At 40.9% G+C, this 134819-nt stretch overlaps 6 protein-coding genes and 1 long non-coding RNA gene across 10 annotated transcripts; 2 read left to right on the top strand and 5 right to left on the bottom strand.

Moving 5' to 3' along the window:
* Positions 1–671: 671 nt before the first annotated feature.
* Positions 672–7424, bottom strand: zgc:65851 (uncharacterized protein LOC321113 homolog). The gene is made up of 4 exons (XM_044027182.1): positions 6586–7424; positions 4777–5094; positions 4036–4160; positions 672–2772 (listed from the first exon to the last, which is right to left on the bottom strand). Exons 1-4 carry the CDS (start codon positions 7330–7332, stop codon positions 2442–2444), a joined length of 1521 nt encoding a protein of 506 aa, XP_043883117.1. The 5' UTR covers positions 7333–7424; the 3' UTR covers positions 672–2441.
* A 17201-nt stretch (positions 7425–24625) lies between these two features.
* mxd1 (MAX dimerization protein 1) lies at positions 24626–46105 on the bottom strand. Its single transcript, XM_044026477.1, has 6 exons — positions 45192–46105; positions 44445–44544; positions 34664–34693; positions 27609–27723; positions 27262–27424; positions 24626–26390 (listed from the first exon to the last, which is right to left on the bottom strand). Exons 1-6 carry the CDS (start codon positions 45256–45258, stop codon positions 26194–26196), a joined length of 672 nt encoding a protein of 223 aa, XP_043882412.1. The 5' UTR covers positions 45259–46105; the 3' UTR covers positions 24626–26193.
* Positions 46106–47040: 935 nt separating this feature from the next.
* On the bottom strand, positions 47041–50269 carry snrnp27 (small nuclear ribonucleoprotein 27 (U4/U6.U5)). The gene is made up of 6 exons (XM_044025367.1): positions 50067–50269; positions 48808–48940; positions 48391–48488; positions 48226–48305; positions 47662–47726; positions 47041–47356 (listed from the first exon to the last, which is right to left on the bottom strand). The coding sequence occupies exons 1-6, from the start codon at positions 50101–50103 to the stop codon at positions 47302–47304; spliced, it is 468 nt and encodes a 155-aa protein (XP_043881302.1). The 5' UTR covers positions 50104–50269; the 3' UTR covers positions 47041–47301.
* A 986-nt stretch (positions 50270–51255) lies between these two features.
* add2 (adducin 2 (beta)) lies at positions 51256–69126 on the bottom strand. 3 transcript variants are annotated; one of them, XM_044026963.1, is made up of 15 exons: positions 68968–69126; positions 64043–64225; positions 62800–62941; positions 62145–62296; positions 61328–61408; positions 61005–61154; positions 60016–60159; positions 59764–59862; positions 58368–58544; positions 56927–57172; positions 55278–55394; positions 55103–55189; positions 54895–55021; positions 54055–54168; positions 51256–53224 (listed from the first exon to the last, which is right to left on the bottom strand). In XM_044026963.1, exons 2-15 carry the CDS (start codon positions 64187–64189, stop codon positions 52965–52967), a joined length of 2043 nt encoding a protein of 680 aa, XP_043882898.1. In that variant the 5' UTR covers positions 64190–64225; positions 68968–69126; the 3' UTR covers positions 51256–52964. The 3 variants fall into 3 exon arrangements, with proteins under 3 accessions (XP_043882898.1, XP_043882896.1, XP_043882897.1); XM_044026961.1 differs by lacking the exon at positions 54055–54168 and having other exon boundaries at positions 68968–69122; XM_044026962.1 differs by lacking the exons at positions 54055–54168; positions 68968–69126 and adding an exon at positions 64997–65201.
* LOC122770014 lies at positions 68869–70284 on the top strand. The gene is made up of 2 exons (XR_006360487.1): positions 68869–69002; positions 69104–70284. It is a non-coding gene; the product is annotated as an uncharacterized LOC122770014 (long non-coding RNA).
* figla (folliculogenesis specific bHLH transcription factor) lies at positions 70083–84978 on the bottom strand. Of its 2 annotated transcripts, none has more exons than XM_044026965.1 (6): positions 84759–84978; positions 79960–80106; positions 79765–79854; positions 77862–78017; positions 73142–73197; positions 70083–70383 (listed from the first exon to the last, which is right to left on the bottom strand). In XM_044026965.1, exons 1-5 carry the CDS (start codon positions 84942–84944, stop codon positions 73183–73185), a joined length of 594 nt encoding a protein of 197 aa, XP_043882900.1. In that variant the 5' UTR covers positions 84945–84978; the 3' UTR covers positions 70083–70383; positions 73142–73182. The 2 variants fall into 2 exon arrangements, with proteins under 2 accessions (XP_043882900.1, XP_043882899.1); XM_044026964.1 differs by lacking the exon at positions 70083–70383 and adding an exon at positions 70831–70904.
* Positions 84979–91341: 6363 nt separating this feature from the next.
* Positions 91342–121284, top strand: hk2 (hexokinase 2). Its single transcript, XM_044026960.1, has 19 exons — positions 91342–91424; positions 91526–91646; positions 95548–95710; positions 99036–99184; positions 99631–99750; positions 102565–102660; positions 103115–103214; positions 105181–105364; positions 110197–110358; positions 111050–111283; positions 112146–112450; positions 113653–113801; positions 114168–114287; positions 115991–116086; positions 116414–116513; positions 116723–116906; positions 118009–118164; positions 119556–119792; positions 120698–121284. Exons 2-19 carry the CDS (start codon positions 91584–91586, stop codon positions 120840–120842), a joined length of 2763 nt encoding a protein of 920 aa, XP_043882895.1. The 5' UTR covers positions 91342–91424; positions 91526–91583; the 3' UTR covers positions 120843–121284.
* Positions 121285–134819: the final 13535 nt, after the last annotated feature.

Raw genomic sequence — 134819 nt, forward strand, 5'->3', positions numbered from 1 at the left:
TGTGTGTGTGTGTGTGTGTGTGTGTGTGTGTCAAAGATACTGATACTGATAATCAACTCAGGCTGCTGAATGACTTTGAATCTGTGACTTCAGAAAAGGTTTTGGTTCCTGACATGGATTGGAGATTTGGGGATTAGGCAAATTGGACCGGGTGTGACCCCGCCTATCGCCCTATGTCAGCTGAGATTGGCACATTAAAAAATGTGGGGTGTTTTTTTTTGTCTTCTCATGTGTTGTTGAGTCAAAGTTGCACTAATAATTGTGCAGAAGTCACAAAATGAGGCCCTTTTCTTTTCTTTTTGTTGATAAAAACGAGCCAAGTGAACTTTGAACTGTGACATATTTCCAAATTTCTACAAATCCAAACATTTTGAGTACTTTTTGCTCAGGTGTGTTTATATAGTTGGTAAAAATTTTCTTTTTATTTCATCAGATTGTCTAGGTTGTGCTGAAAAAAAGGATTTAAGACTCTATGTTGCACATTCTTATAGCCTCCGTTTAAACATAGTCCTGGAAAAATGCTCTGTGAGTTAACAGTAGCACTTGTGTTGGAACATAAATACTTGAAAACATAGGTGTTTTCATATGATCTGGTCAGTATAGCAGCGGAATATTACATAATACTTGCAATACCAAGTCATACAGTATTGCATGGCACTGAAGACACAGAGTTTGGTTATTAAATGTTTTATTTGGCTTTGAGAGGAATATGACTGCATGAGGTCGCAGCACATGTACAGTCACAGTTGTATAGCAGTCTGGAAAGAGTCCGCACTCCTCAGCCTCCCCAGAAACAAGTGAGATGCAGGTGAAAACACGTGTATATTTTAACTCCAAGTCATGATTAAGGCAAGTTTTTTCATCTTTTTTTTTTTTTTTTTTTTAAATTGAACACACGACAAGCAAAAATCTATCCCATCCATAAAATAATCAAGCTCCAAGAGTCTGGCCATGCAGTCATGCCTGTTGGTTGATTCATTTGTCAAAAAAAATAAAAATAAAAAAGCAAAAGGGGTGAGGGGAGGGGGAGATCATGAACAACAGTGATGCAAGGAGTTAAGAGTGAAAATAGCCCTTATATGCGACTCTGCAGCGTTTAACCATGACCCCGGCAGCATCTGCCTCACCTGCCACACGCAGTCTGAGCTGAGAGCTCTCAGTGTCAGTGTCAGCTGCCTGACACCGACAGCCTACGCTCACCTCCACCTCCTGTCCTATTTCGAGCAAAAAAGTAAAAACAAAAGCACCACCACGTTTGTGTGAGGACGCAGGAAGGGGGGTTAAAGGAGTTCTAACTGTTCAACACATGAGGTGGCGAATACGTTCCTTGACAAATGAATCAATCAAAGGGGGGATCATTAATATTCCCAAATACATATATAGCAGCAATTTAAACTCTTTTCATTCCCAAAGATGCACTTCGTCATGGAGAAGCTGCTCCTCCTTCCAAGCAACTGAGAAATAAATAAAACAGCAATACGCTGTTTCTCTGAGCTGCTTTTATTGCAGGGCTGTGAGGAACATGGAAACAGAGGGCTTGAATGGTTAGCGGTACATTTCTTTTTGTCGTGGTGGGATGGGATGAAGAGTCGAGTGGTGGCGGACACAAAGCAGCGGAGGAAAGAGGAGAGGAAACATGCTGCTGCAGCGCCGTGAGGTTTACGCAACAGTACAAACACAAGCTCGGACTTCTCTGTGTGACGCTCGCGACGATTCGCTGGTGCAGCTTTTGATCGGTGACCCAATCCGCGTTCACTTCACTCCCCAACTTTTATAAGTAAAAATCAAATAGCACCGTAAAAGTTGGACCGGCTGTTTGTCATGCTCCATGGTCTGTGCATTTATCTTTAAAGTGTGCGTGCTGACAAACGTTGTTACTTTCAACTTATTGATTGCTCTTAGTGTGAGTATTCTTCGTTAATGGCACATTTGCTGTTGCTCGTATGAGGAAAGTGTCGTTTTTGTGGCGTCGCGCTCGATCCTGTCGACCTCTGCAAAGTATGAGGATGAGTTGAACTCACTGTGCCACTGTGATACATCCACTCCCGTCTAAAGCTCTCCGTCTAATAAACGTCTGGACTAATCGACTTCTGAGTAACAGAGAAAACAGAGACACGACAACACAGAAGGTGTGAGGCATCCAGAGTGTGTGTGTGTGCTTGTACATACATCTTTGTGAGGACCGGATAAAAGCACAGGAAGTGAGGACATTCTGACTGGTCCTCACTTTAATGGTTTAGTTGTGGTTAAGGGTTAAGGTAAGGTAATGGGCTTTAGGGGATGCATTATGTCTATGAGTGTCCTCACTAAGATAGCCGTACATGAACATGTGTGTGTATGTGTGTGTGTGAGATAATGTGAACAGTAACCAGAACAATACAAGTGACGGCTGGGATGTGGAATGTGTTATTGAGGATGATGAAGACGGTGAGACGAGCAGTTTAACTCTTGCTGCTCTTGCCGGTGGGACTCTTCTTCTCCTTCTCCTTTGGCTTCTCCTCCTCCTCCTCCTCTTCCTCCTCCTCCTCTTCCCCGTCCTCGCCCTCCTCCTGGTCATCTCCCTCCTCTCCCTCCTCTTCTCCCTCTTCCTCCTCTTCCTCCTTCTCCTCCTCATCTGCCTCCTCTTCCTCCTCCTCGGGCTTGGCATCGGATTTCCTGGACGCTCCCAGGGTGTAGGAGCGGGCCGACATGTAGGAGAAGCCGGAGTAGCCTGAATGGACCATGGCTCCACCTACAGAGCTGAGGCGACACTCCTCGCCTTCCAGCAACTTCCTGTACAGAGAGAGAGAGAGAGACAGAGAGATGACGACCTTCTTGTCTGGTTTCATTACTTTTATAATCCGAGCAAATCCCTCCTGAGGAGCATGATGTCTCTGGGATTAACTGTCTATTTACATATATACAGTATTTGCTACAAACAACATCACAGTTGCTCAGTTAGACTATTCCGGGAGCACGTGCCCAAGTGTAAAGGGAACTTGGCTTGTAACTGGAGGGTTGCCGGTTCAAGTCCCCACCAGGTCAAAGGACTGGGGTGCCCCTGAAAAAGGTACTCCCCGGACATTGCTCAGTGGCTGCCCGCTGCTTCCTAATTCTAGGAAGGTTTCTAGTAGAGGATGGATTAAATGCAGAGAAAGAATTTCCCGAAGAGGATTAATAAAAAAAATATATATAATCTTATAATATTGTATATACACACTATTCACACTATATATCCTGTTACAGTGGGAAAATGATAATCCCCATTTTCAAAATCAGTTAAAGCCACAGACTGTATGCAAAATGCGGACAAATTTGTTTGGTTTGCTGGTTGAAGCTAACCAGGAAGTAAGAGTATAATGAATAACCACCAGGGGGCGACTCTGTTTGAATGGGGACATTGTTCTGTGGACTTCATGGTCTTGCTCACGAGCTGCAGGAACTATTATGTCCCCATGTGTGGACGCCAGTGTGAATAGGACTGTTTCCATCGTATCCCTTTAACACCTAAGCCTCAAAATGTTCTTTTGCTTATTTGAAGTGTAAAAGGGCCAGATTATTGTGATTATTATATGTTACGTGCTTTTGCCCATTTTTCCAGAATAACTTTCAATATCTGACAGTTATTTACAATTTACTGCGTGTTCAAATAGTGTATTAACAATGTAAAATGAAGACAAAAAAAACAAAACTCTGTCGTTGTACAACAGATTTTGTGTGTTCAATTTGAAAATTTCTACACTGTTTTTCAATTTGAAACAGTGTAAAAAATATTTAAAATAACATTTGAGTTTGTACAGGTGTTTTTCCATCTCTGAAGCTTGATGTAAGTCTTGTTTCATCAGCAGAAAATTGAAGATACGACGCATATGTTCATAAATCAGATGGTTTGCATCGCCTCAGAATGAGCTTTTTAGATACAGCCGCCATTTTGTGCCGCCATGTTACTACAGCAGCCTGAACGGACAAGTGAGTGAGGGCAGTGAGTTTGTCCATAAATGTTAAAATAAGAAGGGAATGGGACTGTGATTAGCGCGGCATAATAACATAACTGACCTGTAGGCGGCGATCTCAATGTCCAGCGCCATCTTGACGTTGAGCAGGTCCTGGTACTCGCGCAGGTGACGGGACATTTCTCCTTTGGTGCTGTGCAGAGCGCCCTCCAGCTGCTGAATGGTATCCTACACACACACACACATGGTGAAATCTCATTATTTTGTCAGACAGACAAACATCAAGGAAAAAAAACCTTTCTGTGCTCAAACACTGAAGAGTTTCATTGATTGATTTTTTTATATGAAATATGCACCTCCTGTAAACACATATCTCAGGTTTCCACTGCGCTGTGTTAAACTGATGAGAGTGAGATTTGTGGCAGAATCTAATCCTCGTGTTTGATGTCTGTGGGACCTGCCTGTGTTGTTTGTGTTATACGAGTGAACAGAGATTATTTAACGCGGTGTTTTCAGTTGGAACTTGATCAGATCTCGCTTACATGTGTGGTTCAATAAAAATCTGATGAGTGAAACTAATAACAACAAAACAGTATGTTACACAACCTTGAGTATCTGCAGACACTGATATTAGTCTGATGCCGATGTTTTATCTCTAATAAATAGAGGTTGACTGCACATTTGTGTTGATACATTCATCGGCCAACCATAACCAGCCGTTCCAATAAAGAAGAAATGAACAAATCTACAACATAAACACAGTGAAAATGATGTTTTTGGATCATTTTATGTTTTTGATACATCATATCATCAGCTCATCTCCCCCTCGTCCCAGTTATCATACCTGCATCTCTCCCATTTCATTGTTATGACGATCCTCCATCTCAGCGATCTGCCTCTCCAGGGCCTCGTTGTGGCCCCTGAGGGCCTCGATCTCCAGGGTGCGAGCCTGCACCTGGCGGCGGTACTCGCTCAGCTCCTCCTTTGAGTGCTTGATGGCGTCCTGGTTGCGCGCGGCCGTCTCGGTCACGGTGGCAAACTTAGAGCGGTACCACTCCTCGGTCTGGACCTGGTTCCTGGAGGACAGGGTCTCGTATTGAGAGCGGATGTCCTTCAGCGCCGCAGCCAGGTCCGGTTTACTCATGTCCATCTCCACTGACACCTGGACATGAGGAAAGGGAGGGGGGCAACACACAACTTTACTCTATATACAGGTCTTAAATGTCTATGTGGAGATGTTAGAGTGTAGCACTTATTAAACTGATGTTCTAGATGTTTCTGCATGGTGCAGCACAAACATGCAGCACATGTGTGAACATAAATCTAGAGTAGATGAGCTGAGTTGCAGGTCCAGTGATGTGGACAGCAGATGGACTGATGAATGGACTGCTGACTCAGTCGCTTACATGGCAACTTAATCCCCATACAGGGAAGAGGAGAAAAACCCTGGAGAAATCTGCCCGGCAACTATCACTCAAATGCACACAACTCCCCCCGATATCACCGCACTGTCAGAGAATGAACCATGGCCTGGACAATGAATAAAACTTTCAGATTGTAATAATAATAATAACAAAAAAGGTTGGTACAGGTTTATGTAACCTGTAATATCAAATGTAAGGTGTAGCTGAGAGAGTTGGCCTTGACTGCTGCATCCTGGGACGGCCACACCCCTGAATTATGCGCGATTTATCCGCACCCCCCTCCTCCCTCCCCCCTCCCTCCCTGCCCCTCTGCAGCCTCTGCTCATACAAACATCAGCACATAGAAAATCACACGCTCTGCGTTTATAACAACTGTGTTTGAACACATCTAAACAACTGTTGCACCTATGGCGCAAAAAAAAAGAAGTATGTGAGATACACTCCATGTTAAAGTTTGCGCGGGGGCGTGACGAGGAGGAGGAGGGGGAGGGACAGCGCATGGTGCTGAAACGGAACTGCAGTGCCATCATTTATCCGGTGCAGTGTGTTCACTCCGCCATCAGGACTGCTGCTGTGCTTTAAATCTCTTTACTCAGTGTCTGCACCACACACACACACACACACACACTGTGTCTATATGAAGAGATGTTTGTTTGTGTCTGTGTTTGTCAGCTCATTTCACAATAAAATGTGTTATTTTATTAAACAAGCTGCAGAGGTCGGTTGTGTGTTCAGAGAAAAATAAATAGCAAATAATAATATTATAATAATACAAGAGTGTTATTACATTTTAAATGGGAGTTTTAAGGTGAATCCTTTTCTATTTTAACTGAACGATTAAAGAAGTATATAAAGAATGTGTCATTATGTATGCATGATTTTTATTTTAAATATCCTTTAAATTAACGATTTAATGATGAGATGTGTATTTTTATAATAAATATAATGGGAGCTTTAAACTGGTCTGGTATTTAAAAAAAACAAAAAAACATTTAATATGAATATACATATATATATATATATATATATATACATACATATACATATATACACATACATATATGGGAACTTTAAGGTATGTGGATCTCCTGCTTTTTGGCAGTTTTTCAACTTCTAATTGTTTCTACTGGAGTCCCTTTTTTAAATTTTGGAGTTATGAAGGAAAAGTGGAGCAGAGTGAAACCGCAGTGGAGCAGCAGCTCCTGCAGACCCTCTGAGGTGGTCCATACCTGCGTGGCCTGCAGAGAAGTCTGCAGCTCCTGCAGCTCCTCCTCGTGAACTTTCCTGAGGAAGGCGATCTCGTCCAGCAGTGACTCCACTTTCTTCTCCAGCTCCAGGCGCGCGAGGGTGGCGTCGTCCACGTCCTTGCGGTAACCCTTCAGCGCGTTCTCCGCCTCCTCGCGCATCCTGGTCTCCTCATCCAGCTTCTCCCGCACGCGCTCCAGGGTGTCGTTCATCTGCACGCAGTCCAGGTGCATCTGGCTCTTCTCGTGCGTCAGCTCCTCCACGCGCGCCCGCAGCTCGCGGATCTCCTGCTCGTAGAGCTCGTGCAGGCGGGAGGGCTCGTTGTGGCGCTGGCGCAGCAGAGTCACCTCCGCCTCCAGGACTTTGTTCTGCTGCTCCAGGTTGTGCACCTTCTCGATGAAGGACACGAAGCGGTCGTTGAGACCCTGCAGCTGCTCCTTCTCGTTGGTGCGGATGATCTTGAGCTCGTTGGTGACGGCGGTGGACTGACTCAGGTCCATGCCGGAGTCCGCCATTGAGGAGTAGACGCGGCCGGGCGCCGCTGACCTGCGGTAGGAGGTGGAGGACACCACGGAGGGGGAACCATAGTTGCGGTGGCTGCTGCGGTATCCCGCAGGGTGCAGGCGGGACGGGCTGGTGCCGCCACCGAGACCCACGCGGCCGGAGCGTGGGGCATCTCCAAAGATCTTCCGATAGGAGCTGCTGGTGTAAATATCACTGGAGTAACTCATGTTTCCTCGAGACAGAGAGTGAGTGGAGTTCAGGAGTGCGTGAGGATGAGTGCGTGTGTGTGTGTGGGAGAAAGAGAGAGAAAGTGAGATGCGAGTCCTATGTGAGCAGGACAGGTGCTTTTATAGAGAAGGCGCGGGCGCATCATGTGACGCAGCAACAGCACCAGATGAGGGAAAACCTTTTTTTTCTTCTTTCTTTTCTTTTTGGATTTTTTTTGCAGAAAGCATCCTCCACCCACTCCACACACACGGGCTCACTCATGCGTCAACACAACAGCAAACTCCTGATGAAGTTCGTGGTTTTATTATAAACTATTACAACCTGTACATTTCATGAATCTGCACTTTCAATAAGTCATGTTTCCTATGGGGTTTGGTATTTAGGGCACAATAAAGACACATCATAATAAAATGATGTGTCCCCCCACACACACACACACACACCCCACACACACACACACTGGACTGTCTCATGTTACTGTCAGTCCACTCTGTCCACTGTCGCTGCAGCTTTTCTTTGCCATCCCAGCAAAAAGGCAAATGGGATCGATGAGTGGAGCTGTGCTGTGCTGCAGTCTGCATCCACCTCTGCAATATCAGAATGCAGGTTGAGAGTCATTAAGGAGTCACCACGCTCACAGATGGAAACATCAGTGGTGCAGTAGCAGTCTGAGTGAATGTTAACACACACATGACGAAGCACTACGAACTCCTCATGTAAATACAACTTAAATCACACCTGTGTGAGTTATTAACAGTCAAATGTGCTCATTTCTCTCCTCAGCAGAGAGGAAAAGAAAAGTCATGTCCGGCCTGTGTGACGTTTTAGTGCTGCGCACAGCTGTCGCTGGCCTTGGTGCTGATCCACGCAGCAGCGGGGCCACGCCCCTGTAAAGGAGAGCGAGCGAGAGAGAAGCGCCCACCCACACAACTGCAGCCTCATCACCCGCTACACCAGGGCAGGCGCCTTCTGTACAGCAGCAGACAGACAGACAGAGCCAGGCCAAACCGTGTGAATGCTGCCAACATCCTCAATCACCATGGACCATAACTTATCACGTACTCTGGGCACAGACATCACAACTATAACTATTACAAACTAATCAGTGACATGTGTCTAATTTTAAGTCTTTCCAAAAGAAAACAGACTTGAATGATTTGTGTGACTGTGTTAAAAAACTATTGGCACCTATCAGCCATTAGGAGGCGCTAAAAAGTGAAGTGGTGATGATGATGATCATGTGTAAACAATAACCTCAGCAGCCTCATGTTGGTGTGAGGCTTCACAACGCTGACATTGTTGCAAATAAGTATAACTATGAGTATTGTATATATTGTATATGACAATAATAAAGCACCATATTTGTGACATAAATGGTAATATCAGGTACACCCACTTCATTATGTTAGTATAAAGTGTAGAGCGTATAAAGTGAGCATCAGATTGAGAAAGAAAAGGTGATCTAAGTGACTTTGAACGTGTCACGTTTGCGGGTGCCAGACAGGCCGGTCTGTCTGTTTCAGAAACTGCTGATCTGAGATTTCAGGTTTACTGAGAAGTGTCTGAAAGTTCTGTTTCAGCAGTTTTTCGGTCTGAAACGCCGCGTTGATGCCAGAAATCAGAGAGAAAAAAAAGAACCATTTATGCAGACAACTACACCACCGCAGGTGGAAAGAGTTACTGAAATATTCGATTCAAGTACAAGTTCCACTGTTTTGATAAGATTTTACTTAAGTACAAGTAAAAAAAACTGGTCCACAAATGTCCTCAAGTTAAAGTAAAACAGTAGCTTGTAGTGTTGGCAAAATAAAATATGTACACACATAATGTATCAGTCAAGGTGGGTCAAAGGTCACAAATGCTTTAACTTTCTCACTCACTCAGGGACTTTAATTAATGTCAATTCACCTTTCATCATTCACTTTCAAAGTGATTTAACTTAGTAACAGACACACACACTCAAGTGTGTGAGAGAGAAGAGAAATCACAGAACTCTTGAAGACAACAGAGCCTGTTGAGTCGGATGGATGCCAGTGACTCAGCAGTAAAATGAGAGGTTGCTAGGAACAAGCCTTTTGTAGCCTGCTCATTTTTCTGCATAGTAACCAGGAGGAAAGGCGACACCTTTAATTCACTTGTTTCCTCATACATTCCATCAAATGCTGGTTTGACTCAGTCATAATCCCAGGTTTCCAATCAAACACTGGGTTCACAGTGTGCCAACTACACGGCAACATCACAGTGAGCAATGTGCAGCTTTTGCCCCCATCATTCATTCTGACATCAACTGAATAATGACCGTAAACAAAAACACTGCTGCAGCTCACAGCCGTGCTCTGCAGTCTGAAAGCAAATTGAGCCAGTGGTTGGATTTCACAGGAAACGTCTAACAAATGACAGGAAGAGGGCGCTGTTTGATCACCATACAGAGGAGAGGAGATGGAGAGATGTTTTTATTACAGTAGACATTTTGAAAGAGGATTTTTATCATATGTTCCCTCACTGGTGATGGCCTATGAACCCCCGATGTTATTAGTTACTTTATTTTCACTTCTTATAACATGAGTTTACTTGATAACTCACTGACAATTTAGATAAATGTCAGAGCGACTGACATATGATGTGCACTGACTATGGAAATATGATCGCAGGGCTGCATTTTTCAAACCCAGACATTTTCTGCAGCCAGTGAGGAGCAGGTGGTGACAAATTTAAAACCAGCAAAAAAACATGTGAAAAGAGCTGAAAAAAATAACAAAAGAAAGTATACCTGAAGAGAATCTGAGGTACTAACAATAATGTTTTCCAGTTTTGTACAAACTTGTCCTTCACACACATCTAGTGCAGTATTAACTGTAACTATTGCTTCTCTTGAACATTTTAAGTAAATGACTTTGTCGTATTTGATCCAGGTGTCACTCAAAGTGCATGAAATCAAAAAGGTGCACAATATTAACAGCAGCAAATAAATATGTGTCACATTTGCCACACAATTGATTTGCTTTTGCTCTGCTTTTAGCCAAGAGACTTGGTATACAGTATATCACGCATACATGAATATACTTTTCTAATGAAATGACAATGATAACATTTATTTTTTTCTTAATTATTGGTATGGATATGTTTTATTTTGATCCATTCTGGGGGGTTTCTATAACTTACTAAGTATTATAATTTACAAAAACTGAGAACTTGCAGATTTAAACAAAAAAAGAGTATTTAATAAACTAACTAACAAAGCAGCAAAAGGTAAAACACAAACAGAAAAGTAGGAGAACAAACAAACAGGAACCAGGGAGACTCAAACACAGGTAAAACACTTTAGGGAAGAGCAGATAATCCAGAGGAACCATAGGACAGGAAGTATAACTTAACAGTGTAAGAACAAAAAGAAAAAGTTAGAACGGTTATTATTGATTGTGGCTGAAAACTGCTGATCTGCTGAGATTTTAACACACAATTAAAGTATCCAGTCTTCTGAGGGGAGAAAAAAAGATAGCTTGTGGTTGCGTCACTAGGTGCCACTCTTACCACCTTATCAAATGCTCTGTGTACCTAATAAAGAGGTCAGTGAGTGTATATAGATCATAGAACACAATTTATTTGATAATTGTTGCTGTTTGGATGAGGCTGTGGAGGGAAAGACACACATTTACATTCTGTAATACGATGTCACCATGTTACTGTGGAAGAAGCCACAGGATATTATTTATTCACCATGTCCTCCTCCTCCTCCTCCCTAGGTGGGACTGACTGCAGCATAGCATGGAGACACTGTCCTCAGCAGCCTGCTACTCTAACCTTTCTCCTTCTGCTGTCCCAACCACCGCTGCTGCCAACGCAGCCGCACTCCCCTCAGTGTGGTCTCAGCTCACAGACTCATAAATACTGTAAACGCTGCTCCACACAGTTCCCAGTTCAGTGCAGCTGCTCAGGACCAGCGACCACCTCTGTTCATGTTGTTCCATTGATTACACTGAGGATTTATTGCATTCAGCAGTGCAAAGACTGTCAGCAAAACCATTGCTGCTGAGTGATTGCTGACGCTATCATGACTGAATGGTGTTACAAACAGTGTTTATTCTGATATAAGATCATTGAGTAAGATTATTTTCTACACATATACAGGATAAAGTAGGGGTGTCAAATGTACGGCCTACAGGCCAGAACCGGCCCGACAGAGGGCCGAGTCTGGCCCGCAGGATGAATTGGTTAAAATGACACAATAAATACTATTGTAGCGCCCTTAGCCTGACTGGAAGCAACACATTGCTGACATCTACACTCTTCCTAGGTTCATGGAGTTGGACCCCTAAAATATACAAATAAAGGACATAAAGTTGAACTTTGACAATTTATTGTCACACACAAGTAATTTATTGCAGTATATGAAAAATAAATACTACAATGGAAAAGAGATCTTTCATAAAAAATAAAATAGAAAAATGAAATAAGTGTCCCTTCTTCTCTCAAGATTTAAGAGTTACATTCTGGGTTGTGTATGTGCGTTCAATGTTCTGTTCCTATGACTACCCAGGTAGATTTTTGTGTATTATTTCCTTATCTGTGTCACTGAGCAGAATGAGATGATGTCTGAGGTTCTCTGGAGTCCAATCGATCGTCCTTCCTGGCTCGCCTCCACAGGTTCAGAATCTGAATCCATCAGTAATCCAGCAAATAAACCAATCTACACGTATAGTGCAGAAATCATAACAGTTACCATTAATCACATGACATCACACTACTTCCTCTTTTCACTCTGAATATCTTCCACACATATATATATATATATATATATACTTATATTCACACAATATATACATATATAATATAATAATATATACATCAAGATAAATGTATTTATAAAGATTCATAAAGAACTATTTATATTTTTAACATTTTTAAAGCGCAAATTAATCTTTAAACAGCTTCAGCTTTTACAGTGAATATCACTGCGGTCAAGTGAGCCGTCATTCGTCTTCGCGTGGTCAAGTGAGCCGTCATTCGTTGTTTAAGTGCGCCCGTGCAGTCGAACTTACGGTGAATGCTGGGAGTCGGCTGAGAATCAGCGCTAGTTTGATACCGGCGCGATCACTTCCGGTTTTCAAAATAAGACGTTACTAATACAAGGGCAATCAATCATGCTGATTTTAAGACATTGGGTCACATTGTCCAGAAGCTGTTGAACTAAATATTTTCCCTAATTTATTTATATTTTTACTGTACAATAACAACACATTGGCTCATAAGTTCTGACAATGGTTGACACAATTGATCTCAGGAGCATGCTGACTACTCCCTCACTTATTATCAAACATTTTTACTGTATCATTTTTGAGAAATTAATACTCAAAGTTGTCTTTTTTTTTCTCAGAATAAGGCCCAAAACTCAATTTTTACTGTACAATAAAATCACTTTGGCCCATAAGTTCTGACAATGGTTGGTACAGTTGACCTCAGGAGCATGCTGGCTACTACCTCACTCATTATCAAACATTTTTAAAACGAATGACGGCTCACTTGACCACGCGAAGACGAATGACGGCTCACTTGACCGCAGTTGAATATCTGAGCTACCGTAGCAGTAGCGCCACTCGCGAATAGCGTTCTTTTTCAACATTCGTTTCGGTATCTCACTATGGGACACGCCCCTACGCGCTTGTCCCCAGAAGCTTTTCTTTCATTACGCCAGTCCTGACTGGCCGGAAGACGTGACGTCTGCCTCCGGAGGAGGGATTCCCTCCTGCTTTATAAGCCTGACGTCACGTCATCTCTTCAGTTTATTACCTCTTCTCGCTCTCAGAAGCGTCTCTCAGACGGCAGGTGTAGCTATCGGGATAGCATTGCTGTTCTCAGAGTGAGCTAACAACTCGTTCGCCGAACGCTACCTCGACCTACTTTGCTGACTGAGTGTAGTAGCTGGGCTGTCACCAAACAGTAGCTACTGCAGCTAGCCACCATACTAGCTGCTCACCACTTCGTGTTTTAATTACGGAGCTTGATAGTTCTCTTCTCCTTACCATGGAGAAGGTGACTATTTCACCTAAGACATGCGCGTGTGGGTGCAAGATAGCCGGAGCGGACACCCATGCCGTTTGCTCTGCGTGCCTCGGGCTGCAACATGCCCAAGACGCCCTAGCATCTCCGGTTGCCTGTGAACACTGCGCCCGTCTTTCGAATAAGACCCGCCGTCGCCGACTAGCGCGCCAAGCTAGTCTGTCGACCGCGGATCCTATGGTGGGGGCATCCATTCCCCCGCCAGCGGAGTTAACGGAGAGCACGCAGGGAAACACCATCCAGGAGCCAGCTGGGGTGACCAACTCGACGCTGCCGACCCGCTCTCTGACCCAGATGATCACGTTCCCGACTTCTTTATGGGACAAGTTGACATCGACGACTGTGACTCCGAGATAGGGGACGAGTCCGTGAGCCTCGGCTCCGATGATGACGAGCAGGGGACCGGTCTCTCTTTCCTTTCACCGGCTGCAAAGCCGGTGCTCGGCTATGGCGCACGCAGCGGCTCACCAAACCCGACTGACAGTGCGGACCTTCACGTCGTCTGCAGGAGGGCAGCTGCAAAGCTGGGCATTACGTGGCCAGAAGTCCCCGTAGAGACCACCACGTCTCGTTATGAGGGTAAGCGGCTACCTAAAGCCAAATCAGCCTCGAAACAGCTGCTGCCGGCATTCCCCGAGTGCCTGGAGGAGGCGACGCGGTCGTGGAAGAACCCCCTTTCCACCAAAAACCCCGTCCAGGGAGGGTCGGCGTTGGACTGGGTCGACATGGAAGAAGATGGTTTCTCCCGTCTTCCTCCAGTTGAGCCCCTGCTGGCCTCTCACCTCCACCCCACACGAAAGTCCACCTTGACTTCAGTGGGTCCAGCCCTCCCCTCCAAAGCTGACTGTTTTCAATCGTCGCTCACTGAAAAGGGGTACAAAGCTGTGGCCATGTCCGTGAGGGCTTTGAACGCGTCGTCGCTGCTGCTGGCGTACCAGGCCGAGTTACAGGACGACATGTCAACCTCACCCACCCCGGCTGTATGGGACGAGCTGTGCGTGGTCACGGACCTCTGCCTCCGTCTACACAGATGTGCTGTCCAAGCCTCCGGGAGAGCTATGGCTCTTATGGTCACCCAGGAAAGAGCTAGGTGGCTGAACCTGTCTAGCCTCTCTCCAAAGGAGAAAACACACCTCCTCGACGTTCCTGTGGACCCAAAAGGCTTATTCGGCCCAGCGGTGGCCACGATGCAGAAACGCTGCGAGGAGAAGAAGAGGGAAGGTGAAGCACTTCAACTGTGTCTCCCCAGGAAAGTGCAATCGCCGCCCCCCCCTGCACCCCAGCACGCGTTTGCCCGAGCTGTGGCCCGCCCAGCATTTCGCACCCCTAAGCTTCAGCCACAACCCCAGCCGGCCGGCCGAGGTCGGGGCAAACGACCAGAGCTCAAGGGTGCGTGGGCAAAGAAACCCTTCATTCCCACCGTGACATCTGGAGACCAAGCCGGCTCCTCGGGCACTGTGGGCGCGAAGAAGAAGCGGCGCGCTACCTAGAGCGCTGTCACCAGGGAGGGAAGACAGGTGCAGCCAGACACCTGCTCTTTCCCCCCGGGAAAATGTTCTGTTCACCACGTTCGCAAGGGCATGTTCCAGGCCCTACAAGAGGCGTGCAGAGGCCATGTCGGCGCTCGCCGTTCACGTCCAGGCGAAGAGGGAAAAGGTCGGACCTGCACAGAGTTCAGTGGGGCCACAGCAGCGTCGACCACGCACACACCAGTGCACAAGCACACACCAGTGTTTTTTCCCCATGCCAAAATGTTCATTAAAAATGTTTGCAGGCGCGCATCCAGGCCATGTGCCAAGGGCGCAGCTACCAGTGTTAATAAAAAACATGGAAAAAACAAACATGAAAAAAAGAACATTTACAAAAGAACAGAACAGGCCCGTGCACATGAGCCCGCTAGGGGGAGCCCTTGCTCCACCAGCGGGACTGCAGCCCGGCCAGCCTGTGCAGTTGCAGATGAGCCCGCTAGAGGGAGCCAATTCTCCACTGGCGGGACGGCAACCTGCGGTGATGGGTGTAATGTGCGCGGTGGCCACACAGCCCATCGTTCCCTCTCAGCCCGGTGCTGCGGGCAGGCCACAGCTGGGCCCGCTTGCGAACCGAACCCAGCAGTGGCAGGCGTGCGGGGCACCAGACTGGGTCATAAAGACTGTGACCAGGGGCTACAGGCTCCAGTTTGCAACCACCCCGCCCCGTTTCACAGGGGAAGTGCAGTCACAGGCTCAGGGGGAGAAAGCTCTCGTCTTGCAAAGAGAAATAATTTCTTTACAAAACAAAGGAGCTATACGAGTTGTACCGCCAGAGCAGAGCCAGAGCGGTTTCTACTCGAGATATTTTCTAGTCCCCAAGAGGGGAGGGGGATTGCGACCGATTTTAGATCTGCGAACGCTGAACAGGTTCATGAGACAATACACGTTCAGAATGTTAACACACGCAGCTCTAATACGTTTCGTGCGTCCGAGCGATTGGTTCATATCCATCGATCTAAAGGACGCGTATTTTCACATCCCTATTTATCCACCGCACAGGAAATATCTCAGATTTGCCTTTCAAGGCATCTGTTACGAATACCTGGTGCTCCCGTTCGGGCTCTCTCTGAGTCCGCGGGTGTTTGTAAAATGCACCGAAGCTGCAATAGCACCTCTAAGGGAGGGAGGGATGCGGCTGGCAACGTACATAGACGACTGGCTTCTAGCAGCGGAGTCGCCCCAGCAACTTCAGGCACAAACCAGACTGCTCATATCGCATCTGATGACCCTGGGTTTCAGAATAAACTGGGAAAAGGGTGTTTTGACGCCGACTCAGAACATCTCTTTTATAGGTCTTTCTCTGAATTCAGTCGCGTTCAGGGCGTGTTTGTCGGCGGAAAGGGTGAAAGCCTTTCAGGCTTGTCTGGCACTTTTTCGCCGAGGGACACTGCTAAAGTTCAGACTGTGTCTCCGGCTTCTCGGGCTGATGGCATCAGCTCTGATCGTGGTCCCATTCGGCCGCTTACGGATGAAGCCGTTTCAGAGGTGGGTTGCGTCACTCAAACTGAGTCCGACGCACCACGGTCACCGCCAAGTTTTGGTTTCTATGGCATGCGTCATAGCGCTGCGCCCTTGGAGACGCATGGCGTTTCTGAACTCAGGCGTTGCCATGGGAACCGTCATGACGAGGAAAGTGATCACAACGGATGCCTCCTCGACGGGCTGGGGTGCCACGCACGAAGGCAGGACAGTGAATGGAGTTTGGAGCTCGCAGATGCGTGTGTTTCACATAAATTGTCTGGAGCTCCAGGCCGTCATACTGGCGCTGAGACATTTTCTGCCCTATCTGAGAGGGCGACATGTTCTCGTCAGGACAGACAACACCACAGTGGTGGCTTATATAAACAAGCAGGGGGGATTACGCTCACGTCATCTGCACACACTGGCACACAGACTGATCGTATGGAGCAGCTCTCGTCTGCTGTCGCTGAAAGCCACACACGTGCCCGGCATCCTGAACCGGGGTGCGGATTTACTGTCCAGGGGCAGTCCCCGCTACAAGGAGTGGAAACTCCACAGCGCGGTGGTGGCTCAAATTTGGGAAAGATATGGTCGGGCAGAGGTGGACCTCTTTGCGTCAGAGGAGAACACACAGTGTCCTCTGTTTTATTCGCTGATCGACCAGGACGCACCAATGGGGCTGGATGCTTTGGCACACGAGTGGCCGCACGTCCTCCTGTACGCGTTTCCCCCATTAGAGCTGATCATTCCTACTCTCGCCAGGGTGAGAGTGAGGGGTCTCTCTCTGATTCTGATAGCTCCCCGCTGGCCAGCAAAACACTGGCTGGCGGAGATATATCCGTTGCTAAGTGACCAACCGTGGCCGTTGCCTCTCCGCAGGGACCTCCTGTCACAGGCGCGTGGAGAGATTTTTCATCCTCATCCAGAGCGTATGGCTCTGTGGGCTTGGCCCGTGAAAGGCTGAATCTGACCACTGTCGGACTGCCACGTAATGTCATTGAAACTATTCAGAGCGCCAGGGCATCCTCTACACGTTATGCCTATGATGGCAAATGGCGTGCGTTTGAGGAGTGGTGCGTACGAACAGGAGTCATTGCTTTCCAGAGTCCTGTTCCTGTTATTTTGACATTTCTGCAGAGTCTGATGGATAAAGGTCTGGCTTTCTCCACTGTTAAGGTGTATTTAGCCGCTATTTCGGCTTGTCACGTGGGCTTTGGGGACAAAACGGTGGGTCAACATCCTCTCGTTTGCCAGTTCATGAAGGGAGCGCGGCGCCTTCGCCCTGTGTCGAGGAGCCTGACGGCTCCGTGGGATTTACCAATGGTGCTAGATGCCTTGTCTCTACCACCTTTCGAGCCGCTGCAAAAGGTAGAGCTCAAGATGCTCTCCTTTAAAACGGCTTTATTGCTGGCACTGGCATCGGCTAAGCGAGTCAGTGACATTCATGCGCTATCGGTGAACCCGGCATGTACGCAATTTTTGAATGGGGATTTGAAGGTTTTACTGAAACCTAACCCAGCGTTTGTACCTAAGGTATTCAACGCTTCTGTGGCGTACCGCCCTATTGAACTGTCAGCCTTCTATCCTCCGCCCTTTTCGACGCGGGAGCATGAACGGCTGAACACGCTCTGCCCGGTGCGGGCATTACGCACGTATATAGACAGGACAGCTGGATTCAGGAAATCGGAACAGCTGTTTGTGTCTTGGGCTACGTCACATTTGGGGAAACCCCTGACGAAGCAGCGTCTGTCACACTGGATCGTGGGTGCTATTACTATGGCATATAACAGCAAGGGGCAGCGTCCTCCTGTGGGCGTACGTGCTCATTCCACCCGTGGTATGGCCACGTCTTGGGCGCTGTTTCACGGTGTGTCTGTTGAAGAGATCTGTGCGGCTGCCAGCTGGGCAACGCCACACACTTTCACCAGATTCTACAAATTAGACGTCACGACGCATGCGCTGTCTCATACGGTCTTGGGCGTATGTGCTGTTCCAAGTGTGTCTATTTAACTGGTCATAGACTGGTAACGGGTCTTCGAGATAAGCTTGTCTGGCAATGCGGGAGTCTCTATATCCCATAGTGAGATACCGAAACGAATGTTGAAAAAGAACTCTAGGTTAAGAAATTAACCCCAGTTCTTTGAAACATGAGTGAGGTATCTCACCAGACCACCCTCCTTGCCTGGAGCGAGGAAGAGGTGTGCTTATTGAAACTGAAGAGATGACGTGACGTCAGGCTTATAAAGCAGGAGGGAATCCCTCCTCCGGAGGCAGACGTCACGTCTTCCGGCCAGTCAGGACTGGCGTAATGAAAGAAAAGCTTCTGGGGACAAGCGCGTAGGGGCGTGTCCCATAGTGAGATACCTCACTCATGTTTCAAAGAACTGGGGTTAATTTCTTAACCTAGAGTTAGCATCGTGCTAACTTAGCTAGCGATCTTTTCAGAGTAGGTTTACACTGTTCACAATGACAGAGAGCACCACAGTGGATTCAAACAGTCCTGTAGCTCCGACTGGTTTAATAAGATTGACTCAATTAAAGACATTTCACACAACAACTACATCACAAGCTAAAAACGAGGCTTAGCCTCTAAGCCTGTAGCCATGTCATGCTTACCGGAGTTCTCTCAGAGGGCTCACACGGTGAAATGGCTCCTCCCATCCAACATAAAACACAAGACTCGTAATAAGCGAAATACTTATTACACAGTGCTTTGAGGTGATAAATCATGGGTTTTCGACCTTTAAGTTATATTTCATATCGATGTTCACTAACGGGGTTTCGCTAGTCAGGTCTCAGGTCAGAGAGAGGGCACGCACTTGACAGTGGATAAAGGGTGCGCCCCCTTGTGGTGAGGCATGGTAACCACTTTTAAATGACATTGGTTTAGTAACCATGTGGATTAGACTATATTTTTTAATTCCAGATACCTGTGACTAAATGCTTGTGCCTTTAAAGATCCAGTGTGATGTGAAAATGGTAAACTTAGGCATAATATTGTTAAAATTGCACTTATTTTTAAAAAGATACTTCATTAAACGTAAAACAAAGGAAAACATGTCAGTGTTCTTGTTGTTCAAAGGTTATTATACTATTGTTTTACTGGTCCGGCCCACCTGAGATCAAACTGTGGCCATGAACTAAAATGAGTTTGACACTCCTGGTATAAAGGCATCCCCCATTACAGCCAACACACACTAACTATAACTAGTACTGGCCTAACCCTAACCTTAACCTCATCCTAACCATACAACATGTCTTCACCTTTAAATGTTATATTTTACATTATGGGGACTTGCTTTTTGGCCCCTTAAGGAAGACAATTCCCCATGCAGCATTCATAGTGAGGACACTGTGTGAACAGATTTAGGTCCTCACAACATGAGTAACACACACACACACACCACACACACGCACACACACTTCTCTCTCTGCTGCTTTGAAACTCATTCTCCTTTGATGCTTTGATTTGCCAGGTGTTCACGACGAGCACTAGGTTTTCTGTGAAGAGCGTGAGTACGTGTCACCTACAGACTGCACTGATCTCGCCTGATGTGCTCTTCTCTTTCACTCTGCTCCCCTGAGATCCCTCTCTCTCACATGCAGATGACCTCCTCCGTCTGTTTGCATAGAGACATATGTAACCACATACGCATGCAAAACACACACACTGCGTCCCTTGATCTCGTCACGAACGTCTGTCGCCACTCAGCCACTTCCTGCACTGACATTATCTCTCAGGTGAGACTCACCTGTGAGACTCTGGGAAGGACAAACTGGGATTCTCTATTCACACTGGAGAAGATGAACCTGAAATTCTACTGGATGGGGAAAAAATGTGCTTGCACCCCAACAATGGTGTCCTTATTTTGCTGTTTCTCAGGAAATAATGTGTCTGAAGCCTTAAGAGAAAAACACTGTCAACACTTATGTTGTCATTTTGCCTCTGTATACCATCACAATGAATTTCCATCCATCTTCTACTCCATCCTCCACAGCGCCAGTCCATTGCAGGACCAGTCCAAAAACATGCAGAGGTTGATTGGACACTCTAAATCACATGTGTCAAACTCAAGGCCTGGGGGCCAGAGCCGGCTCGCCTTACGACTGTATTCGGCCCTCAAGATAATGTGTCTTTCCTCCATTGGCATCCAATGTTGATATTGAGCCCGTTCTTAGGCTTATGGAAAAAAGGCATTAATTGCGTTCACGTATGTATCGTAACATGCTAATACCAGATTTGATCTCTTCTCATCTGGCACTGGACTTGGACACAGATTTAATGGGTGTTGTGTGTATGTCCTGTGATGGACAGGTGACCTGTCTCGCGCGGAGTCCGCCTTTTGTCCTATGTCTGCTCAGCTGGCAGCGTCTCCAGCTCCTCATGACGTGGAGGATAAAGCACTAAGATTGTCCGTCTGAGTACTCAAACAAAGGGTTTGTGTTGTTATGCGTTGCCATGGCGCACATGTGTATGTGTGCGTGTCATGTAGGTGTGTGTGGGGTGTTAACGCAGTCTGTCTGCAGTGTGTCCATGTGTGTGTTCTTGTATTTATGCTTCATTTTTAGGACAATTTCTTGCATAATCACTGGTCTTTCAGTACCAGTAGTCCTCATTGAGACCAAAACCTGGTCTCAATGAGGCAGAACCTCATTCCTGAGGAACTGGATAAGGGCTGAGATCAGTATTGTGGTTGGGTTAAGGTTAGGGTTCCACATTAACTGGTTCTATTGAGGATTGGGGTTAGGGAATGGACAATGTCTATGAGTGTCCTCACTACAAATGCTGCACAAACGTGTGTGTGTGTGTGCGTGTGTGTGTGTGTGTGTGTGTGGGTGATAGGTTAGGGCAAAGTAAACTGGGCCTGGATAAACTGTTGGATTTGACTAATCTGGAGGGTGAGGATGTGTCGAGGTGGGCCTGTGACCCTGTGACCCTGTGACACACAAACCACACCTAGACTCACACACAGCACAATAACAGCAGCCAGGTTAAGTCAACACATGTGTGTGTGCCACTGTAGCGCCCGTCTCCTGTTTCATGTGCAGATTAAATGTAAGGTGTGTCTGTTAGTTTAAGCTTTTATGTAAAGTGCCTCACAGACAGACAGACAGATTTCAATGTAGCAATACTTACAAACAGACTGGCTTTGTTTTGCCGATTCATGGAGGAAACGGATACAGGAAGTGCCACACATTCACAGGAAGTCAGAGCCTTTAGTTCCTACTGCAATCAAAAAAAAGGTTGATACTGAGAGACAGTTGTGTGGTATCATAAGCTTAGATTCGCCCTTTAAACATAACTAGCCCACATGTTCCAAGTTCATGGCATCCCATTGAACAATTGTCAGATTTATAACCGGTGAAAACCAAAGCTATTACCTTAGCTACATGTTACCTGGGTACACCTTTTCAACTGCTTGTAAATATCTAATGAGCCAATAACATTGCAGTAACTTAACACATTTATACACAGTCAAGGGTGAAATGTGATTTGTGTCATTTTCTTTTTTAAACATGGCCAGGTTGTTGATACCAGGAGGAATCTTAGCGTTTAGAGAGAACGGTCCAAAAGGAGAAAATATCCATTGGGCAGCAGCTCTTCATTGTCAGAGCACACGGGAAAAAGTAGACCATGGTATGCAAAAGATCAACACGTCACACCTCAAAGCCGATGAGCTCCAGCAGCAGTTGACCACACCGTGAGTGTCCTGTGTACCTAATAAAGTGGCCGGTGAAATGATAATCAAGGAGACAAGGAGTTTCAGAGCTCTCCATCCCCCTCAGCAGTCACACAGCTCCAGAAGGGGATGCGGGGATGCTTTTCACAACGCCCATCCCCCACTTTCATCTCATTCTCTGGCTTTATGTGCGTGTGTGTTGGTGATAGAGTTGCCGTCAGATGGCCGCGATCATTAAAACCTGGGATTTGGCCAGCAGATTACTGGCGAGGCATCTAGCTCCCGTGGAGGCTCCATTTCATGTGCGGTGCAAAAAACCTCCTCATTACTGTCTGTTTATGACTTTGATAGAAATTATTCATTGTATGAGTAAGTGTTGTGCTAGTTTCCTTGGTAAAAAGCCTTCAGTTGTTCTTGCAACATAATGACAGCGCAGGCGTCGACGTCATGAATGACAAATAAAGACAATGACGAGCTGATAGGTAGGTAAACAAGGGTTTCAAATGTTTTATTCCTTTAACATCACTGGCAAATATAAACTGCTGCTCCATAATTGGTTTCCAAAGTTAGTGTTTTTTCTTCTTCCGCACATTTGAAGTGATTTGGTGTCCAAATTCTCCAATTCTTTAAAAAGTAAGTGCACAAAATGTCCACCTTGAATAGTAATAGTTCAACAGACATTTGGCCCTTTCTGAGGAGAAAGGTGAAGATGGCGACGACGTCCATGGAGCGATGGCGCGAAGTGTGTGTTTGTGTGCGTGTTTGTGAAAGCACCACATCTGAGACCATCATCACCAAAGGGACTGACCTTTGTCACGTGCATGCGCACAGACCACATACACTTAAACATGTGGGTCATACCTTTGTGTCTGTTTTAAGGCATTGTTAGCCACTTTGTATAATGCAGGGACAAAATGTGCAAAAACCAAAATATACACATGATCACGAGTTTCCCCTGATGCTGAAACCTATAGCTTAAACAACTGGTCTGACCTTATGTCGTCTTGTTCTTTGAGAGAGATCCCACACCTGCTTCTCAAGGCAGATGTTTGAGAGCACCAGGGTTTTTGTCGAGGAGAGTTTGGGGAGGGAAAAGGGAGGTATGTGTGTGATCAGACCATAGACCGCTCAACAAATGCACACAAAACAACCAGGTCAGGTTCTGATGATGATAGAATATTAGGACTGTCATGATTTATTTACTAAATTAACTCATTTATATAACCACGTATTCATTGATTAATCAGCCTGAATGTTTTATTTTTAAATAATTAAAAAAAGTTTCCTCAAATGACTTCATGAAGTCATTATGAACGCCTGAGACTAGTGAGTGAATCCATTAACTCCTCAGGAAAATGTTTACAGACGTTAGAATTAAAAGTGGGAGGAGTAGAAGCTTATTGAATGGAGTTATTTTTGTTTTGTGGGCGACTGCTAGTTCCATCCCACTTACAAATAATTTTTTTTTTAAATACAGTCTATGATTCATACACACACAGCCCTCACCTGCACCATGGAGGCCAACACAACACGTGGAGGAGGAGGGAGTCGAACTCACACATACATGAAACACACACACACACACACACACATGGTTTGGTATGTGGTTTGGTAAGACAGCTGTGGATGGAACAAAGAGGGGAAACATGAAAACAACCGCAGACGCACATTAATGCTTCGCTTCATACATGAAGTCTTTGTGGAGTGGACTTTCTTTCTCTCTTTTTTTTTGCATTTTTCTAGTAAACAACTGAACAGAAATCCTGAACAGAAACATCGCTTTACAACCACCCACCCTCTACCACCCCGAGATATTTCTCTCTGAAGACAGTGACGAAATAAACTCTCTCACACACACACACACACACGTACACAATCGCACTTACTGAATAAGCATGCACGCACCAACAGATGGCGCCCACTGTGCCCACTCACACCTACATTTCTTTTATAGCGTGGCTACACATTTCCTCTCCCGTTTGAAAAGGTTTTGATTAAAAGAAGGAAAAAAGAAAAAGCAGCATTCCTCACGCAAGACTAAACAATCATTTTTATATATACAGTATATATGTATATATATATATATACATACATACATACATGTATAGTGTGAATATATATTATATTTTTCTCCTTTTTTTAAACTTTTGTTGCTTTTTTTGGTCTGACCTCCTCATGCTTTAACTGAGATGCAGCAGTGACTGGTGCAGGAGCGGCGGAGGATCCTGAGAGAGACGTCATTTTGCTTCTACAGTTCCCCAGGACCTGACCACCAGCTCCTCTCACTTCTTTTTTTGTTTTTTGTTTTTTAAAGTAATTCCCATTTTTAAAACTTTTTTTTGTCCTATTATCCTTCCTTTAAAAAAGGGCAAGATGAACAGACACAAACACCTCGAGGCACAAGAGACATCTCTAAATACTTTATAGATCGACTAGGCTGTGCAAACAAACTACACATAGAAAACTCTCACAAGAACATGGCTATGACTAAGTAAATATATTTTTGTTTGTATATATATATATATATATATATATATATATATATATATATATATATGTATATATATATATTTATATTAATCCATATATTCCGAATATCTAATAAATACATTTGCTGATAGACATAGAGATCTTTCTGTAAACTATTTACATTAAATTGTGTACTCTTTTCTCTTTTTTTTTTTGCAAAAGCAATAAATAGCTATCAAGGCAAGACGAAGGAGAGAAAATCTGTGGTTTAAACATTTGAGAGATTTTTTTCAGATGTGGACACACAGACAAAGATGTCGACGCGCCTCACGTCTCAAACATCTGCCCACGAACATCCACTCGCGAGAAATAACACTCTCAGTCACTCCTGCCCGCCTGTCCTTTCTCTCTCTCCACAGTGGAATGTGCTCCAGTCTCTCGACTGCTCTTCCCTGACTTCAAAACACCTGGTGAACAGGGCAGTGAAGGAGTAGCGTACAAAAACGCACCAGCACCTGCCTAAAATATACCAGCATTGGGCCCGGTGGCTGGTGATCACATGTCTCCCAACTAGCTTGTGACTCCTGCATGACAAACACACACACACACACACACACACGATAAAAGGATGCTGTAAAAACGCCACCGTCGTCAGAGAGAGGCAGGAAAACATAAAACCCACCCCCACAAAAACCCGCCCACATACCCCTGGCCCTTCACAATCTCATGCTGCACAATTTTTTTTGTTGTTTCTTTTTGTCTTAGTTAAACTTCTGAAGTGCAGGCGTGGACAGAAAACTACAGCGTCGTCACCAGATCGCCTGGCTGCTGCTGAGGGGACGTATTGCTGTCGGCCTCCGACAATCTGATTCAGCGTCCACACAAAAAAAAGGAAAAGAAAACAATCTGCTGCACCACGCGGCACGGGCGGACAACTGACAAGGTCTTTGAACGCTCACTTAACGTCTTAAAGAGACGGTGTTTGAGAAAAAGATGACTCAGTTTCGCTTAGAAAAAAAGCAGAAATTTTAAGTGCAAATCACCATGCACGGATGGATCGACTGGTGAGCACATCGTGTCAGTGTCACACCTCAGAGAGAACTCCGTCTCACTGGACAACAGGGAGTGACGAAGGGGTGTGTGTGTGTGTGTGTGTGTGTGTGTTTGTTTATGTATGCACGCATGTGTGTGTATGTGTGCAGTAATGATGGATCTGGTTAAGTTCTTCCTATGGCTCTTGAGGCATAGACAAAGAGGCAGTGGGATATTGTGTGGTAACATTCTCTGGCTGAAAGTTGCGGTTCTGACAGATGGAGGGGGTGGAGTGTCTTTTAAATCCCACTCATTTGATTGGTGCCGAGCAGAGTGAGTAACACCCTAAAGACTGACCGCTGAGGATGGACTAAATGTGGGCCGGTGTATCGAGGGGAGCTGCAGTCCGAATGGAAGCCTCTTTGGGGAGAGGGAGTCCGCAGCCGCCTGGCTAGAGAGGCGTTGGACATGGTCAGTCCTAGTGGCAACAGAGGCAGGGACGGAAGGAAGGAAGGAAAGGAAGGGAGGGAGGGAGGGTGAGGGCGGGATCAGGGAATCACGAATCCATCTTGGGACAGGATAGGCTGAGGGGAGGACGGTGGGTGGGTGCTGGCTCAGTGACCAGTGCTGTTTATAGGCTGCAGCCCAGCTGCTTGGCCGTCTCCTGAGTGTCCTGCAGGCGCAGCAGGCTGGCGCTGGAGTAGCCCTCATCGCTACAGCTGCTGCGCAGGCTGCCTCGCTCGTCTCCTGAGTCACTCACACTGCTGGTGCTCCACTCCAGGTCACCCAGCAGGTAGTCTGTGCCCTCCACGTCCACGTCCAGGTCTTCTGTTGGGACACAATAACCCGGTGGTTAGAACAAGAGAGGACAATGAAACACATGAGTAAATACTTCCTCAAGTTCTGTTCAGCCTTGGTCTCAGGACAACTCTTTATGAAGGTCTCGTCCAAGACTCTGACATATTTTAACTTGGTCCTGTCTCAGTCTCGATCAGGACTCAAGACTGGAACTGATTTATTTACAAACCTATCTTCAAATGCAACCAATTATACATCAAATCATCATCAATTTTAAATAAGAGGATGCCGTTTTAAGTGATATTAATTACTATAATACTGATATTAATATATGGTACACTGGTCTCCCTTTATTTATTATTCTGAGTGACTGCACAGGAGTAAATACTTCAGGCAATAGTTAGAATATGAGAAGATTAACCATATTCAACTTTGTCATTTAACAAATCTCTGTAAATGGCTTCAATAAATCATTGTGGATTACAATTTGCTGCTAACGGCGCACCTGCGCTGGCCTTTTCGTTTACATTTTACATTGGATTTTATGAAGGACAGATGATAACAGGAAGATGAATAGCTCTGAGTTTTCCTTGAGCTTCTCGCCACGCTGTAACATTAATTACAATCTCTGAATAACAACAAAAATTAAATATGTTTCAAAAACGCTGTATGAAAATGAATTCTTTGCACAATAACATGTCATTTGTGGAAATGAGAGATTTCATGTTGGATGTCAATATCACGGCCTCAAGTACAAGTAAAGTGACTAGACGTCTCTATTTTTAGGATTTTTGAGATCGTAATGAATTCAACTTTTTCCTAAACTTTGACCAGAATGATACGTCGGCTCATCCCTAGTAGGAAAGATACTATGAGTATATTCTGTTTGTGTCCCGCTCACCCTGGTCAGAGTCCGACTTCTCGGAAGACGACAGAGTGGAGCCAGTGCTGTCCATGCGGGTCCTCTCCACCCCCAGCTGCTCCAGGCGCCTCCTCAGGTGCCTCTGCTCCCGTTGTAGCTGCTCTAAAGTGTGCTGAGCCCTTTTGTCGCTCTCCTCCAACCTCTGCAGATAGGAAGAGAAGAGAGGGAACAATGTTCATAACACTGCTCTCTGTCTGTGTCTGTGTGTGTGTGTTGACCCCGTCAGCTATAATATTCCAATCACTGCAACACAGAGTGCTAGTGCACTTTTTCACCACAGCGGTCAACACACTGCCCTCTTCATTAGGTGCGAGCTTCACACGCACCTTGATGTGATCTTTGGCCTTCATCAGCAGGCTGAGCGTGGTGTGCCTGTTAGCATCTGGTCCCAAGGGAACGAGGGATTTCAGTCTCTCTAAACACAGCCGTAGATGTGCTCGTCTGCACAGGGAGAGAGACAGAGGGGGGGGCGGGGTTAAAAAGGTAAAAAACAAAAGTGAAAAGCGACACATGTACCGACTTTGTATAATAAACCTAAATACTTTATGAGAAGGAAATGCACAACTCTGCCACACAAGTGAGAGCCATCTAACTGTATTTACTGTGGTCGGAGAGTGGAACACACACACACACACACACACGCACACACACGCACACGCATGCACGCACAGGGGTTAGGTTTTTTTTTGTTGACCTTGGTGAATCAACCAAATTTTTACAAATAGCGCTATTCTAGTCTTCTGGTGAGAATGTTTTGAATTTTTTAAAATCACAATGTGGTTTTCAATGGCTTCTTTACCAAAATATGTTTTGTGTATTGTTGCTTCACTAAATTATCAGTTCCAATGAGGTCATTTAACTTTCTGTAGGAAAAACATTACAAACATAAGCCAGGTATCTTTAAAACAGTTCATGTTCTATATAAGTGTATGCCAGGTGATCAAGCAAGGAGTATATGATATTAAGTCGATTCAAGTTACAATCATATACTTTATATGAGATATGAGAGAATTAAGTGTCGTTTAATTCACCTTTTTGATTGTTGCTGTATGCTCGGACTCAAGTGCGTGAGCAAGACCGGCAAAGACCGGTTTGACTGAGCACGTTCTGCGTTTGTGTGTCACATGACTCGAGCTGTTGGTCACATTCTACTACGTCTGGTTGAGCACAGCTCCAGGCGTAGCAGTTGTGGGTTGTTTACTTGGATGAGTAAAGAAATCATCCATCAACCACAATCGTGAACGTAATGCGACACAAATTACTGCTTCAACTTCACAGCTTCAGCCGACACCGACTCATCACATAAGGTAAAAAGGTATCAGATTTCTCGCAACTTTTCCACGAAACCACAAATTGCAGCTCCACCAGCTTCTCAAGGTGTGAGCACATGAGCCGTTAAGTAATCGCTTCACACCCAGAGTAAACTGTTACTGCAACCAGGGATTAACACACAAAGTTTAGTATTAAAAGAATTGATGCTCAAAGAAAAACTAAAAGTGAGCATTGGCCTCATCCACACTCCACACATGTGATACGCCTAAACAATACCACAATATGGTGGCTAGAAATACTGTAAATATAACTTTTATTGTTCTAATCTTTATGGTAACTAAGTATTTTCCTTGGTATCAGTATCGAGATTGTAAATCTTGTGTCATGATACTTATTTAAAGAAAAAAACCTAAAATGAAAACATGGGGCTGACTCATGAACGGAAAAATAAAGAAAGTAAAAAAATGTTTAACAGTCAACGACACATTTGTATGTTTTCCTGTGTTTTATGGCCCTTTTGCAAATACTGGAGTGAATCAACAGACTTAAGATGCGGTGAGTAAACAGTAAAAGGCCACATGTGGGAGGTCTCTGACAAGCGGACTGGGTTCCGGATGCGGAACCAGAAGCCACTGACCTCGCTCCATGAATCATTGGTAATTCCAACTTCATGACAAGACAACAGCGTTTACATATTCAACTGCCGCCACAGTTTTTGGAGCTTTTAAGGCATGTGGGAAATGCAGACTAATTACATGCTCTCAGGCCAATCACATCAGTGAATTTGCATGCATGAATAACCTGATAATCAAAGAAAAGTCATTTCAAATCTGAAAAGAGAAATCAAGACAGTACAGAGATTAAAAGATGTTTCGTTATTAAAAAAAAGAATTGATCAAAAAGGTACTAGATTAATTTATTCTCTAAAATGTCATAGAACATTTTTGTTATGAAGGCCTGTTTAATGTTTCAACTGAAAAAAAAGACCATTTGTTCAATTTAATTACAGCGCTCATTATGAAAAACTAAAATATGAATACTTTTCTTGTTTTAAAGTCAACCTGGACCTCTTGGAATATTGAGTCACTACCTCGGCTTTATGTCGATTTCTACACAGGAAGTGAGGATTGTAACATAACGTTGCTACAGAAGTGTGGTGATGTACTCACATCATCAGTGACACACAAACACCCACCCACCCACACACAGTTTCACACAGAGTTTCTAATCTCCAATCCATTTCCTCGTGTATCACAGTCAGCCGCTCTAAGCTGCAGTATTGGCAGCTGGCGAGGTCTGGTGGGCGTCAGTGACCACTTGACCTCGCTGTTACACAACACACACCTCCAGTTCCAGCTTTGGCAGAGTGTGTATGTGTCTGTGTGTGACTCTGTGGGTATGTGGCTGAGCGGGGTGGGTGTGTGTGTCTACGTCAGCCTCTTCCTGACAGCGATTTAAAAATGTTATTTTGGCAGCTGACGGACGGCTGCCTGGACGAGTTGCTGGTTTATTATCTGCTGCTGCTGCTGCTCGAGCATAACTGCCAGCAAATGTGTATTCAAAGTCACACAATATCCTTACCCCTTGGCCTTTTACAACACACACACACACACACACACACACAGTAGTATTCAAGTGAAACTAGGAGCCGGTTCCTCAGTTGACACACGGCAGACTGTCGTTGCATAACATGGAAATTGTTCTGACATAATGAGGGATCAGCTGCAGCCGCGCTGGATAATGTTTGCTAAACACTGATGAAGAGCACCAGCCTCGCGAAACACAACAGGTGACTGACGGAGACAAAACACTGCAGGCGTGGCAGCGCCGCACTGTGCTATTTCAGCAGCAGGTTATTCTGGTGCAGTGTGTCAATAGGTGAGTATGTACAGCTAAGGCGGGTAACGGTTACAAGTGTCATGGTAAACCACGGTAAAATTCCCGGCGGTGAATGTTGCCGTATTAGTTTTAATTGGCACGGTGTGGAAAACTTGCAAGACACGTTATGTCGTGAAGACATACCAGAGGGAGGACGTGAGAGGAGATGTCCTTGGGACATTTTTCCGCCTTCTAAGACAGGGTGGTCTTGAATGCCTTGAAAAGTCTGGAAAAGTTGATACGATTTCGCTAGCTGGTCACAAATGTACTGGAGTGATATCCAATCGAATGGCTCATGTGTGTATAATTTCTTTTACATGTCATCTGTGTTACCTGCTTGTTCAGGACCAGGGAAACTCACAATGTCGGATTGGCGCGCAGTCTGCTGTGCCTGTGTTTGAATTGACACACGTACTGTATATAGCTAGCTCGAGCCACGCGGTTGGTGTAGTGGTCAGTCGTCAGAGGACCCGGGTCGGAAAAAGGGCCTTGCGTGTTCTCCCCGTATGTGCATGACTTAAATGAGACCATTTCCTTCTTCACTGCAAATAATATGATGCCATTCCAAATAGTGGAGAGGATGATGAAGCCTTACTACAATGTTCCAATGGTGTAATAATATTTATAATAATTAAAACCCATATTTACTCTTTGGCAGTCGACCCAGTACGAGACATTGGTTTCATCTTTTTTATATATTTTTAATGTATGACTTGTTTATTTGTGTTGTTTTTATACTTTCTACAGCATTTTATTGTTTGTTCTTAGGTCTATTAGGTCTTATAATTTTATATTTAATTTGTTTTAGTTATCTTTGATGTACAGCACTTTGTTTCAGCTGTTCAGTTGTTTTTAAAGTGCTTTACAAACAAAATTGGATAATGATGTTAAGCTTATTCAAGTTTTTTTTTACTGTGATTATTATTAACGTTGCTCAGTTTCGATGTTTATTTTGCAGTGTTTGGGATTTTAATTCTATTTTAATATATAATAAATCTATTTAAATATAAATCTTGGTGTCAGTGTATGAGTATTGTTTCAACATTACTAACATATTCTAACAATACCTCAATACAGCTCATGTAAAGCTACAGGTCTATTTGTTTGTTGTGTGCTGTCGGCCTGAGGTGAGATTCATTTTCTTGATCTGAATTAACACTTGTATCCTCTCACCTCTGTACCTGTTTGCACCTGAAACAAGTCAAACTGTTTTAGTAAAACCACTGACACCTGGGATGGTTCTTGCATTGTAGACTGGTTTCTCACAGTAGCTTCTCACCTCATGTCCTCCTGCATGCGTAACTTGTAGCCGTTTACTCTAACCAAACAAAAGAGAAATGGATCTGGAGTTTCAGGTGTGTGAGAAAAGGAACAAAACAAAATTGTAGTGTTTGTTCTCAGACAGTAACGCCCTGTGGCTGTGATTGGTTTACTCTTGTCACATAACTTGAGGCTTATTCATACTAAAATTTCTGGATTTTCTTGAAATATTTCAACTCTGTATTTGTGAAGGCCTGAAATGTAATGTAAAAAATGCACCAGAAACAAAATGAGTCAGAGGAAAAAGAAAATCACTTCTGTCCCTCCCTGTTCTAATTCAATAGTTAGTGAACAATTACAGTACAAGTCACTGATAAAACAAAATAAAATGAAATATAAAACAATCACTGTTGTCCAAAGTTCACTAAATAAGATTTGTGTTGCTGGATTTTGCATCTCTGCCAAAACAGATTAACCCTTTAACACCTAAGCCTTTCTTTTTGCTTATTTTAACCATAAAAAGGGTCAGAAATTTTCCTTTTTCCAGAATATCTGGCAGTTATTTACAATTTAAAGCATGTTAAAATACTGTATTAACAGTACAATTAAAAATAAAAAAGGCACTGTAGTTCTACATGAACATGAACTTTGGTCATAAACCTGGATTAAACAGGTTTATTGACTTGTGTGAATGCGGTATAATAGTTTGGTTATTGCATCCAACAAATCACAAGTTATTTTCCTCCTGTTACACCATAAACATTTGTGAGTCTGCTCGTTGTGTGCCTCCATTTTAAATAAAATTCACATGTGTAAGAGACATATGATTGGTCGGATGTCACGCAATGAATGCCCTCTGACCTCTAGCAGTATATGCCCATGGCTAGCTGGGCATATACTGGGCAAAAATGTGCATTTGTGCTCGGTAGATGGAAACATGCACACTGGATTGGTGCCTAAAGACAGATAGGGGAGGGGACTGGATGTGAATCTGACAGTATAATAACCTCAAGCTGAAATATCACAGTATCACTGTATTGACCTACGGTCATCATACCACTGAAAACACAGCTGACTGACGGCTGTCACCAACCCAGCAACGCTGCACTCAAACTGAGTGATGTCTGCTCTGTTTTTGATTGTTGTTTAATTAAAGACCTCACATACCTAAGGCAAAGCATGACAGAAGATTTTACTGTACCTCATAAATGGGTGATCAGCCCATCTTGGTCTTTCGCTCCACTGAAGTACTAAGCCACTAACTAAATCTACAAAAACCCTCACTCTCGACCTCTGACCTCCAACAGTAACTGCTGAGGACAAGCGAGGGTGGCATTGCGTGCACAAAAAAAAAGGGTGTGGTGGTGGCTGGAGTCGTGTTACGTAGACATGTAGACACACACACACACACTCTCTAAACGTTGTGTTTTATGACAGCCGATGGGGACTGGAGCTACAAAGCTAAAGCAAAAATAAGGATAAGTTTACTGTCTGCCTTTCTCATTTAAAAGACAGTTGGTTATAATGTTAACACACACACACACACACACACACACCTCAGTGCCGTTTGTAGGTGCAGAAATTGAATATACCACCATAAGCATGTTTGTTTAAGGGTTTTTATGTGCTTCAGACAAGGGCCTGACCTTGTTTCTACAGCAGCCCAAACAGACAAACCAGAAAAGAACCACATAAACCTGATGAACAGACCGACAACAAACATCTGCATCTATGGGAACCCCATCAGCTTATCAAGTCTCAACATTAGGTGGCACTAATTCTTACACACTGGACCTTTAAAGTGACTATGACTTTTTAATGAAATTTAAGATAAAAAGGCCTACACTGCTGCTGTTCCTGGTGTTAGTGTCAGACATTGGGGTGGAGGCACGTTGGAGGTGAGAGAGGAACAGAACTGGGAAATGTTTTGCACTGTGCATCTGGGCCTCCACTGCCTTCATTACCACTGAGCCGTATTTTAAACACTTCTTCAACGTCATCATGTGTCCTACACATTGGCTCATACTGGTTTTATGTGTCTGGTAAATGAACTGCCATATGGATAGGTAGCATGAAGTGCTTTCATCAAAATCATAAAATTCAACTTCCATTATGACTTCGTTCTCCATTTCTTTGCTTGTTTATTCGACTCATGGTTTCAATGACTTTCTAAGGAACTCTGTTGAAGACACATGAGTTCTAATTAATGAGTTAATTGTGTTAAAAAAGTTTGTGAAACCAGATAAGCTCAGCTAAAGTGCCAAAGGGCACACTGAGCTACCTGATACAACAATGATGCCACATTTGTCTCATTAGTTTCACAGGACGGTAAGAGGCCAGTGGTTCTTTTGGCACCAGTGAGCCAAGAGCTTTATTACACGGGACATGAATACACTTCTAAAAGTGTATTATGTCCCTTCAGTTTGCACATAATGTGGATCATAAAAACGACTCAGCCTGCAAACACTTTGATACAGGTCCTAGGTCAATCAGATATCACCGTAACCACGACTGACTCATGTTAACACATTACTCCATTTACTGAGAGGGACATAGTAGTTTTATCAGAACAACAGGACAGTGATTCAATTCAACAACTAATTCTCCAATTACTAATTATCTGAAGCCGTTTAAGTAATATTCAGCTTTCTGGTGTCTTGGGCAGTTTTTGATTTCCTCTATTTAGAATAAAATCTTCCTTAAACATGAATTCATCCGGAATACTAAAATCAGACTAATCTCATCATTCCTCAACATATTCCATTTAATTCCATAAAATGATCATCCATCTTCATCTATCACACCCGATTCTTAATAATGTGATATGTGTATATGAACAGTTTTCATTGAAAACCCCATGATTTATAGACACTTCCATGGCAACAGTGGGGGAGGGCTTCTGTGGTATGAGCTGGTCTTAATATGAACTGAGGAACAACACACACACACACACACACACACTTTTACATACCTGTTCTTTTCCATTTCGTTGTGCGTAGACCTGCGGAAATAAAAAAAAAGCTCATATGAGAAAATGACAGCACACACATAATTAAGTGACTGACTGATCAGGGCTAGATTCTCTCTCTCTCTCTCTCTCTCTCTGTGTCATCACTGCAGTCCGCTGCAGGAGAGACAGGAGAGAGAGTGTGTGGGAGTGCATGAGCACCCAGAATAAATGACAAAATAAGATTCTGAGAAAAATATATTTTTTCCAATGCCTGAGGCTTGTTCTGTAGAGAAAGAGAAAGGTTTTTGAAAGAGCATACAGATACATGAGGAGGCCAGCAGTAAACATAGTAACAGTAACCACCAACGATAGGGTAGACAGGACTATGCTCCTTCATGTTGCCTGATTAGTACTGAGCAAGGTGGGGGTGGGGGCACAGTGCTGAAGGAAGGCACACTACTGTGGTGTTTCATAGCGGAAAAACAAAATGGAGAAGTTAAAAAAACCTCAGCTGGCTCCATTTTTGAATGAAAACTCCAAGGCTGCATTTTAGCCTGGATCAGAGACTGTATAGAGGAATTGGACTCAGTTTTGAAAAGGGAATCCCAGGAAGTAGCAGCCACCACAGGTGACTCTGTTGGTTGCAAAAAGAACTTGGTTTGAATGGAAGTCTATGTGAAGTCCATGTCCGTGTTTACATTCTGGGAATGAAGTCTCGTCCCCCCTATGGGTGAGTCTAAAAAGTGCGGAACTGGCGTTGTAGTTTCAAACCTTGACCTTGACGTCTGCTGCGCTGAGTCAAATGACGCAAAGCACAATTTTTAAAAAATTCTACCACTATTCTAGCAATACAAAGCCACATGCAAATTGGAAAAGTATTCCTTTAATGGTGTCAATTGCTTGTATAATTAAATAGAGGTCTTCTTTAATAGCACACGATGACAGCTCGTATCATCCAATAGGAGCCTGACTGCAGGTGACGTATGTGGATTTCTGGTTTGAAAAACTGACATGGAAGAAATTTTAATTGGTGATAAGTTACAGGCATTTACTTCATAAATGCTTCTTATGTGCTGCAACTACTGTCAGCTGTACACTGGGCATTCCCCCAATGCCCAGTGTACCTGAATGGTCACATATCTGGGCAGAAACAGTCATGTGGACACAGCCATATTTAAATTAAAATGTAGTGATGTGTATTAGGGCTGGGTAATATCGATATTATATCTAGATCGTGTGATGAGACAAGATATCGTCGTAGATTTTGGATATGGTCATATCGTAATAAGGTATCTGTGATGACTTTTAATGGTTTTAGAGGCTGTTGCATTGATAATCATCATATTTAGTGAAAAACACTAAATATTAGAAATAAAATAAATATTTTGATTAAAAAAATACCTGGAATTGACATAATTAAATTTTAAAAAGTATTTAATTCTAAGCCTGACTATTTGTGTCATAGAAAAATTTGACCATATTTATTCCATGTCAATTTCACACTCCAACCAAAGAAATAAACCAGGTATTGAAATTAAAGGTACTAAAAAGGTCATTTTAAACATAAAGTTATAAAGATCATAAACCGTTCCAACTCTTCACATCTCAAAAGAAAACCTTTCATGAGCCCAGAGAAACAACTTGTGTGTTGTGTGTGCATGCAGCTTTATATCCCCATATAATCTTGTACATCATGATATATAATGAGATATTATTTGTAAGCCATAAAGCCCAGCCTTACCTTTATGCTTGACAGAAATATTGATTTGATTTATATCACGATATAAATTGATATTGAATTATATATATATATATATAAATAGGTATATTGTGATATGAGTCAAACACACACACTCAGACACACACAGAGGAGGAAAAGATGGGGTCAAGTGTAGCGTTAGGGAGGAATGTACTGGTCTGACCCAGGTAAAAAAAAAAACACTAAAAGGGCAGCTGGGTGGTAAAGCTGGGTTAAAGAGTGGCTGAAAGCAAAGCCGAAGAACCCCCACTGTATTCCTCCTCTGAAGTCTCCTCTACCTTCACCTAACCCACCCGATCCTCCCACCCCACATCCTAAAATAACCCCCGCACCTTCAGCTCTGCGTAGTCCAAGACTGTCACCACCCCGTGACCAACCTGCACACACACAGAGGAGAGAGACTCACTGCTGTCCTGTGACGGCACGCACACACACACACACACACAGAAGAAAACTCACTGTGTTTAATCAATGTGCATATAAGAGTGTATGTAATTGTCGTTATGTGGGGTGAAGCTGCCAGCAGCCTGTTCAAAGAAATACAAATGTAGTTAGAGTTATTTGTGCATGTGTAACCTTTAAAATTAGATGATGTATTGAGGTGTTACGGATAAAATTAGGTTTAGGTTAGGGTAGTGGTTATGGGTCAGGTATTTTGTTTGTGTAAGATGCAAAAAATGCCAATGGGTATCATCTTGTTTCAGCTCGTCTCTTTGGATGTTCTCCCTATTTCTCTCTCTTTCACTTGGCCCACTTCAGCCAGTGTACATTCCAGTGCAGGGCAGACAGCCACTGGTGACATAACAGCACTGGAAAGGAAATGATCCCGCTTGTTCAGGCTGGATTTCAGGCTGTGGGACACCTGCCACTGTCTGATTATCCTCTACGCCTGTGCTACCTAACACGGCCATGCTGCAGTGAGGTACCACTGATTCTAGTATGATTGATAGAGCTGGTATTGATCAAACATGTTTGTAATAAGAAGACATTTCTTCAAATGAAGAAAAAAAGAAAAGGGCAAGGATTATGTAGGGAAACTTCTGTTTCTATGTGGATAAGGTCTTAGGTGCTTTTTCAGTTCTGAGAGTCTGAAAACTGCAGTTTGGTTTACCGTCAACTCACTCTGTATTTAAAGTTAGACTTATAACTTTCCTTTTTGATAAAGCTTATAGTTTGAGCTGGCTCAGGGAAACCTGGGTCATCTCTTAGTTATGCTGCTATAGACCTAGACTGCTGGGGGAATTCCTGTGGTGCACACACACACTCTTCCACACTCAGGGTATGAATATGACTTTATTATATGTCATTAACCTTCTTCTTCTTTCTCTCTCTAGTTTGGATCTTTCTTTCCTCTCTCTGTGTCCTTATCTTGCAGGATCCAGATCCAGTTTTGAGTGTATTATTATTATTATTATTATTATTATTATTATTATTATTATTATTATTATCATACATATCATGACCATTATTATGATGCTATAATTAAACGCTGTAATTTTTATCTCTGCTGCTGCTTATATAAATGACATTGTAGTGCTATAAACATGTCATCACTGATGCTAGCTGTCCTGTGTGAACTTATAACTTAATACAGTTGTTGTATATCTGCTCCTGGTCTCCCTCTTGTCTTTTCTCTCCCCCACCTCTCCTATGTCCCCCATTTTACCTTTCACCCCAACCGGTCGAGGCAGATGGCTGCACGTCATTGAGTCTGGTTCTGTCAGAGATTTCTACCTATTCACAGGGAGTTTTTTTTCTCTCTCCACTGATGCCTAGTGTTTGCTCATTGTGTGAACTGTTGGGTTTCTCTGCTCTCCATAATGGTGTCTATCTACAGTGCCTTGAGATAATGTACGTTATGATTTGGCGCTATACAAATCAAATTGAATTGAATTGAGAGTGGTTCACCTTCCAACCCAGAATAATGTTATGTGTAATAATGTATCACCTGAAGGAGGATTGTTAGTTGCTATTGTGTGAGCAACCCTAAAGTACACAGTAATGTAACTTTAGTGAACAACCACAATTGTCACTGCGCTGCCACAAGCTAAACAAAGTTCAACATTTGCTTCAACATTTTGACACCACTGCTGTCCTCAGTGAAGCACCTTTTTAATATCATATTCATTCACTGAAGAGTTACCTTTATTCATTAAACAAGCACCAGCCAAAACAACACAGTCACTCACTCACTCTATCTTCTCCAACTTCCTGCATGCTCCAAGATGCTGATGAGATTAACCCTTTAAAGTACCGAAATTTGGTATCAAATGACAACACATCTTTAGATATTAAGTTATGCAGAGGAAGTTCAGTCGATAACACAAAGGTAGAGAAGTTTGATACAAAGCCCTACTGAGTACTCTGGAGATTATTCACTGTAAGCCATGTGGAGTAATGTATGAGTTCTCTAATCCCCAATCAGTTATTTACATTGGAGTCCTGGTCTATCAATGTGATCACTGACTGCATCATTTACACTTGATTACATTATCTTATACACAGTAGGTTTACATGTGGAGGATTAAGTGGTAGAAAATGGATGGATGAAAGTTGACTTTCGCTTTAGGAGGGACAAGTACAATACAGTTCCTGTTAAGAGTTGTCATTTGTTTCTGAAACATCATGCATCATGTTCTCCTTCTGCTAAACTCCTCCTCTCCTGCTAACCTAAGTAGAAGGAACTGGAATTGAAAGCTCAAATGTCTGAATCAGATGGATGACACATGAACGGACTTCATCCTGACGGCTACATAGTACATAGCCTGTTTAATGTCCAACTGATCCCATGCGTAAATAGGATCAGTGATTGTGCAGGAGATTCAATGAGTTTGTTGGCATGTTGATGATGTTTCTATCATCCATTGTGCAAAGAAGTAAAGAAACCCAACCTCAAAAAGGTTGCAGTACAAATATCGCAGTCTTCTTGCATCATGTCTTGCTGCATGCTCTACCTAGAATCATTGTCACCTAAATTCAATGGAACATATCCACTATAACTGTGTATAAACTGGTTAAGTGCAGTTCAGCTCGCCACATCACAGTTTGGAACAGACCCTGATCTGGCCTGTATTTTCACCACTCAGTGTGTCGGTCAGATGGCAATAGCTACATAAGAACAGCAAATACAAATAGCGTAACAGGATCCAACTGTCACACAGTGCAGTCTGCCAATAAATTCAATGACAAACAAGAACACAACAAGGTAAACAGTAGGGGTCTCACAATCTCGGCGTACATGTATCAACGAAAACAAGAAGTCAACTCCTCCATCCTCATTTGGAGCAAAACTTGACTTGCATTCAAGCGATAACTAGTGATAAAGGCATGTTTGTCGCATCAGACATGCGACCTTATTCAGTGGTGGAATAACCAAATTTAAACATTTGAGTTATGTACTGAAACCACACTACCAGTGCCAAGCAGGTCATATCGTACTACAAAGGTGTTGACTTAGTGCAGATTTAGTGGCCTTTACAACAGATTGCTGGCTCTTCAGAGCAGAACACAGAGCCAAATGATTCTATGACTTCTCTTCATTTTAGAGTTAGTTTCAAATTTGTTATTGTTACATTGATATTGTTTATAAAGTATTTAAATGTTAGAATGAGGCCTGAGTGTGGTACATTGAAAACAAATGGACATTTTATCACTCATGACACCTTGGAGACAATCGAATTGGGAATTAAAAACTTATACGATTTATCGTGACATAAAACCAAGGATCGTAGACTGAACTAAAGTCTAAAATGGCAGACCCATCTGCACTAAATAAGACGGGAAAAGGTTGAGAATGGCTTTAGACAGAATGCTGTTGTGTGTTCCATGTGTAAAAATGCAATTTTGTACATTGTCAAGACCTGAATCTTCAAACACTGTCCATTGCTCAAGTGAGGAATTCTATAAGTTTCGTCTTCTGCTCACATTATTCTTTCATTAACCGTTCCCATGTGAAGCCTTGCTGTACCGTCTCCAGGTCCACAGCATTAGACTCCATTTGCCTTTGCCTATAGGGGTGGGGGTTGGGTGTGGGTGGCTACGAGTCTCCATCTATGTAATGGAGGAGCTGGTTCTCTCCACTGCCTGGCCAACCAAGAGTGGGAATAGAGCAGGAAAGACACACGAGGTGTGGAGGGGCAAAAGCAAGAAGGAGAGCAATGCATACATGAGGGGAAGGGTGGAGTCCCTTCTACCAACACACATACACATTTACACACCAGGAACATGGTGACAACCCTCCCCCACTACTCACACACCCATAAGAAGGGAAAACAACGGGAACTGGATGGCCTTGAACATACTGGCTTGAATGTCTTCAAATTCATCCAAGACTGATTGACCTACATTTCTGTAAGTCTAAACAGCAACAAAAAGAAAATGCTTATCTTGACAGATCAATTAATGATCTACTCTCCTTTGGTAGAATTCAACCCCACCTTCCCGAGAGGCAAATTCATTCAGTCACTGTGCTGCTCTGCCTATTAATGATCAAGAGCTAGCATCACAGAAGACCACATCAAATCATCTGATCTCTACACAGACCATGATGGCTGTAATGCTCTTAAATAGTGATAAGTAATGGCTGATAAAGTGTTCAGGGCTGATGAGGAGTTGCTGCAGCCTAACCTGGCCTTGTAGTTCAACAAATGGATGATTAAGTAAATGTTAGTGAGCTTCCGTTTTTCGAACTGTAAACAAGGACAAACCTGCAGCAGCTTGTTGACATTTTCTTCATTAACGTGTCTAAATATGTCATGCCATGCAAGCACGTGAGGACATGAGCTTGAGTGTTCTTGCAGCACTCGACATCCTGCTTCTTTTAGGCTACATCCATGCTACTCCAATTTCCTTTTAAAACACATACATTTAGCTCCTGATTCACCTACCCATCCACATTACACCAGCATTTGAGGGCCCCCAAAATGCAAACATTTTAAAATGCTACAGGCTTTATTTTAGTTTGTAAACTTACGGACGGGGCTCCATTTTGGTTTGGATGGCCAAAAGTTGCTTTTAATAGGCTTTGACGGCCCCGGGCAAAATGGCCCAGGGGACTCTACATCCACCCAAACTGAAACAAGCTAGTTAAAGGGCGTTTTCACAAACTTTTGTTCCTTTGAATTAATGTAGAGCCTTGCCCTCTACTCAGGGCCCCAGGCAATTGCGTACTTTGCCCACCCAATTGCAACTAAGACTTGATCAGTTGTATACATCTTCAAGCAGAACGGCCATTTTCCAAGCTACATCAAATGTTTGAGCAACAGCAGAAAATAACTGAGGGACTGTAACCCACCTTTTGTTTAGAAAAAAACAAACACATTTTCAATATCCAAAAATATTAATTGTATTTCTATAAAAAGGAATACAACCTCTCCACTGGGAGGATGGGGCTCTGAACTAGTGGTAAACACTGCTCATTATGTACTGAAAAACTGTGTGGACCGAATAAGTAACTGAAACAACAACAACTATAGATGATTAACCAATAACGAAAATATTTGTCAAGACAGTGAGAAAAATGTATATATCTATATGAATGATGCTGTACAGGCATGTTTGAGTTCAGTATTTCAGTCTTGTAACTCTAGATCTGAGAGCAATAAGGCTGATATACATTGGGCTAGTGGCATGCCGATGCATAAACACATTCATGTGCCGATTTACATTCTTCACTACATATGTGCTCTATACATAGGATACCAAGCTCAGCATTGAGCCATATAGGAGGCAGTTAAGGTCAGGACACTCTTCAAACTGGTTTGTACATGAGACTGGAACACAATGCAAATCTTTGCAGCTTAACAACTACTATGCTCGAAGCAAAGAAGACAAGCCCACCAAAATAGGAGAAGAACATGGTGTGATAATAGTTCACATGGGGATAATGGAACAGGTTAAGGCAGGTTGATGTGTTGTGAGGTTGTGACAGATCAAAGACATAAATCATAAGTGAGGCGAAGGAGGTGAAGGAACACATACTTGTCAACAATGAAAAAACAAAAAGAGTACACAACATGCGGTATCCTCAAATGTATAGTAGGCCTGTGACGTGTACATGGATATAGATGTACACTGGGTTATACAAGGTGAGAAGGCCATATATTAACCGGTTTACAAACCTACACTACATGGTCCCTGCAGTCAAATACACACACACAGTTTGACAGAGGAAGGCATGGGATAAGCTGGAGGGTTAATAATGACAGCCAGTGTGTTTACATGCATGTTGAAAGTCCAATTTTAGTTGGACTAAGACAATCCTGTTTTCCTAATGTCATAAAAATGAATGGATAGTCGTCATCAGAGGATTTCCCGATCATGTCTCTAGCTTGTCCTTCCCTTACCATTGTTGCATAGCAACAGATCTGCAATTGGATATTATTGTCTAGGTCAAAAACGTGGTATTTTAACAAATATTCACATTTTGTTTGTGATTTAACTGAGGTGAAGCCTTGCGCTCTGACATAAAAGTGTATTCCTTTGATGTTGGTCTCATTTTTTTGCTACCATCGCTTAAAAAAAAACAAAAAAACAAACAAACAAACATTTGTCATCCGTGAGCAATGAAGTTTGGGATAGTGCAACCTGAAAAGCATCCACAACTGGAGTTTTCCTTGCTCAGAAACACAAATACATATTTTTCAGCTACATTTGAAAGAGCCTTCAAAATAGGACTGTCTAGTTAAGCCTCTGTGACAAATGCAAATTCAGAAGATTGTGGCACCTGGATAAGGACACAGCTATTGATTCTACAAGATGTTGGAAACCTTCCTTTGAGATTCTGCTCTATGTTGCAATGAGTGCATCTCACCATTACTGTCGGCTGCACATTCATGCGGTCGTTCTACTTTTCTATCACATCCCAGAGGTTGTCTGCTGGAAAGTTCACTGAACTACCCGTAATATTCACAACACCAGTTTGAGAGGAGTTTACCTTTGGGATATGGATGGAGCCCTGCTATATCAGAAAATAGTAAACTGTAATTAACAGATCGATCTTTGATTTAAACCAAAATATGTGAATATTATGGGGGCAATGTATGACAAGAAACACCATCACACCACAACCAGCAGCTTGGACCATTGACAAAAGGCAGATTGGCTGTGGATTTGTGGTAATGTCATCAATATCTGACAGATATCCAAATTAATCAGAGCACAGATACTGTTTTGGTTACAATCTGCTGTTTGCTTCTGTCAATGACACAATAAGATGAACACAACAAGGAGTCTAAATATGACCTTTAACTCACAACTACACATGCCCAAGGAACATTTAAGAATAAGTAAAAATTCTGGATAAATTCTCCATTTGAAAAATTAGGTGAGACATATTAGCAGAGAACTGGCTAATTCCAATGTTATTTTTTGCAAAAGCAAATGGTTTGCACATTACACAGCGTAGTCTGTGACCCAGCCAGTTTTAGACTGTCCTCTAAATACCTAAACTAGGTTATGCATACAGTATGTGCAGTATGTTGACACAATTCCTATCATATCAGCCTTTATTTGCTTTACTATCTCTGAACATGGGCAGTAAAAACTCTAAAATCTGATAGTCATAAACCAAAAGCTACAGATACAGATGAATTAATTTCCTCCCAAAGAAAACTGCAGTTAAAACAGGAGTGTTTTTGACTTAAAAACAACTTCCTTTAGCCAGGAAGAGAACGTCTTTATATTTGTACATATAAATAATATGAAGAAAACATTTAGATTTAAGATTTGAATCAATTAAATCATGATGTCGGGATAGAAATAATACATTTTATTTTTTCAGTGATCTGCATAGGCATGAAATTTCAAAAATGAAAAGAAGAATTTTGTGCAGCTGGCCCCACACATGCAAAACAATCTGGCTCAAAATCCAATTACATGCTATAATTCTGATGTGGATAATAAATACCAATATGGGAACAATAGACTCATTCTGCTGCATTCAGTGGGGGCATACTTGAAGTGGGGATATGATGGGCAGCATGTTGAGCTGATAAACAATAAAGTGTGTATTTTTTTGGCCACAAGGAGCAGGAGAGCATTTACCTGCTACTTGTATTTTTCTTGCTTTTGCTTTTCCTTTTCAAGCTTTCCCTCTCTCGACTGCTGACGAAAGGTGGCATGGAGGCATAGCCGTGCTCTGCTTCTGCAAGAAAACAACAAACATAGTGGTCACATGGGCTGCTATCTGGCACTGCAAAATATACTGTTAGAGCACCACAGTGAAAAGGAGCCAGGTAGGGAATAGAAAGACTGCTAAATGTGCCACATTTGATCTCGAGTCATTCGGTAACCATGTCTTTTACTGAAGCGCAGGCATACGTTGAATGGATTTCCTGCAGTCCATGCACTGTATGTTCTCCCCCTCAGCCTGCACAATGATGTCATCTTGAACTGGAATAAACCCCAGTAGTGAACCACAACATAAGGAAAGGAGGGGCTACCATAAAATCGACCTCCCTGCACATTAAACTGCATCTGCCACATATATGCATTCACTCTTTTACTATCTAAAACATGCAAATGAAAATACACATGCATGACAGTCCAAAAATGTCAAAATGCATTATTTTAGGTACATGACCAAATCTGCTGTTTTATGAAAAATCACACAACATGTATGCATATACTACAGTCTAGATTATATTCTGGATTCACACTGACGGGAATTTGAAGAGGCTGATTTCGGGAGAAGGGTGTCGCTGAAAATTTTCACTCACTCTCAACACGCGCACGCACACACACACCGAGAGAGAAAAACAGACCATGGTAAACAATGCAATTACACTTTACCTCGTTCCCTACGTTCAAGGTACTCGGCTGCTTCGATCAACATCTGCACCATCCCGATCGCCGCCATTTTCAATAATACTGATATTATAACAATACGATGAGGGATTCCGTGGCTGCACACAACCTGCCTCAGGTCCCAGCACTGGCTTCCTCTCCTTGTCAAACTCAGCTCAGAGCCTCGCTGCTTCGTGTGTTAACCGACTGCTTTAAATGGCGAGGTGTAGAATGTTAGTTGAGTTTACTTGTGCAGCGTGACACACGACAGGCTGTTTAAAAGTTAAATGCCTTGAATGCAGCGCCTGTCACTGAAGGGGAAAAAAAGGAAAGCCTTGGAGGTTCGTACAGGTCTCCTGTTAGCCGAGGATAATACTAACGGTTCTGCTGCTGGGTTGCTGTGGTTGCTTTGCTGCCTTTAAAATGCTACTTGTTGGCTGAATATTGTGCGTCTTGGTAGTTATTGGCAGCTCTTCAAAAACAAAAATAAAAAGCTTGTTGACGACAACAAAGTAGAGCCTTGCTTGGTAGATGAAAAAAAGAAGAATATTGAGCGTATGTTCTCTTTGGGGAAAATAAGTTGGCTAATGTTAGCAAGCTGTCAGAATAGCGACGGAAAAGCGCTCTGTAGCTTGTTTGTGTCGCGTAAAGAGTGAGCCAGGCGACAGACGAGGACGCTGTTGTCTTGAGTTGAGTTGTCACAGCCTTGAAATTGAGAGAAAAAACAAGCTAGCTTGTCCTAAAGTTCAACTCGACGATGTCATACAACCTCGGCGGCTATGTGGCAGGCTAGTTTTGTGCTGGTTTATCGCTAATAACGCGTGATATCTCTGACTGGATGTGCAGACAGCGGCTGGCATCAGCTGAGGAACAGTGTTTGTCAAACTGCCTCCAAAAATACAGGCTTGTTGATGTGGACGACAGCTAATTGCTGGACTTCACCACAAAGCTCCCGTGTGCCGCGATGTGATTGGATATTGGACATAACAAATCAGGCTGCTATTGGGGCTTCAAGCTGTCGATCAACAACAGGGGGTGTGGCTTGACTGCCACTGTGGGACGTCGCCGGCCATTTTGGTTCTAATTCCCACCCGCCTCTGCACACGTCGGCGAACCACAATGGACACAGTTTCTGCGTCAACCCTCGCGCACTGTAATTGGCTGGTTTCCGATAACCTCGTCACCCATTGGCTACAATGCCCACGAGCTGGATTTACGACGCCTGCTTCTGACAGAAGACACACCCATCTGCCATGCTGTTTCAGGGTGTATGCCGATGATTGGCTCGCGTCGTGTTGTTTGTCTTAGTTCTTCGTCAAGGGTTGGTCAGTTTCACATGATCGCGTACTATTGGTCTCTCGTTAAAGCGTGTCCGCGCATGAGCATTACCTCCAGAACCACGATAGCACTAGCAGCGGAAAATCATGATAGAGACCGTTTTAAAATGACATGGAAACAGTGTCAGTCAGAACTGGACCTTCACTAATGCGAAATTCACCTAAAAAAACACTTCCATGGTGTTTAATTACAAAAAAACACCAAACTACCAAATTAACGTTACATACATACCTTTGCACAGCAGCCATTTTGATAGGTCACACAAGGTAACTCACATGTGTAAATAACCAAATTCATGACAACTGGGTCACATTCAGCAATGTCAGGGTACAAGAACACAGCCTTTATTAATGTAATCAGTAACACCTGTGTTCTGCCTACTAAGACATTTCAGAATGGTTGTTGTACAAAGGGTCCAGTGAGCCTGTTGCACTGACTGAGATAACTCTTACACACACACACACACACACATATATATATATATATATATATATAAAAACATTTCACAAGTGCAACGCCATTTTTAAAAGCATTTATTTCAAATAAAACACCACCTACTTCAATAACACAAAGCTCCAGAAACTGCAGTCTCCTTTCATCACACAGCTGTGGCTAACTGCAACTTCTATTATTTACATGTATGTGTTTTACTTGTCAAAGGGTGTATACAGAATTGGTGCATGACACAAAACAGGTTAGAAATAAACAGGGAATAGCACAATATCATCCACAGTGAAGGAGAACAAAGGTGATTATCCTCAATGAGCTGCAAACACGTTCATGCGATGAAGTCCAGCGGTCTGTTGAACCCACCTTTTCTGTTCATGTATTGCCTGTTAAAAACAAAAAAAATATTAGGAGAAAACATTACATCACTGTTACCCCCGCAACACTTTGCAGATGACATCATCAGACACCAATAGGAGAGCGGGGATCTCTGCACAGAAACACCTGCAGAGGTGATTGGTTAGAATAACAGTGGTTGATGCCTAGAGTGCTCACTGTGAGGGGGCGGAAAATGTGATGTATAACTTTGCAACCAGGCCAACTACTAGGATTCAGATAATACATTGTAAAGAAAAAGGGAGACTTATGAAACCTCATGATTTCAAAATCAGTGTTTCTGTTGCTGACATACCTGTATTTTCTCTTCATGGACACATTGATAGCGTATGCATTTACTGATCCGTCAGTTTTCTTACCCTGTTTAAAAACAACATAAATGTTTCACATATACAACAAAATGGACACCATTTTCATCGTTTACATTATAAAGTGACATTATTAGGTAACAATTACATTGTGCCATTTTATTTATGGAACAAAAATTAAATGCAAGGTCACCTTAGAAAGCACCATGAACCACAGCAAACACTTCTAAAAAAAGGGGCTGAATTACTTAAAAATACGATAAGATGGATTTGCTCCTATTACAATATGTAATAAAACATAAAAACTAAATATCTAATATGCATTTCATAATCCTGAGCGCTTATCAACTGTATCTGCAGCTGAATTTCTCACACTTGCTTTGTGGAAAGTGGAAACAATATTTTATTTAACAGTTTCACAGAAACAGACAGACGCAGTTTCTACCACAAGTACCTCTTTTCACGTCAGATGGAGAATGCAATAAACTTCATCTAAACTAAACTGCACCTCCTTGTGGCTGTAGTACACAGGACACACTTCTGATTCTGACCTTGGTGGTATCAAAGGAACCAAATCCCATCGTTTTCATCATCTCAATTTCCTCTTCAGTTTTGCCCTGCATGTCCTCCTCTGTAAAAGAAAAAGACCATTTTTACACAAACCTGCAATGCCTGTTTTATGTGAAAGTGGAACGTCAACGTATTCTTCATTATACCTGAAATCTGAATGGACTTTCCCGGCTTGGCCTCTTTACGGTCATCTTTTTGTCTCCCAGGAGATTGAGAGGAGGAGCGATGACGTCTTGCAGGAGACCTGCAGGAGGAACACACAGATGGCTGCAGGAAGGTTTATCACAACTAATGCGAGCAGATACATCTGCAGCTGTGAAGTGATTTCATTTAGCGTTGCATAGATGTTTGAGAAAAACCACGAATGCTCTGTACACTATTTAGACTACCTCAGCAGAGGGAATTCCATTTCGCTGTGTCAGGGTACAAGAACAGAGCCTTTATTAATGTAATCAATAACACCTGTGCTCTTCCTACTAAGACATTTCAGAATTATTTTATGTCAAAAATCTGAAAAGACAAGCAGCAAAGACGAGCACTATCCAGGAGTTTTAAAAACTCACCTTGACCGCCTCCTATGAGGAGACCGCGAGCGACTTCTGCGCCTGTCTCTGTCCCGATCTCGAGAGCGAGAGCGATCTCTCTCCCTTCGTCTTCGCTCACGTTCCCGTGATGCTGAGCGGGAACGTCGTCTCTCTGCAGAAAAAAGGACAGCAACCCATAATAACTCCTAACTACTTTCTTTTAGCTGACTGACAGAGAGAAACATGGTCTGAAACTACCAATACTTTGTTCAGGCATACAAGACAAGACCTCAATCTCAACCAATGTCCCTTCAAAAAGCTTTATATATGGGATTTACTGTCCCACTTGCTTTACAGTTCAAGGGTTCAGTTCAGGCCATTCCAGTGGACCAGCCTGGGATCTTATTGCACTTACATTCGGTTTGCACTGTCACAAATATTGAGGGCCGCCTAACACTACACCTCAAACCAATAAGTGGCAAGTAGACTGGGGTTTACACTGATGCCGATTTAATATGTGTAATGCTGTCTGTCGTTAGGGAAAAACACACTGGACAAAACCAGATGACATTTCGAGGTTTGGGAAACGTCACTCAACATTTTATGGCCCAAACAACTCATTGGTTAATCATGAAAAATGATCGATATATTAATTCTAAATAATTATAAAAACAGTCATTAGCTGCTAATCTACACTTGAGTTACATTTCTGTTGACAGAGGCTTCAGATACTCATTGTGTCCTTCAGATCTCCAGAGACGAGGATGTTTCAGAACCTTCACTACAGGCTTTCAGTTGCAGCATGTACTTGGTGTTGAACTATAGTTACGGGAGGTTTCCATTTCTGCCAGAGAGAGGCAACTAACCAAGTGTATCCCTAAACGGATCACTGTATTAGCACCCTTGATCAAGAGAAATTGGGAGATTCAGAGCACAGTCACTGTCGCTATAATTCATATGTACAGCACCTGTACTAACATACATTTGACAAAATGATGACGAACAAATACAACGCGATAGAATATTAGTGTTACACATCAACAACTCAAAAGTACGAATTTAACACAAACGCTAACTGAGACGCTATGTAGCAAATTGCTAGTCAAATTAATACGACATATATTTAACAAACGCCACATTTAACTGTTAAAAATCAGCGAACGGGGAAATAAGATTGCATTAACACCACAATAAGTCTACATTCGATTCGTTTCGATGTATCTTAGAAAATAAATCAATGGCAAGCTAAACCAATGATGGTGTGACGTTAGCCACATGAGCTATTGTTGGATTTTTACCTCGTCTTGGCGGACTTCGGCTCCTGCTCCGGCCCATGTTCCTGGCCGAGCAAATGTTATGCTCGAAGACACACGAAGGAAAGATGAAAAATCTGGTAAAAAGTGTTAACGAACGGCAGAATTTCTGAGTTTTATCGACAGCAGAATTTGCTACACAGCGCTGTTGTCTTTAGAGGATGATAGACGAGCTTCCGGTGATTATCTGCATAACAGCGCCCCCACCGACCTGGAGGTGAAGCCTTGCGTGTACAATCTATGGCAGAACTACTGATTGAGCACAGGGCTGCAAAGTTTGTGCTTGTTTTATTTTACTTTCAATAAGCATTGGTTTTTATCTGTTGCCTTTGATCTGTACATGACTCAGAACATGTAAAATATTCCAAAAGGAATAAAAATAGAATAAAAGGGAAAATGCTGCGAGGATGCTGAGAAAAAGCTGCACACTTCAATGTATACATTGTTAGTAATGATAATAATCACTAAAACTTAAAAGCAACAGTTGGAAAACGTCTAATTTGATAATCACAATTATTCTGATCATGATTATTTGCAGTGGCGGTCCTTCCTACAGACGACATAGGCGCTTGCCGAGGGCGCCATCTAGTGAGGGGCGCCAAAATATGCGACGAGAAAAAAAAATAGAATTAAAATGATAATATCTATTTATTTTTTCAACAGTTTTTGCCATCCCTCTGTGTATCTACAACTATACTTCGACATAAAAATTAAAGTCGAAGTATAGTTGTAGATACACAGAGGGATGGCAAAAACTGTTGAAAAAATAAATAGATATTATCATTTTAATTCTATTTTTTTTTCTCTTTATTGTTAGTTTAATTTTTTGTTTTGATTCTTTAATGTGCACATTTTGTTTTCAGATGTTGCACTACTGTTAAAGTTAAAAGTTTATTTTTTGTATATTTATTATTGAATAGGTTAATTCTTTTGCAAGCTCGCCTAGGGCAACAAATGGTTTAGGACCGCCCCTGATTATTTGTGATTATTCATTGATAACTAAGTATGTTAATTTCAGTGTTGGTCCTTTTACTTCAGTGTTGCGCTACATTCCTATTAACACACAAATCTTTTTGATTTATTTTATTTACATTAACAAAATTTATTTCATATTCCAAAATGCACCATATAGTCATAAACATGGAAGAAAAGGAGGAATAGACGACAAGCCCGGTTGTTTTTAAATCAAACTTGATCTTTAATGACTGATACATGGTAACCTTGCAACACTCACCTATACATTCTAATATAAAATAAATTAAAACCATGGCAAACATCAGACACCAGCGTTTTGATAACAGCTACTGTTTTAAACAGAAAGTAATTATTGTCATAGAGGTATTTTGCACACATACATTAAAAAGAAAATGAGGAAAAAAAGTGGAATGTTTAGTACCTTCAGTATCTTCTTTTACTGAGTTTCAAACTGCATTGACAAGCAACAAAGTCTTTATGCTTTTCCCTCTTTTTTTTTGGTAATAATGGCATTGATAGTGACTTGTGTTTGTTGCGCGCCAGCATATTTCCCCCTGCTATCGTTATTTGAGTCCATCCCTGCTGTAACAACATCAGTAGGCTGTGAGATTCACACTAAGCCAGCATTCAGAAGAGCACAATCAGTAGCTATCAGTATATTTCTACATGTACAGCACCTGTGCTCACACACTACACCTGCGACATCTATCTGATAACTAGAACCAAAGTATAACTAGAAGATGGAGAACAAATACAACATACTCGAATGTCAGTGTACACAATGTATGCCAAGTGCCAATACATGGAGAAGGGGATGCATCATTCAAAGGGACTTCGAAAGCCCGCCGTGTAGACGTGAGGGGGGAGGGGGAAGTCGTGAGTAGTAAGTGCACGGGATCACAGTTTTGATCCCAGTCTGAAAAAACAAATGTGTTTTTAATTCCTATACAGTAAAGTAATATTTTTGATAGCACAGCAGGTGACAGTGAGACGTGAAGAACACACAAACTGTTTGTGTGTGTGTGTTTTTCTAACGACGTGAGGACAAAACCCATCACTGTGAGGACATTTTCATCAGTCCTCACTAACTTATAAAGGCTTTTTAAGGAATTTAGAGAATTTGTTATAGGTTAGGATTAAAGGCTGAGATTAGCAATTTGGTTAGAATGAATAACTTGAGGGTAAGGAGATGGGGGATGCATTGTGGCCCGACAATTTAAGAAAGACGCGTGTTTGCATGGACACATTTCGGTCTTTATGATTTAAAGGTCCAGTGTGTAATATTTAGGGGGGGTTTACTGGCAGAAAATCTAATATTCTACCCATAAATATGTTTATGTAAGTGTATAATAGCTTTGAAATAAAAACAGTTTGGTTTTCATGCAGGCCACACTGTTGGTGTAGTGTTTAGCACTTTAGAACCGGAGTCACGTCACAGAGGCCAAAATGGACTCACCAGCAACAATCTGCACCACTACGAGATGTCACTCAATCTTACGCACTGGACCTTTTAAAGGCTTTAGTTCAGTTAGAGCCAGATCTAGTTTAGGGTTACGGTAAAAGGATGCAAATTCTTCATTTCGATTCATGTCCTCGCAGCTATTATAAGACCAGTTTGTGAGTGTGTAGGGGTGTGTGTGTGTGTCTGTGTCAAGTATCGGTGCACCTAACTGTTGCATTGGATCCGACCTGGGTCAAATAGTATGTGAAAACATTCAGTTCTTTTCTGTTTAAGATGTATGATGGCAAAAGAAGCAACCAGTGAGCCTTTACTGCACTGTATGAATAGATGGGACATGGTTGACTCCATCTGCCATACACTAACAAGTATTTCACAGTAGTATTTCACCGAGGTCTGGTGTGTGTGTGTGTGTGTGTGTGTGTGTGTGCGTGCGTGCGTGTGATGCCTCAGGTCTCTGCTTTCTCCTTCTGCTTCTTGCTCTTTTTCAGGAACGACGGCGGCTTGAACTTCTTTTTCTTCTTGGACGGAGACTTGGAGGGCGAACCATCTGGGGTGCCGCCCCCTTGTGGCTTGGCCGGGGGAGCGGCCGGGGCGGAGGACGTGTCATTGGTCGTGAGGGCCTTCATGCCTTTCTCCAGCTCCTCTGTCGTCTGCTTCTCCTGCTCGCCTCCGTTCTGTATCGGCGGAGAGTCGGCGTTCGCCTCGTCTGCTCCAAGTATCGTGGAAAGAAAAAAAAACAATGAAAGAAAGAAATCAACTAGCACAATAGCAGCGTGGAGTTGGGCGACGACGCAAAGCTCCATGCTCGACATGTTGCTGCAGATGAGCATGCTTGTGGGTTAAGTTTCTCTGTACTTAATAATCCACCATTTATTCATTCAACTAAACAAACGAAAATCTAATCTAATTTAGTAGATTACAGTGCTAATTACTTGTTCAAAATGAAGGACAACAATCCAACACTACACTAGATGGACAAAAGTATTAACATGGACTGTAATGATGTATTTAAATACATATACAGGAGTTGGTTCCTCAGCTTCCACACTTTCCTAAAGAAGTGTTGAATGTGAATTTGTGTCCATTCAGTCATTCTGTAGAGCATTGATGAGGTCACGCCTGGCTCACAATCTCTGTTCCAGTTCCTCCCAAAGGTGCTCGATGGGGTTGAGGTCAGGTCAGTCAAGTTCTTCCACACCAAACGCACCAAACCAGGTCTTTATAGTCTTTGCTTTGTGGACTAGGACACAGTCATGTCCTCCAACTGTTGGAAACATAGTGTTGTCCTTGTCTCGGTATGCTGAAGATGGTCCTTCGATGGAGATAAGAGGTCTAGACCAAAGCCTGATTGAAAAACCTTGTCCATATAGAGTATATAATATGATTTTTTTTGCTGTACATGAACAAAGACGTTCTCTACTGCACATGAGAAGGAGTAACACGGCTGTGAGGGAGTATTAGATGCGTGAGGCGGCGGCACAGACATGCACCATGTGACAGCCAACATGCAAGCTGAGAGGCTTTACCAAGCCTCACCTGAGAGAGGAGGGTGACTGGGCGGAGGACCCTTTGTGGGGGAGGTAGCAGGGGAAGACTCCTGGTCATTTGCCACCACCACCACCTCCTCCTCCTCCTCCTCCTCCTCCCCTACTTGCACAAATACACACACACACACACACACACAGTGAGGGACAGTGAGATTTCAGTGAGTTAAATTTGTGAGGGAACACAGAGTCAAACAGAGTTTGCTTAACGGTGCTGTGTGTAACGTTGTGACAAAAACGCAATTTAAAACGTTCATTTTAAACAGTTCAATATCCTATGCATGGTTTTACGGCACAAGATCAAGGATTTCACAATTGGCATTGGCCTACATTGATTGTGAACATTTAGATTTGTTTTTATTACTTGAAATTGGAAATGTTACATGCAGCACCTTTAGGACAATTTAAAGAAACGCTCTGCTGGTGAAATTAAGAGCTGTCACACATGGAAACCGCGTGTAAGTGTCCTCAAAAACGTCTTCTTTCGGCTTCTCCCACAGTGGATCATCTGCCTCCATCTCGTCCTATCAACACAGGACATCCTTCATCTAATATAACCACTATCCCTCTTCTGCACGCGACCAAACCATCATAAACCTCGCCTCTCTTTCTAATATCTCCAAACCGTTCAACCTGAACTGTCCCTGGAATATGCTCATTCCTAATCCTGTCCATCCCGATCACTCCAAACGAAGATCTGAGCATCTTCAGCTCTGCCACCTCCAGCTTTGCCTGCTGGCGTTTAGACAGTGGTGTTTATATAAGACTACAAAGCTGTGTTCTAAAACTAAATCTATTCTAATAAAGTTCATGATATTAACCACGGACGTACCATTGGGCCCTCCGTCCTGTTTCTTCTGCACTTCCTTGCGGTACTCGTCCAGCTCCTGGTCTGTCAGCTGGTTGAAGGGGTTGGGAGGTTCTGGCTCTGGTGGGATGCTGGGTGGGCTGACCGGAGACTAATAAACAAGCAGTGACACAAACCATGTGAGAAAAGAAAAAAATCAAGCGTTTTTGTGAGCAGAGAGTGTGCAGTTTACCGGAGGACCGCCCTCTGTGATAACACTGGCCAGGACTTGAGACTGTGGCCCTGCCGTCTTCATGTCCTGACGATTCTGCTGCCGGATCTGAGGTAGAACAGAAGGTCAGCACTTCTCTATTCGTGTGAACTGAACGCAGAGAGCAAATGTAGGAGTAAAAACAGAGGAAATGTACCTTGTTTCGTGTCTCAATCACCTCTCGAGGGTTGGTGAAAAGAGGCACAAACTGGTTCGGGTTTTCTATCTTGATGGAGGTGCTGCCAGCTTGCAGCATCTCTTCTGCCTTCAACCACTAAGGGAAAGAAAACCAAAATAAAACGTGACGTCACTTTAAAGGTACTCACAGAAACATAAACTGCTTTAAATACTCACCCGGTTATACAACACTGGAATAAGGGAAGAGAGTAAATGTCTGATGTCATTAACGTTAAAGATCTCTGGAGTGGAATAACAAAAGCAAAAACCGACACAGTCATGTAGACCTGGAGGTTTGTAATATCCAAAATTAAAAAGATGACGCTCTCATTGTTTATGGTTCCAAAAGAGTCGAAAGAGAAAGAGAAGCAATGGATTTGGTTATGTTGGAAAAATCAATACTGTATGATATGAAGAGACAATCGCTAGTATGTGAATATCAATGTTTTGCCCATAATAATCCAACAAAATGTGGTATTTCTGCAAGGGAAGTTTGTAAAATTCATCACTGGCCAACTGCAGTACCTCTCAGCCCACTAGGTGGCAGCGGCACTTACACTTTGGGAATCAAATTATAAATGAAATGATCATAATTGAACGAAAACATGACATTAAATACTGTATCTCCTTAAACCTACAATGAAAAATAAATAAATAACATAAGTCTATGACTTAAAATGTGGATCCTGTCACTTTTACTCGTTTATTTACACAGTTTCTCTTTGACAAAATGTCTTTTCAAAGGTGTGTTTATATGAAGCAGATTTACTATTAATGTTGATGCACGTTGCCACCAGAGGGCAGGCTCTTCACTGCAGTACAGAGAGGGGATTCCCCTGCAATGCAGAGGAGAGAGAGAGAGAGGGAGAGCCAAGCTCCTCCCTCTGATGTGAAGCAACCATGTCCCAGGTCAGGCTCTTCAGGGCTCCTGGCTTATTTCCCTAACGTGCACTGAAATAAAAACAAATGCTCCATGGTCGACGCTAACTGCGACACACTAACTCGGGTAAAAGGCTTTCAGGTTTCTCAGAATGTGGATGTGTCTCCTTCAGTCGTCAGAGCTTGTTCTACATTTCTGCTGTAATGGAGTATAGATCTCCTCTCCTTCCAAACAATAAAACTAGCAGCGATCTTAAATAAACAAAGGTATTGAGGGTTTTTTTATTATTATTATTATTATTAATAACATTATTATAATAACCGAGCACAGTCTATTCTTTATGAATCATTTAAAGAATATTCACTTATATTTATTAATATTTCTTTCATACATTATTTATTTAAACAGAAATATAATTTGACCTCTTTGTGAACATGATCCGTACTCTTTCTCCTCCAAACCCCGCACTGAACTGGCTAAAAGGACTTTTGTGTTGCAGATAATTTCACCGAACACTTTCAAATCCAAACTGAGAACTTCACAACATGTGCTTGTAAATTTAATCTGGATTATTTGCATTTGTTTTAACTGTGCACATTTGGAACTGTTGTGTGTTTTTTGTATTTACTCCAGTTAAAAAGAGGTTCTTAATCTCTATGGGATATTCCTGGTTAAATAAAGGTGAAATAATGCTGCTCACTGCAGCTAATTCTAGGAAGGTCAATAAAAATCCTAAGAAAGAGGCTCACAGTGGTGCGGTGTCCAGGACTGGCCTCCTCCTGACAGACTTTCTGGTAGGTGTTGGGGGTGTTGAGCCATCGGGTCCTCTCTTGCTGCTGGCGCTGAGCGAAAGGGTGCTGCCTCAGAGCCGGGTGGATGCCGTCGTCATCGAACTGGTGGAAGGCTGAGACGGTGGCAGGAACCTCCACGTCTCTCCGCATCCGCGTCCGCTCCAGCAGCACGGGGAAGCGGTATGCGTAGCCTGAGCGGTAGCCCTGGGAGAGAGTAACAAGAGGCAAACGGTTGTCAGAGATCCTCCAGAGTATAATCTCAGTGAGTTCATTCATCTGAAGGTTCCAGATTAAGTGAATGGGTGAGCTTTCTTGCAGTGATAACTCAATACAACTCTTCCTTGTCCTTGTATGTATTGATACCAATATCAGTCCTTTTCAACAGTTCCTACATCTTTTAGTGTTTTCAGAGTTACAGACAGACAACACAACAATACAGAAAAAAGAATAAACAGATTAAAATACTAGGAGCAGGAGCAAGTTCCCAACAACGGACAGCTTGAGACTCTGCTGGAGCTCGTTCCAGGTTGAGGGGACAAAGTAGGAAAATGGGGGACAGTAAGAGTGATGAAGTCCCGGGAACATAAGCGATGACTGACCCTGTAACAAATACGAGGATAGATATGTGGTCAACAAATTAAATTATACCAATGATGACCGGGGGTGTGTGAGGGGCCTATAGCCTGAAATCAACGACATCCAACAAGAGCAGAGGCATCCATATAAATGACATCTCCATAAACGAGAAGGGGCAAGAAGGTGGCGGCAACAAGCACAGATAAGTGAAGTTTGGGGTTTCGAGATTATACTGGCTTCGACATTTGTCTTCTGTCCAATAACAGATCCAGCGATTTTTGTATCAGCTCGTTCCATAAATCCTCCAGAGATTATCCTGCAGAGAAAGCAACTCACCCAAACAATCGTTTGTCAAACCCGGGCGCAAATTTCCCGAGGGGAAACACAGCATTACATTGTCCCCGAAACCTGCTGAGTCACTGTGATTGTGTTCACTCCACTGCTGACAAAGCAGCGTTTTACTACGAAGGTCACCTGCCCGCCGTAGCTCCTGAGGACATCGCAAGCGTGGTTTGCACTTTTATGTCGTTCAACTGCATCAAAGCGGTTATTGAACATGACATCATGCTGTCAAGCTTTCCATCTGCAAACCACAGCGAGGCTTTTATTGTGAAACAGCGACAGGAAACGGAGTGGCATTTCCCACAGCACTTAGGCTGAATCCACATGATGGATGGTAGGTGCAGGGAAATCCTTGTTATAAGGCCTTTTCTATTAAGTTGTTCATTTAAGTAGACTTAAAGTCATTCACTTAAAAACTACATTCCAACCACGTCATGACTTTGTGTGGCCGCTTTTATTGTGAAGTGCAAACGTTGCCTACCAGGTTATCCAGAGTTCTCATGAGGGCTTCAAACTCATGCTCCCCAACGCGACTCTTGTGCAGAGGTCCGAAGGTGGAGCCGGCCCAGCCCACGGTGCCGGCCACGCTGGGTTTGTGAGTGGTCCGGTCCAGCATAATCAGGTTCTGTTCACCGCCGGCGCAACACAGAGCCGACACCTGGAAAACAAAACCCGATTTAGAAACGGCTGCTCAGACTAAACGCAATTCGTGAAACTCTCTGTGCTTCAAGTGGTTCCAAAACAAACGAAAATTACAAATGTTGAAGGCTCCCCCTTGTGGCACTTCAAAATAAAGCTCTAAAGCCTCAAAAAGGCCTTTTAAAGGCTGACAAAATGTGATAACTTTCCCAAAATGTTCAGAGTCTCTATGGCTTATACGTTTTTTGGTCCTCACAAAGATACCCATACAAGAAAACACACACACACACAAAGATGAGAGCACAAAATAGTCTACAAGTTACCAAGAATAAAAAAAAACAAAAACCAAATACCATCAACGCCATTGCTGCCTAGTTGAAAACATAGATTGTTTGGATTTTTTAAATTTAGCCCTCCGAAAAGGCTTGACAGGAAGCACACAAATGCTTTAACTCTTGTTTGTCCTTTGTCTTCTTTTTATTTTTTTATCAAAGGCTACAGAAGACAAACAGGTCACAAACCAATGGGCCGTGTGCTTCTGTATAAGAATTAGATAGACACTACGTCCGTGATCAAGAATCAGACGGACTTACCAACGGCTTTTCAAAATAAAATGAAGAGATACAAAACCCTTGAATAAATTATTCAGACCCACAAATAATAATATGTCCATATTTGTATACGGTCTAATGCCGCTTTTCCACTACATGGTCCCAGCTCGCCTGGCCTTGCACGACTCTACACGGTTTGGATGGTTTCCCATTACTACGTGGGCGGGGCTGCATGAAACGACAGTGACTTCACTTTATACATGACACACACACACACACACACGAGTGACTAGTAAAGCGGTTCATTTTAGACACTTCCTTTGCTGAATGTTGCAGATAAACACATGATTTTTGAGTCTTGTTTGCTTTGAGTCTCACACTCGGTGGCCGGCAGTCTGACGTGCCGTGCCGAGGCGAGGCGTGTCTTAAACGCTTTATTTTGAATTGGTAAAATACACGCGGACATGTGGATGACCGCGTCGACGCGTTCCTGCCTGTACTGCAGCGTGTCTTTGGCACACGACCACGCAGTGATGTATCATACTGCAGTGCAGAGTGAGTCTATTATGTACACATTACAGCTCACTCTCATGCCCTCATACACACCTACACACATATGCAACGGCAGCACTTTGTCTTCAGTGTTATAGCTGTGTGTGTGTGTGTGTGTGTGTGTGTTTGCTGGACCTGGATCTGGCAGGCAGCCTGGATGTGGAAGATGGTGTAGAAAGCCTCCTCCACAGAATCCCCAAGAGCCACGATGCCGTGATTCCTCAGCACCAGAACCTGAGATACAAAACCATAACATCATCGTGAAATGAAACGGAGCGCAGCAGTTCTTTCTTCAATAATCAAACCGGTGCTCGGCAGCATCACGTGATGTCTTCACGGAGCTCACACGTCTCACGCGGGGAGGTCCAAGTTAATGGAGGTGCTCACCTTACACGTAGGTCCCAGGCTCTTCTGCAGCTCCACTCTGTCCTCCTCCTCCTCCATCACGCCGTTGTAATCATAGTAGGCCACGTCACCGACCAGCAGAGCTTCATGGGACAGCGGCAGGAGGCCACGCTTCATGGCTGAAACCTGAAGAGGAATAACTCTCAGCAGCAGCAAAAACTCACCAAACGGATTCATATTCTCAACGGAAATCTGGAAATCTCCGGAAATATGACATCAAAGAACATTCTTCCCCATACGTTTGCATAACCTACTGTTGTAATAAAGGTCCAGGGTGTTTATGTTTGTATAATCACTTTAAAAGTACTTTTAAAAGAGGAAAAGCGTTCTTTCTGGTACGTGAAGGCCACCGTACATGGTCTCCAATGTATTAAAGACACATATTAAAGACACATATTCTTATTTAAAGAACTTATCCGATATAAAACTTCACAAATAAAAAGAGAAAATGGGGAAATGGGGCTCCCTCCCATGCCTGTTGTATGTTGGCGTAATCCTGGGTACTCAAACATACGGTCCGCGGGCCAGAACCGGCTCACCAGAGGGTCCAATCCAGCCCGCAGGATGAATTTTTTAAGATTAATACTATATTCTTCAGTTTCAGCTCCCTGTGACTCGATGTGTTGTGCCTTTTGTAGATCCACAGTGATCTGTGAGTTGTCGTGCACATTGTTGGTTATAGGTTATTATGCTATTATTTTACTGCAAAACCACTGGAGTTAAAACAAAAAGAAGCATTGTATGTTAGAGTTTTCAATGATTGACAGGGTCCCACTTTAGGTAATTGTCTCAGACGGAGCATTGATCAAACACCTCGTTGATGGACAACATTCAATTATTGATGTATCTCGGAAAAAATTTGGAAGGAAGCCCATAAGCTGTTTGATGCTTCCGTTAAAATGTGTGATATATTCAAATATATCCAAGTGTGTGGCCAGCAGTGACGCCGTCGCGCTCCCTCTCCGACTCACCGCTGCTGTCGCCGGCGTGTGGAGGTGAAAGAGACAGCGGACGTCCGGCCGCGCCGAGTAGATGGCCGAGTGGAGGCTGAACTTCTCTGTGTCCACGCCCAGGTTGGTGCTGCCCTTCTCCACCACCTCGCCCAAGATATTCACCTTCACCTGCGAGAGCACGTGAGTGTGTCAGCGTGTGTGTGTGTATGAGAACTTAAATATGAGCTCATTGCAATATGATTGCATACCTTTATGAATATGAATATGAACGACAGCCTTTGCAGTTCTTATTTTCATGGATCATATCAGTAATAGTGGAGGGCTGAAGGTGTCGTACTCACCAGACTGGATCCAGTCACTTCACTGTAAGCCAGGCCGTCCGGAAGCACCAGGAAATGTTCCTGTTCTTTACTGACACGCAGCTGTGAGGCAGCAACAACACAAACACACGTGAGACACAGATAAGGATAAAATAGTAAATAATAGCAAATAAATTTGCTTTTTTTCTGAGTTAACAAGATTTTTTTGATTAAAAGAATAATAATTTCCTATGACTTGACCTGAAACATGATTCTTTTGTCCATGACAAGCATGTACAGTATGTGTTTCAATTCTGCATCCATTATATTTATCATATCTATTCCACGCACTTTAGGGTCAACTCACACACACACACACACATATATTAACCTATGCACCCATGGTAATTTCCCGTGGGAATAATCCAATTTAAAAGCGACATCTCCTTATATGGACATCCTGGTGGTGTGTGTTTATAGATCCCATATTCAGGCTTTAAAAAAATGTCAAATGTCAAAGTTATGATTCATTTTATATCACATTTTTAGTCGTGATCACAAAATGAGAGCATTTTTCTTTTCTTTTTGTTCACAAAAACTCTCTATAGTGCACATTCTTATAGCCTCTGTATGAACTGTACGTTTAAACATAGTCATGGAAAAAAGCAGCCGAAATGCTCTGTGTTCTATGAGTTAAGCAACATCTTCTTCTTCTCCTGAGGAGAATGAGCTCCATTTCAGGTCACTGTTGTCTGATTTCTGTCAAACAGCACGCTGCACGCTCACGACATTAACCCGTCTGACCACCAAAAGCATCATTATTGTGACTGTGAAGGTAGAAGACAGAAGTGAAACTAACAGTGAGACACGTGTGGCTGATCTGGGCCCAGCCGTACAGGTCGAACAGGCGGTGAGTGCTGGCCAGTTTGCAGCGCATCAACCTCTCCCCCTTCACCATGGTGCCAGGCTCCCACCCATGCAGGTCGTTGATGGGCGTCACCATCATCATGTCTGCGTGGTGAGAGGAAGACAGGGTTCGCTTTGACTGTGTCGTTCCCACAGAGCAAAACACAGATGATTAACAACGACGCTGTTCCACTGTGGCAGAAATGTGACAAAACACTGCGGAGATCATCGTGTGTGTGTGTGTGTGTGTGTGTGTGGGCTGATGAATAACACTGTCCATGCAGCTGCTGCTTCTTTCAAATAAAGCTGTATTACACTGGAGGACCAAAGGCAATCCCTCCATCTCTGAAAATCCCTGCTGATATTGATTTCCACGATGGGAAAAAGCCCTCCATGTTAATGCATGTGAGACACAGCAGAACAATAACAATAACAACAAGAAAAACAATTGAAGCGCTGATGCACACGGTGATTGAGAGACACCTGAGCTGTAGTGACAAGCACGTGAGGATCAATAAAAACATTTTAGACACACATTGCTTTATATTACAAAAACGAAACTAAAACTAAGCATTGATCAAGGGTTTGATTAGCGGCTTTGTACGTACTGGAGGGAGAGACTGGCAGTGCAGCCGGAGAACCATGAGAGGCCATGAAGTCAGCGAGCTGCCTCAGCGCCCACAGGTTGGACGAGCTGCCGCCTTTCTTCATCTGCTCCTGGATCAGCACGTCCAGCTCCTCCCTGAAGGACTGCAGCCACACACACACATAATCATGTATTATCATATATATATATATATATACATGTATGCTTAGACCACATAACAACAGCAGGGAACATTAGCACACAGAAAAACAACAGGAAATCACCACCGTCCTCTGATTTCACCCTGATTCTCTTCACTGTTTGAGACAAATAAACAAACACGATCAAAAACATAAAGCGCTGAATTAAAGGACCAGTCCGTGATAATTAGAGACCTCTTTACAGGCTGCTGCAGAAATATGGCGGCCACTGTAATCCACAGCAAACAGCTCATTCTAGAAAAACAAAAGCATTCTACACTTACACCATTATTCTTCTTATAGAGTCGTACTATTCGATATATTATATCGAATATTGCTCATAAATCCCTGGAATTGTAAATAATGGGATAAACAAGAGTCCACATAAAACAAGTCCCTTAGCTAAAGTGCATATAAAAGCAAACACATTATGTTTTAAAGTGATTATACGGCTGAGCTCATAAATAATATCTCATATAATATAACATATTACATCTAATATAATATTTTTAGGCTGAATCCTGATAAATATGAACTCAGGAAAGGAGTTTTCCTTTGACAACACACTGTAAATAAAATATCCAATAGACACCTAGGTTGACATGAAATTCAAGGACCTTTTAAGGACTTTCCAGGACCAATTCCCTTAAATACAACTTGCAATGGCCTTTATTTATTTACGTTTTTTTTGGGTTAAATGAAGAATATTTATGTGTGTTAGAAACAATAAAAATATGGCCAAATGTTGCTATAACACAAATAATTAGGTATAGATTAAAATATATTGCATTGTATTTTATAATTTAAAACATTTAGTGTATGTAATATAATATTTAACACGATATGTATTCAATTTCTGTCAATAAAAACCTGTAAATGTCACAAACTAGAACTTTAATGCCCCTCCATGTGGGATAGGAACACTATTTTGATGTTTGTCTCATTTTGTATTAACAAACATAAAACTCATGTCTGTAGAATCATTAGAGGCGCTGCCTGGAGACAGAGGAGAGGGACAGACAGACAGACAGACAGAGAGACAGACAGACAGACAGACAGACTCACTGGACTCTGAAGGAGGCTGGAGATGCGCTTCTTATGCTGTGGTCCAGAGCCTGGCGTGGAGTGTTGCGGAGACTGCAGAGCCTCGGGAACGCCATCGCTGGGACTGAGCTGCACCGGAGTGCTTTCAGGGGTGGGAGACTTGCTCATCTTCTAATCTTACAACCAGGTGTCACTGTGGGAAAACTGTAAACAAATAATAATCATAATCCTAAAGGCTGCTTTAGTGCACACAGCAAACAGGTCTGAGAGAGAATGAGTCATGAGTTAAGAAGCACTAATGATGAAAAAAGAACATTTGTTTGTGTTATGATATTATTTGTCATCTCTGTTTCTCCTCAGTCAACGAGAACACAGGCCGCTCACGACAAAACAAACGCGGGCGAACTCCTTAACGAGGTCGCCTATCGCTGGCATTTAGGAAAATAGGCCATTTCACCATCGTCCTGGGAGTCAGATCAATAACACTCTCATGTCTACCCATTAAATATGAACACACAGCCAGGAAATGGTTAGCTTAGCTCAGCAGAAGCACGGCAAAGAGGGGGAAATGAGAATGATCTCTCACCCCTTTTTCTATTGGTATTTTTGGAAGATTACTACCTTTCATTCATTCTCCAGTAATGCCCTGTCAAACCAGAACATTTAGCCTGAGTCTGGATCCTTAAACATCAACGTCATCCACACGAGACACTGGTGAGACGAAGATCACATTCCCAGACAAATGTGACTTCATTAAAGTGCATGAAGTTTTAAGTAAATGTGCACAGAACGAGAAGCGTGAGGAGAAGAGTTTCCTGCTTAAGGATGAGATGCATCAGCAGACCGGAAGTCCAAAAAGTGAGCTGACCAAGACGATCAAATATTAAATAACAACCCCGTCAATAAAATCACTTGTGTGCAATTCAACCCTGAGACCTTTGTATCCAACATACATTCCCGATGAAGAACACCTACCTTCACATGAGGGATGCTGACTCCTCAGGGCTCTGCCACTGCAAACACACACACACACGGCTACACAACACGCAGCATTAGCGTGCAAAGCCTGCGACTGAGCTCTACTAACAGGAAGTTAGCTGGTGATACGGCCCTCGGTAATTGGAGAAAGAGTAAAGAGTTACAGTAAAGAGCTGGCCACTCCCCTCATGAAGCAGACTCAGCTCACGCTGCTGCTGCTGCTGCTGCTGCTGCTGCAGGGAGCAGATAAGGTCCCAAACACACCACGCCCTCCTCCACAGCTGACTAACTGACTCCATCACTGTTATTATATCTGTTATATACATTCAGCACTCACAGAAATTTACACTCATTTCATCTTTAAGTGAGTCTCAAACTTAAAGACTTCCACTTCTTTTCCACAGACATCAGCTGATAGGATCGATGATAATGGGCGTGTATCACCTGCTGTACCTCATGACACCTACTAGGTTTCTTTTGCACACCTACTTTGGTTTGCACACTTTGCACAACATGCACGGCGAATGGTCTTTACTTTAACACTGTTTATTTCTTCTATTATCATACTGCCCTTATTGTGTGTTATTGTATTACTTTTAACTCTGTTTTTTTTCTTCTTACTGCTCATATGACAATAGACTTTTTAAATCTGTGTCATTATATTCACAACACATTTCCATTTAGGGGTAAAAAAAGAAGAAGAAGAAACTGTGTTTATATTTCGTTTAGTACAAATACTCCCTTATTGTACTTAAGTACAAATCCAGATATCTGTACTTTACTTTTCTAGCAACTTTTACTCCTCTTACTCATACAATCAGAAGAACAAGAAGAGGAAGAGTTGTTCTCAAAGCTTTTGGCATTCACATCCATTCACTCAAACATTCATACAGTGCATTTTCTATAACACCCGTTCACACAGCTGTCGTCAGGAGCAACAAAAACTTAAGTACATTTTAGCTCAGATACTTAAGCACAGTAAATGTCGTTACTTTTACTTTTTACTGTCAATTTCTGGTAAGATACTTGTACTTTTACCTTTTAGGTACTTAATACAAGACTGGCGACCTAAAACCACCCAGTAACACAGCTTATAGCACATGAACAGGCCAGCAGAGAGCTGCTCCGTGTCTGAGAAAGCCACAGTACCACTCTCAGAAATGTCCGGAAATGTGTGTCTGCAGTGAAGATGTGTGCAGTTATAAGACTGAGACACACACACACACACACACACACACACCAGAGTGGATCCTCTTCTCCAAGACAGAAACGCAAAACGGGGAACTTTAGCCAAGAGTTGCTAACACTCTCTCTTATGCACTTTGTGGGTGAATATGTAAAGTATGTAAAGTATGTACTGTACATAAGGCACAAACAAGGTAAGATAAGGTTTGTAAAGAGAAGTTTTCTTTGTTATTTAGGCTTTGCTCCTCTCCATTAAGTTCATAAAACTGCTACACACACACACACACACCTCGACCTCCACCAGGGACATAACACGGACCGATCCTTATCCTGATACTGATCCTGAGTATCGTATCGGCTCGTCTTAAGTATCGTCTTAAGTAAATATAAAAGGCTCCACAAACCGGATGTAAAGTGATGACACTGTTATTATGGGATATAATGTTACACACTGGACCTTTAACACGCTGCTTGCGTCAGTCTACAGAAGAAAAACTGTGGCGCCGCCTTCTCTCTCACAACAGAGGATGTTCACAGTGTATGTGTCTCTCTCTCTGTCTGTCTCTCTCTCGGGGGGCACAGCTGCTGACGGGCAGCAGACAGTGAGCCTCTCTCTATCTCCCTCTCTAGGGAGGGACATAATGACTCAGGGCAGACGTGGAGATCTTTGCTCCGTCCGCTTTTCCTCTGACGACTGACTGAGCTTCATCCTCTCCTCTGGATCTTTCTTTGAAAGCGCAACATGGAATGAAAAAGACAAAAGACACTGGCAAACACTGAGACACTGGTGTTGGTGTACAAAATGTAACACTGCAAAACGACGCACCTCTGGCACCATTCAGAATGTTTTTCATAAACCTTCACTTCTTCTGCAGATGATCAGGTGACTTCCTGTCTGTGTGTGAATCAGCATTTTAGTCAAAGGTGGCCTCAGTTTAACCACTTCATCAGCACACGTGAATTAACTGAGTGCTCGTTTTGGGTCGCCTGAAGATTTATGGACAAAAAAAAGTGTCAGATATGCATTTTGAATGAAGTGTAAAACACATTCTGAATGTTAAGTGTATGAGGAGGTCAGAGTGTGAGCACTCATGTCCGGCAGCAGGGAAGCAGATACGGCTGTAATTACCTCTGGATTGATTTTCCTTTGTCTTCCCTTGCAGAGGATCTGAGCGGTGATGGAACTAAGTTTTTAAACAATCCATTAGAGCGGCTTTTCAAAATAAGAGAGTGAAATAACTGTGATCACGTTAAAACTCATTTGCAAGGGTTTTCATAAACGCTACAATTTCACAACGTCGTTATGTGTTTTTACTTTCCATTTTCACTGCAACTCATATTTACTTGTTCATTTAATGGTAAACGACCCTTTTAATGAATTCAAATATCATATTGAGACGATGTGTATACCTTTGAGCTCACAATACTCAATACACGATACCAATAATATCACAATACACCGCTTCTGTCATAATCAATATATTGCAAGACCATCATATAGCGATACATCACAATGTCGTTCAGGATTTCTCTGTTTATTCATAACATAGAGGTCAAAGGTCATAAAGTCTATGTATTGAATGTGGATGGAGCTTCTCGCAGTGTAGCTTTCTGCTCCATTATCCCACCGTAAACTCGCTCTTCTTTGAGTGAAACTGGCAGGGACTGTTTACTTTATTTAACAAATTAAAATATCGATGTTTGCCCTCGTGCTGCGCGAGGAAGGACGACGAAACAGAACTGATATCTGTCTACAGTAGCAGCCTTACATAACAACACAAAACTAAAATAGATCACTGCCTTTTTATGTTGCTTTAAACCCACAAATAATGACCACAGAGAAATATGTGTTTGAATACGGAGAATAAAATGCAGCATGGTGTTCGTGTGACAAATGGAGGTGATTCAATCTTAAAGCAATGCGTCTGATTTATTATGATGAAGACGCTGTGTTGTGTTGCAGAAACACAGTTTCTAATCATATACGTTATGATAAAGCACGTTTCATAGCAATTTTACAAAGTGCTTTGCTGTTAAAATCAATAAGGGAAACACAAAGTGCTTAGGAGGGAAGTATAAAACCTGGCTGATCTCCATCCCCGAGTCAATGTCAGCCATTGTGCTGTGGGAGATTATGAAAGTAATCAGTAAAAGTAATAAATAAAACCTCTGCTGTGTCACATGGGGCACGAGGAAAAGAGGCCTTATTGATCACACAGTCACGTGAGTGAAACACGACACTGAATGAATCGTCAGCCAGCCTCATTATTTTACAGTGAATGCACAACGTGATGTTTTAGCATCCTCCGCCCGTTCAGCATGGCTGCCTAGCAACACTAGCAACCACGCGCCAGCTGCAGCATCAGCACCAGAGGAGCGGAGGATCCGCAAATGGCCACCCGCAAAAATGTAGAGGCCAGAGGCGACGGGACAGCGCTGCAGTGAGAGCACACACACACACATTCACAGGCGTCACGTGTAAGTAAATGAGCTCCTGTGAGGAGAGAGTGAGACAACAGAGGAGGAGGAGGAGCAGCCTTCATCATCAGGCCTCCATCATCACCACAACACCAGCAGCAAGATCTGGATTATACAAGCAGCTATTTCACTGTGTGTGGACGCAGAGCGCAGTGTAAACAACAACAACAACAACAACACTGAGCCGCCATCATCATCATCATCACCATCATCACCATCACCATCAGGATCCCGCGCTGCACCCACTCACACAAACACCGTCGCATTCTCGACACAACGGATCATAAAACCCAGAGCAGACTCACCTCAGTGCATCGTCGGGACCGTGTCCTGCGCGTGGGTGCGGCACAGCCACAGTCCTCGGCACGCGCAGACGTTGTTTTCTAATCACAAACAATCTAATAATCACTGTTTTCCTCTCCTCTTCCTTTGTGAGCTCAGTGTGTTCGAGAGGAGCCTCAGCTGGAGCTGCTGATCCGTGTGAGCGCGTGCTCCAGCCCACTGCCACTGCCACGCCTGTCCTCGCGGTCTCACAGCGGCTCCTCACTCTCATTACAAGCACACCGTCTTCACTAAACCTAAACAGAACTGTTAATAAAACAACTAAATTCACCAGGTTTAATTCGATTATCTGGTTTTTATTTTGATTGAATTTGTTTTCATTTGTTCCTTTATTTATATTTGAGTGTCAAACACTCATTTCTGTTTATTTCAATCTCGTTTTAATTTGTACTTATTTATTACACAATCGATTATTATCCTGGTTATTCATTATTATTATTATTGTTCAGTTTTTATTTATACAATAATTCCAAAGTGTTGTCAGCGTCCCCCTAATGGGCCGAGCAGGTATTGCAGGTGAGAATTTCTGAGAACATATTTGTATACATATTTTTATTCATATTATTTTAATGTTTCTGTTGGTTTTACGTTGGTCTTCGTGTCTTCTTATGTTGTTTTTATGTCTAACTGTACAGCACTTTGGTCAACTCTGTTGTTTTTAAATGTGCTTTATAGATACATTTGGATTGGATATGTATTTATGATAATTAAAATGTACATACTGTTTAATCTTTACATTTATATGCAGATTCTCTCCTGTACGAACTATATGTATTTTTAAATTAAACAGTCAGCTATAAAGAATATTTTCTGAATATAAATTTGGCCACTGTATTTTTAAGTTTGGGAACGACTCCATTAGTACTTTACACATTACTGATCAAATTGTGTTTCCTCAGCTGCTTTTGTGTTTTTTCCATTCTCAGAAATCTAGTCTAGGACCTTTGAGTGAATCAAATATGTACTAGTGTGTGTGTGTATAAAAATATGATTAACAAAACATATTCTGTCAAAAAGGAGAAAGGAGTAGAGCCTCACTCACATATAGAGAGGTTAGATAGATAATTTATTAAAATTGATAATATTCATTCAATATTTACCAAACTTAAATCTCACTGCAGTGTAAATATGTTGAAGTTGTACATATTAGACTTTAGTAAAGAACATAAAACATTTCTTTTTAGAAAGTACAAAAAAAATGAAGCCAGACTTTAAACTTCCTTCAAAGGCGTTCGGGGATACAATTTGTAAAAAGGAAAATAAAAACAAATTCAAATATATACACTTCAAAACTATTGGAATTTTTTAAACATAAATGTAAATACAACAAATAAAACAGGATTTTCTCAAAGACGATTCATTCTTCAAAGCATCAGCTCCTTAGAGAAACAAGATTAGAGTTAATTTATATTTCTATAAATATATACATACAAATATATATCTATATACATATTTATTTTCTTCTCATGTCTCAGTGTGTATCTCAGTGTATATCTCACTGACTCGGTTTACTGAATGTTGTCATATGACGATTTATCCACACTTAAATCAGACCCATCACACAATTTGACAGCGGTGTTAATGAATGGCATTTACTCACATTACTGTAATTGAGAACGTTTTTTGTGTACTTGTATTTTTTAAAGTCATTTTTAAATTTTGGAATTTTACTCAAATCACATCCGAGTTGCCGAGTAAAAAAAATGTCCTGAACTTAAAATAATGAAAATAAAATTTGAAAAATCAACGCACCAGAAATGTTGGCAGTGAATGAGGACAGGTGAACAATGAGGATGACAGGTGAACGATGAGGACAACAGGTGAACGATGAGGACGACAGGTGAACGATGAGGACGACAGGTGAACGCTGAGAGCGACAGGTGAACGATGACAGGCGAACCTATGATGAGGACAGGTGAACGATGAGGACGACAGGTGAACAATGAACACAGGTGAACAATGAGGACGATAGGTGAATGAGAACAGGTGAACGAACGATGAGGACAGGTGAACAATGAGGACAGATGAACAATGAGGACGACAGGTGAACAATGATAGTACATTTTAAACAAGGTACCTTTTTACTTTAACTTGAGTACATTTGTAGACCAGTACTTTAACTTGTACATAAGTAAAATGTTGGGAAATGAGTGGAACTTTTAATTAAATATTTCAGTAACTTTCCACCTCTGGAATTTGATGAGTACATCTGCCAAACTATGCACATCATCAAAAACAGACAAGGTCAATTAAAACAGTAATTATGGCATGTTGTAAAGTATCTTATCTAATTATCACCCGGTAATTCTGAAGGTGACTAGAAATGAAACGGTTCAAATGGATGAAACGTACATACATAACTCCCTCTTTGTTACATCGCTATGACAGTAAGTCCCACTGGCCTGTACAAACATTTACAAAAACTCCTTTATTCCACCCTGAACAAAATCAAACATCACATCGCACATGATTTTTATCCGTCGTCGTTCTTTTAACGGTGTTTCCTAATTTAATAAGTTACTTTTACTTTGTTGAATGTACTGGATTTTATTGTTGCAGCCGTGTCAAAGTAAGCTTCTGTCACTGATTGGGACAGACCACAAAGTCTGTCTACCTATTTATTAATTAAAGTGACAACATTCTTGAAATTCTCAAAAGTCCTGGCCCACATATTCATTCTGGGACCACCTGAGTCAAGTCTGTCGTTTTAGGTTCACTTTAAGGCAAACATTGAAGTGGAACAGCTTGGGAGAAGAGCACTGGCTGTGGGAAACAGCAGACATTTTGTTGTAACAAATAGAACAAAAGGGAAAATAAAGACATTATGTAAAGATTTGAGGACAATGTGTTAACTACATGGACGTCAAAGTGTCCACCTGACATGAATGGAGCTGTAAAATTCCTTTTTTCTTGAGGTGTTTTGTCATCATTTGTTGGTTCGTTCATTGTTGTTTTAGTATTTATGTGAACATACATCGCAAAATAAATCCTGTAATACAAACATTTGCCATGTTAAAGATGCAAAGGTCCTTGTACATATTTACACAAAACAATACAGGCATTATTGTTTAAGTTTATTTCCCCTTTCCTGTGTGTGCACAAAACCAATTCAGGTGTAGTATGTATTGTTCTGTAAACTATAACTGTTATTGCATACTGAGGTCATAGGTGCACTAGTGTGTGCAACATTCAACCACAAGAGGGCAGTGCAACGATGCAATTTAAATGAGATTGGACCTCACCAATTATGAAATAAACATGTTTTAGATGTGAAATGAATGAAAGCAACAGAACTTTTCTGGAAAAGAAAGAAATGTGTTAAAGCCTTAATAACAGGCTCTATTTTTCTTCAACAAATGTTAGAAATTCACTCAAGATTCTTAGAATTATAAATAATAAAACGCTTAATATTTCAATGTATCCAAAAAAAAAACATGTTAAATCAACTGGTGGATTGGATTTGGACATTTCTTCTGTTAACTGACATTTTCACACCTGACTAAACCTAGTGTACACTGACATTTTGTTCAGTTACACTCAAAGTAGATATGTACGATTTAGGCATTTTGAAAGACAATATCCTGCATTATTAGTTAACTGTGTGCTTTGTTGTCAATGAAACTAATAACACAGAGTTAACATGGCTTAACACCATGACACAGCCTGGATCCAAGAACTGAAGCCAATAAATGGAATTTAGAAGAATCTTTGAGTCCACACAGGGCGAACTTGGGACGGTGATCTTGTTTGCTTTCTCTTTCTCATATAATATTGAAGAAAAAAAAAAAAAAACTTTTACAGAAAAAAAAAACCTTTTACAGAAACAACAATTATGACATTTATGACATAGGGCGATAGCTGGGGGGTCACACCCTGGACAGTTTGCCAGTCCATCACAGAGACAAACAACCACCCACTATCACCTACGGTCAACTTAGGGTGTCCAACTTACCCAATCCTCATATTGCATGTTTATGGAGAACCCGGAGAAAACCCACACACACACACGGGGAGAACATGCAAACTCCATGCAGAAAGGCCCTTGTTCTGACTGAGTCTCAAACCTGGGTCTTCTTGCTGCAAAGACCAGAGCGCTAACCACTACACCCACCCTATACATACTAAAATCATATTTACCTGGCATGTTTCCAGTACTGGTTCAAGGCTCTACTAACCTCTCAGGACTGAGACATCTGTTGAACACAAAAAGAGATTTTCAAGATGTACATTTTCCTGAGTGTTACATAAGCACCTAATGGTTAGAAGGTCACTGCAGCACCAACGCCTGAGCTTTACAATACATTCCCTGACATCCTGACCTTGACAATACTAAAATACTAAATGCTCAACATGAGTCAAGAAACCTATAGAAAAAAAATGAAATTGTGTGGGAAGTATGACGGAACAGTCTTGATTTAACCTCTGCACCTTCAATTATCCAATCAGATGATGAGGTACTTCTATGGATGGTCTAAATGTCTGCAGACAGTTTGGTGTGAACACTGCTCTCATGATGCTGTGCTGGACAGCCTCGCCACATACAGCATGGTTCGGCTACAGTCCAACTCAAAATTTAAAATTGAAAGCTGATGATGATGTAAAACATGAGCACTCAGAGAGCGCAGACCTCCACCAAGGCTTAAACACTTTGTCACCTGTGTTTCACATTTTATACTTTGCATCCACAAGAACCAAAAGACTTTGTGGTTCTATACAGAACAGCATCTGCTTGTAACTATTCCCATCTTACATACGCATGACAACATTCATCCTGATCTGTTAAAATCACTGAGTTATATGCATTTGAACTTGTTAAATGAGTTTGAACAACATTACATTTAAATTGCTGCCAAATCCATAATCTGGATCAGATCCAATCCAATCCAATGCCAAAGTGCTGTACACAGACCTAACAAATAAAAATGTTAAAAAACAAACAAAAAAAACATCTACCCAATCTTTTATGGAAGCTGGGTCAGGCAGTCGTCAGCTATTACTAATTTATTTAGGTATTGTTCACAGTCCTTAATCGGCAACGAAAGAACATATTCAGAATTATTTAGTGGAGGACCGTGGACACACGTGCTATTCGCTTACCTGTTGAGACCTTTTCTGATCCCAAACTACGCATGCATTCTCACTAGGCTTGGAATGTTTGTATACAATGAAAGGGTCTACTGTGACGCATGCACACAGATACGCCCAAGAGTTTTCCAACCTCTTGCATAGGAAAACCCAGATAACCTGATATAAACGTCTTACTCCAGTAACTACCAGGAGTCTCTCAGCCACCACTAGTGTGTTCTGTGCCTCATGCTGTGTATTGTCCTGCACCTGCTGCAACACTTCTGCTAAATAAAATCTCTTATTTGATTGGATGGCTCGAATGGCTCACATCGTGAAAAGCTTCGTGTTGATTACTTGTCTTGATAGTTTCCTATTCCCGCAAGATGATTGTAGGATTCACACATGATCCAGCTGTTCCCATTATTTGAATGTGTTACCCACCTTGTGTTACCCAATTACCCATCTTCTTGTGTTCATAAGGTTGAGCCTCATTGTCTGTAGCACAATCAGTCATCACATTTAATCAATTTGGTATATAATCAGATTCATGAGCTCTAACACAGCCATCACAGTCTCGATTTTGAATCGAATACTGATTGAAACGACATCACAAATTTGACCTTCGAAAGCAGAGGTAATCAAGGATTTAACCACGCCCCAAGTGTGATGTCCTGCAGGCGAGCCAGAGTGGAAAAAAAACACAATGTTGTGGTTGTACCCGTTGCAGCATGACTACACCTTATTAGGGCTGCAACGACTAATCATTTAAATTCGATTATTAAAATAGTTGGCAACTAATTTAATAATCTATTAGTTGGGTCTATATTATCACACAGTACAGTTGCTACCCCCTAATGTGGGCCAGTAAGCCAACCAAAGCCGTGGCAGTAAGTGCCAATAAGCGGGATGTCAACCGCCGTAAAAGAAGAAGAAGACAATCAATGCCATGCCTTGTGTAGCTCGTGTGACATGCTTCTGGAAAAAGCGTTTGAAAAAATGGCGAAGTCTCCTATGTCGTATGGGAGCACTTTACACAAACACCTTCAAAGAACAGCGGTAGGTGCAAAATATGAACAGCTGATCTCGCATGGCACGGCAGCACATCATGAGCACCTAAAGAGGAAGCATGTTGGAGCCACGGGTAAAGTAAGTTAGTTTATCTGATCGACAGATTGATCAATTATCAAAACAAACGTTAGTTGCAGCCCTACACATTACCTCCTCCTGCTAATCCGAAGCTGCTGCCAAACTGAAATGAATTGAGCCATTTCTGGTCCTGTCCCTTTAAGAGTAAATCCCCACCAAGGGATACTCCAAGCTGGACGTCCTAACCCCCAGCTGTGAAGTCTTCAGTGGCTCACCACCTTCATCTACATCACTTAGATCACGCTGTGCATCAGCCTCCTTGGGGGATGAGAGCTGTGTGGTGAAAGACCTCGGTGGGGATACCCTTGGTTAAGAAGCCTGACTGATGCACAGAAGGCAAACGTGATGGACGCCGTTTAGGACCCCACCAAAGTTCTGTTTGGCTGAGCTTTGGAGAAGATGAAGCATACGATCTCTGCCTCCACAGGAGAAAAGCCCCTCGCGCCCCCACAGGGCACCAGGCCTGGTTCTTTGCAGCTTCAGCTGCAGCAGTGAGGAGGCACCAAGGGAGGGCCCGCCCTCAGAGACAGACTGGTCAGCAGGTCACTTATTGTAAGTCGCTTTGGATAAAAGCGTCTGCTAAATGACATGTAATGTAATGTCAACCAGCAGCCCCGATCTAACAACCAGAAGCCATGGGGCAAACACTCCTTTGCAGCGGCAGAAAGCAAAGAACCACCCATCTCGCCCCAGAGATGGGAAGAAGATGCTCCAGGGTTCTAGCTAGTACATGATGCGTGTCTATGATTTGCAGCTGACATGCAAAATTGAGCTGCAAGTACTCGTTCCACGAGGGCGCAGGAATGCTGTGAATGTGTGTATAGGTTTCGAGTGAGAGTGCACGGTCAGGTTTTCACTTCTATGTCACTTAATTTATCATAATAGCTGCAAATTAAAGTGTAAGTTTGAAGTTTAAAGAGTATGTACCATATTGTCCCACATCACGCTGGGGGCTCTAAAGTGTCACCAAGCACTTGTGAAAATGTTTAAAAAAAAAAAAAAATACTGCATTTTCACACAGCCGAGGGCAAAATGCAAAATAAATTTCGAGTGACCTCGAAAGAGAAGGAATAAAGCAGCATAAATTTCTTATAGCGGAACTGAGACACTTGGAACAGAAACATAAGGGAAAAGGAAAAGTTGACCCAAAAGTTATATAAGGAATGAATGAGGTAAGAAAAGAAATATAACCTGCTTCAACGTGAAACAGAAACAAAAGCAAGACATTAAAAACAAAACTATTAGGAATCACGTCGCAGAGCAATCAATAGGTACAAAACAAAACAAACATGTAACAACAAAGATAACGATTGATGAAATTCGGAAATCAATTGGCAAATTAAAATCAAATAAGGCACAGCAATGGATTTCCCTCCGAGTGGTACAAGAAGTTTAATGAAGAATTAACACAATACTTAAACTGGGTTTAAGAGTGATGACAGATTCCCTCCCTCTTGGACTGCAGCAATTATTACAGTACTGCCCAAACCCCAAGTATTGCCAAAATTATAGAACAATGTCAGTATTAAATGTCGATTAAAAAATATCAAATCAATTATATCAAATGGACTCCAAACATGTGTATCAGACTTGATAGATGAGGATCAACGTGGGTTTTTTAGGGATAGACAAACACAAGGTAATATAATATTGCATATTATACATAAAATACATGGAAACACACAGGGAGAACATGCAAACTCCATGCAGAAAGGCCCTTGTTCCAACCGGGGCTTAAACCCGGGTCTTCTTGAAAGGCGCATTATAAATCTAAGTTATTATTATCATCATTATTATTATTATTATTATTATTACTACTACTACTACACCAACTGTGTGGCTTGTGGGATATGTAATTCCTAAATCCTGTCTTGTTCTATAGCTCGGGCATTTGGAGGGAACGGTGCATGTAGTTGTGGTTTACATATAAGAAATGACATAAACACAGTAGCTTGACACAGGACCTCTCTTTGTTTGAGTGGAAAGGTGGTGCGGGTTTTATGCGAGTTCTGTCCACTATATCTCATAAATACAGACTTCAATTTGCCATGAAACCACCCAGATTCAACGTCATGTTACTTTCAGGGGCCAAGGGAGATTCTGCATGAGCTTTGGAAGACAAAATGTCTTTAGTGAGCAAACAAGCCAAGGCACTGAATGATTTCCTAAATAAAAGTATTACTGTAATCACCTATGTCCTGCACATGATTAGAAAAAAATATCCACTCATTTCAACCAAGGTACGTAGAAGACCATCTCTCAACACACAAGACCTCAAACCTGGAAGCAGATGGGATACAGCAGCAGAAGACCACACCTGCCACGCAAGGTGTATTGTGTACCTAATAAAGTGGCTGGTTAGTGTATATCCCAACCTAATTTATATTACCTTATAATATCATGTTTATAATGATTTTATTTCATGGGTGTGCAGAAGCTTGACTGATTAAATGAATAACAAAAAACAACAGAACAGGGACCTGTGCAAATCATGTTCTTGCAGACTGATGAAAAACTAATTCCAAGCAATAGTTCATCTTTTCCCTGACGAACATAAAACGTCTATCTGCCCATCTACAAACACATAGCTAACTGAAACAAAGCATTAAATCTGGATCAGAGTTTAACAAGTTAAATGTGTTACCTGAGTCTGATCCGGTGCTACTTGGATGATAAACTGGTACGCAGCAGGCATCACACAGTGTTGCAACACCAGTCTGGTCATGTCTCCATCCTCAGTTACAGGCTCTGGCGGCAAAGCGAAGCCATCCTCCATGCACTCGTCTGACATGTTCAGCATCTGTTAGCAAGAAACATCAAGTACATTAGCTCCAGATACGTTATGGGGCTCGTTAGCGTATAACTTATTTGCAAAACAAGCTTAAAATCCCATTCCCCTCATTTTCCCCCTCTTTATGCTGTGTTGAATGCTGCATGGAGCGATGGCTTGTGGTCCGTTAGCATAGCCGCTAGCGTGCCATAACAGTGCTATTCGCCGAGTCTTTCTCCTTTTGCTCTTCTCTCGTAGATCGACATGTTTTCTACATCTTGCAGAGCATAATTAAGAGGATTAAAGTGACCTTGAGTGCTTAAACAACCCAATTACAATCAGGTCATCTTCGAATCTAAGTGCATGAGTATGCAACATACACTAACATACCAAAAACATTCCTGTATCACTACCAGAGGAATTTCATCATCTAATCATTTTGGAACTTGGTGCATGCCGCTGACTAACACAGGGTTCTAGCTAGCGCATGATAGCATGAAACGGAAAATTCAAATTCAAAATAAGTTCTTGGCGATTTCCTTATTGTTACGCGTCGTGTTGTTGGCTTCTGTTCGATCTAATCCTGCCAGCATCGAAGCGTGGAAATAACAGCAAACCCGCGTGCAGTATTGCATCGTATTTCATGCCACAGGTGACATTTCTCACACTGACATGCGATACAACTTAGCACATAAATTAGTAATCTATTAATCGATGACGCAAAGGCAGATTGCTCTGTGTGAATTAGCAACCTATCAGCCAATCAGAAAATAGTGTTTCTTGTTGCCGGGTAAAGTCTGAATTAGGTTTCAAGTACTCACGCATGAAGGGGTGTACAGGTTTCAAGTGAAAGAGCATTTATTATAATAGCTGCTTAGTTTTAAGTGTAAATTTGAAGTGTGAAGAGTATAAATTTAAAGTTTTGCCACAAACACACAACTAGAGCTGCAACTAACTAATCGTCGATTATTTTCTCGATTAATCGATGAATCGTTTGGTCCATGAAATATCAGAAAACCTTAAAAAATGTTGATCAGTGTTTGTCAAACCTGGAAATGAGATGTTCTCAAATGTCTCGTTCTGTCCACAAACCAAAATGATTGTCTTTTAATGACTTCTTTGTTATCCAGAGCAGAGAAATTACGAAAATACTCATATTTAAGAGGTTTAAACAATTGAAAATCTTTATTTTAATCATGAATAAAGCTTCAAACTTTATCAATTATCAAAATAGTTGTCGATTAATTTAGTAATCGATTAATAATCGTTTCAGCTCTAGATCCATTTGTGGAGCTCTGCATTATGCTAAAATAATCCTGGCTAGAACCCCGTAACCCCAATACATTAGGAATTTCTCCCCAAAGCTGCAACATCAACTCAAACTGAGAACCAGGGCCTAAATATTTTTCAGAAAAAAGGTTTTCAAAACCATCCAATGGGCCCTTTGCATAGCAGCCATTTTGACATCACAGGTGACATCACAAAAATCACAGGTGTTATTGATCACATTAATGATGGCTGTGTTCAATTCATACAAGTCAGGGCAGCGTAACAGTGATTACACAATGAAACCGATCATCTATCTCTTTGACTGCATTTGTGCAATGCATCAACATTTTAGCAATTCATATTTAACTATTGTAGAAATTTGTTTTCCTTGTTGAATTACTGCCCAATCCCTAAGTGAGATTGACAATGAGAAGACCATCACATAAGAGAATTCTGCTTTTCCGAAATCACCTGCCAAAAGTGCAGAGTGAAAAGGACAGACACTTACATCATCCACTTTCCACAGGTCATTGGCCAAGCATTCAGTCTGACCGTAAGTGATTGCATTGTTTAGGAAATCAGTCCCGCTGCCATCATGCTGAAAAGAAAAGAAAATAACACTAATCAAAATTTCAAAACAAGTGGCAGTGATGTCCTTGGGAAAACAACAGAGGACACTTGTCCTGATGACAGCAGTACTTACATTGTCTGCGTCTTGCAAAACCGCAACAAGCAACCGAATGTATTCGGTGGCAGCTTTCAGCGTGTCCACCTTACTGGGCTTTCGGTCCGGTCGCATCAGTGGCACCATGCGCTTCAAACGGGAGAACATGGTGTTCAAGTTCCGGATCTGCACGGAAATGAGGAAATAAGAAATATAAGAAACCTGAGATAGGCACCGGTCAGTGAAGCAAATGACCTATTCATACAATTGACGACCGATCATAAATTGTCTCCATAAGAATTAGTGAGTTTCTTCAGACTTTATGGACTTTTCTGTCCACAGAATCCACTATGACCATTAGATATCTATAGGACTTGAATTGCTTTATTGTTTTATCCTTTTACTGTGTGACTTAATTTCACTGGGCTTAGTCTGCTACACTTGGTGTGATGTCCTGGTGTGCCTGGTCTCTCTCCTGTTGCTCCTTCACGTAGGCATGTTTTACATCACAGTGGTTCAGCGGCGAGTTGATTCTATCATTCCTGTCAATCAGCTTGGCTTACTTTGTGACTGACTCCAAGTAGCATTGACCCTCTTGAGTGCAGTCAGGGAGGTGAGCCTTTGTCTGTTCAAGTTCTTTGAGCTTGGCTTTAAATATCATTTACGGCATTAGGACCATAAACAACATCCCAATGTCATATAGCCGTCTTTTGAACTGCACATACAAAATGGTTGGATGCTTTAGACTACAATGGTGTCAAAACAGCTATTGTGTCAGTATGCTGACATAACAGCTCAAGCACATCTCTTTCTCCTTAAAAAAGGCATCTTTACACTGTGGAACTCTTGCTGCTGCTGCTGCTGGTGAAGGACTCTTCACACGCTTTGAAGAACCTTCAACTATCCTGGGAGACAGCGGAAAGGCTGGAATTTAGAGATGGGCCTTCCATGCAAAAACATATCTCCAGTTGACTCATTCTTCTGAGTCAGCGGTTAAATCGCTGTCAAACTATAAAAATTGGTCCCATCTTGATACATAAACCATATTTTTATACTCTAAATGACTCAGTTCTCACCTGAAATTATCTTAAAAAAGAAAAAGTTCACTGTGAGCACCGAGCGCTGTTCACCTCCAACAACCTTGCTGTAAACCTCTTATGTAAATATTGTGAAAGTTAATCATGTCTTCTGATTGAACTTAGTTTTTTGGTTAGTTTTTTTACATGATCTGTTTTACATATATCCATATTTTTTTCCATAAATACAGAAGACATATACAGCAAAGAAAAAACAAACATACATAAAACAAGTATCAACAGTCATGGCTGCAGGTATCCATATTCTACAAAATCAGATTTATACAATTTACAGTTCACATGTCCTTCGTGATATCATACAACATCCATTTTTTCCACTTGAAATGTCTTCCTTCAGTCGAAGTTGGTAAGTCATTTTCTCCATACAGAGTATAGAGAAAAAGTGATTGCACTGCACCCATCTCAATATCTTTCCAATTAGAGTTGAAATACTTGTCACACCACTTAACTTCTGGTCCAAGCTGTGCTGCTTCATAATAATCCCTCAAAGCCCACATAGACCGGAAGCTCCAATTAACGCTGCGTTTGTATCTGCGTCATTGCCTCGTTTATGAAACCCTAAAGTTTCAGAACAAACAGTTCAGCCACTGCTGAGAAAATAGTGTTGTATTGTTTTCCTGGGCTCTGTGAAGCGGATCGGCACTTCCTTAAGTTGATGTCGTCATCAAAAATCCTCACCACTCCTCTCACCACCGTAGCGCCTCCTGGTGCGGGCACTAGTCCGGGCACATCCGGTTGCGTATATTCAACCACAGAAGAAGAACTACTCTCGTTGTAGCTGCTGAGATGCAGAGCATCCACCGTGCCAGAGGGGGAGCTGTGTATCTGAGAGCTGGCCTATCTATTACGTCACTTCCAGGTACCTGGCCAATCACAGGATAGTGGGAAAGCTCTCGTTGGCTGGCCAATCACGACACAGTCCACATTCTAGGGGTGTGGTTTTGGTCTGAAACAGCGTGGCTGACGAGAGCGTCAGTGAGGAGATATTTTGATCGGCTCGTTTGCAGCGATTAGGAGGTTTTTAATCATGAAAACAAGTTCATATATGTAAGTAGACCTCCATAACTAACATATGTGTGTGATACAAGCATTCTATGTCACCTTTAAATTTAGTAGTGCCATAACCCCCCCGATTCTTAGCCAGTTGTAGTGTGCTATATTTTACCACTCCAAATGAACCTCGATATCATCTTGTCCCAAGTTTTGAATCTTTCTAACGGTATCTTGACAGGGAGGGCTTGGAAAAAATATGAAAATGTTCATTTTGATAATGTCAATTTTTGAACTGAAGTCCAGTGATATGGTCCACCATCTCTCAATATCTCTCTTAATTTGTAGATGAATCTGATCATAATTTATCTTCAGACTTATTACGTGTGTTTGTTCTTTAATATGTATTCCCTTTACTTCCTCACACTGACTCATAGCCTGTGCCAGAGGTTCAATGTATAAAGGCAAAGAGGAGAGGGGACAGGCAACATCCTTGGCGTGTACCCCTCTGTAATTTCATGCTTTTTGATAGACTACCATTCATTTTTATTCTAGCTATAGGATTCTGGTAGATTGTTTTGATGCATTTAATGGCTTCTTTATTAAACCCAAAACGTTCTAATGTTAAATATAGAAATGTCCAATTTACGCTTTCGAACGCCTTTTCAGCATCAAGACTAAGCAATATAGCCTTGGTTTCATTCATTTGTATTGAGTTTGCAGGGTCCTTGTTGTTATCTAGTGTTTGTCATCCTGTAATAAATCCAGTTTGGTCCTCTTCAATTAATTCTGTCATAAAATTCTGATCTCTCTTACGGAAATGGGTCTGTAGTTATTACAATATTCTGCGTCTTTAACCTCCTTGGGGATTACAGATATAATTGCTTCAATCCATGAGGGCGGCAATCTACCTTCCCTAAGGGTACAGTTATAGGATGAGACAAGGAGAGGGGTTAGTTCTTCTCTAAAAGTTTGGTACCACTCAGATGAAAAACCGTCACCTCCTGGTGATTTATTTGCCTTAAGCTTGGATATTGCCTTACATAGTTCTTCAGGGGTTACAGGTGCTGGCAGATCAAGTGAACTAAGAAACTGCCTTTTTTCATCTTCATCTGATGAGGGTGGTTGAGAGTATAATTTATCGTAATATTCTCTGAATGTGTTCTCCATTTCTAGTATTTTTGTTTTGATGTAATGTAATGAGATGAGATAAATCAGATAACACCTGCATGACAAAATCATTAGTATTAGTTAGCTGAATTACATATTTGTAAAGCAGACTTGTATCCTAAAGCAGCACATATACATCTTACATACTGTTGGTATCAGCTCATTGATAACGTTTGAAATTCTATAGCTTCTCGATTTAATTTCCAGTGCTTTCGCCATGACTTGTGTTCGTCTTTTCACTGTTGGCATTGACCTCACAAAATCATGTCCCCTCCATTTATGAAAGACCACAAACACAGCTATATTGGCAATAACACATTCACTCAAAGAATTTCTCTTCAACAGGTTTATATGAGCAATCTAAAGGCTAACAGGTCAGATTTATTGATTCCACCCTGCCTTGAGAAAATGAACTAATGCTCACCCTGAGTCTTCTTTTTAAACTAGCAGTGGGTATTTCAACATTTCAGCAAACCCTCAGTCACAGTGGTTTTTTTTTGCACATTAAGGAGAAGAAAAACATCTGAAATGTCCACAGACTTGTATTTTGTTTTGTACAAAAAGTTCAAAATGTAAAATGTTCTACATGACAGGACGACTTAGGAATACATCCACCCATTTGCACAACATAAAAAGCAATATAAATTCAGCCAGTAGCGGCATAACATGTAAATAAAACATGCACGTGTTACTGAGGTTAGGGTTAGGGCAAAAAAGACACAGTGGATTTAATATAATATACTAATGCTGTATTGTTTGGCCTCCGTTTCATTTCAATGGGAATGAGGTATTGTAATGGGACTGCAAAAATAAAACAAATCACTAACCCTAGCCTCCCCCACACACATGTCTTCTTCATTTAAAGTAAGTTTGAACATATTCTCTGGCTGGTTTTTGTGTGTTTGGGCTACTGTAGAAACTTGTTAATACAAGATGGCAGCCTCGCCATGCAAGGTCCATACTAGGGCTGTTTTCAGGAACAAATTTCAGGAATTTGAATTTTGTATTTTCTTTTTTATCAAAAACGTGGTGACTCAAGCCTGGACCTCTTTCCTCCACGTATCCGCGTGTGAAAAACAAAATGCTTTGGCCCAGTGGACAGAACATGTAACAACCACATATGAAGTTAAAATGTATTAATTAAAAATTTGAATGTAATTCGAATATTATAAATAATAAGGAATAGAGGAAAATTGACAGCCCTAGTCCTCATAAAAGACTTATTCTGAGGTTACAAAAGACAAAGTATTATTCTTATTATTTTAAAGCGATTTCACACTAAATTTCGTAACTTTGTGCAGTATAGTCCATTTCTTGCTCCTGAAAGTTACACACTGGACCTTTAAATTGTATTAAATAACCCATGTGTTAAATGGAAGCATAGATTCTGGTTTCTGGTTAACCTATTCAAAATAATATCAAGTATCAAATTCATGTTACAGTGCACTAAGTTCTTGTCATGATTTATAGTGTGAATTGGGTCGCAGCGGTTTTTTAAACTGAGCTACAACATTCTGGGGAGTTGACAACGTTTGATAAACTGAGCTAAACCTGAAGTAAAACGTTGTTTTGAACACTCACTCTCAGTCGCTCCTTGGCGTTGACCATTTCCCTCTTCTTCACCGTTTCGTTGAAGTCCTCGGCGACATAGTACGCGCCGTCCTTTGCTCGTTTGAACTTCTCTATGTTGCTGTACACGGGCAGCGCGGACTCGCCCGTCAAGCGCTTCAAAATGTCGCTCATAAACTCCTCCGCCGGGACCTTCATGGTTATGACTTCAACTTCTACCTCCTCCACTGTGACCAGGTGTCCGCAACGAGCCGCGGCGCCGGCACGACGAGGGCTCTCGCACCTGTTCTGCGTCACGCTCTAATTAAGGCCCAAACTCACTGCTACACAGTGACTGTGCCAATATTTACACCTGTGGCAGCATTAGACTACTGTTTCAAAGTTAAGTACATGTTAAATGACGTAATGGCTTTGCTTCAATAATCACGCACCATTCAGTGCAGACCCAAGTCTTTATGGGGCCCCTAAACAGAATCACATTTCAGGCGGCCCCCCTCAGAGTCACCTGTGCTTTACTATTATTGAGACACATTTGATTCTATAAATTACATTAGTTACAGCTGTGTTTGTTTAACACCACACTAGTGTTAAGGCCCTGGTATTAAGTCCGCATCTCGTGGACCCTGGTACACTTGTGCACCAGGATCCTGTAGTATCTGATTTCTCCATCGGGTGGAAAGTCTGGACACTGGGAATAGGACGCATTCCTACCAAAGAAGAAGAGAACAATGCTGGAGCGGCTCATCTGCTGAAACATCCGCTGGGCAGGGGAGTCAGGTGTCAGCAGGTTCGAGGGTCACCAGGTCGAGGCTCAGAGGACTAACTTCTTTGTTTTTTTCAAAACAATAGGACATGATGAAGCTCTGTTTGCTCTGATGTGGCAGAAACAGAAGTTGTCCTGCATTAACCAACAGATAAGCCAGTTTTCTTGTTCGGTGTCTTGTCTTCTCCTTCAGTAATTCTTGATACTGTGCAGCTCCTCAGACGGGGAGGGGAATACATTATTCAAAAGGTTTGGTTCGTTTCACTGAAATGCAAAAGTGTGAAAGCAAACTGGGACCTATTAGGTGTGAAAACGACCTTACGGTCTTTGCACTGGACGCTTTTCGAAAATACGAGACAAAAGTGTGGGTAATGCAGCGAATTAAGATGAAGCCTCCCAAGCACATCAAGCACAATGCGTGAAAAAAACAGATAAATTATGAGGACAAGGGCCATTACCCCCCACACACACACACACACACACGTCTTGTAATCGTTTTATACTCAGAGACTCCTTTTTTTTTCCAACTCTCTACATTCGGAGCCCGTCTTCTTCAGCTATGAAACTCTCTTCCATGAATAGATATATATATAAATAGATATTCAAGTATGTATTAGTAACAAAGCATTTATACTTCATTTCCCTCTCACTGTCCACCTCTGTCACAGCTCTACATCCTTTCGTCAGGCAGTTAAATGACTGACCCACTTTGGTCTCAGTGATGTCACACAACCAGTGAGTCAGTGTGGTGAGAAGGACTCCTGCTAATCTGGACTGATTGAGTCTCCTCTGCAGCTCTAATGAGAGAAGTGTGCTTCCAGGGTGAGCTGTTGATTAGCTGATGCAATATTGATCTCGCAAACGTGTGTGTGGAGCCACCAGTATATTCCAAAGCTGCCCTGTATGTAGGTTTACATCGGCCTGTTTGTATGTGTATTTTTGATTTGTAACATCACAGATCTCTGACGTGAACGTTTCATATTTTTCCTTTAGGGAGAAATGGGTCTGGATTCTTAAGTGTTAACGCGTTTAACATCGCGACACTGCCTGAAAGACATGGACAGGAGACTGTGGTGCTGGAAAAACCTCAAATACACTGGGTACACGTCTAACAGATGCACAGATGTTTTGGACATGTCCTGGACCACGTGCTACTTTAGACACGTCTAACCACCCCTTGGACTCGGACCCCCTCTTGCCCTTTTGACTCCCCTGCGTCAGGTCAGAATCATCTCAACAAATCATTGCTTTCACTATCCTGCTCACCGGGAGGCTCTCTGCCCTCTCAAAAAAGCGTGGATCAAGGAAATATTGCAGTGCGTCACAATTCTGATAAAATAAGATTCTTTGAAGGTGTTTAGTATAATTTTTATCAACACTCTCTGCTGCTGCTTATATAAATGACATTGTATTGCTCTAAACATGTCATCATTGACTGTATAAACTTGTAACTTGATACAGTTGTTGTGCATCTGCTCCTGGTCTCTCTTCTGTCTCCACCTCATCTCCCTCGTTCTGTCCCCCACCTCTCCTCTGTCCCCCAATTTCCTTTCACCCCAACCGGTCGAGGCAGATGGCTGCACATCTCTGAGCCTGGGAGTTTTTTCTCTCCACTGATGCCTAGTGCTTGCTCATTGTGTGAACTGTTGGGGTTCTCTGCTCTCCTTGATGTTGTCTATATACAGTGCCTTGAGATAATGTATGTTATGATTTGGCGCTATACAAATAAAATTGAGTTGAATTGAATTGAATCTTCACTGACTTGGTGGAAGGAAGGAAGTCTAATAATATGGGCAATATGGGCTAAAAACTGATGTCACAATATTTCATCACAATGTTGCAAAGAAAGATATTCATGATGATATTTCTCAGAATTTCAATGTAAAAACAGAGAAATAAATCTAAAATTAAGTCAATCATAACATGGACAACTGTAATTGTAGCTGTAGGTTTTTATTCATATGTAATTAATAATGTAATTTAATGTTGAAGGCAACATTTACTAATGTGATAATTCCAACCGAATGTCTTATTACTAATATTACTAAAAAATACTGCTAGCAAACATCTTGTGTTTGAACACATGATATTAATTGGTGGGCCGCGTGTAATCGACTGGGTGCCATATATGGACTGTGCGCCGCCAGTTTGACACCACTGTTTTAGAGGAAGCAGATGTTCCCTCGTGTCATCCAGCAATCGCCTCTGATCCCTCATCCAAGACGTTGTTATTATTATGTCAGACGATCATTCGTGTTGCTCATGCTGTTCCTTTCCTCTTGCAAAAAACAGTTTCATATTTTCAGAAACATTTCTTGTGCGTCTCTAAACAGCGGTCCACTTATTTAAGAGCAGCCTCTGTAAAGGACGATTACACCGCGGCATATTCTTCATGTCCTGTGAAGCACAGCATGTGCACTGGCATGTGTCTCTGGGTGAGACAGTTAATCCCAAGTGAAGGACAAATGATGAAAAAGATGTGAGATAGAAAAGAAAGTGTCGCACACAGGTGCATTCAATGAATGTGTGAGTGAAGTGGATGAACAGCAAAACCGTAGTGAAAGCCACTTTCAGGGTCATTACTAACTGTGAAGACAAAGAAGAGGAGATCTGCACATCTGGTGTTCTATTTGTGTGTAAACTGTGCTCTTAATTTCTTTCTCCCGTTACTGTGTTGAAACGTATGCCGATAAGAACATACAGTTACGTTTCTTAAAACTTATATTTTTTCAGCACAACCTATAGGCAATCTTCTTTTTATAGGCAAAATTTTTTTTTTAATCACATTGAATTTGTGAAATTTGGAAAATATATCACAGTTCAAAGTTAGTTGTCTCATTTTTATGATAAAAAAGAGTCTATTTTGTCACTTCTGCACAATTATTGCTACTCCTACTCCCAGTTGTTTTTTTTTAAAAAAAATATGTGATAAAAAATGAATCATAACTTTGACTCAACAACACATAAGAAGACAAATAAAACCCATGTAGTATAAAGCCTGAATAGGATGTCCTTATAAGGAGTTTTAGGAGTGGAGTGTATTATTCCCACAGCAAATTAGCTGTGGCACAGATCCGTACCACGCAAGCTCTAAGGGTTAAACTGAGGGATCCATCCATCCATTTTCTGCCGCTTTATCCTTCGTGAGGGTGGAGCTCAGCTGACATGGCGGGGTACACCCTGGACAGTTTGCCAGTCCATCGCAGGGCAACCATTCACTCTCACAACTTTCTTTTTTAAGCCTGGTTTTAAACACTTTTTCTGATCGCAGTTCTTATCCCTGTAGCACTTTGATACTTCCTAAACAGCAAAATATGTTGTGTGGCTAAAACAGGGACTCTCATAGCCTCTCATCGTTTGGCACTAGGCCACACCAAATATACAGCATCCACATGTGAGGCACTGTTGCAGGAACAACTTTAAATTATTATGTGGCAAAATGCAAACAACTGCAAATATGTTTAACTTAGTGCGCTCAAAGTTTAAAATATTTAATCACGATTAATCACATTAATGTCATAGTTAACTCACGATAAATCGCAATTAACTGGACATTTTTATCCTTTCTAAATGTCCCTTGATTTCTTTTTGTCCCATTATTTTCATTATAGCTCTTCTCAACACAGAAAAGTGGATCGGCTTGCTTTGTAATAAAGTTTTTTTTTTTTTTATTAAGACAATATCTCTGTCATCCTGCATATTTTGATAAGATAAGAGAGGCTGTGTCCAACTATGGTTGGATATGGAGAGCCCGCTTGGAGACGGAGAAGCGCACAGTGCTCGCTATCCACTCAAAACGTAACGTTAGCCTAAGTGTGTGCAGCCTGCCTGTTGTTTTATTTCAGGTCTAACGTTACTAGTTGTTGCAACAGCATGTGAAAAAAACGACAAAGTTTGCTAGGCTAAAAAATTGAGGCCATTAAAATGGGTTTGTGTTAATGCCGTTAATAGCGCGTTTAACTATCAGCACATTATGATCATGCATAAACATCTCTGGGGTTTACAGAGAATGACATGGAAAAAGAGAAACTGTCCAATGAGCAGCAGTTTTCTGCAGATGCCAGGAGAAATAGGAGAAACACCAGAAAGGCAGAAGTAAATCAAATGACCATAACAACCAAGGTATGAAGAAGATCATATCTGATTTCACCCCGCATCAAACCTTGAAGCAGATAAGCCACAGCAGCAGAAGGCACCCCTTATGAGTTATCAAGTTTTGTTTACCTACTAAAGTGGCTGTTGAGTGTTAATCATCCCAAAGTGACCAATTACGGAGACTAACTCATGACGCTGTTGAATAAAATGCTACATCAATATAGAATGTGAGGACAAAGCACAAACGTGTAAAAAGTGAACAATACTTAATAAACAAACTGTGTATCATAACATTAAAGGTCAGTTACGTTACGTTAAAATACAGTGGTGTAAATAGACCGAGCAAAGTCAGCTCCAGACTTTTCACATGAGGCAGATTTAAGATCATTTGCGCTCCCCTCATCCTCCTCTTCCTCACATATACTTCACACGCTGGTATAGTGAAATAGAGATAAGGTGATTTTCATACTTATTATAGTTTAATTAATTATTTTTGTTGTTGTTTGTTTCATTTTCTAGGAAACTAGGATAAGGGATTATAAGCCAGGCTATGTTGCTTAACCTGGCTCAATTTAGCCACAAATCAGTTGCACGAAAGCAATGGCGCATAAATTACCATGGCAATTTATTTTTTAATCCTGCTGCTCAATCCGTCCAAGACTGATGTTCGTATTTGATTAAAACATTTTTATCGTGATATATTTGTGCAGATTTTGAGATGATTAGAAACAGCAGAGGTTGTAAAGGTTTCATTCAAGTCAGTGACGAGAGCAATTCTATAAAATACTCATTCTATCATCTGTGTTTGTGTCACAATGAAGTTTTAGACGATACTGAGACAAACTTTCTGACGGGACGCAGTGTTTCAGGACTGTAGCAACTAAAAGTCACTGTAAAGTCACTAGTAGTTTCACAAAACACGTTCTCTTACAGTCGCAGTGGGAAAACTCATTGTGTTACAGTTTGCTGTCGTGTGATTGGTCATGTGACTGAACACAGATCCACAGCAGTTTGTCCTCCAGGACAAACATGAAAGACATTTTTACACTGCAGAGTGAATTAAACTGTGGGTCGAGGTAGGTAACTATTTAAATAGCAAATATGATGATGTCAGTGGAGCTAATTTTTCTTTGTTAAGTTATTATTTGTAGGATAATTTTTTTTTTTACATGAAATCCAGATGTATTCAACCTCAGTTTACGGTACAGAAGAGTATAGAACAATATAAAAACCATTACTTTGCTCAAATAAGCTGTGTAATTCGGCCAGTGTTTCATCTCTTCATGAGTTTATATATTAAGCTTTTTTTCACTTGGTGACACCCGTCTTCTCCATTTCTGCATCAGTAAAACTTTGATCGATCGATAAATACTTAATACATACATTTTGGAACTTTGGAGAATAATTTTTTACATGCGTAAAAAAGACCCTCTCAGCAGCAACTGGTGTGGCAGAAAAGACCAGTCACAATTCCTCAGCTCCACTCTAATAACAAACCCTGGTATAATACAGTAGAACAGCATTTCTGTATTTTAATCCAAGTACCACCAGTGGGACCTCACGTACCACTGGTGGTACATGCACCACAGTTTGAGAATGATGTGTATAGGTTGTACATGAGGGAAAGTGGCTGCTTGACCTTTCATTCGCTGGTGACTTTGTCCACTGTTCTGCTGTACATCCGCTCAAGAAGAGAATCCACGCCGCGTCTTCCCTGTAGCCAATCAGCGCCAAGAACTCGTGATGACGTCAACAAACTGCCAAGTCCAGGAAGCTAGAAGTTTCTTTACAGTGCGACGCCAGCGTTTCGGTCGAGTGTTGTAAGTGTTTACGTACGATTTGTAGACGGAAAACCGAGCGGTGTGCGAACATATTTACTGCTTTCGTTATTTTAGGCCTTTTTTCTGTTCACTCTATACAGGTAAAAAGCAGCAGGAGAACGGTTAGGAAGTAAAGTCGTCGCACATCGGTCAACAAACATGTCAGCGTCAGGTCTGCTGGCTAATTACTGCACCGAGCTCTACAATGGCCAGGCCCTTAAAGTGAGTATGGTATAAAACACGGGGTTTGTTTCACGGATGTTTTGAGTGCGTGGACGTCACTGTGAGACTGTGGGGAAACACCACAGGGGCGCGCCCACTGTAACGTGGATGTCCTCACGTCCACTTTCACTCGGTCAGCCTTTGCTAATTTCAGCTATGTTCTCTGCCAGGATGCCAGTAATTACAAGCACTAAAGTGCCCTAGTGAGTCATAAGACGCACACTAAAGTACCCACTAGAGTGGTAAACACATGAGGAAGTGTCATACCTGCTGCCATTCATGTGTGGCCTCTAAAGCCAGCCTATTCAAATGGTGGCCCGGGGGCCATATGTGGCCCAAAAGCAACCTCTTATAGCCCTTTTCCACTGGTTGCATCTCCACTACAAAAAAGGTCAACGTGGGCAGAGAATTCGCTACACGGCTGTGTGAAACTGCGTTGACTTTGTTTTACACACAAATGAGTGACCAGTGACTTGTAAAGGAGTTGATTTCAGTGTAACTGAATCATTAGAATCAGTAAATTAAAAATATTTGTTCAGTACTTCCTCCATGACTGGAGCACAGACTCCGTTTGACACTGGACTGAAATACAGCGGCAGGGTCTGTGATGCCGCTCATGATCAGCAGAGCTGTCGCTAAATACACCAGACTCCTCTGTTAAATATTGAGATTTGAGACATTTACCCACGTTTAAATATTGTTAAGTATTTTTAACTGATCTACAGTTTGGCATTGTTCGGCTTGATTCTTGTGTCGAACGTCTCTTCCTGTGACGGCACTCAGTGGCTGGTAGTCTGACGACATCAGGCATAGTACCTACTCGGTGTGCTTGGAACCTCGCCAGAGCAGGTAATAAAAAAAGTACTTGGTACTAAGCTAGTGGAAACGAAACTTAACCGTGCCACGCTGAGGCAAGTAGAGCTGGTGGAAATGTGCCACTAGTGGCCCAGCCAGTGGTCCCAGTAGAAACAATTGGTGTGTTTCCACCGGCTTGACTTACCTTGCCTCAGCATGGTTATTATGCGTTTCCACTAGCATGGTACCTAGTACTTCTCTAGTACCTGCTCTGGAGAGGTTCGAAACGAGCTGAGGCGGTACTATGCGTGATGTCGCCAGACTGCTGGCCACTTGATTGGTCAGAGTGCCGTCGCAGGAAGAGTCATGAGCAAAAGTCAGACACAAGACTCAAGCTGAACAATGCTAAACTTTAGATCTGTTAAAAAGACTTACCAATCCTAAACGTGGGTTAATCTCCAACAACTACCAGGGAAAGGTCTAAAATCTCAATATTTAACAGAGGAGTCTGGTGTATTTAGCGACAGCACTGCTGATAGTGAGCTGCATCACAAGCCCTGCCGCTGTATTTCAGTCCAGTGACTGTGTCAGACAGAGGCCGTTTCTCAATATCCATACTTGTGCGTACTTGTGCATACTTGCGTACTCCCGTACTTGTGAAAACGTCATCAGCCTCAGTGCCAGTTCTGTTCCAATTCTCAAGTAAGCGAACAGCGAGGACGGTTCTCGAACCCGGAAGTGTTCTCACTCCGCCCATGTTTACCAAGTATGCATCGGAGGTGACTTAAGCGTACTTGGGATGGCCATGTATCCCAGAATACATTTCGGCGGAGCATAGCAGCAGATAATAGAAATATAAATCTGAAATAAATATTTTTCTGTGTCCCCTGAACAAAGTTTTAACATCATTTGAGGCGAGAAATGAGTCACTTATAATTCAAACATGTGGTTTGTGTATGAAGATAGGACGTATTTATAGTTCGGCAGCGACGTTTGTCGGAGGTGATCAGCTCCGCCTCTGCGGACGCTCGGTGCTCACTGTGCCCGGCACAGAGCAGTGTTACCTCGGCCTGTCCTGATGAAATGATCCGCTGGCTCAGACGCCGCTGTCATTAGATGCTCGGTGTGATCCATAGATTTGTTGTTGACGTGTTATTTTTGTTTTTAATGGAAACGTTTTGACCTGACAGTTTGAAAGTTTGCATATTATAAATTTTTATTTTTATTTTAACTTTGAATGCTAGATTTATATTAAAGTCGCACAATCATTGTATCTGTATTTAAATATAATATGTAAATATTAGCTATGTAGAGTAGTATATATTTATACACGTCATATATATATGTATGTATATATATATCTATGTATATGTGTATATATATATATATATATATATATATATATATATATATATATATACATACACACTACACTACACTATTCAATGCTGTACTATATCTATTTTCCACATTGTATTATTTGTATTGTATATTTTAATCGAAATAAATTAATAAATGAAGTTAAATATTGTAAAATGTAAAAGTAATAACATATATGTATTTATTAAAAGTATTTCATATGTTCATTTATCAACAACGTAGGTGGCGGTAATGAGGCTCCAGCACTTGGTGCCAGCCACCATTCAAACAGCAGAACAATACATACATACTTGCATACTTGAATATTGAGAAACAACCACATACTTGTGTACTCCCGTACTTGGCAAGTATATACTCCCAGCATACTTCTCAAGTATATACTTCCCAAATAAGCAAGTACATACTTGCTAACTTGAGTATTGAGAAATGGCCAGAGACTCCAGTAACAGAGGAATTACTGAACAGATATTTTAATTAACTGATTCTACTGATTTAGTTACACTGAAAACAACTGCTTTACAAGTCACTATTTGTGTGTGTCGCGAGTAAAATGAAGTTTCATGCATCCGTGCAGTAATTAGTGATACCGTGCCCGAGGCGAGGCAAGGCAAGCTGGGACCGGTGAAAAAGACAGGTGAAAAAGGGGCTAATGAGAAAAACTAGATAAACACTTTTTACTGTCTCAAATATTCCTACATACATTTCTACAGTAGCTCTGACCATGTGTGGGTCACATGTGACAAATATTTGTCTAAATTCAGAGAAAGTAATGCTGATACTTTTTGATTTTATGCACTTTAAGTTGCACCTGGGTTAAAAACTAATTTATTTTAAAAAGAAACAACTGTGACAGCTACAACTACAGTGTACATTTTTTGTTTTAATGCACTTTGAGGTGTACAAAGGACAGAATGAGCAAAATATTTGTAATTTTAAGTGAAAAACATGACTGCTACTACCTCAGATTCTGTTCATGTACAGTTCTTTCGTGATTTTTTTATGTAATACTGTGTTTCATACACATGCGCTGGTTTTACATTTTAAATTCTGTTTGAAAATGTGGCAGAGCCGAGTTTGTAATTGAATAGCCCTGCTCTAAAGCAAAATATAAATTGAAGAAATGATTGTTTCTAAAGAAGTGTCTTTCTAGTGGAGAAAATTAAGTGGCCTATATGATGCACTTGAAACTAAGTTTGCTGTAACCTTTATTTAACCAGGTAAAAACTCATTGAGATTGCAATCTCTTTTGGTCTTTTCCAAGGGTGGCCAAAAGGTCAGCAGCACACGATGCAATAAATATCAGATTAGGTATAGAAGACAAGTTACAAACACTAAGTTTGACAAAAAACAGTAATGTAATGGTGTACAATGTTAGCATGACACGGTAAGAAATTAAAAATACAAGCACTGGTTTTCCTTTGTCTGCCTTGTAAGAGCAAACTAAATGCTCATTTTCAAACATTTTCAGTTCAGTCTAGAGCAGTCATGTCAAAGTGAAATACACGGGGGGCCAAAATAAAAAAAATGCCCCAAGAAAATAGTGTTTTCTTATCGTTGCCTACTCAGTGTTCACTGAGCAAGTGCTGTAATAAAATAAAATATAAAAATACCAATAATAACAGAGACTGTCAAAACAGAATGGAGAATGAATAGCCTTCATCTACTATAAAATACTAGGTTTCCTTTTTAGGTATAGTAATGAATTCTTCTCTTCAAAATTGTTTAGGTGGACAAATACCTGCATAATCTCCAACTGTCGGATAAAACCTTGGTGGATTTGTCAAAAACATTTCGACGAGAGATGGACAAAGGCTTGTGCAGAGACACCAACCCCACAGCTGCTGTCAAAATGCTGCCCACGTTTGTGTGCTCAACTCCAGATGGAACAGGTAAATCCATATTTCATATAGTATCTGCCAACATGCACGCGGGAACATTGTTTTCCGTGGGGCATGTACAGTATAGTATACAGCATGCACCAACACACTTTCCTTCCGTCAATGCACATCAAGAGCTGTGAAACATTATTATTCATCTTCAAATGAGTTAATGAACAGTGTTGGAGTTACCAGCAACACACTTGAGGTGATCAATATTACTCTGTTGATCATCATATTTAATGTAGCACATGTAATGTCAGCACTCAGGAACTCTACAGGCAATAAAACACTGACAGTCACGTTATTTCTTTGATTTCTCAAAAACAATTTCACTCGCACCTCACTAACGTTTCCTCTTGAGCTAATAAGGGTTGATTCTCAGACACCAGCGGAACTCGATACACTCATAACATCAAGATCAATCAAACCAAGATCAATCAAAACACAGTGACGATGCCCTATGTCGTTCTTGACCAGCACTGACCCCTTACACTTTGACCGGAGTGTGCTGATGGCATCATGTTATATAGAGGAAAGTAATAATTCAACATACTTTAAACATATGTTTATAAATTATCGGACAAGCAAACTATTATTCAAAAAATATTCTTCAGTTCTTGATTAAAAAACAACCAAACAATTGCAGACATACAGTACTGTGCAGAAGTCTTAGGCCACCATTAGATTTTTTGTTTTCTCAATGCTATAACAACAATAGAGGATAATTATGTCTATTTCACTTTACTGGAACACATCCAGAAAATATGTATGCAGTTTTTTGTTGTAAAAAAAAATAAAATAAAAAAATAATTCAGAAAAACAAAACAAAAACATCCTCTACAGGTGTCAAGTATTTAGCGTGATCTCCCCTTACACTTGAACAATAACACATTGTTCAACCGTCTATTGCGCCAAGTTTATTCAAGACAAGACGTGCTTGAGTATTACATACACATGTTGCATGAGTTAAACTCATTCACAACTGTTATGGGAATTATGTACCTCATGTACTACATGAAGACAAATGTTCAATGCAACCGTTTGATGTGACCTGTGACCATTGACCCTTTGTATTGTTAATGTATCTGTTTGAGGTGACTTGTGAATAGAGACAATGGGTCTGCGACTTAGGGCAATGTGATAACAGACCCACAGAGGCGGGGGTCTGCACCTTATGGCAGGGTGATAGCAGACCCATTGAGACAGATAAATACCATGTGTTTCCTCCAAGACAGGGAGTCTTCACTTTGCAACTGGCCTGTGTGTTGCTTTGTGAATGCTCCTCTTGTACAAGATTAAACCCTTGTTTGGACACTGAGCTGACTCCGATCTCCTTCCTCCAGATCTCAACAACAGCTCGCTAATATATAAGACCAGCTTTAAGTCGCATCACTTCATTCCAAATTCCAATGATCACAGAATTTAACAGACAGAGCTTGTGGTGCCTGAAACTTTTGCACTGTACAATATTATGGATACTAATACAATTTAAAGTAGATGTACATCTAATCCAAAAAGCACAACTGAGGCAACCAAACAGTTCAAGGAAGTAATAACATTTATTTGAATACAAAATAAAATGCAGGTCACACAGGGCAGCAGGCACAGGATAGGCACAGGCAGATGGTACACACACACAAGAGAAAACAGGCGGCCATGACATTACCACACCTGCACATAAAAAATTTAGACTGCTGAAATAAAAAGACTGCAGATGTATAGTAGAAAAATTACAGTATGTGCAGTAACTGTAGAGTCAAAATCGGTATATCAGAACTATATGAAACGTTATTAACAAATCCACATAATTATATTTATTTCTATAAACTTTGACCCATTTAACACAATGAAATCACAGCACATGCTTATTTTGGGTCCATAACATGTAGTTGCTAAAGCTAACTTGCTAAAGTTATCCAGGCCTGACAACAACCAATAATGAAACTCAAAGGAGACGTACCGTATTTTCCGGACTATACGTTGCACCGAAGTGTTAGTAGCGTCTGTCAAAAAATGTTACGAAGAGGAAAAAAACATTTATAAGTCACATCAGTCTATAAGTTGCATTTATTTTTGTCATTTCAAATGTGAGGGGCACCTCATCCATATTAATTATATGGTCTGGTGTGTCATTGCCTACTTTTCAATGAATGCACAAACCGTCGACCTTGGCTTGGAAGTCTGGTGGCAGTTTCTGACACATCGTGATCCGTGGTCGGATTGACAGGTGGTTGCGTTGCATGAAGCGAGAGCACCAAGAAGCAAAATCATTTTCATCTCCTTGGCAACTACATGTGCATGGAGACGTAACTGCACTGTTGATAAACCCCTCCCAGCAGGACACTGTTCAAGAACCCATTTGTGGACTTGTTCCTCCAGCTCTGACCATCGCGCTTTCCGTCCACGATGGCCAGTCCCTGACGTGTTTTTCACTCACTCCAGACTTTCTTTCTGCTGCTCAATTACCATTTTCGGCTGCATACTTTATAATTTGCTGTTTAAATTCTGCAGTGTAGCTTCTTCTTTTTGGTGGCGTTTTATCTGTGTTCTCTCTGTCTTTATGGTTTAGTCGTGTAATTTCTTCGGTAGTGCAGTAGCAGAGCTCAATTGTCACAAGTGTGGACGGTGCCCTCCTGTGGTCATAGATGACATAGCGTATAATTTGATATATTTTGATATATAAGTCGCTTCTAATTGTAGTTTGCATGGCCAGCCAAACTACTAAAAAAAGCGCAAATTATAGTCTGGAAAATAAGGCAGTTGGTATCACGGCCCTGATTTTAAGCTGCTCGTCATCTTCAATAAGCACTGGAAAAAAACTGTCATTCAAACCACACACAACATTGGTTTCTTCTTTCTTTCTTTTTTGACGTTTCCACCAAAGTCCTCCTTGTTACTCCAGCCATGGTTGATGGTGAAAACAAATACCCACTACACCTGTCTTCTCTTCCGGCCCAAAATATGCAGACATCCGGTCATTCGCGTGAAAGAGAAGGATCCTGTGGTGTGAATTGTGCCCCACAGTGCGAAAATTCACTTCAAGTGTGAATGCAGCTTTTTCATTATTGAGGTTAGCGCAAATGTGAAGCAGTTTTAGTTTGGAAATACTGTATTAAATAATGCATAGATAATTTGTGCCTGCATGGGCCTAATAAGATCTTGGGAAATGGCATAGAGTTGACTTCTGATTCACTTATTTGTTGACCTTTTTGCATCTTGCTGTTTTATCAGGTCCTGTTTCTGTTGTGACTATATCATGGATTTAAGGTGGAGTTTTTGACAACAAGTGACTAACAGTAGTAACTGATATAGCATCTTATGTCTTTTATTGTAGAGGAAGGTGAATTTCTATCTCTCGACCTTGGGGGTGCCAACTTCCGTGTCCTCTTGGTCAAAGTCAAGGCTAACGGGAAGCAGAAGGTGGAGATGGAAAACCAGATTTATGACATTCCTGAACACATCATGAGAAGCAGTGGGTCTGAGGTAAGACGCATTGTGACCCTCTCCTTGTTTGTCTCTAAAAACAAATTAATAAAAGTTGTGTGTGTGGAACAACCTTCCATTCAAAACGTGTGTGCAGGTACCTAGGATTGAAAAATTTAAGCTGTTTTGAAGGCAAAGGGTGATATGACCAAATATTGATTTTTCACACATCTCTGATCGTCTGACACGTGCACACTGCTGTAGAGTTGCAGAGTCACAGTGAAACCTTCATAAATATGTAGCTGAATGTGTTCAGTATTGGTCACTCTTTAATTTTTTAAATTTTTTTACTGTGCCATTCTTGAAATTTTAAATGTGTATTGCCAGTGATTACAAAAGTCTTAGAAATGCAGACAACAGAAAAAGTATTGACCTCAGCCTTACATAAAGGCTGTATTTCAGCCGTTTATTCATTAAAGAAATTGTTTTTTTGCTCTATTTTGTAGTTATTCGATCACGTTGCTGATTGTCTGTCTAATTTCATGGAGAAAAGGGGCATAAAGGAGAAGAAGCTTCCCCTCGGCTTTACATTTTCTTTTCCATGTGTGCAGACTAAGTTGGACGAGGTGAGTGATTTTGAAGATTTCTTCTTTTTATTTGAAATAGTGGGCAGACATGGTGTAATCAGCACCATGATTAGTCTATTGTAGACTCATGAAAAGACATGTTAATGAGCTCCAGTGATTCCTTAACCTCGTTGCTGTTTCTTAGTAACTCCTTAATCACTCTGGGATTTGCCCGTTGCAGTCACCTTAGCTGTAAAACCTCTTTTTAGGAGAGGACCCAGGATTAATTCCTCTTCAATTATAGTTTGTTTGATAATATAATTGTTTTACCCTTTCCAGTCCTTTCCATGTCTTGCCTGTGCGGCATCCTTGACATTAAAGCTTGAAATGCTCTTGCCCCTTTTTAAGTTGGTATGTACCTGCCTGACGGCTGAGCTCAACTGATCGAGCCTGACTGGTTATTCCAACATGTCAATATGTGACTAAAGGAGCTAAAGGGTCCTAACACTGTTCAACTCTCTACCTATTGATCTTAAGACAAATCACATCCATACTGTCTTTTAAATAATGTCTTCTTTTTTTTATCAAAACCTTAGGGAATTTTTGATTTGCCTGTAGAGTATTAGAGAATTCCCGTTGCATCTGCTCATATTATTCCTTTTTCTTTTTTTTTCACTTAATCTTTGACCACCTGGTGTGCACACCGAGCACCTTCTTTTCATCTGTATGCAGGTTACCTTGGCAACCATGCTAGTGGCCAAAAGTATGTTTGCAGGAATAGGACACAGCAGGCTGCTGCCCACTGACTGTTCTTTTTCGTCATCATTTTATAAGCTCAATAACTACGGCGACAACTATACGCTTTCAAGACTTCATTCCAACCCCAAGTCAACAAGTCGAGACTGTTACCCACAACGGAATATTATGGACACATGTACAGACATGCATGGAGTCTGATTGAGAAAAAGAAAAATGATGTATTGTACGATGAATATATGTATTCTGTGGGTAATGGGGGCGGGACTAGATACGCTTTTGCTTCTCCCGCTTTCCCTTTCGGTTATGTGTATTGTGTGAACTACACTAAGATGATGTGAGATGATGAGTGATCTAACTGACATGACCGAAATAAACATATAAATAAATAAATAACCCCCTAACAACCACAACAACATACACATCATTTGCTCATGCCGAGTGGGAAATAAAGCACATAACACATCTTAGGGCCAATCATTAGGAAGCCCATTTCTGCTCTCATAAGAAAAAAAAAAAGATGAAAACATAGGCTCTAGAGGGAAAAATCATTAGAGAGTAGGTCATAGTTATTAGTCTTTGACTTACTATCTCATAATTTGAACTCACTATCTCATAATTATGACTTAATATCTCATAATTTCAACTCACTGTCTCATAATTATGACTTACCATCTCATAATTATGACTTACTATCTCACAATTTCAACTCACTGTCTCATAATTTTCACTCACTATCTCATAATTATGACTCACTATCACATAATTTCAACTCACTATCTCATCATTTTGACTTACTTTGTCATTATTATGACTTACTCTCTCATAATTTCAACTTAAAATTTTTTTCCTCTCAATCCTAAATTTTCATCTTTTTCTTGCTGTTGGAAATGGGCTGCCATACAATGATGATGACCAGCAAGGACACTCATTATGCCACCTACTGACAACAGGAAGCACGCCTTTAGTAACAAAATCCTTGTGCTATACTCTGACACAACAAATTATTGCTGCTGGCCTCTCTCTATGGCCACAAAATGACTATAGCGGTTGCTCCACACCCCAACATGCGTGGGGACTTGTTCTTATGTACTTAATTGCTTTTGGTTTGTTTTTATTTTCATTTATTTCATGTGTGCACATGGACTCAAAGAAGAGTTCACATACATTTGACAACTTTTAATAACTTTTGACAACTTTCAATACATTTATGCAATAGAGGAATTAAGTGCTATTATTTGAGATGAATTTCCATGATAGTGTAGTTACGCTGCATTCTCATGAATATGTCCATCCATCGATTGTCTGCTGCTTTATCCTCCACATGAGGGTCACAGGTCACTGGAGCCGATCCCAGCTGACACAGGATGAAAGATGGGTTACACACCTGGACAGGCCTCAGGACTTTGTTTTCATTTAAAATTGTATAACTTCCTAATATGCCTGTTGTCATCCACATTTTCCTGGTATTTTAGACCCCAAAACAGAAAAGTTTGAAAACACTGTTTCCTTTTGGTTCTTATTGGCTACAGCCAGACAATAAACTGTGAACAAAAAGCTACATTTACACTTTCACCGTCTCATAACAGAAATCCTTTTTCTTTAACTGTTGTTGTCTCGTGATAGTAGCACTTAAAGAAAAACAACAGCAGAGGAGGGAATGAACTTCCTGTTTACCTTAGCATTCACATGATCACATGACAGTTACAGGTGACTTCCAATGCACTGTCATTGTCGTGTGAGGTCAAGTCCTTGGGGCGTTCTATCATATATCCTCGCTTCTGCTGTGAGTTCATCTGTGCTCAGTAACCATGGAAACATGTCTCTGAACTAGCCTGCTCCCTACGAAGCTACTGTAAATCTTTATTCAACCATGTCTTAAAGGATGTTCCAAAGGGCAACAAGTTCTCAGGCTTGCGTCTTTTCAATGTCATATTCTTCATTTGAAAATACTTTTTTGGGGTCTACTGAGTTGGAAAAGGAAATAGTTTGGAAGTTAAATATTTTGAATCTAGTTCCTTGAGAAAAAACATGAATGCATTATCAAGTAAGGATACCATGTACTCGGGCTGAAATGAAATGGATGATCTTTAACATCATTATGTTCCTGATTTGCAGAGTGTTTTGATATCTTGGACCAAAGGCTTCAGATCCAGTGGAGTGGAGGGAAAAGATGTGGTCAGTCTTCTGAGGAAGTCCATCAGAAAGCGAGGAGTAAGTTTTATATACATAGCAAATTATAGTTTCATGCAAATTCTTTGAAGACTTTGATGCATTTTTTTTTATCTATGGCTACAAAGAAATTAAAATGTAAATGACATACATTACTTATCAAACCACAAAATATGGCTTTATTGACCTAAAGTGTTGCTGGACAATGTCACCAATGTTTCCTTGCCAGGAAAAACTTTTTTTTTTGCTCTTGTTCGGTCGTTCCTGTTTTAGAAGGACGATGATGATGATGATGAATGGTGTGACATTGTCCAGCAAGTTCTCTAAATCTCTAAAACAGGGATTGTTTGTCTATTACCACACTTCTAACTTAGTAAAGTATGTGCTGCTGATATTTATGTTCATCTTCCAAACCTTAGATGTCGAGATAATGTGGCTGGATAATGTTCTTTAGTGACTGGTGTTGTTTATTTTACTATATCTATTGCCATTGCAGGACTTTGACATTGATATTGTGACAGTTGTCAATGACACCGTAGGAACCATGATGACCTGTGGCTATGATGATCAATTCTGTGAAATTGGCCTTATTTTGGGTGAGTGAACACAAAAGTGAACTGTTGTGCACTGTTTTTGGGATTAGAGCGCTCATTTATCATGAACCAGCAACATATACAGACAAAATTCAAATGACAAACATCCCGGTTTGTCAGTGTTTGTGCAGAATATTAACCTAAACCGTCCGATAACATGTAGAGAAGTGACATTTTCACCATTTTGGTGGTAGTTGACATATTGCATATAAACAACTAGTTTAGCAGCAGTCCTCCTCTCTCTCTGTGTCTCTGTCGCTCTCTCTCTCCACCTTCCTCTTTAGCAGGAGCACCTGCAGCCGAGTTTAGCAGCAGTCCTCCGCCCTCTCTCTCTCTCCACCTTTCTCTTTATCAGGAACACCTGCAGCCTCACAGCTCCGCTTTCTGTTTGTCTTCTTTACTTAATTTCCCTGTCTTTAGGAATTGTGTCAGAGTCAGAGCTTTTGTGTGTGTTTTTCACGTCCAGATAAGACACATTTGTGGGACAAAGACATCTCAGCTACTTGGCAAAACAGAGGCAGTTAAATAGACTTAACAATCCTAAAAACGTCGGTTAATCTCCAACAATTACCAGGGAAATGTCTAAAATCCCCAAATTTAACAGAGGAGTCTGGTGTATTTAGCGACAGCTCTGCTGTTCACCGGGGGCATCACAAACCCTGCCGCTGTATTTCAGTCCAGAGACTGTGTCAGACGGAGTCTGTGGTCTAGTCATGGAGGAAGTACTGAACAAATATCTTTAATTAATTGATTCTAATGATTCAGTTACAGTGAAAACAACTCCTTTACAAGTCACGGCAGTAAAACAATGTCATGGCAGTTTCATGCAGCCATGTAGTGATGACTCTGCCCATGTTGAGTAGGTACTATTTTTGTTGTGGAAAACAAACCTAAATGGTGCCGTGCTGTGGCGAGGCGAGCTGGGACCATAGTGGAAAAGGGCCATATGGCTCCTGTGCATCATAAAGCCATAATTTCAGACATGCCTAAAACATTTTGAAAAGACTAGTGGAATTTAACCCCGTAATTATTTACTCCTCATATGTAATTTATGTATTTAATAACCTATAAAATGTGTGAAGACAAGAAATACTGTATTTGCTTTGTAGGACCTTTAACAACATGACCTTGGTTTGACTAACCTTTCTCTATCTGGATCACTTTGGGTTTTAATTGACTGCCACTGCTGTATGGTGTTTCTCTGCTTAGTCATTCAGGTTTTTCAGATTTGTCAGCTGGTCTGAAAAGTATGGCCCAACTCAAACCTGTCAGTAACTTTTTTAAAAAAATTTCTTACGGTTAAGATTTGTAAATATATTGATTGAGCAAAAGCTAGAATGTATTATTAAGTTACTTAAGGTGCTGTAAAATAACTGTAAACATTTATTTACAAACTAAACAAATGCATGTATTCCTACTGCAGTCTAAAAATTGGTAACACTATTGTGCAGAGTTTGTTGTTATTACTGTGAAACTGCTATCACTAAAGTGTCATTAGCTAGAATTCCACTAAAATGTATTACAAATTGAAAAATTACAAATACATATTTAAACAGCAGGGCTGCTGAAAGATGAGAAGGGAAAACTTGATGATGTCTTCCATCTACTATTGTAGTAATATTTGTGTCTTGCAATAAGTTGAATGTTGTGGTTTTCTCAGTCCATCTCTCCTCTCACCTTCTGTTTCTGCCATTTCTGCTTTTTTATGCCCCCCCAGTGTAGTGAGACGCAGAGGCTGGAGTGATTTCCAAGTAATAATAGTAATTATTATTATTATTACGGTGTTTTTTATGAGCAAATCAATGTTGCAAATCTGTAAAAAAATAATATAGTTACATTTCATTTGTTAGATTTAATGTTTTTTTATTAGGCATGGCACTGTCGATTTATACCAAAAACCAATAAACTTGTGTTGTCATTCTTATGTTGAGATGAGAATTGCTGAGTAATTGTAACAACATCCCTCCAGGCACAGGCACCAATGCCTGCTATATGGAACAGATGAGGAACCTGCAGGTGCTGGATGGTGATGAGGGGCGTATGTGTGTTAATATGGAGTGGGGAGCTTTTGGAGATGATGGCGCCCTCGAGGACTTGCGCTCTGATTTTGACCGGGAAATAGATGCAGGCTCTCTTAACCCTGGAAAACAACTGTAAGTGTCACTTAGTACAACATACTGTAAGTTTCATTGTAGTAGTGGCTCCAGTCAACTTAACTACAGCCAGGCTTGTATTGGGGTTTATTTCCAACTGTTCACATCACTATATTTACCATCTGTTGTCTGACCTACTCATATTTTAATTTACTATAGCTGCTGTTTACTGTTAATGGAAAGTCAGCCTAATTTCATATTCATACTTACAAATACTCTATTCAGTCTTTGTGTTGCATGTCCTTTCAGTGGCTCAAAATATGATCAGGTGGTTATGGCTGGGGTTCACAAAGGGATGGAAGATTCATGGAATCTTGCAACCTTTACGTGATAAAAGTTTGCAAATTGCAGCAGACTCATTTGTTATTACTGTGACTGATGATATGTTTGTTTACATTTGCAGACAAAGCATGTAACATAATCTTTCAAGATCAGCCTCAGGGAATCCTTTTAAATTTGGCACAAATTGTCACTCGGGTCAAAGGTCATGGGTCAAGGACCTCCACAGGGCTCCAGACTGTGAATTTAGTCAGCTATTGCTACTATTTCCAAGTCCTCAGTTTTTTTTTTCTGATAGTCGGGATCAAGTAATCTTATAAGTAACAGAGACTATATAATAAAAAAAATCAACTTCTAATACAGTGCAGGTTTTGCCAGCTTCAGGTAAAATCTGTAGTTGTCTTACATAGTCCATTGATATTGATTCCATAATGTGATATTGACATTAACCTTGCTTGTAAGGTTAATGAACGGCTAAGATATTGTAAGAGGGGTTGTCAGTCAAATTGCGATACCTAGAGGCCTGTTATCACCCACTGTCTTAATAATAGCAAATCAATTCTTAGTTGCTGCTGTTACAGCAAAAAGAGTACAGTCAATATCACGGATTACATTGGGAAAACTGGAGATTAACATCTAAATTGTGTATGGACAGATGTGTTGGGACACTCAGCTGAAGGTTGGTTGTGAGAATCCTGACCTAGCCAATTCTCCTAGCCAAGGTACTGTATGTGGTGCCGCAAACCCCAGTGTTGTTAGGGGCTTCTGACGAAGGCTGAATTCTGTGCAAGCTTTTCTCTAACCCTGAGCCCAGTGTGGCATAGAGGAGGTTGGAACCAGCTCACAAGCCATTCAACATCACTGGCTAGCAGATCTCGCTGGTCTCTGAAGTCTTTCATGTGCCACGTCCTCCAGGAGCACTGAATAAGCCATTACACGTTGCGTGATTAGATTGCTTTTATTCCCACCCCATTTGGGTGGGAATCATGAATCTATCTTATCGTCTAGTTTGGTTTTCCTGTGTGTTGGCACTTTACGGGGAGAGCTTCAGCGGCAGAGCAGTGACTTATTGTGATTCATTACTGACAATCAAATCTGTTCGGATTTGATTGAATCTGAACAGCTTCAGGTTTGGCAATTAAGCTGATTGAAAATGACAAGAATGGTAATTTGTGAAAATGTGATCTATCCTATTGTTTAATAATTCAAGCATTTATTTTAAATTCTATCCTCCAATAACACACACATAATAAATATATATATATGTATATGTATATGTATATATGTATATATATATATATATATATGTATATATGTATATATGTATATATATGTATATATATGTATGTGTTCCCTGATTTGTTCTTTGCGCTCTCTGATTGTGACCATGGGTGGGCCTCAGGAAGATGTCTGCTTATTGGCAAATGAGTTTTGGAGTGACCACTTAATGGCCCAGAAGTAGTCACAGAATTGGAGTCGGTTTCTCTCTGGAAGTATCTAACGTTTGTCAGATTATAAACATTAGATACTTACAATTATTTTTTCTGCAGGCAGCTTCCTAAGGCCCGCCCATGGTAAGAATCACAAACAAAAACCACGGCGCAAAGAACAAGTGTATTTTCAAACAATAAAATACAATATTTTTGAATGATTAAATCGATGTTTTATTTACTTGTTTGAAAATATTGACACAGATCTAATTCCATACATTTTATTGTGTACCTTTTGAAGAAGCTACATAAACACATGAGACATTAAGTATATAGACAGTACCATCAGTGGACAAGTACTGTCCAGTGCACAGTACTTTATTTTACTATTTTAAGTACAAGCACTTGTATTTATTCTGTTTAGGTTATCTGTCCAATTCATTATTATGGCCTGGAATAATCATTTCTCAGGCTGCACTACTTGACGTTTGTTTCTAGTGTCTAGAGTTTTTATTTTTCGTTGTTGTGACCACTGAAAGGAGAAGCAGCAAGGAGAAGAACAAAATCTAATCAAAGTGTTTCAAACTGTTCACTAATGTTTAGTGATATTCAGCATAATAACAGGAAACCAGATAAAATGACTGTGTGCTTGAAGTTTAAATAATTTTTGGAAATGTTAACGATAACCTGAATCTAGTAATTGGCAAAATGTGAAACATAAGTCTAGTTCTCAGTTATTTTATTATAGACTAAATCTTTGAATAAATTGATGACGTCACTAACGTCTTATTGTATCTTTTATTTACTGAAGATTTTCATAATTTAGTGTTTAATGATTTTGTTTTACCTACAGGGATACATCCCTCATATGGGTAATGGGAGCACTGGGTGCTTTTCTCACTTCAAGCACTACATCAACAAAACTGCAAATCCAGCATTCTCTTCTTGTTCTCCCGCCAGTTGGTGACACATCGGTTTCTTGTGTTTACAAATTACATGTTGTTTATTTATATTTTTAGGGTTAGGAGCTGTGAGCATTTTCCATGCTCGATCATCACTACAAGCATCAATTAATGGTTAAGGGATAAAAGCTTTATTTCCAACAGTAGGCTAACATCTGTTTCAGTCTTTATTATTTTTTTCTAAGCATAATTATTTTAAACATGTTGATTATTGCAAGCGGAGCCTGATTATTAAATATGAGTGCTCACGTAAAAAAAAATAACTCCCCTAGGTTTTGAATGAATGAGACACTGCAACTACAGAATATCAGACTCACTGTGTCCTGGGTTTTTTCTACTTTCCCTATGTTTATCCAGTTTATCTAACATTGTTTTTTTTTAGATAACACAAACCTTCTGGGGGAAACCTGGTCTCATGAGGAGAGACGGCGTCCATCCCACTTTGGATGGAGCAGCTCTCTTATCTAGAAGTTTAGGAAAGTTTATTAGAAACCCATGACAATCCAGAGCTGAGACCAGGACACAGAGTTGCAGTCTGTCACGCTTCTCTGTGCTTCTTTTCGAGCAGTTACCAGTTAAAAACCCCATAGAGACTGTGTCTGTCCCCCAACCTACTAAAGTAAATAAATCAATATCAAACAGTTAGACATTCTAATTTAATAAAGATTAATACCGACAATAAAATAGAGTCAAATAATACCACTTTTAAATGTGGACCATTAAGGCTGCCAGCCATTTTCAACGCAGTGGCCAAATTGACGTCTATAGCAGTCATTGGCAGCCAATGAGTTAAATATAAGGTCACTCTCCTCAAAATCTCTTTTAATAAATGATCTCATAACTGACAATTGGTTTTATTCAACACGTTAATAAACCAACTCATTGCCTTAGTCACACCCTCGATTGTTTTAACTTGTGGTATTGATATTGATAACTTAAACATAGTTCCTCAAAACCCTCTCCTTACTGATCATTATTTACTCACATTTAATTGTACAATAATGCATTACAATAACATGAATAAAAATACAGCTACAGTCAGAGACAGTGCAACCTTTATTTAACTCGGTGCCATATGTCAGTACGTCTGAAAGTACCTGTTGTGATTTTCCTCCCGACATCATAGATAACCTTGTTGACCGTACAGCGCCCTCACTGCGTACTACATTCGATTGCTTTGCCCCTCTGAAAAAGAAAGTGGTGAATCAGATGAGACGAGCACCATGGTTTAACTCTGATACTTGCACTCTTAAACAGGCTTTAAGTAGATTAGAAAGAGAATGGCGTTCTAGTAACCTAGAGTAACCTTTATATAGCTTACAACAAAGCCCTACACTAAGCTAGAGCTGCCTATTATTCATCGAAAATAAGAATTATCACAGGTTTCTTTTCAGCACTGTAGCCAGGCTGACACAGAGCCACAGCTCCACTGAACCATCTGTTCCTTTAACACTGAGCAGTGACCACTTTATGAACTTTTTTGTGAATAAAATAACATCAGTTAGAGAAAAAAATTGATCATCTCCTGTCTGACAAGCGCATCACCTTCATCCTCGCATAAATTCAATTGTATGGATGATTTTTCTGTATACAAAGGGGCAAATTCTTTGTAGCAGACAGGTGAGAATGCATTCACTGAATTAATGGAGATGTCTGACTCAAGTCTCACTCTCTGACAATTATTTTTACAGATTCACCTAACGGATGCAATTACCAGCTATGGAAGATCAAGTAGAATGAGACTGGACTGGCTATTACACTTAGATGTCAGGGATTTAGGAGCAGAACATGTTCATGTTCAAAAAGGAACTGCAAGATGAAATGTTTTATAGGTTAATGTTTGTGCTTGGATTTGTTTCACTTGTGGGAGTGCTTCTGACATATCCGACCAACAATGCTTTCATGCAATTTATCAGCAAAGATGCAACCGTGATTATCAGTAAAATTCAAACAGTGTCATAATTATTGCTAGTCAAATTCAACGACTGCTGAATAAGAATCCGTCTACTGTTACAATCTCACAGATTGTTTGTTTGCACCCAAAGCACATATGACGTTAGATCTTTGTATCTGCTTCGAGAATGATGTGAAGTTCAGCAGCTACCAGGCTTTAATGTTTGACATTCAACTATTTTGGTCCTCTTTATGTGTTGGTTTGCAGGTTTGAGAAGATGATCGGTGGCATGTACTTGGGGGAATTGGTCCGTCTCATCCTGGTAAAGATGGCTCAAGAGCAGCTGCTCTTCCAGGGCAAGACTACAGCCGAGCTCCTCACTACTGAAAGCTTCAACATCAGATACATCTATGACATTGAGAATGAAAAGTGAGGTTTTTTTTGTTTGTTTTGTCTGTAGCAGACATAAGTGCCAATCTAATATGGGTTCTTAGACTTTGATCTGCCAATTTATTACCTGCATGAAATAAATTTGCCTTTGCAGTGTAAGCATGTCCATGTAATGGCTCTAAAGTTTAGTTTTTATTACTTACATCTGCTCCTATTTTATGTTTAAATGGCATGATGTAATCACTCCACAGGCAAGCTTGCTCAACAAAAATGCTTTAGATTGTGTAAGCTGATGTTGTGTTCTCGACCTTCAGTGTGCACAAAAGTTGGATAGCCTGTGGGATATGATGCACAAACCATGACTCTGTGCTATGATTGCTTATAAGGACTGAGCAAAGTTCTGCCAGAAGGTTTTTCTATCAACATTTGTGAGTGTAGAAAATTTTGTGGCAATCGTTTTGCACATTAGCTATTGTTAACAAAAATAATGACACTGGTATTAGTAAAGGGATTGGGGTCATTGTTTACTCAACCATGATTTAGATTGAATGAGCAGGTCCAAATTAGAATAAGCTTCTTTGATTTGTTTTGTTTTGTTTTGTTTTTAGACCTGAACACCACAAAGCCATTGCTCAAGCACTGACAGATATCCAGCCACTCACTTTCTTAACCACATAATGTGTTAAGGATCATGCAAATAATATGCTGATTAATTATTTTTATTTTACAGAGATGAGGAAGGACTGGCAAGCGCTGAGAAGGTGCTTAGAAACCTGGGTCTGGACCCGTCAGTAGAGGACTGCATCACTGTGAGGAGGGTGTGTCAACTAGTGTCAACACGGGCTGCACACTTGTGCGCTGCCACTCTTGCGGCAGTGCTACGGCAAATTCGGGACAACAAAGCGGCCGAGAAACTGCGTACAACTATTGGAGTGGATGGCTCTGTTTACAAAAATCATCCACAGTAAGTGGTCCTGTGAACACATCACGTCTTTGTATATCATAAACTGTACATGCACAACGGCTATAGGACTTTGTTGTTGCTGCTGTGTAGTAGTTGCTGCACTGAATGCACGTCAGTTGTTTTAAGAGCTGTGAATAGCTGTGGTTGTTTTGTTTTTTTCTTCTCTGTAAAGTGTCCTTAGGTTTTTTGAAAGGCGCTTATATAAAATGTATTATTATTATATTGTTATATAGATTAATATTTATCAGCTTACTTTTTATCAGCTTACTTTTTCTTCTGTATATCTCTATGTTTATGTTTGATCCTAAGAATCTGTCAAAACCTTTATTTTCATCCACTTAAAGAACACTTAGAAAGAACAGAATGTTTCCCTCAAACCTTTTTTTCTCGTTTATTTCATAAACCGAAAGAAATGTTCTTCCTTTGTGTGCATGGGTTTTCTCCGGGCTCTCCATTTTCCTCCCACTCCAAAAACATGCAGAGGTTAAATGGACAATCGAATTGCCCGCAGGTGTGAGTGTGTATTTGCCCTGCGACGAACTGGTGACCTGTCCATGGTGTACTCCGCCTCTGCCGCATGTCAGCTGGGATTGGCACCAGCAGCCCCGCAATATACTTATTATTCTTGAACATGCAGGGCAGGCACATAAAAAATAAAACCAAATAAATGAATCACTAGGGTGAAAAAGATTATGTGATTTTGAATGCCTTTTCTCAAACTACACAGTTTGGGTCAGTTTCTCATGTCAACGCTGCAATTCTAAAAAGCAATTTAGCAACTTAAATTAGCTGATTTGTGCAACAGAAAAATATTAAATATTATAAATATAGATATTAATATCTGCCCTTTTCCTTTTCCTAGGTTTTCCAGGAAGCTTCACAAGATGGTAAGCCGACTTGTACCGGACTGTGATGTCCGTTTTTTGCTGTCACAGGATGGCAGTGGGAAAGGTGCAGCCATGGTAACGGCAGTAGCTTACCGTCTTGCCGCTCAACAAGCAGAGCGTCAGCGCATCCTTGACACCTTGCGTTTGAGCCGTGAGCAGCTGGTGGAGGTGAAGACGAGAATGAGTGAGGAGATGATGAGAGGCCTGTCAAAGCAAGACCATCAACAGGCAAGCATCAAGATGCTTCCGACTTATGTGCGATCAACACCAGATGGAACAGGTAACTTAAAGAAAGAAAAAGAGACTTTCCGGTTGTAATCATGATTTTTCTTTCACATTGAGTCTTGAGTTTGGCTTCGGAATCTTTGGCTGTTTCTCAATATCCATACTTGTGCGTACTTGCGTACTCCCGTACTTGTGAAAACGTCATCAGCCTCAGTCCAAGTGCTGTTCCAATTCTCAAGTAAGCTCCGCCCATGTTTACCAAGTATGCATCGGAGGTGACTTAAGCGTACTTGGGATGGCCATGTATCCCAGAATACATTTCGGCGGAGCATAGCAGCAGATAATAGAAATATAAATCTGAAATAAATATTTTTCTGTGTCCCGGAACAAAGTTTTAAGATCATTTGAGACGAGAAATGAGTCTTTTAGAATTCAAATATGTGGTTTGTGTATGAAGATATGACGTATTTATAGTTTGGCAGCGACGTTTGTCGGAGGTGATCAGCTCCACCTCTGTGGGCGCTCGGCGCTCACTGTGCCCGGCACAGAGCAGCGTTACCTCGGCCTGTCCTGATGAAATGATCCGCTGGCTCAGACGCCGCTGTCATTAGATGCTCGGTGTGATCCATAGATTTGTTGTTAATGTGTTATTTTGATTTTAATGGAAACGTTTTGACCTGACAGTTTGAAAGTTTGTATATCATTAATTTTTTTTAAATTTCAACTTTCAGTGTTAGATTTATATTAAAGTCGCACGGTCATTGTATCTGTACTTAAATATAATATGTAAATATTAGCTATGTAGAGTAGTATATATTTGTACACGTCATATGTATATATATATATATACATACACTATACAATGCTGTAATATATCTATTTTCCACATTGTATTATTTGTATTGTATATTTTAATAGAAATAAATTAATAAATGAAGTTAAATATTTAAAATGTAAAAATAATAATAACATATATATGCATTTATTAAAAGTATTTCATATGTTCATTGATCAACACCGTAGGTGACGGTAATGAGGCTGCAGCACTTGGCGCCAGCCACCATTCAAACAGCAGAACAATACATACATACTTGCATACTTGAGTATTGAGAAACAACCACATACTTGTGTACTCCCGTACTTGGCAAGTATATACTCCCAGCTTACTTCTCAAGTATATACTTCCCAAGGAAGCAAGTACATACTTGCTAACTTGAGTATTGAGAAACGGCCTTTGTCTTCATTCCCTGTTATCAGAGCATGGGGACTTTTTGGCCTTGGACCTTGGGGGCTCTACTTTCCGGGTGTTGCTGGTGCAAATACAAAGTGGACAGAGACAAATTGTCGACATGCACCAAAAGATCTACAGTATACCACAGGAGATCATGCAAGGCACGGGAGAAGAGGTGGATTGAAGTGCTTTTGTACTTACGCATACATATACAATACTTAGTAGTCACAGCAACTGAATAAACAATAAAGATAAGAATATTGTATGAGTAGTGTTTTTGTAAAATGCTGAAAGACAGTTGTAATTAATACTATTAAGTTTGTTTTGTATGTGGACTTTAAATAGAAATTCAACTTGAGGATCTCATACAGTATTATCATTTATTAAAATATATTTATTTTGTCAAAACAAAGCTGACTATCAAGACTGAAAGAGAAACTTTTTTGCTCCAATCCGCCATGTAAACAGCAAACTACTGATCTTATTATGGTACTGTGTGGTCTTATAATGTTTTCATTCTTTATTTCTTGTTTGTCGTCAGCTTTTCAACCATATTGTGGACTGCATCTCAAAGTTCCTGGAGTTCATGGGCATGAGAGGAGCTTCCTTACCTCTGGGATTCACATTCTCTTTCCCCTGTCGTCAAAGCAAACTGGACCAGGTACCGCTTTAAATCAATGTTAAGTGTGTACTGTCACATTGAATCTACCTGTATTAAATTAATGACATTAAGTGTTTCTCTGCATCATAGATACAGCTATATACCTATCATAAGTATTCACCCCCTTGGATGTTTTACCCTTTTATTGCTTTCATAAACCAATCATGGTCAATAAAATTTGGCTTTTTTCACACAAACATTTATTGGAAAAAACTATTTAATGTAAAGGGTTATTGAAAAGTTCAATTCAAGGGATGGATACCAAAAAATTTACAAGGCATTGAACATGGAAATGGAAGGAATATGGCACGTGTGAATCTGCCTAGATCAGGCTGCCCTCTTAAACTGACTGACCATGCAAGACTAGTAAGAGAAGCCACCAAGACCCCTACGACTACTCTAAAGGAGTTACAAGCTTCAGCTGCTGAGATGCTGAGAGACCATGCATATAGCAACTGCTGCCCTGTTTCTTCACCGGACAAAACTTTATGGGAGAGTGGCACTGTTGAAGAAAATTCGTATTAGATCTCGACTAGAGTTCGCCAAAAGGCATGTGGAAGACTCCATGGTCAATTGGAAGAAGATTCTTTGGTCTGATGAGACCAAAATGGAGCTTTTTGGCCATCATACAAGACGTTATGTTTGGCGGAAACCAAACCCTGCACATCACTGTGAAGCATGGTGGTGGCAGCATCATGCTGTGGGGATGTTCCAGCAGCCAGCCCTGGAAAGCTTGTAAAGATAGAGGGCAGAATGAATGCTGCAAAATACACTGAAATCCTGGGGGACAATCTTATTCAGTGTTAAAGAGAACTACAGCTTGGGAGAAGATTTATTTTCCAGCAAGACAATGATCCAAAGCATACTGCAAAAGTTACACAGGAATGGTTTAAAAAGAACCAGGTATGTTCTGGAGTGGCCGAGTCAAAGCCCGGACCTCAATCCTATAGAGAATTTGTGGCTGGACTTGAAAAGGGCTGTTCATGCCCGATACCCGCGCAACCTGACAGAGCTTGAGCAGTTTTGCAAAGAAGACTGGAGCAAAATTGTAGTGTGCAGATAAGACACACAAGACTGATTGAGACTTATCCACACAGACTCAGAGCTGTTACTGCAACCAAAGGTGCAGCTATTGATTTATGAAAGCAATAAAAAGGTAAACCATCCAAGGGGGTGAATACTTATGATAGGCACTGTATATAGTACATTGTCTAATGTCTTTTTTGGTAGATTTTGACAAGCTTATTGATTGTGTTAGGGCTGCGTTGTGTTGTAAATTTATCAGCGTGGTTCTCTGTCCCACAGAGAGGAGTGGAGTGACAGGTATTATAAAGTACATGAGATTAAAGTACTAATAATGTTCCTGTTTTTTAAATGTAGATTATTTATAAATGGTTTGGGTTATAATCTGTATGTCAAATAATCTTTTGTTGTCTAATCTTCTGTTGTATTGCTTTTCTCACAATGACAGTAGAGAAATAGTAGTTCCATTGTTGTTATTATTATTATTGTGACTAATTGATGTGTTTTTGCTGCCAATTATTATTATTTTCAGCTCTGTTTTTCAGGGTCATGAGCAATGCTTTCTTTGTATAATCATCAGTGAAGCAGCTATTGTTTGCACAGTTGTGCACTTGCCGAGTGTCAGTCCATCTGTGTGTCTGTGTACCCACACAAACAGATCTGTGCGGTCTTTTGTCCAGGGTATTCTCCTGAAGTGGACGAAGGGTTTCAAAGCCAGTGGCTGTGAGGGACAAGATGTTGTCAAGTTACTTAAAGATGCAGTCTCCCGGAAAAAGGTTAGTAATGAACAGTACGTTGCATGCTGTAAACTACGTTCTCTTGAATCTTTACTGAAAAATAACGGCTGTGAATTCTGTGAGTAAAACTGACATACAATGTTATGCAATATCTGCAGTGTGCAATTGTTTTTGAGAAATGGCTTTATTTTTGAAGAAAAGAGAAATTATGTTTGATAATTACCAGATCCTACAGACGATCCATCAGTTGAAACCAAATGTGAAAGTGACAGCAGAGGGCTGTGAGCGCACAGTATACAAAGTTGCCACTAGACTATTTTTTTTTTCAGCACCAATAAAGAATGAAATATACTTTGTCATGTCCAGGAATTTCACTTAAACCACGTGGCGGTGGTTAATGACACTGTAGGAACCATGATGGCCTGTGGCTATGAAGACCCCAAATGTGAGGTGGGCCTCATCGTAGGTAAGTCTTCTTTCTCCACCTAATCTCATCTAATCTTTCCATCTCTGTGTACTGTATTTTAGATGTTAAAACCAATTTACGCTGAGTAAATTTACTCTCAAATACTGAGCAGTTGCCTCATTCTTTTGAAGGAACCATCCATTTTTAGTTTTGAATGAAGCTTCTGATAAAAATGATTGAATGTTGTAATGTCTGCCCTCTTGTTTTAGGCACAGGAACCAATGCCTGCTACATGGAAGAGATGCGCAACATTGAACTGATAGAAGGGAATGAAGGTCTCATGTGTGTTAACGTGGAGTGGGGAGCGTTTGGTGAAAATGGGGAACTCGATGACTTCTGCACCCAGTTCGATCGCATTGTCGATGAATGCTCAAACTACCCGGGGAAGCAGAGGTACCACCATGGTCATTTGTGACATAGTACATGTACTGTTAGTGATATCACTTACTATGAATAATGCCAGTGAGAGCCACTGTGTTATCATATCCATTTTTTCCCCCTTTATCTTATTAACTTATAACTAATATACTAATCGACATGTAAAATGTCACAATTCTGTACATGTTTCACTGTAGTTTGTACAATGAGTCATGGAAACGGCTGCAGGTAGCACACTTTCCATTCACTGTTTTTATGTAAAACACGTCACTGAACAGTGTGATACACACAGAGTGAGGTTGAAGCATTATTGCAGTGTGTGCTGGGTGAGGTGAATGGCTTAATCTCACCAATATCATGTTAATCATCATGTGAGATGCACTGCAGGTGTCCAGTCAGTGAAAAAACAGCAGAAAGGGACACGGTCTATGCTAACTACACCCTAGACACAGCAGCTGGTCATTAAAATTGCAGACATTCTCAAAATCCTGCATTTTCTTGGCATCTCTTCTCATCTCCAGCTTCAGATACCAGATTTTAATTGTGCTTGTTATCAGTCACAGAGTTGAACCTCATTCTCCAGAGCCAGGAGTCTGTGGCAAAGGCAAAATATGGACTTCACCTCACGTTGTCATAAACATCAGCTTTGCATGGTGCTAAGCAAAAGCAAACATTTGCATTTAGAGTAACCTCAGATGGAGTTTGTTGTTTCAAAAGGAACCGGTGCTGTCATTGCTCACAGAAAAGCACTAAGAAGGATTTTTAGCTGCACATAACCGCATATTTTTGACAATCAATTTTAATTAAGTCTCATCTAAGGCCATCTGAAATAACATAATTAAGTTAAGGTAGAAAAAAAATCTTAAAATTTTCTTCTTTTTTTTTATTGAAAGTGAGATTTGATCAGTTGTTAGTTTTAGTATTTAGTATTGAATGCTATGAAATAGTCTGAAACTGTCTATCTAGAAACTATATTTGTTGCCAGGAAACCTTTATTTAGTTTTTTTATGTCTCTGTTTCTTCCTCTTTTTTTGTGATAAATTTTTTTTTTATTGAGAGGGGAAAAAAAAGCAAGTTTCTTTTCCTCTTGTTTAGCTGGTGTGTTTTCTTCTGGCAGGTATGAGAAGATGATCAGTGGCATGTACCTGGGAGAGATTGTGAGGAATGTGCTAATTGAGTTCACTACCAGGGGCTTACTGTTCAAAGGAAAAATGTCTGAACGACTCAAGACCCGAGGCATCTTCGAGACGAAGTTCTTGTCACAGATTGAAAGGTGTGTGACTTTAACAAACATGGTCAAAGTAACCATGTTTGTACGAGCGGCAGCCATTCTTGGAATCCTATGTTGGGGTTTGTCCAAGAGAATCATGTCACCAAGCAAACACTCTAGATCAGGGGTGTCAAACATACGGCCCGGGGGCCAGAACCGGCCCGCCAGAGGGTCCAATCCGGCCCACAGGATGAATTTGTTAAAATTTCACACTAATCTAAACGTAATGTCAAATGCTCCAGATACCCGTGACTAAATGTTTGTGCCTTTATAGATCCAGTGTGCTGTGTAAATAGTAAATTTAGGCATGATATTGTTGAAATTGCACTTATATTTCTCAAGAAATTTCATGTTTTGTAAAATTATCCTTCATTAAATGTAAAACAAAGGAGAAAAAAACAAAGGGGTTCTTGTTGTTCATAGGTTATTATGCTATTATTTTACTATTTTTACTGGTCCGGCCCCCTTGAGATCAAATTGTGCTGTATGTGGCCCCTGAACAAAAATGACTTTGACACCCCTGCTCTAGATCAATCTATAAAAGTCAGGTTTTAGTCAGACTAAGACAATAATTAGGTTTATTTCATACCTGGATAATGCGATTCATAATCCAATGTCTTTGACCCAGAAGTAAAAAGTGCAGTACTGTTGCCGGAAATCACAGTGGCGGCGTCTTTCTTCGTACAACACATCAACCACAAGAGCCATGCTCTATCTAATTTGCTGATTAACTTGTACATGCCATAATGAAACTAGAGATGCACGGAAAATTTGGCGACTGAAACATATGAGCCGAAAATGGCCAAAAAAGGCGTTTTTGGTTTATGACCGAAAGAAACCGGATGTCGTGAGGACGCATGTAAAAACCTTGGCCAGCATGCACCTGTCTATTCCTGCTTACAGTCTGTCCAAGATCAGTCTGGAACACCAATAAAACGGTTCCAACAAGATGCGAGTACACAGAGCAAAACTTGGCTGCATGTAGCGCAGATTATGAACTCCCCGCGACATTCACTGGGATCCCCTGCACTTCATCGCGACTGTACTCGATCCTCGTCTGCTAAAAACTGCTAAAGAATTGGTATAATAATTTCTTTCGATATTTAGGTTTCAGTTTTTGGCCAAGTGTTTCCTGATTTTTGGTTTTCAGTGTTGGCCAACAGTTTTCATTTCGGTGCATCCCTGTATGAAACATAACCACAGCATGATCCATTTCACCATTCGCACTACTTATGGAGAGATACAGCGCCACCTGCGGAGTCTGATATACATGCCCAATAAATCAATTTTCTCCTCCGCATGTGTACTCTGGCTTTAATCATTGTCTGTTTGCCTGTCTTAGTCGGACTCTCGACACATGTGTAATCCTTGTCATTTTCTCTCTGACCCCAAAGAGACCGTCTGGCTATGCGACAGATCCGCTCAATTCTGCAGCACCTGGGTCTCACCAGCACCACGTGTGATGACAGCGTAGTGGTGAAAGAGGTCTGCAGCGCCGTGGCGCACCGCGCAGCTCAGCTCTGTGGTGCCGGTTTAGCAGCTGTGGTTGACAAGATACGACAGGACCGCAACCTGAATCATCTCTCCGTTACTGTGGGAGTGGATGGCACCCTTTACAAGACACACCCTCAGTAAGAAGACATTATGTTCTCATACGCTTTCATTCACATAAACATGCCAGCTTTTCTGGGAACATCCACACACTGCACAGTGATTTAAAAAGTTTCTTCCAGTCCTCCAGTTTCTTAAATGTACTTGACTGTGCTTAAGAGCGTCTTTTGTCATGCGAGGCCATTCCTCGACTAATAATAGCACATTGAAGAAGTTTTTTTTTGATAATTTGAGCTCCAGGTCTGAGAAAGGATGTTATAAGTAACATTTTTATCACTGTTCTACACCACAGATATACACAAAACCTTAAAATCAGCCCTTAATTAGTGAATAGCCATCATTAAAGCGAGACGCATATTTCCACCTGTGCAGCGCAGTAATGACTGAATGGACTGAAACAATCAGCAGCGAGGATGTGGACATTTTGCTGAATTGAAATACATTAGAACATCATTCTAACCTTTAACAAGAACACTATTTATATTAAGCTTTTGAATTATTCATTTTATACCGGAGAGAGGAGAGCATTGCTGCATTTCATGAATGTATTCAACTTTATAACTGAATAACATTATTTACATCACTTGCACATCAGGAGAAATTATATTTAATAGACCAAATTGCCTTACTCTACAAAAGCTCAACCCCTTCAGCTGAGTGTTTAGTGAAGAACAACTATGGCTTCTGTGGCTTACACCCCACCTGCGTGTTTTTCCTCATGCTACATGCTACATGCTACTGAAGTGCTTTCTACCAGCCCAGTGGAAAATGGCTGTTCAGGCAACCACAGTTATTATTAACTCCACTGACCTGTCAGGAGTCCACACTGATCACTGCTTGTTCATTTCTCTTGATTTGAATGTACCACAGCTGTGTTCAACACTTAACCCTTCCCCCCCTTTTTTCTTCCTCCTTCATCCTGAAGTTTCTCCATCATCATGCAAGAGACGTTACAGGATTTGGCACCGCAGTGTCAGGTGACTTTCCACAAATCCGAGGATGGAAGCGGGAAGGGAGCAGCTCTGATCACAGCAGTGGCCTGTAGAGTCAAAGACAGAGGTGACAATTGAACCCCCAACATATGCTGTGGGTTGTTATTAAAATAAACAACTCTGACAGATTTGCTGTGCTTTATAGTTACATACACTCCGATCATAGCGCTCTTCTGTAGCTAAACATTCATTTTGATTTGAATTCCTTTTGTGTGTGAAGGTTCACTTTAAAGGTGCACTTTAATCGTATGTTCAATTTGAATAACAACTATTTAACACAATAGCTGAATATGCTTCAGCCAACACTGAGAAGGAAAGGGGGTAAATGAAATCTGGAAGTCAAAAGTTAGTCTGTGTGTTTTTTGAAATGACTGTTACATACCTAATGTTATTGTCGTTATTGGATGAAGTCTGTGATCTGTGCCTCTCTTTTTCTACCTGATCTCTGGTAAATCTCACCACTGCTACGACACTGTCATTCGTCAAAGACTGTCACAATAAAATTGCTGTTCACGTCTTATTCACTTAATTTCACTGTATCCATTGAGATGAGCCTAAGCACATGCACTGGAGAATAGAGAATATTCCCCTCCAGCATATACTGTAATTGGTCATTTGTGGGTTAACAGAGCTCTGCCAAGGTCTTAATGACTTTTTTCTTAATGACAACATTTTCTTACTCCACTGAAAGGGGTGTTGGATAAATATTCCATAAAACTAATAATAATAATAATAATAATAAAGACTTTTTTTTTAACTCCTGTTCTGATTTTTGCTTGGAAACATTTTACATTTACAAAAGAAAAATATAGCTGTCTGAGTGAGTGTAGATCTAATTAATTTCAGTGAATATAGAAAATTCAGCCCAATTAGCAGGAGTGTCTGTGGCTCGAGCCAACGTTACCATGGCTGTATGCAGACCTTGATAATGAGCGTTCAGTTTTCTGACGTGCACTTGGCACAGAAAGAAAATTAATTAAGAGGACAGTAGTTCAAGATTCTCCAAGGTGCCACAGAGAAATAAGTAATCGTGTAAAAACACGGTATTCTACCTCATGATGTTCCTCTCGGGATGTGATCATGTTGTGCCAGACCTGAAGTCGAGTACTCTGCTGTGCCTGAAGTACAGTATTGGAGGATCATTAGATAAGATTTAGGGGATTTATCGCGAGGAACAATGCATGTCATCCTCATAATCCTGTTTTTATCAAGTGTATGTTCTACCACAAGATTCTTATAAAACCCGCACAAACATTTCATCGAGTGCACTGGGGTTTGGCTGAACTTAAGGCAGTTACACTAATTATTGCAGTTTACTCTTGCTCCTGTTAAACTGAGAAACCGTCACAAATCTGAAATAAAACACGTTTGTTATGTTGTCATTGAAAGATTTTTTTTTTTTCTGAGAAAAATATTATTTTCAAACTGCGTTCTTATTTCCCTTATTTTCTGGATGTGTTCCAATAAATGAATGATTGAGAAATGATACTGGTACAGTGGTCATTAAAGCATCGGTAAAACAACACATCTACCGTAATGGTGGCCTAAGACAGTAGGGTTTTTTAATTTATAAATGAGAATCCCGACTGACTGAAACTAAAAAGAAATGTCTTTGAAGAAAGCAGTACTAATGCTCCTCCTTTTCCGACATGATGGAAAAATCCCCACAATCCAAGTGTACAAAAGATCGATTTTTTCCTCATTCTTCATTGTGGGAGTTTCTTTTTTATCTTCCCAATAAAAACACTGCTTCTGAAGCTCCTCATTAGAATGTCAGGCTTTTTTTTTGTTTATAGTATCTGGGTCACAAGGTAACGTTCAACTTCTACGCCTACATAAATTAAAATCCAAAATAATGTTTTTTTCAAACTCATCTGTTCCCATGGAACAAATCCCTTCAATTAGAACTTCCCATGGCAGAGCTCTTGAGCTGGTTACCAGTTATAAGTACCTGGGACTTATTATTGATGGGGAGCTATCTTTCAAAGTGCATGTTGAGAGTGCAAGAAATTTAAGGGTGAAGCTCGGTTTCTTTTATAGAAACAAGTCTTGTTTCTCCCTGCCAAAGCTTCCATGTCTACACACACTGGATGACTCTGGTTTATAAGGCTCTTCTCGGCTTGGTTCCTACTTCATTTAAGTACTTTTCTTCAGCGGACCAGAAGCCATTATGCCTTACATTCAAATGATATTTTGCACTTGTCTGCCTCACGTGTTCGGACCGAAATGTGAAAAAAAGCTTTAAGTTTCTCTGCCCCCTCTGCTTGGAATACCATCCAAACTGAACTTAAATTGCATGCTCTTATTTCACTGGGAGCTTTCCGCTCCATCTTAAAAGATAGACAACAAAACTCCATCGAACAGTGCCTGTGTTCTTTGACCTTGTTACTGTGACCTTTCTCTACCTGTTACTTTCTATGTTTGTATTGCAGTTGCTTCCTGTTTTTATTGAACTATGATGTGTGCTGCAGCCTTTCTTGGCCAGGTCGCCCTTGTGAAAGAGATCTTGATCTCAATGGGTCTTTTATCTGGTTAAATTAAAAAAAATAAAATAAATACTGTAACTCTGCCAACACCGAGCCATTTAAGGTCCGCTGTGTAAAAGCAGGTATCACAGCACAAACATTCAGTTGATTGTGATAGTTGTACAGATGCTTATTTTACAGTTGAAAGTTAGACTTCACAACAGATGGTTATATTTCAGTTATATTTCAGCAAAAATACTTCCAAGGCCAGACTGACTTGACGTTTGCTAGCAGCACAAATAATGAGCATATTCTGTTCACTACACAGGTGATGTGCACTACTTTGACTTTGTTGGGAGCTCATTCCACAATTTAGGAGCTGAAACAGAGCCTCAAAGACCATGTAGTGGAAACACGGCATTAGCTTCAGTCTTGTTTTTGGAACAAGAGGAGCTGATCTGCAGATCTTAGTGACCCTTGAGAAAACACGAGACCGTAGCAGATCACAAGATAATTAAATAATCCCTCTGATGCACAACATGGGTCAAAAGTGACCGGGCTGGTTTTTTATGTTCTACATCTTTGAAATAGAATAATTTCATCATTTGGTATTCCAGGTATTGCTCAAATAACTTGATTTTGATCATCATACATACTTATTTCATTTATTGATTTCTTATTTTTTGGAAAAAAAAATGTTTTTTTTGTATCTGACCCATATCCATTTTCTATGTTATTTTATGGCTGAGTTTTCCTTTGCTATATATTTGATATAAATGTATTTTATTACTTATTGCAAGTATGTTAGCAAATATCTTTAAATTTTTTAGCATGAATCATGTTTTGTTTTATTTTTCCTTTCTTACTTTATGAACAAGCATAGCTTTTTGTATTTCTACACCAAGTTTACACATTTGTGCATTTACTACGGCAAGTAGGAACATGGACAACTACTCACCTGCTGCACATTTCGCATCTCAGCACAGCTCCCTTTGTGCATGTGATAAATGGTAAGTCTTTTTTAAAACTCTTTCTAACGTTACATAAGAAAATATTTGAACGGAGCATTTGATTTGATCACAGTAGATCTTGAGATTAAGCACATTACTTACTTAGAAAGTAAAATATCTTCAATACTGTTAGCTAGCTAGCTGTTGACATGTTCTATTCTAGTTACCTAAGATAGCTTAGCTAGGTCAGCAGAATAAAGGGGGCACTATAGAGCTGATAATACTGATAATAATCTGAAGATAACAATCGCATGAATTCATGCCATGATGATGATGACCCAGATTATGTGCCACAAGGTCAAGCAAGCATCACATAATCCCGACTCCGGGCAGAACAAGAAGCCACAACATTCTGAAGAGCTGCCCGGGATCTACACCTGGATCAACAGCTGTTTCAAAGAAAGATGCCTAGGATATGTTCATCTGTGACAACATCATTGAAGAGGTTCTATAATCTACCAATTTAGAGGAACGAAAAGCAGCTCCAGTACGAGGGAAAGAGTGGAGAAAGAAGGATTCAAGGTCTTAATCGCGGGGGGGACAAGAGCTGGGGAGGGGCCTTGTTTCTGGATCCGCTGCAAAATCCAATTTAAAAGGCCAACATGGGGCTCAGAAGATATGAGGATCCCCGCCGCATTATAGGATTTGATAACAGGAGGACAAGGGCTTTGCGTCTGGAAACAGACCACGTGTGTGTGGGACTGTTCTCTGAACAATTGCAGAAGACGGTTCATCCCCACTCACTGTGTCACCATAGGTGAGCAGCTTTTATATATATATATATATATTTTATATATATATATATATATATTTGAACAATGTGTCTATTGACTTTTCCATTTTTCAACAAGAAACAGGAAAAACAAAATAAAATGAATAAAGACACATCCAGCATCCCTTAACCAACTAGTTAAAGAAACAAAATAAATAGTATATATGTATAGATATATATCTTTATATATGTATATATATGTATATATATATATATATATACACACACATACATGCACACAGACATTTACTCAGCGTAATGATAATCGTGTCTGCCCAAATAAATAATTATAATTAAAGTAAAAAGACAGGAAAAAGGTATATTACAATACATTTCCTATTCCTCATCCTCAGCATGTACTACATGTACTCTAATGCACAGGCTTTATTTATCCCCCCTCCACTTCAAGCATCTGAGATAAATCCTTGTCCCTAATAGCATTTATGAATGGGCCCCATATTATTTGAAACTTCTCTTATTTGTCCTTTCATGTATAAGTAACCTTTTGTAAAGGCAGACATAACGACATTTCTTTGAATCACTGTCTGATACTTGGTCTTCCGTTGCTTTTCCATGTAATTGCTATCAATCTTTTGTCCTGTAACAGGCACATGTTTACAAAAATGTGTTTTCCACTACTTAAACCATGGTTCGTTGGGTAGATGCCGAGAATAAAAAGTTTAGGTTCAATTATTAATTGGATGATAACATTTCCTGTATTATCTTCTTTCTGGAAAGAAGTTGCCTTTCCAGAATTTGCTTATTCTCGGGCACTAACATATAAAATGGATAAATGTTACTTTGTCGTCCCATATCTTGTGCATAGATGTGGAATATTGAGATTGAATTTATTTAGCCTTTCTGGTATAATATATACTCTCATTAACTAGTTGTATGGCAGCAAATTTAATCATGTATTAGCAGTTTGAGACTGAACATTCTGTTTCAAACATGTTTATAGGGAAACCAATCAGAGAAGTTAACCGTCGACAATTATGTTTCCTTTGTTTTTTACAGAAGGTGATAAAAAGTAATCCCTGACAAAAAAGAATAGCAAGTAAACAAGCAGAGTCCTGCATCAACAAAGCAGGTGAAACAAAAAGGACAAAACAGCAATCGTGCGTAAAATAAAATTAGGTTCTTCTTTATTCTTTGAGACTGGTAATTCCATACAAAGGGGAGAATGATTGAGTCCAATTTAATGAAAAAAGCTTTGCCAAGGTAAATAGGTAGGTTTTGAAAAAGATAAAGTAGCTGAGGGAGAAAAATCATCTTAATAGCATTCAACCTGGCCAGCAGAGAAATGGGGATTGTTTTCCAAAATTATATATTGTTTGCTAACTTATTTGACGGGGCGGGGAAATAATAAGGTCCTTTTGTGGAAGTCTGGGAGAATGCATGATATTTAAAAGATGTCTAAAGTTCCCACATTAAGTCTTCTGGCCAATGTCTTGAATGTCTAGAATTTTTTGATCTGAATTTAATAACGAGATTGGCCTGTAAGAACCCACTTCTTCCAAATCTTTTTTTGGGAAGGAGGATGATAGTGGCTTTGGTCAGCGTCTGTTGCAGTATTCCATCCTCGTACGACTCGATGTACATTTTACGCAGATAAGGAACCAGCAATCTCCCCGAACCTCTTGTAAATCTCAGTGCTGAGTCCATCAGGGCCGGGACTTTTACCGTTTTTCATTGAAGCAATGGTTGCTGATAGCTCTTTACATGTGATGTCTGCCCCTAAGGTATCGCTGCTTGACCCAGTGATGGGAGATCACATTCATCTAGAAACGTCTGCATTCTCCTACAGAATTAACCTCAGAAGTGTATAGTGTTTCATAAAACTGTCTAAATCTGTCATTAATAACTAGTGACTCTGGTATCCACTTCTCAAGAAAGCCACAATTATCTCCCCCCTCTGTCTTCGCCTGGACCTTGCCTCATGGTGTGTGCCTTTATCTTGCAGCCCTCTCTTCTCTTGTTCAAGTTTTCAGACCTTAGCTTGGAGTGTTACCTCCTCGTCCTCCGTGTTGGAAATGCGGACCCAGAACACGCTCTGTGCAGACACTTATCTCCTTTCTCACTCAATTGCAATTGCAATTCAATTCAAAGTCAATTGCACTCATTATTCCATCAAACCTGTCGGAGAAATCATCCTTAAGCCCTTTGATGGCTTCAAGGATTTCTTTGCTTGTTGTCACGTCTCCATCCTCTGCTTCGGCTTCCTCAGATATGGCACTAGCGCTTGTGCTATCAGTAGCTTCCCCGCTAGTCTTAGCCGAGCCAAAGTCCGACATTTTTTACTCCCTTTTCGTGGTCGTAAAATAAGTTTCAATCAAAAAAAATTACGCCATCTAGCTCGTCGCCATTACCGGAAGTCAGGTGAGCAGCTTTTAAAGGTGACATCGAATGCTTGTATCGCACATATATGTTAGTTATCTACTTACATATATTAACTTGTTTTCATGGTTAAAAACCTCCTAATTACTGCAAACGAGCCGATCAAAATATCTCCTCACTGACGCTCTCGTCAGCCGCGCTGTTTCAGACCAAAACCACACCCCCAGAACGTGGACTGTGTTGTGATTGGCCAGCCAACGAGAGCTTTCCCACTGTCCTGTGATTGGCCAGGTACCTGGAAGTGACGTAATAGATAGGCCAGCTCTCAGATACACAGCTCCCCCTCTGGCACGGTGGATGCTCTGCATCTCAGCAGCTACAACGAGAGTAGTTCTTCTTCTTCTGCGGTTGAATGTACGCAACCGGATGTGCCCGGACTAGTGCCCGCACTGGTGAGGATTTCTGATGACGACATCAACCTACGGAAGTGCCGATCCGCTTCGCAGAGCCCAGGAAAACAATAAAACCCTATTTTCTCAGCAGTGGCTGAACTGTTTGTTCTGAAACTTTCATAAACGAGGTCATGACGCAGATACACACACAAACGCAGCGTTAGTTGGAGCTTCCGGTCTATGTGGCCTTTAAAGCAAGTAAAGCAAAGTGCATGTAAATCAGTATAATGTCTGCTTCAGTAAGTGAGCGGCAGCATTTTGAACGAGCTGGAGGCAATTCGTTATTACTTTATTTGCATATAAAGGGCATTGCAATAATCTAGGCGAGTGGAAATCAATGCTTGAATGACCTTTGTTAAGTATTGAATCCCTGTAACTGCTGTATGAAGTAATTGACCACCACAGGGCTCCGGTGACTGAATCCCGAAGCAGGGGTAACTCGGGTAACTAGCCAGGCTGGCCGTGCACGTTTACCTCCGGGCAGGTGGAGGTGCATTGTGGACCCGGCTCATCACCATTTAGTTTGGCCAAATTTCCGGCAGAAAGGCGGAAATCGAAAAACAATGTTTGAAGATCGTACACCAGTGAGTTCACTTTGTCCCAGTACGAGTACGAGAGGCCGACGACAGCCCACGCACACTGGCACCGTCTTTCCTACCGAAGACAAAAATGGACCAAACAAAACCAAACACGCAGAAAAGAACCAATTAAAACTGAATACAAATGAATAAATCAATGGATATTTGGTCACATAAATAATATATTGTGCATATGCAAGTAAAGCCTGAAACTCATGATGTCCAATTTGCATCAAATTAGTTATCCGCCGCCTCTGTCTCCTCCTTTCTCTGGAGCATTCGCCTCGGCATGCAATCAGCAGCACTTGCTCCCAATCTAATCTTCAAATCTACTTAGTAGTTCCTGGTTCTCCAGCCTCTCGTCACCAGATTGTTACAGACCTCTGCTCTGAATGGGAAACGTCACAGCTGGCAGTTGTTCAGTGTCTAATTATTTCCTTGCTGTCTGCTCGTGTTAACTCTCTTAGCGCAGAACTTCCTCCCGCGTGCATGCTGCCACTGACGCTTCCCTCCTCTGCTGTCTGAATCACATCGCGCCTTCACCTCCAAAGAAAATGATTGTCTTTATTGTGAACCTGCTGCACCAAACATCTCTAACTTCTCAGCTAAGTAACTAATAAGAGATGCCTTTGTTTCATTTTGTACATTAATATTGATGAGTCAAGTTGAGTCAATATTTCCTTAGTATGAACTGAAAGGGCTTTGGGTGAATTGTTTATTAGGCAACATCACACATCGTGCATGTATTACAATGCAGCTGATAAGACACATTCTTCATGAGCACAGAACACATTTATGCGTACAGTAAACTGAAAGACAAGATAGCGTTCAGTCTGTAAGACTGTTCAGTAAAACAGTGAGGGCTAAACACCATACCTGCCTTTTACACCTGAAGCTCAGTTACACACAGTTTGTATGAGGTAGCGACAAAAATTACATTCTTTTTTCTGTCATAGAATAAAATAGAATAGGAAATATACAACTCAGACACAAAAACAAGACACACAAGAAGGTTGCGACTTAACAATAGTACAATAAATAAATATAAGAATTTCAGAATCCCATTTGTTGATAGAGAGATAACGCACCATGAGTTCTTTTGATGAACACTGCATACTTTTCTCTTTTGTTTTTTTTTTTATTAAAAAAGCAAACATGAACAAATACAGTCAATGCAAGACGACAGACATGTCTTTAGAAGTTGGAGTCAAACGAGAAAAACACAAGTTTCAGAATTACAACATGAGACGAGCGAGAGATCAACAACAGATGCGAAAGAGTTCAGCGGCGTTCTCCTGAGACGTCGTCAGCTTATGACATCAGTCACGTGTTCAAATGAATTATTTATAAACAGAAAATATACATGCGGTTCACTGTACATGTGCATGTGCTTATGCAACAAGATTGTTAGGTTTTTTTTTAATGCGTTACTAACACATGGTCAATAACACTGATCCTGAGATCCATCTCATAAATTCTATCCCTGCTTCAGTAACTGATATTTTAAGAACATTTGTGCTATAATCTTATCATTAAAAGCCTTTTCCAGGTGAAAACTTCAGTTTTGCCTTGTTTGGCAAGTTTGTGTCAAGAAAAATGAACCCTTTAACGCCTAACCTTTTTTTTTTTTGCCTATTTTAACAATAACCACAAAATTGTCCTGTGTTTAAGCCCAGAATAACTATAAATATCTGGCTTTTTTTTTTTTACAATTCACTCCATGTTAAAATAGCATATTGACAATTTAAAATAAAGAAAAACTAAAGGTTTTTTTCAGGAAAAACACACAAACACCAGCTTTTGGGTGTTAAATTAGAAATTTGAACAGTATAAAACATATTTGAAGTTTGAGTTTTTGTCTACCAAAAAGTTGCTGTTATAGCTTGAACTGTATCACATTTTTATGGAAAATATGTCGTTATTAAATGTATCATAAACTTACAATGCGCTACAATGTGAAAAATATTGTTTTTGCGATTTTCCCGTCATAATGTGTACCACATCACGTACATTTACCAAAAGTTTGCCGTGTTATAACGTAAACTACATCACATTTTTACGGAAAATGTGTCATAGCATGAAGCACATCACATTTTTTACCATAAACTTGCCACATTATAACGTGAAAAGTATTGTTTTCTGTGATATTATAACGCAAGTATTTACCACAAATGTGTCGTAGCGTGAAACATATCACGTTTCTACTATACATTTTTTTGTAGTTGTCACCTTTTCACCATAATACTGTTGCTTTTGCAATTTTTTACATTATAATGTAAAAGTTTCACGTTTTTACACATTTGCTGTGAACAGCATCATGATTTTTGTTTGCGAACGTATCACATTTCTACAATAAACTTTTCACGTGATAAGAGTTAAATTTTTTTAAATACATTTACATTATGATACGAAATGACTCACAGTATAATGTGTTTTTTTTCTGCTGCACTGGCAGAAATAATAATAATGATAATACTAACATGTTTTCATGTTTCATTGTCTTTCTGTTGCTTCATGTGCGCTGCCTTTCACTCTTCACTCACATCTTTGCTGCTTCATAAATTTCTGTAAGGAGCGACGCGTTTACTCATAATCATTTTCAGAATGCACTAAAGTGACGCAAGCACTTAAACAACAAAACAGGCTGCGCATGTTATGAACACTGAGGATAATGTCGTGCACCTATATAGTGTCTTTCAACGTATCCGAGGACACGACATGGACAAGGACAACGTCGGTTGCTCACAAACACAAACTGAGTTCAACTACTTTGTCAAAAAGATCCACAGAACTCTTTTCCCTCTGACAACAACAGCACACGCACAGTTACTTGGCGTCTATTTTATATTGTGAAGTAAAGGTAGTGTGTGTGTGTGTGTGTGTACAACAATGGGGAAAAACAGTATTCATGGAAACTTAATCTTGGTTAAGTTGCAACATGCAACTTCAGTTTTGTTATGTTTTTGTGACATGGACAACAGATTGCAAACTCTAATCCTAACGCTGGCATATGTACAGAAATGTTCATTCACCCTTAGTTAACTCCTTATATGGACATCCTGGGTGTGTGTGTTTATAGGTCACATCGTCACGCTTTAAAAATATGTGTTGTTTTTCGTCTTTTTCGTGTTGTTGAGTCAAAGTAATGATTCATTTTTAGTCGTTTTGCAGAAGTCACAAAATGAGACGTTTTTTTTTCTTTTCTTTTTGTTCATGAAAACCAATTGAGAATTGCTCCGAACTGAGATCACGATTCTCTGCCACGTTTTTTTCACAAAAAAACTAAAGATTAGAAACATTCAATTAGGCATTCCAGTAAACTGCCTGAACACGTCCCCGCATAGTGGGCTTATTGTTATTATAGTAGTGGCTTCAGTCACATATGGTGTGTTTCCACTAGCTCGACTCGCCTCGACATGGCACAGTTAATTTGCTTTTCCATCAGTAATGGGGGTTTAGCAATTACGGGTTTTTTTTTCATCATATTGTGCTTCAAAAAAAGGATATAAGACACTCTATGTTGCACATTCTTATCGCCTCTGTATGAACTGTGCGTTTAAACAAAGCAATGGAAAAAAGCAGCTGAAATATAATGCACTGTCCAAATAAACCAACAAATACATAAATAAACATTGACATGGGTTACAATAAAAAGGTAGCACAAGAAAACAAAGACCCCAAAAATGACCACTTCAACAAAATTTTATGTAAAATCAATACCCTTTGATTATATTTAATCATGTGGTTGTGGTTTATGTAGACTGAGCTGTAAAAAAGGACTTATTCTACTTGTGGAAAATATCCTAAACACAATTCACCATGAGGACCAAACAATACTGACATTTACTCCTGATAAGTTCAGGAAACAACAGGAAATGAAAAATAAAGCTTCTTTTTTTTTCTCTTTTTTTTTTTTGGTACGCTAGTTAAACGGGGTTTTAGTAAGATAGATATGGCTGTATCCTGAATGCCCGTGTTTCCGCTCATGAAAGTGACACACACGTGGCATCGAGAAGGTCATCCGTTCAAATCCCGGTTTGACTGAAGGAACTTTCTGTGTAGATTTGCCTGTTCTCGCTCCCCTGTGTTTGTCTCGGGTGATTAGCTTATAACTGTGTGCGATGACCCTGCCTTTTTCGCTCTCTGTCAGATAGGATTAGCTCCAGCCCCCACGTGACCCTCGTGACCCCCTGATCCCTCGTGTGGAGGAGGAAGCGGGAGAAAATTGACAGCAGGTAACCACCTGTCAGGCCAACTGACACGGAGCTGCAAAGGTTAGGTCTTTAATAATAATGACTTCCTGACAGTTGACCGTGCACTGTCAGTGTCTTCAACCCCAAAACCCATGTGGTTTCTTCCTTATTTTTATATATTATATTTATTTATGCTCGTGGATCATCTTTAAAATCAGAAACGACCCAAAAAAGGTTTTTGTTTATGTTCTTTTCAAGAAGTGAGTGAGTAAATATTTACAAGCTAACTCGTGCTAAACTCTCGACGCGATGAAAACAACTCTGACAATAAAGTTGTTCTAACTTGAAAAAGATGATCAGATTATGAAAATAATGACATCTTTCTGTATTTCAGTCTTAACGACAACAGTGGTGAGTTTGTTTACCCTGAAGCTAACTGTTCAAAATAAAGTTAGCATGCTTCACATATACTGTATATAGAGAGAGAGAGTTTATTTAAAGGAATAGTTCAGGGTTTGTTTGTTTTAAAAATTAAGTTTGATTGTTTTGTACGAGTATTAGAGCCAAACTGAAGGAAAACAATTGTAATATTATGAGAATAATAAAGTCATAATATAAAAACCCCATAATATTATGAGAATAAAGTTGTTAAATTACCAGAATAAAGTCATAATATTACGAGAATAAAGTCATAATATAAAAAAAACCCAGAATATTATGAGAATAAAATCCTAATATTCTGAGAATAGAGTCGTAATATTATGAGAATAAAATCGTAATATTACGGGAATAAAGTCATAATATTAAAAAAAACATAATATTATGAGAATAAAATCGTAATATTATGAGAATAAAATCGTAATATTATGAGAATAAAGTCGTAATAAAAAACCTATATTATGAGAATAAAGTTGTTAAATTACGAGAATAAAGTCGTAATATTACGAGAATAAAGTCATAATATTAAAAAACCCATAATATTATGAGAATAAAATTGTAATATTATTAGAATACAGTCGTAATATTATGAGAATAAAATCGTAACATTATGAGGATAAAGTAATAAAAAACCCATATTATGAGAATAAAGTTGTTAAATTACGAGAATAAAGTCATAATATTTAACTCGGTTTCTTTCAAAATCTTTTCCTGACCCTGATGCTGATGATAATGTGATATTTCTTTATTTGCGAAGCCCAAATCAAAATGTAACTTCACGTAGCGCTCCACGTGTTCCTCATCTCGACGCAGGTCGCAGCTGATCATCTGAGATTCTGACTCTCTCGTCATATTGTCACATTCTTTTCACCTGCTCTATATTAACGTACATCTCTCAGAACAAGGCACTTTGAAAGTATCACTGTTCTCTAAAGCAGACGTGTGGCGAGCTGGGCTTTATGATTCCACGTCAGTCTCCACGTCAGGTTTGGATCAAACCAAACCGAGTGGACTGATACAGGACGCTTGGAAATGAGCTGCTTTTACAAAGTGACGTTTCAGGCTCTGTTATCACCGCGTTTCTAAGAAGAATCAGAATTCATTTATATAGGATATTGGCCTGTGCTCCCTCTATGGTAATGTAATGCAGTTTCCACGGTAACTCTGAAACAAGTTATTCATGATTCTCTTGTCTTGTGTGTGTCACACAAAGCACATAATAACCGTAAGAAATGACATCTATCGTGACTTAATAGGCATTCTGTATGGAATTTCTTTATGGCTTCATCAAATATACTGCTAATCTACAGGTTATATATATATATATATGTACATATATATATATATATATGAGCATTGTGGTGCCATATAGAGGATTATATGACATTATGAGTGGACACCAGTGTGGCTTACAGCTGGAATCTTGCAGTTGCACGGCGTTGGCCGTTGAGTTCAGATTCTTAAGGCTAATGTCACGACCAGAACACTTACAGGTAGTGAATGGCTTTTCATGGGGATTCAACTTCTCCTCTATTGCGTGAGAAATCCACCTGTTGGTGCCCATCACTGGCATATTCAATGCTGCTTTTTAAATCCACATTAAAATAATATATACAATACAGATTGGGAGGAGATTTGCCCTCAGGTGCATGAGAAGTATCTTACAGATATTATTATGAATGAATACTGAATATGCACATTAGAGCTTCTCGAGCTTACCTCGACCGCTGCCTCGCAAACAAGACGACATTTGTATTCATGTCTTTCACGTGCTCTGGCATAAGGTAATTCTTTGTTATCCTTGGGATTA

Source organism: Solea senegalensis, linkage group LG5 (genome assembly GCF_019176455.1).
Source record: "Solea senegalensis isolate Sse05_10M linkage group LG5, IFAPA_SoseM_1, whole genome shotgun sequence".
In the NCBI taxonomy this organism is placed as follows: domain Eukaryota; kingdom Metazoa; phylum Chordata; class Actinopteri; order Pleuronectiformes; family Soleidae; genus Solea; species Solea senegalensis.

Bases quoted from the DNA above. Each gene is read 5' to 3' on its own strand.
- mxd1 (XM_044026477.1), bottom strand. From the start codon at position 45,258: ATGGCGGCGATCGGGATGGTGCAGATGTTGATCGAAGCAGCCGAGTAC. The intron at 34,694-44,444 runs GTAAATGCTCTC...TTATTTCCGCAG, and splicing joins AAGAAAAATACAAGTAGCAG to GTCTACGCACAACGAAATGG. The intron at 27,425-27,608 runs GTGCGTGTGAAG...TCCTATCTGCAG, and splicing joins AGGCCAAAGATCACATCAAG to AGGTTGGAGGAGAGCGACAA.
- snrnp27 (XM_044025367.1), bottom strand. From the start codon at position 50,103: ATGGGCCGGAGCAGGAGCCGAAGTCCGCCAAGACGAG. The intron at 48,306-48,390 runs GTATAATGAAGA...TTTCTTTTACAG, and splicing joins AAAGTCCATTCAGATTTCAG to AGGAGGACATGCAGGGCAAA. The intron at 47,357-47,661 runs GTATGTCAGCAA...TGTTTTTAACAG, and splicing joins TCCATGAAGAGAAAATACAG to GCAATACATGAACAGAAAAG.
- add2 (XM_044026963.1), bottom strand. From the start codon at position 64,189: ATGAGCAAGTCTCCCACCCCTGAAAGCACTCCGGTGCAGCTCAGTCCC. The intron at 60,160-61,004 runs GTGAGTCGGAGA...ATTCCTCTTCAG, and splicing joins ACACGCCGGCGACAGCAGCG to GTTTCAGCCATGAAGCGTGG. The intron at 57,173-58,367 runs GTAGGCAACGTT...ACTCTCTCCCAG, and splicing joins TGAGAACTCTGGATAACCTG to GGCTACCGCTCAGGCTACGC.
- zgc:65851 (XM_044027182.1), bottom strand. From the start codon at position 7,332: ATGAGTTACTCCAGTGATATTTACACCAGCAGCTCCTATCGGAAGATC. The intron at 5,095-6,585 runs GTATGGACCACC...CCTCATGTCCAG, and splicing joins CTTCTCTGCAGGCCACGCAG to GTGTCAGTGGAGATGGACAT. The intron at 2,773-4,035 runs GTCAGTTATGTT...CTCTCTGTACAG, and splicing joins ATTGAGATCGCCGCCTACAG to GAAGTTGCTGGAAGGCGAGG.
- hk2 (XM_044026960.1), top strand. From the start codon at position 91,584: ATGTCAGCGTCAGGTCTGCTGGCTAATTACTGCACCGAGCTCTACAAT. The intron at 99,751-102,564 runs GTGAGTGATTTT...CCTGATTTGCAG, and splicing joins TGCAGACTAAGTTGGACGAG to AGTGTTTTGATATCTTGGAC. The intron at 102,661-103,114 runs GTAAGTTTTATA...TTGCCATTGCAG, and splicing joins AGTCCATCAGAAAGCGAGGA to GACTTTGACATTGATATTGT.
- figla (XM_044026965.1), bottom strand. From the start codon at position 84,944: ATGAAGGTCCCGGCGGAGGAGTTTATGAGCGACATTTTGAAGCGCTTG. The intron at 79,855-79,959 runs GTAAGTACTGCT...TTTTCTTTTCAG, and splicing joins TTTTGCAAGACGCAGACAAT to CATGATGGCAGCGGGACTGA. The intron at 78,018-79,764 runs GTAAGTGTCTGT...TCTTGCTAACAG, and splicing joins ACCTGTGGAAAGTGGATGAT to ATGCTGAACATGTCAGACGA.